General features: G+C 33.7%; 1 pseudogene; it reads right to left on the bottom strand.

Annotated features, from left to right (window-relative positions):
* Nucleotides 1-40,406: 40,406 nt before the first annotated feature.
* LOC107419437 (cysteine-rich receptor-like protein kinase 10) lies at nt 40,407-117,707 on the bottom strand (annotated as a pseudogene).
* Nucleotides 117,708-144,179: the final 26,472 nt, after the last annotated feature.

The following is a 144,179-nucleotide window of genomic DNA, read 5'->3' as shown; positions in this document are numbered from 1 at the left end:
TGAGAATCAATATTAATCCTATTTGGCATCCTACATGGCATATGGGAGCTGATTTGGAGTGTAAACAAGCTGGAGATTGGATAAAGACAGCTTAGTTGGAAAACTAGTCAACTAGTTTCCTAATCTGAGTTTGACTTTTTGTTTTAGGAAACTATTTTCTATTTTGGTTTTTATTTAATTACTTGCTGGACAAATCAATTTAGGAAAGTTGATATTTTATTATTTAAATTGTAAATTAATTAATTCCTATTTCAAAATTAAGGAATTAATTAACCAAAATAGAATTAGGAAATGTAAATTAATTAATTCCTATTTCAAGATTAAGGAATTAATTAACCAAAATAGGATTAGGAAACTAAGTGAAATTCAGCCACCATTGTTTTCCTTTGTCATTGGTCGAATTTTATCTTAATAATTTAGGGTTTTTGTTTTGAACACCTAAAACACTTAATAGAGATCAAGTGTTTTAGTTTGACTTATCAATAAGACAACCATCACCTATTATGGCGTCTTTATCATATACCAATGTTTCTAATCACAAGTTAATTAGAGGTTTAGGTTTCCATTAAAATTTGAACATAATTAAGATCCGGGCTAATATAATATGGGTTTGGAAGCAAGTTGACCCAGGTTCGTATCATTTAGTATCAGAGCCAAATTTTGTTTAGGTTTGAGCTATCTTATTTGCTTTATTTTGTTTTGTGTTAGTCTGCAATTTTAACATTAGATGAAGGTTGTTTCTTATCCATTCACGTTCTGCATTAAAAAAAAAAAAAAGATTTTTCTTCATAGCCGAATTTGTTTCCTTGTTAGCCAAGTTTTTGTTTTTTCTAGTTTGTTTGTTTGTTGGTTTGCATATTAGTTCTTCGTAATTTGGTTTATTGTTGATTTTTCTTTGCTGTTTTAATCTTATTAATTGCATTTATATATTCAAAAAAAAAAGAAAAAAGAAAAAAGGAGTTTGAGAACATATTGCATAAAACCGATAAATTTTTGCAATATTTTTTTTTTTTGGTTGAAAGTTGGTCTCAAGTTTGGTGGAATTTTTAGTGTTGAAATTGAAATTTTTGGTGTTGATTCTTGCTATTGGAGTTGTGTTTATATTTTCTGAGTAATTAAAAAAAAATCGAACAAAAAAAAAAAATACTGCACAAAAGGCTGGTTTTAAAGTTTGAAAGGCTTGAATATTGTTTGCTTGGAAATTGTTGGAGTTGCTACTGTTTCATTCAATATTGGCTACTGGAAATTTGAATTTTGAGTGCTAAAATTGTTTGGATTAAAATGGTTAAAGGATTTGATACAAGGACTTAAATTACAAGAACAACAACCAACAACTATTGTATTTTTGTTTGAATTGCTTCTTGTTTGTTTGAATCTCTTTTTCTAGATTTTATCCTTGAATTATTGGTCCTTAATATTATAATTCATTCCTTGTTAAAACTAAAAATTTGCTTTGATAATTTTACCTTTGTTTTGGTTAGTTAGGGTGAGACTAGGTTTTGTTAATTCACTCTGTATTTGTTTCTTTTAGTTGCTGTTTTGTTAATAAGTTTAACTAAGACATACTTGTGATCTAGTTTCTGTTTTGTGTGTGTTTTAATTAAAACTTTGAGATAATTCTTTAAGTGGAAAAAAGGCAAAAGAGTGTGAGCTTAAAAGAGGGTTAAAAGCCGAGACAAGTGTGCAAACACGAGTGTCGAGACCTTAATTGAATGAAACACGTGAGGGAGTGATTTTGGTGAGAATTTTTGTGTTATTTAACTAACATGGTAGATTCAAGAATGAGAAGAGGAGATGGCTCATTAAGAATTAATGAAGAGGAATCCATAGGGTTCAAAGGTGATTCTCGAGCTACGAGAAGTGGAGGTGAACCTATTGATATGATGGCGATCTTGGAACAAATCCAAAGGATTAATGCTCGCTTTGATCACCTAGATTAAAGAATGGACAAATTTGAGAACTCATAAGGTGGGCCAAATCCTAGGATGGAATTCAATGGAGGTAGAGGATGAGGTCGAGGAGGTTGTGGACGTCCTAAGGTAGGATTTGAGGAAGGTAATTTTGGAGACAATCTAGAGGAGGAGTTTGATGATATTTTTGCATTCCAAGGAAGGCAAAACCGTGGGAGGAAAATTAGAGATGAGGTTGATGACCTTGGGAATATTAAAGTGAATATCCCACCATTTTTGGGAAAACATGATCAGGAGGCTTACTGAGAGTGGGAGGAGCGTATGGAGATGATATTTGATTGCCATAATGCTCTAGAATTTGACCATTATGCACTCCATTGTTGGACAAATGAGCAAAGTACTCGAAGGCGAGTTGGTGATGAATTAATTACTACTTGGTGATAAACAAAGGGAGCCACGAGAAAGAGATTTGTACTGACTCATTATCATAGGTAGCTAGATCAAAAGCTTCAATAATTAACACAAGGAAGTAGGACCGTGGAGGACTACTACAAGGAGATGGAGATGCTTATGTTGAGATTGAGCATGAATGAGGATCATGAGGCCAATATGGCACGGTTTTTGGGTGGTTTGAATCGTGAGATATCGAACCAAGTGGAGTTACTACAATATGTAGAATTGGAGGAAATGTTTCATGTGGCTATCAAGATTGAAAACCAATTGAAGAGGAGTGGTACAAGCTAATGGTTTGAAGGAGTTTCCAATAGTGGGAGGCCTAATTTAAGTGTTTGGAGAAGGAATCCCATCTATGAAGTGAGGACAAAATTGAAGCAAGGAGAGGGAAGCACCAATTGACTAAGGAGAGATGTTAGGGCTGAACCTATTCAAGCACACAAATTTGAAGGTAAATCTTATCCTAAACCTTTAAGAACTAGAGATATTATTTGCTTTAAGTGCCAACGCTAAGGACATATTGCCAACCAATGTCCAAATGGAAGGATAATGGTGCTGAAAGGTAATGGGAGTTAGAATCCAAAAGTGAAGGGAGTGAAGAAGAAGTTGAACTTGATGAGGAAGAAATTGATGTTGAAGAACATGGAGAAGCCGAGGCTCTTAAAGCTTGAAAAGGAAAATTAAGCTTGGTAGGAAGGAGCGTTCTAACCATTTATAAAGATGAAGACCAAGTCCTAAGAGAGAATATCTTCTATACCCGATGTGAAATCCATTCTAAAATTTATTGTATGATAATTGATAGTGGAAATTGTGCTAATGTAATTAGTAATGTGGTAGTTGAGAAATTAGGGTTAACAACCATTAAACATCCCGAACCATATAGATTATAATGGCTTAATGATAGTGGTGAGATGAAAGTGAACAAACAAGCCAAGGTAAAATTTGGCATTGATAAATATGTGGATGTTGTTTTATGTGATGTTGTTCCCATGCATGTTGGCTATATTTTATTGTGGACCCATGGCAATTTGATAAAGACACAATACACTATGGAAGAGAGAATGCTATTGATTTTAAATTTAAGGGAAAGAAGATTAAGCTGGAGCCATTAACTTCAAAGGAGGTGTTTAGAGACAAACTTCAAATGCAACAAAAGATGGAGGTTGTGATACGAACCTAGGACGACCTGCTCCTAAACCTGTATTATATTAGCCCGGATCTTAATTAAGTTCAAGTTCTAATGGAATTGACCTCAACCCCTAACCAACCTGTGGTTAGAAACCTTGGTATAATGTAGATGCCACAATAGGGGATGGAAAACCTATTGATAAGTCAAGCTAAAACAACCAATTCTCTAATGGTGTTTTAGGTGTTCTCAAAGAACAAAGAGATAATTAATCTCATAAGTATTTTCTTAATCAAATCAAAGTTGTATTCTTATTGATAACTAAACCTTTAAATAGGCTACAAAGCCACAAAATAAAACCCTAGAACATAAAGAAAACTAGCCACCACACATAAAGAAACCTAGTTGGCCGAAACTATACTTCCTTTCCTAATCTAAGTTTGATTAATTAATTCCTTTATATTAAATTAGGAATTACTTAATTTACAATGGAAAGAATAAAATAAAAACCTTCCTACAGTTATTTTTCCAGAAAATAAATAAATAAAAGCCAAAAAGTAAAAACAAATTAGGAAACTAAAAATGCTAGCCTTTTGATCAAGTTGACTTTGATCAATCTTTGACCTCTTTGAGCTTCAAATCAGCTTCTAGATGCTTTTTAGGATGTCAAATAAGCTGAATATGAAGTCCCACACGTTGCCCATGCTTGGAAAAATAAGAAAAGGCTAATACAGTAAAATACAGTAAAGCCAACAAGCAATACAGCAAATTCGGCCAAATTGTTGATACTGTCCGTACAAGCCCTTTTTGATTGCATTTGAGGCTGATTTAACTTGATTCCATGACCTCTTAGGCATATGTATTGAACCCATAAAGCATTGGAACCATTTCATGCTTCCCGGACTCCAAAAATGTACCAAAACCGCCACCCGGGCCCGTTTTGGCTTCTATTACTTGCATGAGTAAAACAGGCCTTGGTTCTTTAGATATGGCCAACCCCTCTTGAATATGACTTATTCCTTGTATAAAGGCAGCAAGATTGTCCTTAAACTTCTTGGCTAGGGCTCTAGTGATCAGTCCCACCTTCATCCGTAACGGATCGGCACCCCAGCGGGTTATCGGTTGTACGGGTTCGGGCAGATTCACATCAGGTTGAAAAGCTTAAAAAAAGGGCTAGTGTAGTACCCACTACTTCGTCACCTATCTAAAAGGGTAAGACTGAACAATCCTATCCAAGTAAGTCTTCTAAACTCAATGGTGGGGGCAAAAAGAATGAAAAAGCTGAGAAGGAGGAAATTAAAGGAAAAGCCGAGAGTAGTAAGGGAAAGAAAGAGAACCCCATGAGTCACGAAGAAAAAGAGAGAAAAGAAAAGAAAAAGAAGAATTTTTATCTTATCTTGAGTGACATTGAAAAGGCATTTGTGAGTGATAAACCAATTCTGCTTATGATTTATAAAGACGCTTATTTAAATTATCAAGCTAGCCCCCAAGAGCTTGTATTGCCAAGTTCTATTTCTTCTCTTTTACAGGATTTTGAAGATGTATTTCTGCAGGAATTTTCTAATGGTTTACCACCTATATGAAGGATTGAACATCAAATTGATTTTGTGGCAAGAGCTGCAATTTTTAATAGGCCTGCATGTAGGAGTAATCCTGAGAAAACAAAGGAACTACAAAGACAACTTGACAAAAGTTATATTCATGAGAGTATGAGTCCATATGCTGTTCCTGTTTTATTACTACCTAAGAAAGATGGATCATGGTGCATGTGTGTTGATTGTAGAGCTATTAATAATATTACCATTAAGTATAGGCATCTAATTCCTAGATTAGATGATATGCTTGATGAATTGCATGGTGCTTGCATGTTTTCTAAAATTGATCTTAGAAGTGGTAATCATCAAATTAGGATGAAAGAGGATGATGAATGGAAAACCGCATTTAAGACTAAATATGGATTGTATGAATGGTTAGTAATGCCTTTTGGATTAACTAATGCACCTAGCACTTTTATGAGGTTAATGAATCATGTCATGCATCCATTCATTGGAAAATATGTGGTTGTATATTTTGATGATATTTTAGTATATAGCCAAAATCTTGATGAGCATGTAGGACATCTTAGGCAAGATTAAATATTCTTAGGAAGGAAAGGTTATTTACTTACATGAAAAAGTGTGATTTTTGGAAAGATGAACTTGTTTTCCTAGGATTTGTTGTAAGTGCTACCAGAATTAAAGTTGATCAATCTAAAGTCCAAGCAATTCAATAATGGTAGAAACCTACCTCTATTACCCAAGTGAGGAGCTTTCATGGTTTGGCTAGTTTCTACCAAAGATTTGTCAAGGATTTTAGCACCATCGCATCACCTTTGACCCAAGTTGTAAAGAAAAATGTAGGATTCAAATGGTGGGAAGCATAAGAAAAATCTTTTAATTTATTGAAAGAAAAATTAACAAATGCTCCTTTATTAGTTTTGCCTAATTTTTCCAAAACTTTTGAAATTGAATGTGATGCTTTGGGTGTAGGTATTGAATCCATTTTGATGTAAGAAGGAAGACCCATAGCATATTGTAGTGAGAAATTAAATGGAGCTGCATTGAAATACCCAACCTATAACAAAGAGATGTATGTGTTGGTAAGGGCTTTGGAGACATGGCAACATTACTTGATGTCGAAGGAATTTGAGATTCACATGGATCATGAATCATTGAAGCACATCAAAGGCCAAGAGAAGCTTAACCAACGTCATGCTAAGTGGATTGAGTTCATTGAAACTTTTCCTTATGTCATCCACTATAAGAAAGGTAAAAAAAAATGTGATTGCTGATGCATTATCCCAAAGGTATGTATTGTTTTTCACCTTAGATGCTAGATTGCTTGGATTTGAACAGTTAAAAGAACTTTATAAGCATGATAGTGACTTTGGTGAAATATTTAAGAACTATGCTAAACATGGTTTTAATAAATTTTACATTTTTGAGGGATATTTGTTTAGGAAAAATCAACTTTATGCATCTAATTGTAGCATGAGGGAGTTACTAGTTAGGGAAGGTCATGGTGGAGCTTTAATGGGTCATTTTGGTGTTTGAAAATTTTTATCTTGATTGAAAGAACATTTTTATTGGCCAAACATGAGGAGAGATATGGCGAGAATATGTGAAAGATGCTTCAAAAGCCGAAAATCCAAGTCAAAGTTGAAACCGCATGGTCTTTACATGCCTTTGGCGAACCCATCATTTCTTTGGGTGGACTTGTCTATGGATTTTTGTTCTTGGTTTACCTAGGTCTAGAATAGGTAAGGATTCAATTTTTGTTGTTGCAAATAGGTTTTCAAAGATGGCCCATTTTGTTACATGTAATAAAATTGATGATGCATCTATGATTAGATGGAATGCCTAGGACCATTGTTTCAGATAGAGATGCTAAGTCCTTAAGTTACTGCTAAGTTACGAACTAAACTTTTATTTTCAACCACTTGTTATCTACAAACTGATTGACAAACTGAAGTAGTAAATTGAACTTTGTCTACATTGTTAAGAGCATTAATTAGTAGAAATTTAAGAACATGGGAGGAATATTTGCCACATGTAGAATTTGCTTATAATAGATCTTTACATTCAGCTACTAAATATACTCTATTTGAGATTGTTTATGGTTTTAATCATTTGACTCCATTAGAGTTAATACCTTTGCCTTTAAGTGAACATGCTAATCTAGATGGACAACAAAAAGCTGATTTTGTAAAGCAAATTTATGAGAAGACAAAAGCAAACATTGAGAGGAGGACGGAACAATACGTAAAGAATGCTAATCAAGGCTGAATAAAGGTTGTATTTGAACCTAGAGATTGGGTTTGGTTATATTTAAGAAATGAGAGGTTTCCCAAACAAAGAAAGTCAAAGCTAACACCATGAGGGAATGGACTTTTTCAAGTTTTGGAAAGGATCAATGAAAACGCCTACAAGCTTGACCTACCGGGTGAGTATAATGTTAATGCTACCTTTAATGTTGTTGAATTATCTCCATTTGCTGTAGGTGATAACTTTGATTTGAGGATAAGTCCTTTTCAAGAGGAAGGGAATGATGAGAATTTGCTTGTGTCTGTACAACTGACTACTCACTAGGGTACTGATCCTTTACAAATGAAAACGGGACCAATCACTATGGAATAAGCTAGGTGCTAGGAGATTAAAGGATAATCTAGTTATCTTCATCAAATAAGTAATTCAATCTCAAGAGGGCATACAATATATGAAAAACCAAAGCCCATTTTATGCATCCAAGTGGTGAAGGCCGAGATGGATCCGGGTAACTGTTTTGGTGCATCTGTGGACTCAGGGCAGCAAGGAATGGATTAAACACTTTATGAACTTAATTGATATCACCAAGAGACCATAGAATCATGTCAAGGTAGAAGCAAAAGCATTTAAATTCCACTTGTGCACAGAACCCTTCATTTTGGTCGAAAATGTTAATTTTGGCACTGGGATGGATCTTTCTTGCAACCCAACCTAGTTTTACTTATTCCAATTCTATTGGCATCTTACATGGCATATGGGAGCTGATTTTCAACCTAAACAAGCTGGAGATTGGATAAAGACAGCTTAGTTGGAAAACTAGTCAACTAGTTTCCTAAGTTGAGTTTGACTTTTCGTTTTGAGAACCTATCTTTTATTTTTGTTTTTATTTAATTATTTGGTGGAAATCAATTTAAGAAGCTTGATATTTTATTATTTAAATTGTAAATTAATTAATTCCTATTTCAAAATTAAGGAATTAATTAACCAAAATAAGATTGGGAAACTAAGTGAAATTCGGCCATCATTGTTTTCCTTTGTCCTTGGCTTAATTTTACCCTAGTAATTTAAGGTTCTTGTTTTGTACTCTTAGCCTATTTAAAGGATTATTTTTTTCAATGAAAGCAGCTTAGATGTTATTCAGAACTTTATTTGTGAGAAAGAACTCTCTTTGTTCTCTTTGAACACCTAAAACACTTTATAGAAATCAAGTGTTTTAGTTTGACTTATCAATAAGACAACCATCGCCTATTGTAGCATCTTCATCATATACCAAGGTTTCTAATCACAAGTTGATAAGGGGTGAAGGTTTCCAATAAAATCTGAACATAATTAAGATTCGGACTAATATAATACTGGTTTAGAAGTAAGTCGATCTAGGTTCGTATCAAATGGTAATGGTAATAATATTAGTACGACTTGCCCGAGGGCTACTATAAGTGCCTGAAGGCTACCACACTTGCTCAACGACTATTATACTTACTCAAAGGCTATCATACTTTTCCAAAGGTTACCATACTAACCTGAAGGCAATTATACTTGTCCGATAGGATGTATACGATGAGTATGGAATTCATACAAATGATGATGATAATAATAATAATAAATTTATTATAATAAATAATGATAATAAACAATAATAATAATAATAATAATGATAATAACGACAGTAGTAATAACAATAATCATAATAATAATAATAATAAATAATAATAACAACTACAGTAATAATTAACAACGACAACAATGATATATAATAACAACAACAATAAAGATGATAAAAAATGATAATAATAATTAAAAAAGATAATACAAGTAGCAATAGTAGTAATAATAATAATAATAATAACAATAATTAATAATAATAGTAATAAAAGTACCAATAATAATTAATAATAATAATTATAATAATTACAATAACAAATAATGATAATAATAAAAAATCATAATCATAAATAGATAAAATAAAATAAAATAAAGCAAAATAAAATTTTAAAATCTATAAATATACTACAAAATGTGCACACTCATAGAGATATGTCCAATACCATATAACATGCTAAGATACGATTTTATGATATCAGCTGTTGTAAGTACATTGCTATCAATATGGTCCGGAGTGGTTGCATATAATGGCCGTCCGATCCACTAGTCTCGTAGGCAATAAAGTCACGAGACAAAGCTATTCATGGGCTGAATCGAGTAGTTGCCTTGTACGGTGTGATACATATGGGCATAACATAATATATATATGTATATATGTATGCATGAAAAATATACTTGAAGCACTATATGATATAACAGTGGTGTCTCGGCGTTTTAAGCACTACCTGACGGGGAGGTTAAAGAGAAAAACTTGCAATTGGTCACCTTAGAGTCCCGCGGTGCCGATTGCTTTTAATTTGCCATGGCTAAAACAGTTGCCCTTCGACCGAGGGGAGGTTGGCTGATGCTCACTGAACAAATATACTTGCCAATTCTCATGGCCATAGTTCCCACAAGATGGCCATACATACATGCACACTAATTCGTAATAACTAGCCATCCTGCAGCCAAAGGGGAGAGATAACTGATGCTTGCTATGCAAATATATTTGCCTACCCTCTCATACCATACCTCACAAAGGATAACCATATATATAATTTGTGCGCTAATCCATATAATAACAAGTCATTATACAGCCAGGGGGGGTGGCTGATGCATACTGTGTAAAATCCTTGCCAACCCTTGGGTCTGTGGCTCCCACACGATGAACATAATATAATAATTAGTCATCCTATAGCCAAGAAGGGGGGCGGCTAATGCTCGTTATGCAAATATAATTGTCAACCTTCAAGTCCATGGCTCCCATAGGGTAGCCATATATACTTGTGCTCTAAACAACAGATATAGTACAGAACAACAATATGGTACATTTAAAAACTATAAAATTTTGTAATATTATAAAGACCGAAATTTGATAAAATACAACTGGGTTTATATACTTTTACTAAATCCATACAATTCCATATTTCCTTTTAAACAACCCCATAAATCCAATGATTTTATAAAATTAATAACTTCTACAATAATTTTAATTTCATAATTATTCAAATGCATAAATATATTTTTATATTCTAAAAATTATCTTTCTTAAATCCTTAAAATTAATTCATGAAAAATCATATTAAATCACATGAAATTTCACACAAAAATAAACACAGATAATTATATTTTATTTTGCATAATAAATTTGAAAATAGGATATAACAATAAATCTCACCATAATTTAGCATAGTAATTTCTCCAAAATCATAAGTATAATTTTATGCAATAAATACATTTAAATCACATAAGTTCTATATAAGAAAATTAAATAATAACTTTCTTAAATTTTAAAACATATATAATAATTTGTCAAACTTTTCCAATAACACAAATATATATATATATAGACATCTATGTCTACACAAGAATATATATTCATCTACATACATTCATACATATTCACACATGTATATACGTATATATAATGATATACATATGTATATGTATATAAGTAATGCATATTCATATACACTCAAATATAGATATACATAATTACATATGTTCATACACATACATAGGTTTTCATATATATATATATATATAATTCTTTTAACAAGCATTATATATATATATGTATTCATATACTCAACTATATATATATATGCATCTACACACATGCCAAAAGAGTACCCACATATACTCATACATGTATATATATGCAAGAATATATACATTTGCAAACATACATATACATATCTATACATAAACATGTATATACATAATTTAACACAATCATCACATTAAATACAACATCTACCAAAAAATGGCAACTTTTCAAATGCACATCCATAATTTACAAAACAAAATATCAATAGAATGCTAAAGAGATGAAGAACACGGTATTAACCTCTACTGGGTTCAATACCATTGGTGTTGGCTGGAAAACGGCTGGATAGCTCCTCTCCAATGTATCTCACAAGCAATTTAGTATTTGGATGAATGGAGACCATTTTTAAGATCAGGTGATCAAAAATAAGGGGGAAAGGGTATGAAAATGGACAGAGTCCCCCGGAGAACGACGAAATCACCGAAAAAAAAAGTCACCACAGCTGATTTTGCCAGCTTGAATTGGCTAGCTCCAGCGATAGCTGAACAAGAAATTTTGATGCCGATGCCACCATGAGGTGGGCTTCCCTCACAGTTGGCACATGTGGCTAACGGTTACCAGAACGATAGTAAATCATTCGGAGACGAGAGAGAGGAGGGGGGAAGAAAGAGAGAGGGGGTTATTGCACATTAGAGAATAGGGAAAGTGAGGAAAAAGAAAAGAAGAAAATAATTTTTTATTCAACGATGACATATGGCCCTTTTCCATTGTAAAGTGGCATCTATTCAAATGTGACACATGGCACCTTTCAAGTGGTGACACATGGCACAAATAAGGACTCTCTTAAATATTCTACTACCATGTAAAATCAGTTCTGAAAAAGACTGGTATGATTTTACAAACATGTAACTTTTCGACTGTAGGTCCAAATTAAGCATGCCACTAGTTTACGAACTCGTATCGATGAGAACTATCACATAATATATGAGTCAACATCAAAATCCATGTAGATGAAGTCAATTTTGGGCTTGCTAATAAGCTCAAGTTGCATCTTTTTCAGACCATAACTTTCTAACTTTACCTTTGATTTTGGCCTACTACTAGTCTACAAACTCTTATTGATGAGAGTTTTGCCATGATACCTCAGTCAACACAAAATTCCTCTCATAATAAAAAGTCAACAGTGTGACCCACTTGGTTAATCTTGATCAACCTATGGTCAAACTTGATCAAAAATTTAAATTCAAGGCATTTTTTCGAGTTGGGATGTTACGTATTGCCTCTCTCTCTCTCTTTCTCTCTCTCTCTCTCTCTCTCTCTCTCTCTTTTTGAGTTGGTCGAGATTGATGAACCTCCTACCACCCATCAGTGAAACATGTTGATCATCGGCATAGCCCAGTTGCTGGGGAGATTGGTCATTAAATTTCATGACCCGTTGTCTGACGATGTACCCTAGTCCGGTGTTGGAAACCGATGATGGTTGTTTCTCTTTCTTTGGTGATTCCACCATGCTCTGACATGCCTAGGCTGCAACATCCCCACCTCTAAAAGCCCACCATGTCAGCTCCACCAAGGTGTCCTCTGATCTCCAAGGAAGCCCTTGACGCATCGAAAAATGGCCATGGAAGCCGGTAGCAGACACATCATCTGACCATTGGATTTTGGCCATCTCGGGCTGTGTTCTCGGTCTCTCCCCACTAATTCGAGGCTCCCAAAAAGATGATGGTGGCTTCGATAGCTCCAATTTGAGCTCATTTATGGCAAATGAAGGGGGTGGTTTGGCAACAGTTTTCAATGATAATTTCAATCACCACTAATGATGTCGAGCTCAACAGAGGTTATTATCGTGTTCCTCATACCTTTAGCTTTCCATCAATATCTTGTTTGTGAATTATGGTTATATATTTGAAAATTTGTTATTTTTTAGTAAATATTGAATTTAACATAGAAATGGTATTAAAGCATGTAATACATGTTGACGCATAGTTATTTGTATACATATTTGTAAACATGTATTTTTGTATATGTATATGTGCATATTCATAAATACATATACTTTGTATATACATATATGTGTAAATATGGATAGACATAAATGTGTATATATATATATATATACATATTTGTTGGAAGATTTTGTTTACATACATGAAAAATATATACATACATATGTGTGTGTGGGTTAATATATATGTACTTCTTAAAGGTTTGTATGTGTACATGTACTTGTTAAAGGTCCTTAAGGATGACAGTTTTTTAAGAAACCATCGTAAAAAATATACAGAAAGACGACAATTTTAAAAAATCATTGTCAATACTATACACAAAGACAGTGATTTTTTTAAAAATCGTTGTCTTTGTGGATGTTCGTACAATAAAAAGATATGGATGTCCACACCATAGGATTCCTACTTGTGTATATATATGAATGTGTGTATACTTGCTGGAAGGTTGTATATACATATATATTTGTAAATATTTTTGAATGCATATAGATGAGTATATATACATGTGTACACATAGATATGTATATATTGTGTTATTTAAAATTTCAAAAAAGTATTTTGTATCTCTTAAAATTTTTTGAAAAATTGTCATTAAATTTTATTGTGTAAACTTATGTGATTTAAATATATTTTGTTACATAAAAGTTCCATTTATGATTTTAAAGAAATTATTATGGTAAAAATTAATTTTGTAAAATCATTGAATTTATGTGGTTATTTAAAAGAATATATGGAATTTTATGAATTTAGCAAAAGTGTATCAAACTTAATGGTCTTTTATCAAACTTTAGTATTTATGATATTGTAAATTTTTTATAGCTTTTAGATGCACCATACAGTACTGGTGTTTTGTACTGTATTGTTGATTAACATGCCAGCAAGTATGGTCAACCTATGGGAGCCATGGACTTGAAGGTTGGCAAGTATTTTGCACAAGAGGATCAGTTGCCCCTCCTTGGTCACAGGATGGCTAGTTATTATATTATGGTCATCTTGTGGAAACCATGGATCTGAGGGTCGGTAAGTATTTTGCATAGAAAATATCAGCTGTCTCCCTCCTTGGCCCCAGGATGGTTGGTTACTATATATATTAGCGAACAAGTTATATACATGATTGCCATTTGTGAGCTGTGGTAAGAGCAGTTAGGTAAGTATTCTGTAGAGAGAGCATTAGTCACCCCCATTGACTATAGAATGGTTGGCTAGTGAGCATCAATCACCCTTCCCTCGATCGAAGGATGACTGATTTAACCATGACAAGTTATTAGCAATTGATGCTGGGGGATGCTAAGATGACCGATTGGAGGTTTCTCTATCTAACCTCCCTTTCAAAATAATGCTTGGGATGCCGAGTACTATCTTAAACTATTGGTATATCGTATGGTGCATTAAGTGTATTTTTCATGTATACACACACATATATATATTATTATGTTATGTCTATGTGTACCACACACCGTACGGGGACAACGACCCAATTCGGCCCATTAATAGCTTTGTTTAGTAACTCTGTTGCCTATGAGACCAATGGGTTAGATGATCACTATAGGCAAGTATCCCGGACCGTATTAGTAGCAGTGTACCTATGATGGTCGATATTATGGGACCGTGAATCAGTGTGCTATATGGTACATCAAGCTTACCTTCATTGCTAATGTGCATATTACATTGCATATTTATTATTTTTAATGTTATTTAATTGATTTATGATTATGATTTCTTATTATTATCACTATTATTATTACTATCTATCATTGTTACGATTGTTAATAATTATTGTAGTAGTTATTATTATTATTTAATATGATTATTATAACTGTTATTAATATTGTTGTTGTTGTTGTTATTATTATTATTATTATTGTTGTTGTTATTATTACTATTGTTACCATTGTTATTATTATTATTATTACTTGTGAATTTGTTACTTTTGTTATTATCGTCATTAGTATCAACCACATAATCATTGTATTTATCCCATCGGGCAAGTATAATAGCCTTCGGTAAGTGTGGTAGACTTCGGGGGAAGTATGGTAGCCGTTGGGCAAGTTGTACTATTATTAATATTACTATTATTATTGTTCTTTTATCACCCTTCTATCCACATTTATGCATTTGGTGTGTTTATAAAGCGGTATAAAAATGTAGGACTGTACTAAATGGATGGCGTGGGTAAACATGAGTCATAAAGGTATTTTTTTATTAAATTATTTTCCGCACTTATATTCTTATGCTTCTATTACTGAAGTGTTGCACTTTCTGAAAAACCTTGTAGTAAGGTAAGAGGAATAAGGTTGTATGATAATGGAGTGCATTTGCTGTGTAGAAAATTTTGAGGGCATGTTCAACCCTAAGAGGATATGCTACCGGTTTTTTCATAGGATGATCCAATAAGGTTTTCCTAGTCGAGGCTTATCTAGGATTCCGATAGGGAATCTTAGGTGGGTCTTGACATTCAAGTAGTTATTATAGCCTTTGGTTTGGAGTACTAGCCTTTGGACAAATACTTCAGCCTTCAAGTAGATATTACAACCTTCAGGCGGGTACTTCAGCCTTCCGGCAGATATCGTAGCCTTTAGATAGTTTTATTAACCTACGGGCAAGTTATCCAATACCTTCGAGAGGCTTTATGATACGAACATAGGTTGAATCGCGCCTAAACCCATATTATATTAGCACTTTAACCCTTAATCAACCTGGGACTAGAAACCATGGTATATCGAATACGCCACAATAGGCAATGAATGTCCTATTGATAAAATCAAACTAAAATACTCACTCTCTAATAGTGTTTTAGGTTTTCGAAGAGAAGAAATATAATTCTTTCTCACAAATAATTTTCTGAATAATATGCAGGCTGATTTCTTATTGAAAATATGCCTTTAAATAGTCTTTGAAAGAACAAAATAAAACCCTAAAAAGATTAGGAAATTTTGGCCAACATAGCATCAAATTAGGAAATTGCCTAATTTCACATGCTTTCCTAATCTAATTTGTATTAAAAAAAAGGAATGAATTAATTTACAATCAAAATAATAAAACTCTAACTTTCCTAAACTAATATGTCCAGCAAATAAATACATAAAACCAAAAATAAAAGATAGTTTCCTAAAACAAAAAGTCAAACTCAAATTAGAAAACTAGTTGACTAGTTTGACCACTAAGGTATCTTTGATCAATTTCCAGTTTGTAAAGGCTTCAAATCAGCTTCTATAGGCTACATAGGATTCCAAATAGGATTATTTATAATTCCCATACATTGCCCTTGATTGGAATAAATAGAAAATGCCAAATCAACAAAATACAGTAAAGCCAGCAGCAAAAACAGTATTTTTGGCCAACAATTCCTCCTATGTGTAAATGGGTGCTTTGATTGCTTTTTCTTATGCCTTGACTTGTTTCCATGAACTCTTAGGGATATTCATTGAATTCATGAAGTGTTGGATCCATTCCTTGCTTCCTGGAGTCCATATTTGCACTAAAATAGCTACCCAAGTCCATATTGGCCTTCACCACTTTGATACTTAAAATAGGCATTGAATATTTGGATATTAACAAGCCCTTTTGAGAATTGATAACTCCCTATATGAAGACAGCCAGGTTGTCCTTAAATCTCTTAGCTTGAGCCCTAGTGATTGGCCCAATTTTCATCTGTATTAGATCTACACCCCAGCGGGTTGTTGGTTGTGTGGGTACGGATGGATTCACATCATTTTATGCATATTTTTATCTAAGTAGAAAATATACACACACACACACACACATATATATATATATTGTATGTTCATTTTGGATAGTGGTGGTATTATTAGGGTTATCGTTAAGACCTCAACTGTTTATTTCAAAATATTGTTTCTTTATTTGCATTTCAAATGTAATTTATTTTATTAAAAGTTGTCTTACAATTTATTGATTATTAGCAATACAATTTATATTTGTATATTTTCTAGATGTTCAATGCTACGTTGAATGATTTAAGGTCTAAGACCCAGGTTGTATTATTATTATTATAATTATTTTTCTATCTGCATTTATGTATTTGGTATAGTCGTGAAGTACTGTAAAAATGTGAGATCATAATAAGTGGGAGGCATGGGCAGCTACAATTTGTAGAAGTACATATTTTCTATGCTGAGTAAAAATTTGGGAAGAGTCAAGGCCATCCCAGGGTTCATGTAGGAAACTCCGGGAAAGACCTCGACACATAAAAAGGTAATTATGATTTATCATTTATTATTTATATTTATATCCCTATGCTATTGCTATCGAAGTCCTACAAAATTATGGAAACTTATAATAATGTCAGTTAAGAATAAAGCGGATGTATGTTTTCAGAGTGAGTTTTTTGTATAGAGAATATTTGGGAGAGTCCAATTTATCGAGGGAGATATTACCAGATTTTTTATAGAATTTTCAGTGGGTTTCCCCTAGCAAGGGCCATCCTAGGGTTCCGATGGGTGATTTTGATAGGGTCTTCATAATTTGATATCAGAGCTCTAGGTTTCGTTACCCCTAGGAGGTTTTGGTGTATGGTGGCGTACCCTAAGTTATTACCCATTATCATATAGCCATTCTTGGAAAGGTGGTATGTATTCCCCATGATGTCAAGGGATGACATCACCAAGTAGTCCGAGTATTAGGTGCAAGTCTTTTACGGTTTTTCTCCTTGCTGGGTGTGCTAACTTTTAAGGACGTTATTTTATAAAAAGGGTAGATTATAACACCTTGACCCCATAAAACGCTTCGAATTCGAAATTTTGACCAAGTTTAACTAGGGTTGATCGGGGTTGACTAAATGGGCACCATGGTTGACTTTTGGTTATGAAAAGAATTTCGCTTTGATGGAGACACTTTGATGAAGTAACCATTGACCTAAGTTTATATACTAGTTGTACACCAAAATCAGAGCTGAGATTAGAATGTTATAGTCATTATAAGGTGTGGTCCAGACTAATTGAGTGAGCTTAAGGTCGACTTTTGATTTTATAGGTTTTGATTTTGACTTATATAGCATGTGATAGTGCTCCTTTGTACGAATTTGTAAACTAGCGGCACGCTTATTTCAACCTATAGTTAGAAAGTTTTGATCAAAATGGTTTAAGGACAGTTTCATCTTATACTAAATTGGGTTCCACTTATTTTGGAATTTGGTATATTTTTATTAATAAATATATTATTTTTCTTTTATTTATTTTGATAATTTTAAACCTTAATTATGTATGTATATATATATAATTAAAAAAAAATTGTTGCTGTTATTATATTATTTTATTTTTTTTATATTATTACAATGTATATTTATTCAAACTTTGGGGAGTGGGGAGACTTTTTTCTCCTCCTTTTTCAGTTTCTATGGGCACAATAGAAGACCCTCAATTTCTTTATCTTTGCTATTGGTAAGAGTGGGAGGGAGAGATGGAAAAAAATTGTTCCATTTCTTCTTACCCACATTTAGTTTTCCATATTTTCCAAAGGTTTTGGACCTTCTAACAATTGGAAACCTTAGTTTGAGCTTAAACCACCTCTAACCTCATCAAAATTCAGAATTTTAGTAGGGATCACTCACTGGAATATTTGAAGAATCTGGCCATCCTTTGGACGAAACTTTGAACAATTCTTCTCCGCTCAACTTGCTCAACTATTCTCTTAGATTACGCAATGATCTTACTAATTTTTTTTGCAAAGTGCTAGTCAAGAGCTTGAACCTTCAAGGTCTATCCTTATGATTGCAGGTTGAGCTTCTCTAAACTTGAGTTGGCAAAGGAGATGTTTAATATTTATAAAGCATATTTAATGGTGGAAGAGAGCTTTAGTGAAGCTATATAAGGTGTTGATATCTAATATACTTGCAATGCTCAACCTCTCATACTTATATGTAAGTATATATATGTGTGTACGAATCTATATGTGCATGTGTTTAAATATATATTTGTGCATACATATATATATGTTTGTTAAAGGATAATGCATACATATACATAATGAAAATGGTTTATAAATTGTGTCTGACTATAGGGTTGATTTTATATCAAGACTGGTATATTTTTTTAAGTTTTATTTTGGATTAAATGAATATTTGTGTGTGTATGTATATATATATATATATATGTACAGTTGATTGAACAGTGTATGAATAGTGATCTGCTTTCGGCTCCTTTTACTGTTCATGAATAGTGATTGAACAGTAAAGTCTCGTGATCTGCTTTTGTGGGTGGAATTTTGAAAGTAACTTTGTACTGTCAAAGATTCCTTCTGTTGAATGTGATTTAGTCAGATCCTAAATCATATGGATCTTGACTTTCTTGGTAATCGGCCCATTTTGTGCCAAAAGAATATGAGCTTGATTGATTTGATACTTTAAATCCATTTTACTACCATTGGCAGAATTTAGTTTTTCTCTGGTTTTGGTATAATATTTACTAGGTACAAGACCTTCTTGAACACAGTTTAAATCTGCACCAGAGTCTAAAAGTGCAATAGTTGATAATTGAAAGTTTTGAATGACTATGGTGATTTGAATGTGCCATTTTTTAAGTGTAGGTTGGGGATATAGAGTTTGATTAGAGGATGTAGGTTGAATTTTTAATTCTTTTATTTCTTTTTTGATTGATTTACATTCAGAGTGTAGATCATGAATGGTGATTGAAGTTTGTTTTCGTGTTTTATTAGGTTTTGAAGGAGGTGATCCTAGATTTTCTTGTGATGGTTTATCTAGAGTATTTAGACTAGGATTAAGGAGTGGTTTTATACGGGAGGAAGAAGACGTAAGTTTTTCAAAGGGGTGGCTTGACACAACTGGTGATTTATCTGGTGCTACTCCTGTTTCTTTTGGTAATATGTTTATGTTTAGTAAAGGATAATAATCTTCGAGAAAATTAAAAAACAATATATTAGTTTTAAGATCTATCATTGTTTCTTTCCAACTAGATAAAATATGGGTTTTTTGTTCTTTAGTGTATGAATGTTGGTAATTTAATAATTGATATTTATGTTTTTCGAATTTAAATTCTTGATTTAGATATTTGTAGTTTGGTCTCCATTGATTGGTATTGATTTGTTGGCAGATTTTATCTTGATGTTTGAATTTTGGTATAGATATGAATTTTTTATTACTAGATGAACCTGAAGATATATTAGAATTAGTATTAATAGATTTACTAAAGACAGACTTACTACAAGAGGGATGACAAGAAGGATAACTAGTAAGTTGTTCATTAACTATGTCTGGTATTTGATTTCCATTAAGCGATGACCTAGAGCTGGTACTTAATCTAGAACTAGTAGAAGAATTAGATCTAAATAATTTATCCATTTTCAAATTTTAATTTTTAAAACTCTATTAATTCAAATTTACTATTGACATATGATTGCTCTCTTCCCTTGACCTCTCAGACCGCTCCTCTCATGCCTCACCTGGGACTTATTGTTCAGACACGGACCATTTACTGTTCAGCTAGGGACGAACACGAATGACAACAATAAAGTTGGCTTAATAAACCTTTAGAAATTAAGACAAGGAAATGAATGAATTAAACAGATATAATACTCTACGGGTGCTAAAAGAAGTAGCAAGCATATAGATCGGAACACTTATATATATAATTGTTTAATTATCTATTATTATTAAAAATTGGATTTAAATAGTTTATGTAACAAATTACTATTAATTAAGTATTTTATAAAATTTAAAATGGGTTTAGATGCTTATGTTTAATTGAAAATAACTTCATTAGTTGATTTATTATTTTAATTCCCCTAATGGCCTTAAATTATTAGGTTAGTTTAAAATTAAATAGTTATGAGTTTATATGGTTTTCTTTTAAATGCTTTTGCACTTTAATTTTGGCTACCATCTATATGCGAATTGCGAAATGGGTTTTCATAAATTTTAGCTTTGATAAGGTGAATATGTAATTAAAATATGTTCCCATACCCTTATATATTTATATGTGTGTATATAAATAAATACGTCAATAAGATTTTTGTAAGGCAATTTGTTATTAATTGTTGATTTATATATTTATTTATTTATTTGTGCTGATATTAGAGAATTAAAAGTTGTAAAAAGTACTTAATATTAAAATGATGTTGCTGTAGCATATTTCCTTAGAATTATAGTTTGGGTTTCAAAGGAACTTATTTATTTATTTATTTGTTTTTTTGTTTAAAACGTTTGATTACAGTTTTAAAATAAAATTACGAAAGGTTGACAAGTTTGTAATTATATATTTTTATATGACTAGTTAGCCGATAAATGCGCCATACAATAATGATGATCAATACTGTTATGTTTATGGATTCGCGCAGAGGTTGTATTTAGTTGTCCTTTGTGAGTTGTGGTGAGCGAGAGTAGGTAGGTGTTTTATGGTGACAGAATTAGTCACCCTTCCCACAGCCGAAGGATGACAGGTTTAGCCATTCCTATAAGTGCTAAGGTGACCAAGGGTGGATAGGTATTTTTGATGTGAGGACATTATCCATCCCCTTAGCTGTAGGATGGCAGGTTATTTAGCACCAGCACCATTGGGACTCCAATGGGACCGCGTGCAGGTTCCTTCCATCCCCCAAAATCTATCTAGTGGTGTTTGGGATGCTAAGCATCACTTGGTAGCACCGATCTATTATATGGTTCATTAGGTATCCTTTTGTTGTATACATAAATATATATATATGAGTTAGGTATACCATACCACACTGGAATAGCAATCAGGTTAAACTCATGAATGGATTATTGCTGCCTACAAGATTAGCAAGTTAGATGGCCATCATTGGAAACCACGCTTGCTCGTACTATTAGTACTATATCTACAGTCGGCCAACATCATGGGATCGTACCTTGGTATGACATATGGTACATCAAGTGTATTAGCCTTTCGATTGGTATTGCAGCCTTTGGGTAGGTATTACCGCTTTAGGACAGTAATCCTAATCTTTAGGTAGGTACTTAAGCCTTCAAGCAGATGTCGTAGCCTTCAAACATGTATATTAGCCTAGGGGCATGTTATCCAATACTTTCGAGAGGCTATATGCATTGTTACATTTATGTAGAATATATATATATTTACGTTGGTTTTGGATAGTGGTGATGTTATTGGGGTTAACATTAAAACCTTAATTGTTTAATTTAAAATATTATTTCTTTACATGCATTACAAATGCAATTTATTTTATCAAAAGTTTTCTTAGAATTTATCGATTATTAGCAGTATAATTTTTATCTTTATATTTTCTAGATATTAAAGGGTAGGCTAATTGATTTAGGGACGGGGGCCTAGGTTGTATTATTATTATTATTATTATTATTATTATTATTATTATTATTATTCTGTTTGCATTTATGTGGTCGGTATATTCATGCAATGCTGTAAAAGGTAATTACAATTTATCATTTATTATTTATATTTATATCTATGTGCTATTGTTATTGAAGTCATGCAAAATTGCAGAAACTTGTACTAAGGTGGGTTAAAAATAAGGTGGATATATATTTTCGTAGTGATTTTTCTGTGTAAGAAATATTTGGGAGGGTCCAATTTACGGGGCAAATGCTGTCTAATTTTCTATTGAATTTTTGTTGGGGTTTCTTCTAGTCGAGGCCATCTTAGGATTTTGATAGGTAACTCTAGGATGGTCCTGATAGTCTGGGTACAGATCAAAGGATGGTTCAAATATAATGATAGTCATTTTCATAATGCTGAGGCTTTTTAAAGCAATTGGTTTTAGGCTTCGAAAGATATCAAAAGTTAAGCCTGCTCAGGCGAGAGTAGTCCAATGATGAGTGACCTGTTTGGAAGCTTTATGTAAAAAATATTATACTGAGTGCTGCAGCCAAATTTGGGACAATATCAACAAAGAGAAATAAGTATGCCAATGGAAGCAGGATATTAGAAATGGTATCAAAGCCAATGTGATGAGAATTTGCTTGTACCCGTACAACCAACTACCTGTTGGGATGCTGATCCTGTACAATTGAAGACGGTGCCAATCACAAGGACACAAGCTAAGAGATTTAAGAATAACATCGTTAACTTCATTCAAGGTTTTATCAAATCTCAAGAGGGCATGACAATACCTGAAGATCCAAAGCTTGTTTTTTGCATCCAAGTTATGAAGGCGACATAAATAGACCCGGTAAGTTGTTTTGATGCTTCTATGGACTCCGGGCAGCAAGGAATGAATTTTTTGGTTTATAAACATGATTGAACACTCCAATGGACCATGAAATCATGCCAAGATAGAAGCAAAAGCATTCAAATCCATCATTTGCACATGGAGTTCAATTTGATTGAAAATGCATGGTTTTGGTGCTGGCTTTGACCTTTCTTGTTGTTCAAGCAAGTTTTTTCTACTCCAATCAAGGACAACATATGGAACCATTATTAATCCTATTTGGCATCCTACATGGCATATTGGAGTTGATTTGGAGCCTAAACTAGCTGGTAATTGGACAAAAACAGCTTAGTTGTAAAACTAGTCAACTAGTTTCCTAATATGATATTTGACTTTTGTTTTAGAAAATTAACCTTTTATTTTGATTTTTATTTATTTATGTACACGAAAAATTACTTTAGTAAGGTTGATGCTTTATTATTTTGGTTGTAAATTAATTAATTCCTATTCCAAAATCAAAGAATTAATTAATCCCATTTAGATTAAGAAAGTAAAGGAAATTCGACAACATCATGTTTCCTAAACCTATGGCCAGTTTTCCTAATGTGATTTAGTTTTGTTTTTTTTTGGCGGTAAACCATAGCCTATTTAAAGGCTTATTTTCTCAATAATATTTAGTACAACAAAATTCAAAGCTTATGTCTTGAGAAGATGAACCTTTTCAAGTTTTGCAAAGGGTTAATGAAAATGCCTACAAGGATAAATCTTAGCCGATGAGTATAATGTGAGTGCTACCTTTAATGTTGCTGATTTATCTCCATTTTCTGTGGGTGATGATATTGATTTAAGGATAAATATTTTTCAAGAGGAGGGGAATGATAAGATTCCACTTGTACCCATGCAACTGATTGCCCGCAAGGGCGCTGATCCTGTACAATTGAAAACAAGGCCAATCACAAAGGCACAAGTTAAGAGATTTAAGGATAACCTGATTACCTTCATTCAAGGTGTTATCAAATCCTAAGAGAGCACGACAATACCCAAAGATCCAAAGCCTGTTTTATGCATCAAGTTATGAAGGCGGGCGAAAATGGAGCCAGTAAGTTGCTTTGGTGCTTCTATGGACTCCAAACGGCAAAGAATAAATTTGGTGGCTTATGAACGTGATTGAGAACTCAAAGGGACCATGAAATCATGCAAGATAGAATAAAAATCATTCAAATCCATCATTTTCACATGGAGTTCAATTTGGCCAAAAATGCATGGTTTTGGTGCTGGCTTTGACCTTTCTTGTTGTTCAAGCAAGTTTTTCCTGTTCCAATCAAAGGCAACGTATGGAAACCATTAGTAATCCCATGTGGCATCCTACATGGCATATTAGAGCTGATTTGGAGCCTAAACTAGTTGGTGATTGCACAAAGGCAACTTAGTTGTAAAACTAGTCAACTAGTTTCCTAATCCAAAATTTAACTTTTGTTTCAGGGAATTAGCCTTTTATTTTTATTTTTATTTATTTATTTTCTAGAAAAATTACTTTAGGAAAGTTGATACTGTGTTATTTTGGTTGTAAATTATTTAATTCCTATTCCAAAATTAAGGAATTAATTAATTCCATTAAGATTAGGAAAATAAAGGAAATTTGGCCACATCATGTTCCCCAAACCTATGGCCGGTTTTCCTAATATGATTTAGGATTTTTATTTTGTAAACCTTAGCCTATTTAAGGGCTTATTTTCTCAATAATATTCAGTACATCATTCATATAGAAAATTTATTTGTGAGAAAGAATTATCTTTGTTCTCTTTGAACACCTAAAACATCAAATAGAACTCGAGTGTTTTAGCTTGACTTATCAATAGGACATCCATCGCATATTGCAGTGTCTTCACAGGTTGATTAGGATTCAAGATGACCATTAGAATCTGAACTTAATTTCGATCATGACTAATATAAGACGGGTTTAGGAGTGAGTTGACCTAGGTTCGTATCACTATGCCTAGCCGAAAGTGTGCCAATGAGGATGCTAGGCTCTAAAGGGGGTGGATTGTGATGACTAGTGTGACCGAATACAAAACATTGGTAGGCTACTGGTGTCCAATCCCACATCACCAAGGTGTGGATTAGGGGATGGTTCAAAAGTAAGAATAGTCACTCTTTAAATGCCCAATCTTTATTAGAGCGATTGGCTTCAGGATTTGAACATAATCTTATATTTTTCGGGTGTGAATAAGAGGATGGATTAAATGTAATGATAGTTTCTTTCATAATGCCGAGGCCTTTTTAGAGTGGCAGGCTTTAGGATTCAAAAGAATTTTAAAGTTAAGCGTGCTCAGGTAAAGTAGTCCAAGGGTGGGTAACCTCTTAAAGAGCTCTAAACAAAAAATCCCATACCAAATGCAGTGGCTAAATTAAGGACAGTGTCTATAGAGAGTGATAGGTCTACCTTTTCAAAGCAATTGGCTTTAAGGTTCAATAGAACTTTAAAGTTAAGCATGCTTAGGTTAAAGTAGTCCAGAGATGGGTATCATCTATGGAAGCTCTTAATAAAAAACCACGTACCAAGTGCAGTGGCTAAATTGGAAACAATACCGCACAGAGTGATAGATCTGCCAATGGAGATGGGGTGTTACAGAAGCTCTGAACTAAAAGTCTCATACTGAGTGCAGTGGCTAAATTGGGATCAATATCAGCAGAGAGTGACAAGTCTGCATGTAAAACTTACTATAGCCGGTTGAAAGTGTTCCAATGAGGACATTAGAACCTGAAATAAATCTGAAGTTAAGTGTGCCCAAGCAAAAGTAGTTCAAGGATAGTTACCTCCTGGAAAGCTTTAATTAAAAAAAAAAAAATCTCATGCCGAGTATGATTGCAGTGGCTAAGTTATGGACAATATCAATAAAGAGTGATAGATTCGCCAATGGAGGCAAGATGTTATGGTATACCTAATTCTCATTATGATAAAGGGAGTTTGACATTTATTATTTTCCTCAATATTCTTAAAAAAAATGAAAGTCAGCCTAGAATAATTTGAAATGTTCCAAACAAATTAGTTAGGTTCAATGGGCATGCATCTATGATTGTATGAAGAATCTGCCTCTTAACAGAGTTCTTGGTAGTAGATACCTCTTTGTTGTATAGAAATGCAATACTAGATAGACTTTAGATCATACGATGAAGGTAATTCCATCGACTTTCCATCAAAAGTTTAAATTCATAAGTCATATCTCTAAACTCCCAAACTACAGTTCATAAATTCCAAGATATATAAGTTGTAATCAAGAACTCAATCTTCTCACAGTTGACATATAGTAACATTAAAAGTAACAATTGACATCTCAATCTTCCCACAAAGGATACACATATAAATAAATAAACATGGAATACAAAGTGCATAAAGTTAAAAATCTAGCATGCATATTTTTATGTCGAAACACTATATAGGAAAAACCATATATGAGAGCCAGCCCTCTAGTATAAAGAATCCACTAAGGAAAGACAATCATACAACACTCACAATCTAAGTGTGAGAGATAATACCCAACATCCCTAGCCATTGATATAGTGATGACTTGATATCCAATCCTTGCACCTACAGTTGTTCTCTTAGTTATCACAATGAACACTTCTTATAAGGAATCGACTCTATCATCGTCACTAGTGGTCTTTCTTGTAAGGGTACTGGTTCAATAGTGTCATAATGGTCTTTCTTGCAAAGGAACTCCTCCTAAAAGATCTTGTTGCAACAAATCTCAGGAAGTATGATACAAACCTAGAACGACCTGCTCCTAAACCCGTATTATATTAGCCCGGATCTCAATTAAGTTCAAGTTCTAATGGAATGGACTTCAATCCCTAACCAACCTGTGGTTAGAAACCTTGGTATAATGTGGACGCCACAATAGGGGATGGAAAACCTATTGATAAGTCAAGCTAAAACAATCTTCTCACAGTTGACATATAGTAACATTAAAAGTAACAATTGACATCTCAATCTTCCCACAAAGGATACACATATAAATAAATAAACATGGAATACAAAGTGCATAAAGTTAAAAATCTAACATGCATATTTTTATGTCGAAACACTATATAGGAAAAACCATATATGAGAGCCAGCCCTCTGGTCTAAAGAATCCACTAAGGAAAGACAATCATACAACGCTCACAATCTAAGTGTGAGAGATAATACCCAACATCCCTAGCCATTGATATAGTGATGACTTGATATCCAATCCTTGCACCTACAGTTGTTCTCTTAGTTATCGCAATGAACACTTCTTATAAGGAATCGACTCTATCATCGTCACTAGTGGTCTTTCTTGTAAGGGTACTGGTTCAATAGTGTCATAATGGTCTTTCTTGCAAAGGAACTCCTCCTAAAAGATCTTGTTGCAACAAATCTCAGGAAGTGTGATACAAACCTAGAACGACTTGCTCCTAAACCCTTATTATATTAGCCCGGATCTCAATTAAGTTCAAGTTCTAATGGAATGGACTTCAATCCATAACCAACCTATGGTTAGAAACCTTGGTATAATGTAGATGCCACAATAGGGGATGGAAAACCTATTGATAAGTCAAGCTAAAACAACCAATTCTCTAATGGTGTTTTAGGTGTTCTCAAAGAACAAAGAGATAATTAATCTCACAAGTAATTTCTCAATCAAATCAAAGTTAATTCTTATTGAAAAATAAGCCTTTAAATAGGCTTTGAAAGAAACAAAATAAACCCTAAAAACCCTAGGTAAAACTGGCCACACACATAAAGAAACCTAGTTGGCAGAAACTATACTTCCTTTCCTAATCTAAGTTTGATTAATTAATTCCTTTATATTAAATTAGGAATTAATTAATTTACAATGGAAAGAATAAAATAAAAACCTTCCTAAAGTTATTTGTCCAGAAAAATAAATAAATAAAAGCCCAAAAGTAATGGTAGTTTCCTAAAACAAAAAGTAAAAACAAATTAGGAAACTAAAAATGCTAGCCTTTTGATCAAGTTGACTTTGATCAATCTTTGACCTCTTTGAGCTTCAAATCAGCTTCTAGATTCTTTTTAGGATGCCAAATAAGCTGAATATGAAGTACCACACGTGGCCCATGCTTGGAAAAATAAGAAAAGGCTAATACAGTAAAATACAGTAAAGCTAGCAAGCAATACAGCAAATTCGGCCAAATTGTTGATGCTGTTCGTACAAGCCCTTTTTGATTGCATTTAAGGCTACTTTAAATTGATTCCATGACGTCTTAGGCATATTTATTGAACCCATAAATAATTGGAACCATTTCATGCTTCCCGGACTCCAAAAATTTACCAAAACCGTCAGCCGGGTCCGTATCGACTTCCACCACTTGGAGGCTTAGAATAGGCTTTGTATCTTCAATTCTGGACAAGCTCTGTTGAGATTGATTACCCCCTGTATAAATACTCCCAGGTTGTCCTTAAATCTCTTAATTTGAGCTCTTGTGATTGGCCTAGTCTTCATCCGTGTCGAGTCAGCACCCCAGCGGGTTATCGGTGGAGCGGGCTCGGGCGGAATCACATCAAAGTGACAAAAGGTATGCTAAGTGCCAAATGTGCATCAATTTTCAACACTCCTCCTTGATGCATAATTTTGAAACTCTGATCATTTTTTTGAAGCAGTTCAAATTGTGTCTTGCATAGTGCCTTGGTGAAGATTTGCTAACTGTTATTCAGTTTTGTAGTAAATCAACTCAATCTCTTTGTCCTCCACCATATCATGGAGGAAATGAAATTTGATTTTGATGTGTCTTGGTTTCTTGTAAAATACAAGATTCATCGCCAAGTAATTGCTGATTTGCTATCACAAAATAAGCTTGATTATGAGATTCTCCCATGTCTTCAAAAATTCTTTTTAGCCAAATTACTTGACTAGTTGTTATTGTAGCTGCAAGGTATTCGACTTCCATAGATCATTGTGCTACATTTTCTTGTTTTAACAATGCACATGAGAAAGTTTAAGAGCTTAATATAAATGCATACTTGGAAGTACTCTTTGAATAATCTACTAATCCAGCCTAGCCATTATCAGTGTAGACAAACAATTTAGAATTTTTGCATGATTTGTACCAAATTCCATAATTTTTGGTTTCTTGCAAACGTCTAAGTATATGCTTTGCTGCACTGAAATGTATTTGACTGAGACTCTATATGAACCTTGAAAGTAGACTTGTAGCATATATAATGTTTAGTCGAGTAGTAGTGAGACATAGCAAATTTCCAATTAGACTTCTGTAAAAGCCTGCCATCTACCTTTTTAGATCCATCTTATTTACTCAAGTTTACATTTGCTACAAGTGGTGTAGTTACTTACTTGAGATTGTTCATTCTGAACTTTTCTAATTTTGTTTTAGTGTACTTCTTTTGAGATATGGAAATCCCTTTCTTTTGTTAGTTTATTTCAATGTCAACAAAGTAATGCATCACCCATATTTGTCATTTCAAAACTCTTCATCATATCTTCTTTAAGCTCTCACATCATTTTTCATTCTTTCCTATGTGGGTCAGATCATCCACATATAGGGAAATAATGAGAGCATTTTTACCTTAGGTCTTGATGTAAAATATTGGTTCAGTTTTACTCCTCCTAAATCCTTGATTATGAATATCTATCGACTCTACTATACTAGGCTCTTAAAGCTTGTTTTAGTCCATATAAAGCTTTTTTCAATTTAAGAGCAGCTTTATTTATTCTCTAGAAATTTTGAACCCAAGTGATTGTTTAGCATAGATTTCTACTTCAAGTTATCCATTAAGAAATGTAGACTTCACATTAAGTTGAACAATATGTCATTTTTTCTTAGCAATGAATGTTGTGAGCACTTTAATTGTGTCTAATCAAGCTATCATAGCAAATGCTTCATTGTAATCCAAACCAAAATGTTGTACATAGCCTTTCAATAGAAGTCTTTGTTTATGCTTCTAAATTGAACCATCCAAGTTAGGTTTTGTTTTGAAAATGCACTTAACTCCAATGAATTCTTTGTCTATAGGCAGTTCCATTAACTCCCATTTTGATTTTTTTCAATCATTTATATTTCTTTTTGCATTTCTTTCACCTAAATATCTTGCTTTAATGCCACCTCAAAGCTTTCAGGCTCTATTGTGACAAAGTGACAAACTTCATATTTTGATACACACCGCACTTTTCTTAATGGCAAATCAAGAGTAAACTCATCATGTTGAAAGGTTTGCGTCTAATTGGGAGTCTTTGGCTCTTATTCTTCTTTTACATTTTCTTATCTTGAAGTTAAAGGTTGAGTTGATATACTAATTAGTACCAGTCGGGACGTGGAATTTGATGGAAATGCAACTTGAAATTGGGATGAAGGTAAACACAGCAAATATAACCAAACATTTTAAGATATTCTGTGAAAGGTTTCACCCACTCCATGCCTCAATTAGCATATGATTTTGAGCCATTTTTATTGGACACTTGTTTAAGTGATAGACTACTGTGTAAATAGCTTTAGCCCAAAACTTATTTGGAAGGCCTTTAGCTTTCAGCATAGTTCTTACCATCTCCATAATAATTCTATTTTTTCTTTCTGGTACACCATTTTGTTCAAAGCATTGCCAATTGTCATTTGATGTTCAATAGTTTCATATTCACAAAATTTAGTAAACTATCTAAAGTTATATTCTGTACCACGATTGTTCTTTAACACTTTTATTTTACAATGACTTTAACTTTCAATGTTATTTTTGAATTTTTTGAAAAACTCAGAAACTTATGATCATTCTCACATAAAGTATACCCAAGTCATTTGTGAGTAATCACTAATGAAAAGAGTAAAGTATCTAGTTTGGTTGTGTGTTGGAGTTCTCATTGGGCATACATACATTTCACCAAATCTGGAGAGCCTTTAGTTCTTCATGATTTGCTTGAGCTTAATGATTGATGGTGTTGCTCTCTAAAAAAACCACTTTCACAAACAACTTCATTTTCTTTGATTGATGACAAATCTTTCATCATATTTTTCTTATGCAAAAGACTCAATGCATGGATATTAAAGCCATACATCATCTTATTGTGCCATCATAGCTACATTATTGCTATATCTCTACTAAATAGGAAATTTTCTATTCCATCTTGACGTTGGCTATGTTCACATCGTTGTCACAAATTTTGCATGAGTCTCCTTCAAAATGTAGAGAATAGTCATTTTGTATCATTTGGCCTACACTTAGTAAAGTTTGCTTCAAGTTGGGAACTAAGAGAAGATTGTGCATAAGCTTTTCTCCTTTTTTTGTTTGGACAGCTATAGTACCTTTTCCAGTTGCTTCCAATAGTATTCCATTTACCAATCTGACTTGTGATTTACATGATGTATCAATAATGTAAAAAAAATATTTGTACCACTAGTCATGTGATTATGGCCACTATCGATATATCACTTGTCATTTTCTGCTTCCATTGCAACTTGATAAGCATAAAACATTATTCAAGCATCTTGTTTATCTACAGAGAACTTAGCTTTGTATTTTTTTTTTCTAAAGAGACAATCTTTTTCCATGTGGCCCATTTTTTTGCATTTCATGCATTGTGGTTTATGAAAAACCAACAATCTTTTTATAGTTTTGACCTTTTACAAATACCATAAGGAGAGTACTTTGGACTTTCTATGTACATCGTTTTTAGAGCTCTCTCCTCTAAATTTTTTCTTTAATTTTTTCCATCCATGTTTTGATTTTTTAGATGGTGCATTACATTTAGATTGAAATTCACTTTCAACAAACTTTTCACTTCGGGCACACAATCTTTTTTCAAAAGCTTGTAAAGAGGCCATTAACTGTGTTGCTGAAAGTTGAGAAATATCTTTTTACTATTCAATACTAATCACTATTGCATCATATTTTTAGTAACCATGATTAATATTTTCTCAACAAATTTTATATCAAAAATATCTTCCCTATGTGCTTTCATTTGATTTACCAACTCTTTAATTCTAAAAGTGGTAATCTTTAACATATTCAGATTCTTTCATCTTCAAATTTTCAAACTCTCTTCTATGAGTTAGTAATTTAGAGTGTGTACCTTTTGCATGGAACTCATCCTGTAAGATACCACATGCATCCTTGGCACTTGTTGCACTCATGATCATGGGAAAATTTTCATTTGCTATAGCTTGTTATAGAATATATAATACCTTCAAATCTCTATTTAAGTTCTACTTTACTTTTTTTTTTATCATTAAGTCCAGTAGAGGTTGAGCTATCGACTGAACCTTTAATTCTAGTTTTAACAATATGTAGCACCCTGACTAGAGAAAATGCATCAAGTTTGAAGTTTTGATGGGATTTGACCAAGGTTGATCGAGGTTGACCAAGTAGGTTCCAGGGTCAACTTTTTACTATGAGAAGAATTTTATGGTGACCGAGGTACCACAGTAAAGTACTTATCGACATAAACTTGTAGACTAGTAGTATGCCAAAATCGAAGCTAAGAATAGAAAGTTATGATAAAAATAAGATACGATCTAGATTGATTAGCGAGTCCGGAGTTGACTATTTATCTATATGGATTTGGATGCTGACTCAGGTACTATGTGATAGTCCGTAGACTAGTAACACGCTTAAACTGGACCTACGGTTGAAAAGTTATAGGTCTGTAAAGTCGTGCCTAATTTTCTAGAATTAACTTTACTACATAGTGAAATATGTAGAAGAGTCCTTGATGGTTGACACGTGTCACCAACTAGTAGTGCTGCGTATCATCAGCCAATGGTGCCACATGTCACCACATAAATAATAATAACAAAAATATATTTTTTTCTCTTTTCCTTTTTCTTTTTCTTTTCCATCTCCCCCTTTCTTTTTCTGTGTCTTTCCCCCAGGAGAACATTCCTCCCCCTACTTTTCTCTCTCTTCTTCCCAGCATGAAAAAAACCTCTCTCTTTTCCCTCTCCCACTTTTCGGTTGTCGGATAGCAACATGCACCGGATGGTGTGAGAGCCACGGTCGGGCATCACTGGTGGCCAAGTTTTTGGCCGTCTAGTCTACAGACGTGCCGAGATGGGCGGTTCAATATCGACAACTAGTAGCCTTTCATTCCCCATTTTTTCAGTGGTTTTCGCCCATGATCTCAGTCCCTTCCCCTAGTTTTCGATCCCCTGATCTCAAAAGTGACCTCCATTCATCCAAGTTCCAAAGCGTTCGTGAGATCCAAAACTTTTCGATCGTTTCTACCTAACTTCAATGGTGTTGAGCTCAATGGAGGTTAGTAGCGTGTTCCTCATCCCTTTAGCTTTCTATTGATACCTTGTTTGTGAATTATGGTGGTGTATTTGAAAAGTTGCCATTTTTTAGTAAATTACGTAATAATTATGTTAAATTTTATGTGTATGTACATAACTACGTATAAATATGTGCATGTATGTCTGTAATGCATATTCTTATGTATATATACATGCGTAAGTATATGAAGGTACTCTTTTGGCATGTGTGTAGATGCTTATATATATATATATATATGAGTATATGAATATATATATATACTTGTTAAAAGAATTGTATATATACATGAGTATCTATGTATGTAGATCTTAGTGTATATGAATGTGCATTATTTGTATATATATATACACATATATATATTTTTATAAATATGTATATGAGTTGGTATATGGTTGTTAAAAGGATTTTGTTATGTATATAGATGAATATATATATATATATATATTTTTTTTTTGTAAATAAAGATGTTTATAGATATATATTTTGTGTTATTTCGAATTTTGAAAAATATTATGTATGTTCTATAATAAAGAGAATTGTTGTTGATCTTACTGTGTTATTTTATATGATTCAAATATATTTTTTATCGAAAATTGATTATATGGTTTTGGAGAAATTATTTGTGATTATTTATTGTTAAAAGTATTGTTAAATTTTACTGTTATATTTATTTTGCATAATAAATGTATTTGTGTGAAATTAAGATATATGTAAATTTTATCTGATTTAATGTAATTTTGAATAAATAAATTTTAAGGATTTAAGAAGAATAATAATTTTTAGTGTATAAAATATATTTGTGTGTTTGGATAGATTGTGGAATTGAAATAATTTTGTTACTAATTAATTTTACAAAATTGTTAGACTTATATGGTTGTTTAAAAGAAAATATAAAATTTTATATGTTTAGTAAAAGTATATAAACACAATTGTATTTTATCAAAATTTTGGTGTTTATGATATTGTAAATTTTTATTCTTTTTAGATGTACCATACAGTATTGGTATTCTATACTGTATTGTTGATTAGAACGTAAGTACTATGGTCATCCTGTGGATGGTTGTTTATTATGGATATCCTATAAGTGTTATTGACCTGAGGGTTGGTAAGTATATTTGCCCAGTGAACCTCAGCCGCCCCTCTCCTTAGTCGCATAATGATTATTTATTATATTATAGCTATTCTGTGAGGGCCATGGACTTGAGAGTTAGCAAGTATATTTGCACATGAGCATAAGATGGTTGTTTATTATATTATGGATCAGCACTTAAGTTATATACACAGTCGTCCTGGCAAGCAAATATATTTGCGTGGTGAGCATCAGCCGTTCGTCATGTAGTGGTTGGGCTGCCGGGTACTATCTAGCACCACTGATATATCGTATGGTGTATCAAGTATCTTTTTCATACATATGTATATATATTATATTATATTTGTATGTACCACACCGTATGGGAGCAACGATCTGATTCGGTCTATGAATAGTTTAGTTTTATAACTCCTAGTAATTTTATTATTATTATTATATTAACAAAAGAAAAAAATATTATTATTATTAAAATTATTAATTGTTATGGAATTATTATTATTTTTTGTTAATGACATTATTATTACTATTTATCGTTGTTATTGTTATTAATATCGTAATTGTTATTATTATTATTATTATTATTATCATTATTTTTATTATTATAATCATTATTGTTACTATTTATATTATTTATCATGTGAGATCCCATATCGGTTGGAAAGAGGAACGCAACATGCCTTATAAGAGGCTGTAGATACATTTCCCTTAATATGCCTTCCTGTGAGGAAGCAAAACCGTGAGAGGTAGGATTGAGCTCACCACCTAGCTTCCAAAGCAGACAATATCTCGGCTGGGCTTGAGAGGCCTAGGCCAATGGGACTGGCAGGTGAAGGGGTGGGACCCCTAAACCACTGAGAGGCCTTTTAAAACCTTGCAGGTTGGGCCCAAAGAGGACAATATCTCATGAAGGTGGACTAGGCTGTTATAGTTGGCATCAGAGCCGAACTCGGATCGGTGTGCCAGCAACAAGGCTGGGCCCCAAGGGGGGTGGGTTGTGAGATCCCACATCGGTTGGAAAGGGAAACAAAGCATGTCTTATAAGAGGGTGTGGATACCTTTTCCTTAAGAGGCCTTCCTGTGAGGAAGCAAAACCATGAGGGGTAGTATTGGGCTCACCGCCTAGCTTCCAAAGCAGACAATATCTCGGTTGGGCCTGAGAGGTCCAGGTTAGTGGGACTGACAGATGAAGGGGTGGGACCCCTAAACCACTGAAAGGCCTTTTAAAACAGTGCGGATTGTGACCAAAGTGGACAATATGTCATGCGGATGGACTGGGCTGTTACATATCATTGATATTGTTGTCATTTATTACCATAGTTGTTATTATTCATTATTAGGGTTATTGTTTTTGTTATTAATATTGTTATTGTTGTTGTCCATATAAATATTAATATTGTTATCGTTATTATTTTTATATTATTATTATTGTTATCATTATTGCAAATTATTATTATTTATTATGATTATTTTTAATGTTATTATCATGTATTATTATTGTTATTATTATTTTAACATCCCAATCTGAGAAAATGCCCCGAATTTGAATTTATGACCAAGTTTGATTAAAGTTGATTGGGGTTTACCAATTGGGTTCCATGGTCGATGTTTTACTGCGAGAGGAATTTTGTAGAGCAAGTTACTATGGCGAAGTACTTGTCGATACGAGTCAGTGGACTGTTAGCACACTCAATTAGGACCGACGGTTGAAAATTTGTGGGTTTTTAGAGTTGTGGCTAATTATTCTAGGATTGACTTTACTGGGTAGAAGAGTCATTGATGGGTGCCAGATGGCACCAATTAGTGGATGTACCATGTGTCACCAACTGATAGTGCAATGTGTCACCATAAAAATAATAATAAAATATTTTTATTTCTTTCTTTTCTTTTCCTTTTTCCTTTTATTTTCCGGCTCCCCCTCTCATTTTCTCTCTCTTCCTCCCCGCATGAAAACCACCTTTCTCTCTCTCTTTCTCCATTGATCGGCCGTTTGGCCACATTTTGACCGGCCAATGACACGCATTGGCCGAAGTGAAAGCCCATAGTCGAGTGATGCCAACAACCAAGTTTTTGGCCGTCTGGCTGGTGGATGCACTGAGATCGTTAGTCCAATGTCGGCGGTCAGTAACCTTCCATTCACTGATATTTTGACGGTTTTCAGCCACTATTTTGGTCTATCCCCTAGTTTCCAACCACCTGATCTAAAAAATGACTTCCATTCATTGAAATTCCAAACTGTTTGTTAGATACATGAAGGGGAGTTTAGCCGAAACTTTTCAACCATTTTTCGACTGATGTTGGCTGCTTTGAGCCCAATGGAGGTTAGCATCATGTTCCTCATCCCTTTAGCTTTTCTATTGGCACGTTGTTTGTAAATTCTGGTGGTGTATTTGAGAATTTTCCATTTTTGAGTAAATTTTGTATTTAACATAATAATTGTGTTAAATTATACATAATAATGTATAAATATGTGCATGTATGTTTGTAATGCAAATTCTAGTATACATATACATGCTTAAGTATATGTGGGTACTCCTTTCGTATGTGTGTAGATGCTTGTATATATATATATATATATTTGAGCATATGAATGTACATATATATATGCCTGTTAAAAAAAATGTATATATACATGAATACCTATGTATGTATGTGAACATATGTGATTATGTATATGTATATTTGAGTGTATATGAACGTACATTATTTGTATATATATATACATATATATACTTTTATAAATATGTATATAAGCATGTATATACTTGTTAAAAGGATTTTGTTATGTATATAGAAGAATAAATATAATTGTGTGAATAAAGATGAGTATGCATATATATTTTATGTTATTTAGAATTTTGAAATATATTATTTATGTTCTAAAGTTAGGAGAATTGTAGTTGATTTTATTGTGCTATTTTATGTGATTTAAATATTTTTGTTATGTAAAAATTTATTATATGGTTTTGGAGAAATTATTTATGATTATTTATTGTTGAAACTATTCTTGAATTTTACTATTATATTTGTTTTGCATGATAAAATATATTGTCTGAAATTAAGTTGAATCTAAATTTTATATGATTTAATATAAATTTTGCATAAATAAATTTGAAGGATTTAAGAAGAATAATAATTTTTAATGTATAAAATATATTTGTGTATTGGAACTTGTGAAATTGAAATTATTTTGGTAATAATTAATTTTGTAAAATCGTTGGATTTATGCCATAGTTTAAAAGGAAATATAGAATTTTATGAATTTAATAAAAGTGTACACACTCGTTGTATTTTATCAAAATTTTGGTATTTAAAATATTGTAAAATTTTATAGTTTTTACATGCACCATACAGTACTAGTGTTTTGTACTATATTATTGATTAGTGCACGCGTATATATGGTTATCCTGTAGATGGTTGTTTATTATATTATAACTATCTTGTGGCAGCCATGGAAGTGAGGGTTGGTAAGTATTTTTACCCAGTGAGCATCAACCACCCCCCTTCCTTTGCCGCAGGGTGATTCTTAACTTTATAATGGTCATCCTATGGGAGCTATAGAGCTGAGGGTTGTCAAGTATGTTTACACAGTAAGCATTAGCCACCCTCCTTATTGGCCACAAGGTGATTGTTTATTTTATTATGGTCATCCTCTGGGAGCTATGAATCTGAGGGTTGGCAAGTATATTTATACAGTGAGCATCAACCGCCCCCGTTCTTGGCTGCAAGATCATCATTTGTGAGCTGGGGTGAGAGAGGGTAGGTAAGTATATTTACATAGCGAGCATCAGTCATCCTCCCCACTCGTCGTAGGATGGATGTCATGATGGACTAGTATGCATATACGTACGACCATTCTATGATAGCTTTGGGCCTGAGAATTCTCAAGTATATTTGCTCAGTGAGCATTAACCACCCTCTCCTAGGTCGAAGGATGATTATTTTAGCCATGGCTAGTTATTAGCAGTCAGTGCTGCGAGACGCTAAGGTGACCGATTGCAAGTTTCTCTCTTTAACCTCTCCGTCAGGTAGTGCTCGAGATGCCGGGTACTGTCTGGCACCATTGGTATATCGTATGGTGCATCAAGAATCTTTTTCATATATATGTATATATATATCTTATATATATTATGTGATGTTTGTAGGTATCACACCGTACGAGGGCAATGGTCCGATTCACGTCATGAGTAGCTTAGCCTTGTAATTCTGCTACCTACGAGTCCAGAGGGTTGAACGGCCATTATGAAGAACGATCCCAGACCGTATTGGCAGCAGTGTACCTGTGGTAACTGATATCATGGGATCTCATATTAGCATGTTATATGGTGTCATATGTACCTCTGTTACGAGTGTGCATATTTCGTAGTATATTTACAAATTTTAATATTTTATTTCATTTTATTATACTTTATTTTATTTTATTTTATGTATTCATGATTATGATTTTCTATTTGTATCATATTTGTTATTAATATTATTATTGTTGTTATTAAAATTATTAATCGTTATGGGATTATTATTATTATTTGTTGCTAATGACTTATTATTATTATGATTATTATTATTATAATTATTACTACTATTATTTATAATTGTTATTGTTATTATTATTATTATTATTTTTTATCATTGATATGGTTTTTAATTATTATCGTAGTTGATATTATTAATTATTGTGATTATTAATATTTTTATTATTTATTTATTTATTTTTATTTTTTATTATTATCATCACCATCATTATTGCTAATTATTACTGTATTTATTATTAGTTATTATTATATTTTTTTTATTATCATTATTATTATACGGCAGCCTTTGGACAAGTATTACACCCTTCGAACAAGAATAATAGCCTTCAAGCAACTGTGGCAGTGTTCAGGCAAGTATGACAGCCTTCAGGCAAATGTGGTAGCTCTCAAGCAAGTTATACTATTATTATTATTGTTGTTCTATCACTCTTTTATCTACATTTATGCACTTAGTGTGTTTGTAAAGCGGTATAGAAGTGTAGTACCGTACTAAGAGGGTGATATGCGCAGACATGAATGTTTAAAGGTATTTTTTATTTATTAAACTATTTCTAGTATTTATATTCTCATACTTTGTTATTGAACTGCTGTCTTTTGTGGAATCTCTTATAGTAAGGTGGAAGTGTCACAACCCATATAGGATCCCTTCCTAGAACTCTAGGTAAGCTCTGATCCTAGGAAAAACTCTATGAACTGTCATACGGATAATCCAACAGCATCTCCCCTAAGAATGGAAGAGAGGAAGCACCATTACACTTTTGGAGACAAATTTGAAAATTGGAAAGAAAAATTACTTAAAATATAAAAGGAAACAAAAAAAAATAAAAATAGAGGGTAGGTTGGGGGGGGGGGGGGGGGGGGGGGGCACACGGGTCCCCCTACGACTGCAGCTTTCACTTCTCTAGTTGTTCCTCTGACAGAATACCTTTGATTCAAGAGCACGAACCCTTTTAGCGAGAATTTTTGCAAAGCTCATCCAAACACTTAATAGCCAGTTTGACTTGTTTATTTTAGCTTGCGAGAAGATGACTAGTTATCACCAAATTTTACATGGGATATCCCAGGCTCATTTCTTATAACTTTTACTATATTCCATTTTTTCTTACATTACTAAACCTATTTTTGGTAAAGCGCTATTCATACTGAAAAGCACGTCAGCATATAAACCAATTTCATTTTACAGAAGCACTGACAAAAGCACTTTTAATATCTGAAATCTGTTTTTACACCTTATTGGTGAATTGATCACATATTTAGCAACAAAAAATAATTGGTCATGCTTCTATCAAATTTTACTAAAAAAAAAAAAAAAGGAAAATCCATCTTTGCAGATAATAGTACATATAGAGTTACTATTCCTTGACTCAACGGGGCACAATATCAGAATCTGCCATAGTATTGATAGAGTAAAAATCAATACCTATTTCAGGGAGCTCCGTAAATCTTCCCACAAAGAATGCAAGTCTCTTAGGTCGGAGAAGGGCTAAAGATTAACTTTTCAGCATCAATACAACTGTAGACATGGTAGGCCTTTTGTCTGCATCTTCTTGGACACATAATAACCCAATCTGGACAAACCGCAACAGTCTCACTCGGAGAACATGAATCTTTTATCAATGGATCCATTAACTCCATCCCTTTCCCTTCATTCCACAATTGCCAAGCCTACATCACCAATTGATAATATTCAAGAAGTCGCATATATAATTGGGTAGTAGTACTCTTTCATAGCAATATATGACAGTAATTTTTCTTAATAAAATATACAATAGTACTTTAAGTGAAATTATATTGTTTATGCTGCATGAAGCTTACATATGCTACAAGGCTAGGCACAAAATCGGTGATATGAAAGCCATTGTTTCTTTTCCCATTCAGGATCTCAAGCAAAGTTACTCCAAAACTGAAAACATCCGACTTAATAGAATATAATCCTTCCATTGCATATTCTGGAGCCATGTAACCATTTTTTGGGGATAATTGAAAGCCCAAATATTTTGCATCAGTACATCACAAATAAAAATTTAATTAGATTAATATGCAACACCTCAAATTAATCAACTATTTTTATGGATATCATATTTTCTAAGTGTTTTCTTATATATCTTTAGAGCCTGTAATTCATAAGTAGTAAATTGAGTTAATTAAACCGTATGCATATATACACTAGCAATCAAATACTGGTCAATATTACCAAAAAACAAAAAATAACTAAGAAAAAAGTCAGGACATGTATATGGAGAATGAATAAATAAAAAAGAGCATGAACTACTATAACATCAATTTCTCTCCTCTATGAACGAAATAATTTGCAAAAAGCAAAAAGAGTCGATGCGAAAATGATCCATTGGTAGAAATTATTATTTCTTCAGAACAACAACCTTAGTTCAATATGGTTTATACAATTTATATGCTTAAAAGAAATTCAAACTCTAATTATTATGTGAGGAAATAATGACTTTTTGCGCCGCTATTTCCACATAAACATATCTTTGTATCTTCAATGTCTACATGTACCATATAAGAAGTTGTTAGAGAACAGATACCGAAAGTAATGAGGAGACACAAGAATATACTGGAAGAAACTACTAGATGAGAAATATTGTTGATTAACAGAGGTAAGGGCAAATAGCACACCAAGTTTTCACCCTATTGTTTGTCGTTTAATTAATCTATATATTGCAACAGATAAATTCAACTATACGTGGCTTTGTTCAACAAATATATATATATATATATTAATTCCTTTTAACATAATGATTGATATAAATTAGTAAATGAAATTTTTATTCTGGAAAATTATATGTTTTATGAACTAGATAAACTTACTAAGTTCCAACAATTCTTTTGGTGTTTCCTTGAGTTTGATCAATGCCACACATCTTGGCCAAGCCAAAGTTGGATACTTTTGGATTCATATCTGTATCTAACAAGACATTGCTAGCTTTCGAATCACGATGTATAACTCTAAGTCGAGAATCTTCATGAAGATATAAAATTCCTCTAGTAATTCCATCTATAATCTTGTGTTGTGTTTACCAATCTAATTCTCTTCACTTTTCAGGGCCTATACATTGTTGATATAAACAAAAAATAAGTTTCCTTAGCTTTTGTAGAATTATTAATTAGTTTCAATAATTATATAAACAAATAAAGGTTTGAAATTAAATTTTAAAAAATATCAAATTCATTAGTTACATATGATCCCCATCATTCAATCTTTATCCTTCTTCACATTCCTGTATGGGTAAAACTAAAGAACATATAATACCAAAATTTATTTTTATAAAAAATGTCAAAATGAAAGGGCCTCGTTTTAGGATTTTATAATTTAGGTACTCGATTTTAAAACCCATGGCATCAAATCCTCTAATATTAATCTATTGCACATTGATCCAATTAAATTTTACCCTAACATTAACATTTCGTCCATGCTCCCTCAGTTTCCAATATTATTATGTTACTCATATCACAATAAAAACAAATGCTACCCCAATATCATTTTGTTCTTCTTGCTTAGGAAATAGCTTTTATCTTTATCTTTGACATTCCCATTTCCTCGTCACTCTTTTTTTCTATGAATCCTTGCCAAACCCCTTTTAAATCTTATGTTTTGTAGAGGAGAAACTCCTTGCTTATCGTGCATACAAACTAAAGACCTAATCCCAAATTTTAGTCACATTCGAAATAATATATAGGCCAACAACCTTGAGAGGTGCAATGGTGTTTTAGTTGTTGCAAATTTTTTAGGGTTCACAAGTTATAGATAGTTTGAGATTTTAAACTCTCCAAATTTTCATATCATTTAATCTCCCCATGGTTATTCACTTATGAGACAACCTTTAATCATAGTTTAATTTAGCTATTTTATCATAGAACCGATAACTCTGGTTGTTAGGGTGTCTATGAGTGGAAATTGAGGCCATTTGATGAGCACCTGGTCAAAATGTTACTTTAGGCTCAATTCAAATGGGTAAGTACCAAATAAAAAACAAAGAGCTCAATGTTGGATTTTAAACTGAGTGTCTAAATTAAAAAATTCTAAAATTAAAGGTACCAAAAGAAAACTATGAAACTTTTATGTTAATGGACATACAGACCGAACAAAAAGTAATCAAAGCTTTTGTTGGGTACAAATTCATAGATGAGCATCTTTTCTCCTCCCTTCAAGCAAAATCCCAAAAGTCTGACTAGATTTCTATGTTAAAGCTTGGCTACCAAAGAAACCACATTTTTAAATTCTTCTTCTCCTTGTCCGGAAGATTTTCATAGCAATTTCTTGTCCATTATGAAGTATTCCCTGAGAATTTTATAAAGTAATATTTAATTTTTTCATTATTCAATGCCATGACATATTACATATAGGGTAGGGTACCTTCAACAAAGCTGACAAAAAAGAAACAGGAAAAAAAAAAAAGAGAAATGATGCAAGAAAAGAAAGAATGTAGAGTTACATATGTGCATATATATATATAGGAAAATTTTCATATTCGGATATTCTAATTTCGTACATTCAAAATATCAACATCAAATAACATGTTGTTTGAAATTTTTGCCTAATACATATTTGACTTTATTAAAATTATGATATCTTAATGAAGAAATAACTATATATATAGATTTTTTTTTATATAGAGTTACAATAATCCTTATTCCAAAAGGAAGAGGACGTGTCTCTGATCTGTTGTGATCCTTTGATCAGTAAAAAACACCCAAAACTAATATAGAAAAATAAAAAGAGACAAGCATGAAAATTAACAAGAAAAAGATGTATTATAACTATAAAATTTATACACAAAAAAACTTCTCTCGCCTCTCTCAAAAAACATGTATTGTCTATATTGTGTGCTGTGTGATACAAGAACGACAAATTAAGCATCTCTTTATAATGCTCTCTCTAAGGTTTCTAGGGTTGAAACCTTAATAGGCTTGGGCTTTAGGAGATAATAGGCTGGACCCCACAATTCTCCCCCTCCAGCTGCACTTCAAAAACTTGATGGTCATCCACCATCTAAATTAGTTATGTCTCTATACAACTTCAAATTCTCTGGTGTGACAACCTTTGTAAACATATTTGCTGGATTTTCCTTTATGTGAATCTTCACCAATCTGAGCAATTTATGCTCTATCACATCGCGTATCCAATGATAGCGGATATCAATATGCTTTGTCGGGGAATGATACATTGAATTCTTGCTCAAATCCATAGCATTCTGACTGTCACAATGTATCTTGTAGTCCTTCTGCTTGATGTCCAGTTCATGGAATAAATGCTTTAACGACATCATCTCCTTACCAGCTTCCACTCCCGCAATTTACTCTGCTTCTGTCGTGGATAAAAAAGCTACACACTTTTGCAATCTTGATTGCCATGACACAGCTCCTCCAGCAAAAGTGTAAATATAACCTGAAGTAGATTTCCTACTATTAAGATCTTCAGCTATAACTGCATCTATATAGCCATGTAGAACTAGATCACCTCCCCTGTAACATAAGCATACTTTTGATGTACCCTTAAGATACATAAGAATCCGCTTGACTACTTCCCAGTGTTCCTTTCTAGGATTTGAAAGAAATCTTCTCATAGTACCAACTGCATGAGTAATGTCCGATCTAGTACACACCATTGCATACATTAGACTTCCCACCACTGAAGAATAAGGCTCTGAAGTCATCTCCTCTATCTCTACTTTGGATAAGGGGCACGATCTCTTGCTCAACTTGAAATGGTTTGCTAATGGAATGCTAATTGATTTAGCCTTCTCAATGCCAAATCTCTTTATAACTCTTTTGAGTACTTTTCCTGAAATAGCCATAACTTGTGATTATTCCTATCTTAAGCTATTTGCATTCCTCAAATCTGTTGAGCTGGTCCCAAGTCCTTCATATCAAATGAGGAAAGTTTATTCTTCAACTGACTAATTTCCATTGCATCTTGTCCAACGATCAACATGTCGTCGACATACAGCATAAGTGCAATGAAGTTTCCATCTGGAAATCTCTAAATATAAATACATTGGTCTGTATCAATCTTCTTGTATCCTTGACTCACCATAAAAGAGTCAAACTTGTTATACCACTGCCTAGGTGCTTGCTTTAGGCCATACAAGCTCTTATTTAGCTTGTAAATGAGGTTCTCCTTTCCTGAAACCTCAAAACCTTCTGGTTGCTCCATATAAATCTCTTCATGTAGATCATCATGAAGGAACACTGTTTTCACATCCATTTGTTCAAGCTCTAGGTCTAGACAGGCTACTAGACCAAGAATAACTCATATCAAAGTCATCTTCACTACTGATGAGAAAATCTCATCAAAGTCAATTCCTCTCTTCTGAAGGAAACCTTTTATGACCAATCGGGCTTTATGCGTCACCACCCATCCATTGCCATCTTTCTTGAGCATGAGTACCCATTTGTTCTTCAGTGCCTTCTTTCCTTTTAGAAGCTCAACCAACTCATAAGTATGATTCTTCTGCAAAGACTCCATGTCATCTTACATTGCATACAGCCATTTTGCTTTACCTTGATAGGAATCAACTTCTTGGAAACTCTCTGGCTCCCTCTTTTCAACAAGCATAATATATTGAGATTTTGTTGATCTCTTTGATGGAATATGGCCTCGTTCAGATCTTCGGAGAAGTGTACCATCATTTAACTATTGTGATGGTCCTGCAGTTTCTGATGTTTAAGTATCTCACTGCTCAATATCCTCTTCTCTCTTCTGTTCTGCTTCTGGTTATTTTCCATGCACCTCATCGTCATCTGTGGCAGGTTGTTCTAGTGCTAGATCAGGAATAAAATCATGGGCACTGGTATTAGAAGACTTCATTGTCTCCTCAATGTCTTCTATAGTCCAATTTTTCTTGGAATATTACATCCCTGCTTCTAATAACCTTCTTTGCTTTTGGATCCCATAATCTGTATCTGAATTCTTCATCTCCATATCCGATAAAGATACATGGAGTGGTTCTTATGTCAAGCTTCTATCTAAGCTCCTTGGATACATGTGCAAAGGCTAAACATCTAAATACCCTTAAATGAGAGTATGAGGGATTCTTAACAGACCACACTTTCTCCAAAATTTCAAAATTCAGTGGTACTGATGGTGATCTGTTAATTAGATAGCAGGTGGCTTTGTTAAGTTAGCCATACTGATCATGCTTCTAACCTTCTCCATAATTGTCCGATTCATTCTCTCGGCTACACCATTATATTGTGGGATGTGAGGGACCATCTTCTCATGCCCAATGCCATGTCCTCTATAGTAGGCATCAAACTCTGGGGAAGTATACTCACCTCAATTGCCTGAGCGAAGACAATTCAACTTCTTTCCTGTCTCATGCTCTACCATGTCATGGAACTCTTTAAAGTGATCTAAAACTTGATCCTTCATCTTGAGGAAATAATCCCACACCTTCCAAGAAGCATCATCTATAAAAGTCAAGAAATATTTGTTGCCACTTAAAGATTCCTCTTCCAAAGGTCCATAAACATTAGAATGCACCGGACTAAGCAATTCTGATCTTCTCATTAAAAATGTCTTAAATGAGACTCTATGTTGCTTACCATATAAACAATGATTACAAGGATCTAGCATGGCATCCTTGAAAATAGTGATAAGCTTCTTATTTGTCAAGGTAGACAACCCTTTCTCGCTTATGTGACCGAGTCTCTAGTGCCATAGATTTTAGATACCAGACTGTCTGCACAAATTTCCACATGAGTCTTGTAAAGTGTTCCACAGATATGTCCTCAAGTGACAACCATAGCACCTTTTGTCATTTTCCATGTGCCATTGTAAAAGTGGTTGCCGAAACCTTCCTTATCAAAGGCTATTCCTAAAAGCAGATTGAGCCCAAGGTCTAGAACATATCAGATATCCTTCAAAGTATTTATATGTCCAACATTGGTCTTTATATGAGCATCTCCAGTTCTAACAATCTTGCAAAAACTGTTATTTCCCATCTTCACTATGCCAAAGTCTCCTGCTTTATATGTCTTGAAAAAGTCTATATACGGAGTAACATGTTAGGATGCTACAGTATCAACTACCTACTCGACTTCTTGGCTTGAAGTATGAAGGCATAATTCTTCATGTGTGGAACAATATGCCACTTCTCCTCTGACAGTGACTACAGTTTCACCATCCTTCTTTGGTTGATTGTTTTTCTACCCCTGCTCTCGCAACATCTTCCTACAGTACTTCTTCAAGTGTCCTTCTCTGCCACAATAATGACACTTGTATGTTGGCCTCATTCCATCTGTGGATCTGCGTCTGCTCAGGCTCTTGCCTTTTCCGATGTCATGAGTACCTTCTTGCTATCTCCCCCATTTTTCTGTGACAAGGGCATATGTTTAATCATTGTCAATGTCCTTTCTCCTAGCCTCCTCATTAAATAAGGCATTTGTTAACATAGCCATGGTAAGTTTGCCATTCGGCGCTGATTTGCTGAGAGAAATGACTAGTCTCTCCCAGCTGTCTGAAAGAGAGCTAAGAAGTAAAAGTACCTGCTCCTCATCCTCTAGTTGTAACTTCATTGCAGACAATTAGTTTACCAAGTTCTGAAACAAACTGGTGTGCTTGGCTACAGAAGTTCCATTCTTCAACTTCAAATTCAACGAATGCCTCATCAATAAGGCTTTATTCCAATCCATTGTCAGAATAACATACTGGTCTTGGCTTGGTACATGTCCTCCAGCTTCCTTCCAGAGGGTGTATGCGTCTGTCTCCCGTGCAACATGATGAAAGACACTATGGTGGATCCATTGTCGAATTTGACCGATTATTTTCCTATTCATCTTCTTCCATTCTACTTATTTCGTGGGATTAGGATTCTTTCTTTTGGTATTCAAGGGGTCAAACAAGTCCTTACAATTTAGAAGATCTTCCATCCAAAGTCTCCAAAGTGCATAGTTGGTGGCAGTAAGCTTGATCATAGCTCCTGAACATGACTCGTCTATTAACATCTAGTCTTGCTAAAACTTGGAGCTGAATTTGGCAAAATAGAGTCCACCAATGCGTCCAGAATGGTCAAAAATGTTACTTTGACTCTTCTCGGGTCAAAATCTGAGTCTTCAAAATTTGGGTTCAAGTACAATTTTCAAAAGTTTTGGGTTAAACTGCAAATAACAAAACTTCTGGAAAAAACCTACAAATACCAAAAATATAGGGGTATTTATGCAATTTTAGAAAAAAATTTACCGTTACCGACGTGGCACCATGTGGTAGTGAGTTGATGGCTGATGTGGCAAGATGACGTGGCATGCTTGGCTCGGATTGGCTTAACGGCTTGTCCCTCGGCTCAGCACGGCTTGGCTAGAATCTACTCTGGGCTTGGCTCAACCTGTGGCTTGGCTTGGCTCAAGAACTTGGTTCACGGTGTGAATGGCTGCTTGGCTCGGCTCGGCTTGAGAGAGTGTGGATGGCACATGTGAGTTGATTGGCGCGTGAAAACCTGTACAAAAAATTTGACCAGCACATGGGGGTGCATGCGATAGCGGATGGAGGTCCTGTTTGGCTCACTCTCTTCGTCTTGGCGAGATCTACCTTCTGGTATTCTCAAATACTTTATTTGAGCTTTTTGATAGTGAACCTTATACCTAAACTTGTCTCTGATACCACTTGTTGTGATCTTTTGATCAGCAAAAAACACACAAAAATAATACGAAAAAATAAAGAGAGACAAAAGCACGAAAATTAAGGAGAAAAAAATTTATTATAACTATAAAATTTATACACAAAAAAACTTCTCTCGCATCTCTCAAAAAACTTGTATTGTCTATACTGTGTGTTGTGTGATACAAGAATGAGAAATTAAGCATCTATATATAATGCTCTCTCTAGGGTTTGTAAGGTTGAAACCCTAATGGGTTTGGGTTTTAGGAGATAATAGGCTGGACCCCACATGATCCACAACCTTATGATTTGGATGTAAAGGATTTGCCATTAAACTAATCTTGACATATATATATATATAAACCCAACTACAATATACTTTGTCCATGTAGGGGTAGTCTAATACTTTGTTCCATGTAGGGGTAGTTTAATAACACAATAACTATTTTCTTCTATATGATCCCAAGTTGAAAATGAAAAATTCTCATAACCCCAATTTGAAACAATTAGTAATAACAAAAATAAATAATTAAATAAAACTATAATATACCTTGTACACTTCACCAAATCCACCTTCACAAGCTTATAGCATCCTGAAAACTTTTCTGTGGCAGTCTCTATAGTTACGAAGTCAAATTGCAGAGACTCTATGGTTGTAATTTCATTCCCACCTTTCAGGTGTACAATGATTAGTTTACCACACACAATACACTACCACAATAAAAGCCTAAAATAAAAATTTCTTAAAAGAAACACAATAAACTCTAATGGCTATATGAATCTCAGGAAAGAAAATATCCAATCGCACAATTATGATGCAACTTGAGGAATAGTTAGTTTAACTTCATTTCTTTTTTTATTGTATGACTAGTTTGAAAAAAAAAAGTACCTTTTAACTTGCTTTTGAAAAATTAATTGAATTAATTCCTTTAAATATAGCACTTAATTATAGGATCTTCTTCTTAACATTATCGGCTAAACTTTAAGGAATAATAAATCTCCAGAAAGAAAAAATTAGATTCAATATGTGATTGATTCCCTGTCCTACATTAGATAAGTATTATATGGAGGATTATGAGATGTCATATAGATCCTTTGTAATCTTTGGAAATTCAGTTTCTCCATGGGTTGTCTTGTTTTTATTTCTTGCTCTCTTGTGACGTAGAAGAAAGTAGCCCGTGACTATAAGGGCCAGGAATACCGCAGATAGACCTATTACACTTGCAACAATTCTTAATGTGGACACACTTCCTTTCCTGCATGTAAAACGTGGATTACATTTTTTTTAGTTACTGGACTATTCTTATTTTAGATATGAATAAAAAAAATAGCTAATTTCATCTACCCTTTCCTTGAAGTTTGATTTAAACATAATTTGATTCATTTAGTTTCAAGAACATCATTGATCTCCCCTTAATTTAAAACAATATCGTTTTCTTCCACATTGTTTTATTCATATCTCTCATGTTAACATAATATACAATCATGCCGGGATACTAGTTCCAATCAGTGCCAATTTCAAGAATTCAATATGAAATATTCTAGAAAAGAAAAAAATCTAACATACATGATGTAACTTTCAAAAACAAAATTTAGGGACCAAAATGTAGTAAATGAGTTGTATTTTAGGGACAACTAATGAATATCCCTAATAATAATAAACTACGTTAGCAATAACCTATACAATTTCAAGAATTCAATATGAAATATTCCAAAAATGAAAAACATTCGACATACATGATGTAACTTTCCAACACAAATTTTAGAGACCAAAATGTAAATGAGTTGTACTTTAAGGACAACTATGAATATCCCTAATAATAATAAACTCCCTTAGCAATAACCTAAACAATCCAAAATTAATCGATTTGGTAATTTTCAATCCCATCTAAACTAATTTTAGTATTAAATTTAATCCGATAATGATTGGTTAATGATAAATTTATTTTTATTTTTTATATTAGACCAAAATAAAAATAAAAATAATATTTTTATTTTTATTTTTTGTCTAATTATATAATTTGTATTTTTTTAATGGTTTGGTCGAAAATTATGTTACTTAAATTTTGGTCTAACAAAATATTTTTATGAGAGCAAAAATTCCACTTCACCTTTGGGCCTTGTTACCGTATCTACAACTAGTAGACTAGTATTTATAGGCTTGGGTACTGGATCTAGAGAAGACGGTGATGGAAGTGAAGGCGGAGGAGATACCACTTTTGGAGTAATTTGATTTTGCCCTGTTACAGTTAGGTTGTAAAATGGGTACAATTCGTACCTAACATTACAACTAAGAAACAAAACTCTTGCACCTTGCTTTCCATCACAGCACAAGGGAAGATGTGCAATTGCATCCTGGAGGCATGTGATACAGTCTTGGACAAGTCCTCCGTACACTGCACTGAGCTATAAATACGCTGAATCCCGAAATATAGGCATCTTGTGTCAGAAACTTTTGAGCCCCCCCTTGGAGCCTCAGTAGCAAATCTATTCATTGTTTCTTGCATTATCTGTTTAAAATTTTCTGAGTCCGTTGTGTTTGCTTGGTTCAACAAGGCAACTTGGGGCTGCTCAACCATGGTTGATGCAAAAGATCTGTTTGAGTAGCATAACATGCATTCATCGTACTAAAACACAACCTCTTTCTCTTCAAGGCACTTTTCGAGCGCATTTTTGGTTGAAGTTGTTGGATGAAAACAAAAAACCAGAAGCAAAAACATAAACAGAGCAGCAAAAATAGAGAGCAAACAACTGAAGAAGGGAAAAAAAAAAAAACTACTGCTGGTTTATTCAATGGTTCTCAGCTTTTCTGGCTTGCAACACACACAAGAAAAAAAAAACATAACAATATTTATACTAATAATTAACCCTACCTACATAAAACATCATAAAATTACCATAAAAGAAGTTTCTAAAACTTAGACTCTATGAAAACTTAGACCCTAAGTAACCAAGACCCACAAAATAATAACCCAAAAAAGCAAGTTTATATTTCAACACCCCCCCCCCCTTTTAGACTTTATTTGTTATGCCAATTAGAATTCTCAATTTGACAAAAACTTCATGCTTGAGAGGCTTGGTAAATATCAGCTACTTGATCATGAGACTTCACATACTCCAGCTATACATCTCCTTTGACAATGCACTCTCTAATATAATGATAACGTGTATTAATATGTTTACTTCGATCATGAAAAATAGGATTCTTAGCCAAGGCAATTGCTGATTTATTATCCACATATATCTTGATTGGTTCTTCTTCTAGATAACCCAACTTCCTTAACAAGTTTCGAAGCCAAATTGCATGACAAACACATGAGGTGGCAGCTACATACTTTCCTTCACATGTTGAAAGAGTAACAATTTACTGCTTCTTTGACATCCATGTAAAAGTTGTATCTCCTAAATAAAACACCAAGCCACTTGTGCTTTTACGATCATCTATGTCTCCACCCCAATCACTGTCATTATACCCAACAAGCTTGTAATCATTGGAAGTTGAATAATACAAACTAAAACTTGTTGTACCTTTTAGATATCTAAGAATTCTTTCCGCAACCTTTAAATGAGTTGTTATTGCATTCTCCATGTAACGACTTCTAACTCCTACTACATAGAGAATGTTCGGCTTTCTACACGTCAAATATCTTAAGCTTCCAACCAAGCTCTTAAAAAATGTTGGGTCCATTGTTTCTCCTTCCTCATGCTTCGATTGACTCCACATTCCATTGTTGTGCCAACCAGATTTGCATCATCCATCTTAAACTTCTTAAGTACCTCCTTAGCATACCCTTCTTGATTAATTAGAATGCCTTCATCTCCTCGCTTTATTTCAATGCCGAGATAGTAAGACATGTTCCCAATATCAGTCATCTCAAACTCTCTTATCATCTCCTCTTTAAACTCGGCAAACATACTTGGATTGCTACTCATGAAAATTAAGTCATCTACATACAAGCAAACAATCAATATATCATATCTTTTAATTTTAATGTAAAGTGCATGCTCATATGGACACTTGATAAATTTCTTTTCTTAGAGATACTTGTTAATTCTAGCATTCCAAGCTTTTCGTGCTTGCTTTAACCCATAAAGTGCTTTTTTTAACCTTAAAACTTTGTCTTTTTGTGATTAGAATTCGTCCGAACCTGCACAACGATAACCCACTAGGGTGCCAACCCAATACGGATGAAGACTGGGCCTATCATTAGAACTCAAGCCAAGAGGTTTAAGGACAACCTGGGACCATTTATACAGGGAGTAGTTAATTCTCAAAAGAGCTTGTCCATACTCGAGATACAAAGGCTGTTCTAAGCATCCGAGTGGTGCAAGCCGATACGGACCCGGGCAGCTGTTTTCGTGCAAATTTGGACTCTGGGCAGCAAGGAATGGTTCCAACACTTCATGAACTCAATGAATATCGTTAAGAGGACATGTAATCCAGCCAAGGTGGAATCAAAAGCATCTAAAAAGGACTTATACAAACAGCATCTCAATTTGGCTTAAAATGTGCTGTGTAGCCGCTAACTTTGACTTTTCTTCTTGTTTGACTTAATCCAATCAAGAGGCAATGTGTGAAAATCATTATTAATCATATTTGGAATCCTACATAGCATATGGAAGCTGATTTGGAGCCCAAATGTAACATCCCGTCCCGAACCATGTCGGAATTTTTGCATGTTGACCGAGGTTGACCATTGACTTTGACTTTGACCAAGGGGTCAAAAGTTGACTTTTTAACCCGATTGGAATTCTAGGTTGACTGAGGTACCTTATGAAGTACACGTTGGCACGAGTTCGTAGACTAGTAGCACGTTGGAAACGGAGCTACGGTTTGGAAGTCATGAGCAAAACAAGTTGAGGTCCAAACTGTCCAAGGGGTGTCGGAGTTGACTTTTTATTCATGTAAAGTTGAGCGTTGACTCATGCATGGTTGTGAAGTGCTCGTTGATAGGAGTCCGTAGACTAGCGGCACGTCCGATTTGGACATGTGGTTTGGAAGTTATGGACCTGTAGAGTTTTTCAAACGTCGTATTATTTTAATATTATTTTTGAACGTGTAACGATGTGCCACGTGTGACTTAATGAAGGTGACCATGTGTCACCATGTTGAGAAGCCACATGTCAACCATGTGTAATATCATGTTATTTTATTATTATTTTATATAATATTGTTTTTATTATTATTTAATTATTTAATTATTTTTATTTTATTTTATTTTCCTTTTTCTTTTTCTTTTTCTTTTCTTTTTCCCCACGTGAGAAAACACCTTTCTCTTTTCTTTTCATTTCCTTCCCTTCTTCTTCCCCGAGCCCGACAGAGACAAAAAAAAAAAAAAAAAACACACACAGACTTCTCTCTCTCTCTCTCTCTCCTTTGACTCTCTCCCCCGCTCTCTTTGAGCGGCCTTTTGGCCGGATTTCAGTCGTCGGAAAGCCACACGTGCCAGCCACTAGTGAAGCCCAGCTCGCCGCGACCTCAACCTCCAATTTTCCCGGCCAGTCGCCGCCGGACGCGCCCAGATCGGGCCAGTGAAGTCGGCGGCGGCCGATTGCGTTTTTCCGACGATTCTCGCCGTTTCTGACCAACCCAGCCCGACCCATACCTCTATTCCACCATTTTTGACCCCTCTGAGTCCATTTCCGGGGTTGGATTGCCCAAAATCCCCACCATTTGAGAGATCCCTCAAGTTTAAATCAGGCCGAAGCTTTTCGGCCACCTCCGGTGGAATTGGGGTCGATGGAGATTGAATTTGTAATCCTCGTCGCTCAAGCTTCGATTCGGTATATTATTCGACTATTTTGGATAACGTTTGTGTTTGACCCCCCGGGTACCGGGTATTATTTACCCGAATAAAATATTAATTTATTTGACTATGTGTGAATTGTGTTCTAGGAGCACCGATGAGTCGTGGAATTGATCCCATGGTGGATCATGGTTTAATTGCGTGCTCCAGGTGAGTGATCCACTTTTAATAAATATTTTGGGATAATTAATTATATTTAATTGCTGTTAAATTGGTATCTGAAATTATGCTCATGTGATGGAATTTAAATATAGTCGGAAAAAAATATTATTTTTTATATATATTTTTTCCCATTGATACTAAACGGAATTTTGGGTTACTAAGAATTTCCCGAGTATTATTTTATTGTGGTTTAATTTATTTATTGTGCATGAGCAAAGTATATTTCAATAATAATCATACGTGGTTTTAAGTGTTATTTTTCGGGCATAATTGGGTTAAATATTTTATGAAAATATTTGTTTAAGTTAGTGGTTTAATTTTATAAATTATGCCCGTGGTATTTGAATTGTTGAACCTCGTGTTACGAAAAAATTATGGTTTATTTGTTATCGATATTTCCGTACCATCTGTTAAATAAAAATATGTGGGATGGTAATTGAGAAATTTTGGTATATTTCCCACGGTAATTTTGGAAAATGGTACGGTTGGTTTAATAATTATTTTAGACGCATTCACACAGTATTGGTGTTCTGGTATATGTATATGTGGTTCAGCGCGCAAGTATTATTATTTCACCCGTGAGTTGCCATTGGACCGTGGGCAGGCAAGTTTGTTATTGGCCACAGCCGCCCCCCTCCTTGGCCGGGATGATGGTTTCAGCAGCGGTATTGTCGGGACGCCGAAGTGCCGTTTGCAAGTTTCTCTCTTTAATCTCCCCGCCAGTCGGTGCTCAGGACGCTGGGTATCGGAGGGCATGACTGGTATATGGTGTGGTGCATCAAGTACGAATTTTTTTCGGATAGAAATTTCAAACCCCAAAGAGTACAAAATTATTTATTATAATTTATTGCCGTTTATTTATATTTGGGGTATTTATTTATTTATTTGTTGTTTATTAAATTAATTGGTCCCTTGGTTTTCGGGAAGTACGAATATCGGGTTTTGTGAAAATGTTTTAAAAGGGAAACATTTCCAACGGAGTGAATAGTGAGGGTTTTGAGAGAAATTGTTACCTCAATTGTTTATTTATTTATTTATTTAATTGTTCGGTATTGATTAATTAAATCCCTTTATTTGGTATATTATTAATATTAAAGGTGTTCAGTAGTCAGGGTCACTCACTGAGATGATTAGCATCTCACGCTCTTAAATTCCGTTCCCCTAGGTCCAGGTTGGAGACGTTGATTGTCCGGGGCGAGCCCGACGTTCGTTGCCGAAGTCCAAGAAGTATTTCTTCTATTTTTCCTCTCTGTCTTTTATTGCTTTTTATCTGTCATGGTATTAATTCCACATTTGTTGTATAATGCTTTGTATACTGTATTGGACATGTAGTTATCATTTATGCACTGGGTTGCTGCTGTTATTATTTGAAGTGCTGTAAATTTGTGGAAACAAATTGTAGTAATGTAGGAGGAATAAAGGGATGAATTTTTGAAGTGTGTTTTCAGTGCAGGTAATTTTTTTGTAAGTCCTACCCTTACGGGAGGTGCTACCGGATTTTCCGTTGGAATGTTCGGTGGTATTTCCCTGGGATCAGGACTTGTCCAGGGTTCCGGGGAAGGAATTCTGGACGGGTCCTGACACCAAACAAGCTGGAGATTGGTCAAATCAACTTATTTGGTTTAGAAAATTAATCTTTTATTTGGTTTCTATTTATTTATTTGCTGGACAAATCAACTTAGGAAAGTTATTATTTTATTATTTTCATTTTAAATTGATTAATTCCTAATTCAAAGTAAGGAAATTAATTAATCCAAATTAGATTAGTAAAGGAGGTGAATTTCGGCCAAGCTAGGTTTCCTATTCTTTCGTGGCCGATTTTACCTAGCTAAATAGGGTTTTATTTTTGTGATTTTTTAGCCTATTTAAGGGATTTTTTTTATTAGTAATATTCAGTAAATTATTCATACAGAAAACTATTTATGAGATTAAATTCTCTTTGTTCCCTTTGAACACCTTAAACACCATTAGTGAATGAGTGTTTTAGTTTGACTTATCAATAGGATATCGATCACCTATTATGGCGTCTTCATTATACCAAGGTTTCTAATCACAGGTTAGTTAGGTGTTAAGGTGACCATTAGAACTTGAACATAATTAGATCTGGACTAATATAATACGAGTTTAGGTACAGGTCGTCCTAGGTTTGTATCATTTAGTATCAGAGCCGAATTTTATTCAGGTTTGATCTATCTTATTTTCTTTATTTTATTTTGTGTTAATCTACAATTTTAGCATTAGGTTAAGGTTTCTTCTATCATCATACACATTCTGCATATAAAAAAAAAAAAAAAGTCACTCCTAGTTAAATTAGGTTTTCCTTATTTTACCGTATTTTTGTTTCCTAGTTTGTCGGTTGCTTTCATTATTGTTCTTATAACCTAGTTTATTGTGGATTTTTATTTTTTGTTTTGATCTTAAATATTTGCATTCATATAGTCAAAAAAAAAAAAAGAAGAGTGTTTTTGGCAATATATATAAATTTATAGAAAAAATTACAAATTTGTATTCTGTTGTTGGTGGTCATGGGTTTGGTGGTTATTCAATATTGCTACTATTTTATTGATAAGATTAATTAAAACATACTTGTGATCTAATTGATTTTTTGTGGGTGTTTTAATTAGAACCTTGAGATAATTCTTTGAGTGGAAAAAGGCAAGAATGTGTGAGCTTAAAAGAGGGTAAGAGCCAAAATCAGTGTGAAAACACAAGTGTCGAGACCATGATTGAGTGAAACACATAAGGGAGTGATTTTCGTGAGGTTCTATTCTATTTTTATACTATTCATACTAAAATGGAAGATTTAAGGTTAAGAAAAGGAGATCCACCACTAAGAATTAATGAAGAAGAATCCGTAGGATTCCATGGTGGTTCCCAAACTACAAGGAGTGGTGAGCAAACAAACATGAGGGCTGTTTTAGAACAACTACAGCGGATGAATGCTCAATTTGACCATATAAATCAAAGGATGGATAGATTAGAAACATCTCAAGGTGAAGTAAATTTGAGGCAAAAATTTCATGGAGGCCACGGTCGAGGTCAAGGAGGCCGTGGATGACCTAGAGAGGAGTTCGAAGAGGGAAATTTTGAAGATGATTTCGAGGAAGGAATGGATGAAACGTATGCTGTCCAAGAAAGGCTAGGCCATGGGAGGCATAGGAGAGAGGAGGCAGATGATGATCTTGCAAATATCAAGGTAAACATTCCACCTTTTATGGGAAAAAGCAACCCGGAAGCTTACTTGGAATGGGAGGAAACAAATGGAGATGATCTTTGATTGTCACAACTATTCGGAGGCTAAGAAAGTGAAATTGGCAGCAATGGAGTTTGGAAATTATGTACTCCAATGGTGGGCTAATGAGTAAAACACCCGAAGGAGAGTAGGTGATGAATTGATCACTACATGGCGACAAATCAAAGTAGCCATGAGGAAGCGATTTGTACTATCACACTATCATAGGCTACTGCATCAAAGGCTTCAATCTTTATCTTAAGAAAATAGGTCTGTAGAAGATTACTACAAGGAGATGGAGATGCTCATGATGAGGTTGAGCATGAATGAAGATAGAGAAGCAACCATGGAAAGGTTCCTTTGTGGTTTGAATCGTAAGATAGCCAATCAACTAGAATTGCAAAAATATGTGGAATTTGAGGAGATGTTGCATGTGACTATTAAATTAGAGCATCACTTCAAGAGGAGGGGTGTAAGCTTAAGGTTTGGGGGAGTTTTAAATAGTGGGAGGTCAAATCCATGTGCTTGGAGAAGCAATCCCACCTTTGAAGCAAGAAAAAAATCAAAGCTAGGTGAAGAGAGCTCCAATCGTCCAAGGAAGGATGTAAAAGCCAAATCTGTCCAAGCATCAAAGAATGAGGTAAAATCTGATCCTAAACCTTCAAGATCTAGAGAAATTATTTGTTTTAAGTGCAGGGACAAGGACACATCACTAGTTAATGCTCGAATAAAAGAATCATAGTGTTAAAGGGTAATGGAGAGCTAGAATCAGAAAGTGGAGATGAAGCTGAGCAAGAAGAGGAAGACTTTGAGGATGAAGCCGAGACCCTACATGCACCTAATACTGAATTAAATTTGGTTTATAGGAGAGTGCTGGCTGTATACAAGGATGAGAGTCAAGTTCAAAGGGAAAACATCTTCCACACCCACTGTGAAATCCAAGGTAAGATTTGTAGCATGATAATTGATAGTGGAAGTTGTACAAATGTAATTAGTAATATTGTGGTTGATAAATTGGGCTTAACAACTATTAAACATCTAGAACCATATAAATTACAATGGCTTAATGATAGTGGTAAGATGAAAGTAAATAAACAAGCCAAAGTAAAATTCAGCATTGATAAGTATATGGATGTTGTATTATGTGATGTTGTTCCTATGCATGCAGGTCATATCTTGTTGGGTAGACCATGGCAATTTGATAAGGATGCCATACATTATGGGAGAGAGAATTCCATTATTTTTAAGTTTAAGGGCAAGAAGGTTAAGCTGGAACCATTGACCCCAAATGAAGTTTTTAGGGACCAATTACAAATGCAACAAAGGAGGGAAGTCGAGAGGCTCAAAGAAGGTTAGAATGGCACCAACGGTTTCATCATCCATTCACGAAGGAAAAGGTGAGCTTGCTATTCAAGGTAAGTCCTCTAACACTCAGGTTGAGAGGAAAAATTCTAATAAACCCGAGAGTGAGGACTTTGGTGCAAAAGCTAAGAGTGATATAAAACCCATTGAACCCGTGAGTGAGAAAGGAAAAGAAAGAAAAGAGAGGAAAAATGAAAAAAATTTATCTTAGTTTTGGGGGATGTTAATAAAGCCATCTTGAGTAAGAAACCATTGCTGGTCATGAATTATAAAGATGCTTGTTTAAAAATGCTTCTGGTGTATAGAACTTTATTTGCCTTCTTGAGAGCTTTACTTTGTGGAAATTTGAAAATTAGGAAGAGATTAGTTGCTAACTTTAAAAAGTGTAATTTTTTCCATAATGAGTATGTATTTCTAGATTTTGTTGTGATAGTGTTTGAGTCAGGAGATTTGGTTTGGTTGCACTTAGGAAAGGAGAGGTTTCCAAAACAAAGAAAGTCAAAGCTCATGCTTTGTGTGGATGGACATTTTCAAGTTTTGGAGCGGATCAACGAGAATGCCTATTAATTTGATTGAACAGGTGAATACAATGTTAGTGTCACATTTCATATTGCTGATTTATCTCCTTTTGCTGCAGGTGATGATCTTGATTTGAGGACAAATCCTTTTCAAGATGAGGGGAATGATGAGAATCAGTCTAAACCCGCACAACCGATAACCTGCTGGGGTGCCAACCCAATAGGGATGAAGACTGGGTCGATCACTAGAGCTCAAGCCAAGAGGTTTAAGGACAACGTAGGAGCATATATATAGAGAGTAGTTAATTCTCAAAAGAGCTTGTCAATACCTGAAGATACAAAGCCTATTCTAAGCATTCAAGTGGTGGAAGCCGATACAAACCCGGATAGCTGCTTTCGTGCAAATTTGGACTCGGAGCAGCAAGGAATGGTTCCAACACTTCACTAAATCAATGAATATAATTAAGTGAACATGGAATCCAACCAAGGTAGAATTAAAAACATCTAAAAAGGACTTGTACAGACAGCATCTCAATTTGGCCGAAAATGTGTTGTTTAGCCGCTGACTTTAACTTTTCTTCTTGTTTAACTTAATCCAATCAAGGGGCAACGTGTGAGAATCATTATTAATCATATTTGATATCCTAAGTGGCATATGAAAGCTGATTTGGAGCTCAAATAAGCTGGAAATTGGTCAAAGATACCTTAGTAGTCAAACTAGTCAACTAGTTTTGTAATTTGATTTTGATTTTTTGTTTTAGGAAATTAGTCTTTTATTTGGTTTCTATTTATTTTTTTGCTGGAAAAATCAACTTAGGAAAGTTATTGTTTTATTATTTTCATTGTATATTGATTAATTCCTAATTCAAAATAAAAAAAATTAATTAATCCAAATTAGATTAGGAAAGAAGGTGAATTTCGGCCAAGCTAGGTTTCCTATTCTTTGGTGGTCGATTTTACCTAGATAATTAGGGTTTTATTTTGTAAATTTTTTTAGCCTATTTAAGGGCTTATTTTATTAATAATATTCAGTACATTATTCACATAGAAAATTATTTGTGAGATTGAATTCTCTTTGTTCTTTTTGAACACCTAAAACATCGTTAGTAAATGAGTGTTTTAGTTTTGACTTATCAATAGGATATCCATCACCTATTGTGGGGTCTTCATTATACTAAGGTTTCTAATCAAATGTTGGTTAAGGTTAAGCTGACCATTAAAACTTGAACATAATTAGATCTGGGCTAATATAATACGGGTTTAGGCATAGGTCATCCTATGTTCGTATCATTTTGTCCCTTGATTTCATCTCCCTGTGGTTGTTCAATGTAAACTTCTTCTTCAAGAACTCCATTTAAGAATGTAGACTTCACATCCATCTGATGTATTTTCTAGTTGTGTTGAGCCGCCAATGAGATGATTAACCTTATTGTTTCTAGCATCTTTCCCCTTTACTAATCTGGACTTCAAACGATTTAGCTTTAACCCTGTTAATGGTCCCACATTATTGGTTGATAGAGAATCAAAGTAGATTTACCAATGAATCATGAAATGCTATGGTTCTTAAATATGGTTTCTTAATGTATTCAGAAGTAATTCGCGGAATCGTGCACCTTTTCGAGTTATAACGAAAAAAAGTGCAGTTGGTTGGATCCAGCCTATTTTCTCCCTTGAGCGAAGGCCCTTCCACTCGGCACCGTCGAACCACTTTCGTCCCTGCTCGACGGGTGGGTCTTGCGCCTAACGATCGGCTTAAGGGAGCTGAAATGCCCTTTTTTTTTTCCTTATTTATATTGCCTCCTCTTTAAATGTGTATGCAGGGGTTGATCCTTAAGTTAAGTACCCGCTTGAGTCGGCAAAAATCCTTGAATCTCAGTTTCAGTTCCGTAAAAGGGTAAATACCTTAAATACTTCTTGAGGTGAGAAAGACGTACCGATTGAAGAGTTAAAGTACCCCATAAAGTTTTTCAGACATGTAACAGGTGCAAAAACTTCATTATAGTCTATACTAGCCCTTTGACTGTAGTCTTTTGCTACCAACCTTGCCTTGTACCTTTCAGCCTCACCTTTAGCATTCTTCTTGGCTTTTTACACCCACTTCTTGCCAATAGCCTTGGATCCTTGTGGAAGTAAAGCTGGTTCCCATGTTTCTTTCTTTTTAATTGCTTTTGTCTCCTCCTCCATGGCGTTCTTCCAATTCTTGTCTTCCATTGCCTCTTGGAAGTGCATGGGTTCATAATCAGCAAATAAACAAAACAAAGTGAGATCATCTTGGTTTTTGGTTACCTCATATACCTCTTGTAAACTCCTAAACTGTGGGGCCATTTCACTTGAACTTTTGCCTTCTTGAAGGCCTACGGTTGGTGAAGCTGAGAGGCGACTGGTTCCTCTCTCATTTGCTTCATTCCTGGCTGTTCCACTTTTTCCTCTTCAAGATATGGGAAAAAACTGTAGCTTTCACAATGTGATTCCCAATTCCTCTCTTCTTCTTCATTAAATATAACATCTCGACTAATTTTTGTTTTCCCACTCTTAAGATTGTAGAGCTTGTACCCTTTGGAGTTTATGTCATAGCCAATGAATACATACTTCTCACTTTTATCATCCAATTTGCTTTTTTTCTCATTAATTACATGCACATGATCTATGCTTCCAAACACTCTTAGGTGTGAAATTCTAGACTTCCTTCCACTCCAAGCTTCTTGAGGTGTTTCTGTCTACACACTTCTTGTTGAAGATCGGTTAGATAGGTAGACAGCATATGCAACTGCCTTTGCCCAAAACTCCTTCGACAATCTCTGGCTTTTAAGCATGCTTCTCGCCATTTCCGGGATTGTTCTATTCTTCCTTTCTACCACACTGTTCTATTTAAGGGGATCTTGGCACCATTAGAAACCTTAAAATTCCATGATCTTCACAATATTTTTGGAATTCATTTGATGTAAACTCTCCTCCACGGTCAGATCTCATGGATTTGATCAACAAGCCACTTTCTTTCTCATCAAGAGCTTTAAACTTTTTAAAGTTTTCAAACACCTCTGATTTTTCCTTCAAAAAATACACCCATGTCTTTCTTGAAAAATCATCAATAAAAAGAAGATAATAGTTACTCTTACCAAGTAAGTTTCGCTTCAAATGACCACACACATCCATGTGAATGAGCTTCAATGGCCTTCAGGCTCTTGAATTTGTCTCCTTTGGAAAAATTTTCTTGAATTGTTTTCCAAGTACGCACCCTTCACATACTTGATCCGGATTGTGAATACTAGGCAGTCCTTTCACCATCTCCCTTTTGGACAACAACTCTAAACCTCCAAAATTGAAATGCCCGAATCTAAGATGCCAAAGGCAAGACCCATCTTTGTAGCACACCTGGAGACATTTAGCAGCATCATTTTGAATGTTGAACATGAACATCCTATTTTCTAACATCGGTACCTTGGCTATAAAGTTGCTTGCATTGTCCTTTATACAAAAATGGTTGTCTCTTAGATGAATATCATAATGTTTCTCCAAAAGCAGTCCAAGACTCAAGATGTTGCTCTTCATACTTGGCACATAATATACATTTGATATGAACTAGTGTTTTCCACTCCTTAACTGAATGAGGATGCTACCTTTTCCTTTTACTGTTACCTTGGACTCATCCCTAAAAGACACATTGCCTCTCACGGATTCATCCAGCTTCATAAACATGCCTTTTCTTCCACACATGCGATTGCTTGCACCGGTGTCCAAATACCATGTATTGTCTTCACTTCTTTCATTATCTTTGCAAGCCAACAGCAAGGTACCATCTTCTTAACTTCTTTCTTTGACATAGTTCACCTTCTCTTCAATCTTATTGTAGCCAAAGGTTCTACATCCGGAAGCATAATGACCGAATTTTCCACATTTGTAACACTTTACGTGGGACTTATTATCATACCTTGGTGCTGAAACTCCTCTCCCACGGCCTCTTGTTGATCCTCTTTCTCTTTGAAAGTTGCTACTGTGATCATCACCAAACTTCTAGCCCCATCTAGGTCCTTGCCCATGGCCATGTCCTCGCGCACAGCCTCATCCTTGTTGGCTTCGATCATTGTGACCGCTGCTGGTTTCCTCTTTAGTTGCATCAATTCGGGTCTTGAACAATTATTCCCTTATTCCTTCTTTCTTCTTTTTCTTTTCTTAATAAGCTTACAACAAGCCCCAAGAGCTGCTCCAATGACATAGCTTCCAAGTCTTTTGTTTCTTCAATAATGGCAATAGCATGATCAAACTTTGAATCTAATGATCTAAGAATTTTCTCCATGATCTTAACATCTTCCAATTTTTCACCATTCCTTTTTAATTGATTGGTCACCATCAAAACTCTAGAAAAATAATTAGATATGACTTCTCCTTCCTTCATATGCAGCATTTCAAACTCGGTTCTCAAGGTTTGAAGCCGTACCTTCTTGACTGGATCGGCTCCCTTGTAGGAAATTTGAAGCTTCTCCGATGCTTCTTTAGCCGACTTGGCTTTTGAGATCTTATCAAACACATCATCATCTAATCCTTGATAGATTAGATAGAGAGCTTTCTTGTCTCTCTTTCTTAGTCTCTCAAATTGTCTCTTTAGTTTTCAGTAAGACCACCTTCATTCTCTGATTCGATGTAGCCTTTCTCCACTATCTCCCACATGTCTTAGGCGCCAAGCAAAGCCTTGATCTTGATACTCCAATTATCATAGTTGTTCTTGTTGAGTGTTGGAACTTGGAAGGGAACCATACCGTTATTGGCCATCTTTTGGCTATATAAACAATTTGATCATCGGGTAGTGTTCATGTAGATTGTTCACGCAATATTCATGTAGTTACTGTTCATGTTAATGTTTACACATGACTGTTTAGGCTACTGTTCACGTACGCACTGTTCACACACTCTACTGTTCATGCAGATTCCAAGCTCTAATACCACTTTGTTGGATGAAAACAAAAAACAAAAGCAAAAACATAAACAGAGCAGTAAAAATAGATAGCAAACAACCGAAGAAGGGAAAAAAACTAATGTTGGTTTATTCAATGGTTCTCAGCTTTTGTGGCTTGTAGCACCCACAAGAAAAAAAAAAACATAACAATATTTATACTAATAATTAACCCTACCTACATAAAACATCATAAAATTACCATAAAAGAAGTTTCTACAACTTAAACTCTAAGAAAACTTGGACTCTAAGTAACCGAGGCCGACAAAATAACAACCCAAAAAATCAAGTTTATATTCCAACAAAAGTTGCCACACAATCGTGGCAAATGGCAGAGCCATGATCATCACGGCAAAGGTAGATGTCATATACAAAGTTACCAATGTCGTTGTCACTGACGCTGCAGCTGGAGAAGTGGAAATCCGTTTCTCCAGTGGCGTCTGAGGAGAGTGATGAGAAAATTGATTCGAGATTGAACTGGTAGGTGTTGTTAGGGACTAAATTGAAAATGGGTTGCCTTTGGCAGTGAGGCTAAGGTAGCTGAACATTGAGAGGATTATAACACTGATAAAAATGTTGACCAAAAACATTTTGACAATCCTTAACTTCCTCTCTGTCCGATCAATCATTTTTCCAAAGATTGAATTCTTACCCACATGAGCTACAAGCATTACTCTAAAGGCCATGGGGGAGAGAGAGAGTTCAATTTTGGAAGGTAAGGGGCTCTGGTTATCTCTTCTAAGTGAATTCATAGGCAAGAAGCCGTATCTCTTTAGTACAGTAAATAGGTGAGGTATTGACTAAAACATAATAATAATAATAATAATATAGGTCAGATATTTTATCTGATGAAAAGACAACTCAATTGGTTCACCTTCTCATGGTCCTTCGCTTGTCTGTACTCTTGACTTGTCCTGGATACGTGGTGATTTTCCTTGCTATTCCAAACTAAAATCGAAACCTTATATTTTTATTCCCATATCAACCTCGTTTGAAATTTCAAAGACTAACAGGGTTTTTGAACTAAAAACACAACCAATCTTGAAAAGTGAAGACCCTTTAAATCAGGTAATTAATGCACACGTATTTGAAATTCTGACTCATCATCGGGGCTAGGCAACAGTTAGTTTCAAGTACTATTGTTGGGCATCCATTCAAATTAATCCAGGCTTGAAAACTTTACAATATATTTATAAAACGATTTCCTCTTATGGAAAACTCTGAACATATAGTAGAAAAGAATGATTCAACAAGACATATCAGCTTTAGATTTTTTTTTTAATTTTTCAATCTTTTATTTTTTGGCCTTTCTTTCTTAGAAATTGAAGGACTAAATGGGTCAGTACCGCGTTGATTGTGGAAAAATTTGTCACTGCAAAGCACCTTTGGCAGAGCTAAAAGTTGGGTTATGAAGGCTTGAACAACTCTAACGAGGATCTTTGGGTTTTGACGATGTGCAATGAGAAAGGGTAATCGGGAAGAAGAAGAAACATGGATGAGCAAAAACAGCCAATGGCAATAATGCTACCCCGATACGGACAAGGAAACCTTGTTTAGGTAACATTTTCTTTTTATATGGATAAAGAGGTGATATAAACCATATATTAATGTTTATATATGATCCACATATTTTAATTTGACAAAGTTTATACTGAATTGTTCAAAAAAAGGGGGAAACAAAAAAAGTTGTATGCTGAATTTACTTTGCATTTATAATGTACCCTTTCCATAGCTAGGTAAGGGAAATAAAAATTCTTCATTGAATTCCCATCTTGCACTCCATTGCATTATAGTCAACATTGTGTATTAGCATATTATAAGTTATATGTTACAAGTTGTTCAAACTGAGTGGTTAACATATGCCTCGGACATACGTCTCGGTCATTCCATGGCACTCTCAGGCACTTCCCATTATTACAACCTTAACATGATACTCCGAGTAATAGGCTTAACAAGTTCAAGGAAGAGGCTAGTCCATAGAAATTTACATTTGTCATATATGTCAAGACCCATATAGGATCCCATTGGAACCTTAGATATTTTGATTCCAAGGAAACCTTACTGGATCTGCCTATGGAAAATCCGACAGAAAACATGCCACAAAATTTTCTACACAAAAAACACATTTCTAAGAGGCACCACCTTATTCTTTCCACCTTCCTACAAAAGATTACACAAATTGCAGCACTTCACAACAAAAAACATAAGATTACAGACACTATAAATATTTTAATAAATAGAAAAATACCTTTACACTTCATGTCCGCCCAAACCACCCACTTATTATAATTATACATTATTAAAATGTCTCATGAATGTTTCAAATCCATAAATACAAATAGAAGATAATAAAAACAACAGTAATAATAGTGATAATAACAACAACAATAATAATACAACCTCCTAAGAAATTGGGCAACTCAATACTTGCTTAAAGGCTATCTTACCTGCCCCGAAGACTACGATACTTGCCCGATTGGACGAATATGATGAGTACATAGTTGACACTAATAATAATAATAACACTGACAAATTTGCAAGTAATAATAGTAATAATAATAATAATAAGTCATTAACAACAAACAAGAATAATAGCAAATAATGGAAATAATAGAACATCATAGTTATAAATAGATAAGATAAAATAAAATAAAGTGAAATAAAATTCTAAAATTCATAAATATATTATGAAATGTATACAATCGTAGCGGAGGTACATCATATATCATATAACATATCAATACATAATCTCATAATATCAGCTGTCGCAAGTACTCATAATATTAGCTGTCGCAAGTACACTGCTACCAATACGATCTGGAATGGTTGCCTATATTAGTCGTCTAGCCCACTAGTCTCGTACGCAGTAAAATTACAAGGTTAAGCTATTCATAGGTCAAATCAGATCATTGCTCATGTACGATGTGGTGCATATAAACATAACATAATATATATATATATACATATACATGGAAAAGATACTTGATGCACCATACGATATATCAATAGTGTCAAACAGTACTCGGCATCCCAAACACTACCTGATGGGGAGATTAAAGAGAGAAACAGGTAATTGGCTACCTTGACGTCTCACGATACCGATTGCTAATAAGTTGCCATGGCTAAAACAATCATTCTTTGACTAAGGGGAGGATGGCTGATGTTCACTAAGCAAATATACTTGTCAATCCTCAGGTCCATAGCTTCTACAGGATAGCCATACATATATGTACACTAATCTATAATAATCAACCATCTTGCGGCAAAAGGTTGGGGATAGTTGATGCTCACTATGCAAATATACTTGCCTACCCTCTTTCACCATGGCTTAGAAAGGATGACCATGAACATAACTTGCACACTAATCCATATAATAACCAATCATCCTGCGGTAAAGGAGGAGGTGTGGTTGATACTTATTGTGTGAAATACTTGTCAGCCTTTAGATCCATGGCTCTCATAGGATGACTATAATATAGTAACCAGTCATCTTGAGGCCAAGGAGGGGGGTTATTGATGCTAGTTGTGCAAATATACTTGTTAACTCATAAGTCCATGGATCCCACAAGGCAATCATACATACTTGTGTGCTAAATAACAAATACAGTACAGAATACCCGTACTGTATGGTTCATCTAAGAACTTAAAATATTACAATATAATAAATATTAAAATTTGATAAAATATAACTGGATTCACACACTTGTACTAAATCCATAAAATCCCATATTTCTTTTTCAATAACCATATAAATTCAATAGTTTTATAAAATTAATTATTACCAAAATAATTTCAATTTTATAAATATTTAAATATACAAATATATTTTATACACTAAAAATTATTATTTTTCCTAAATCTATAAAATTAATCTATGCAAAACTATATTAAATCACATAAAACTCACATAAATATATTTTATTTTGCATAATAAACTCAGTAGTAAAATATAACAATAAGTTTAACACAATAATTTATTTAAAACCATAGATATAAATTTCATGCACCAAATATATTTAAATCATATAAAATTTATACCATAAAATTAAATAAAATTTCCTTAGATTTTTAAAACATACATATTATTTTTCGAAATTTTAAATAACACAAAATGTATACATATAAACATCTTTATTTGGAATAATGTAAAATATTAGTTGAAATCAAATACAATAATTTAAACACATTGGCATAATCTAACAATATAAATGTAGATAACATACACCACAAAAATCCATTGATAGGAGATGTAATTAATGCGTCGTGCAAAATAAAAACTAACGATTCATAAAGTGTTACCTAATATCGTGTTGCTAAAATCACCGCATAGAATCTGACACTTCAAAAGTGTCACCTAATATTCAAGAGAAGCTGACGCTTTTTAATAGGAAAAGCGTCGTTAAATATGTACAAAAAATCAATGCTTTTTTAAATAAAGCATCCCTAAATGTTGAAGAATATATCTGATGCTTCTGCAAAAAAAGTATCGTTAAAAGTCAAAAAAATGCTGGGAGAAAAGTCGACGCTTTTCTTAAAAGCGTCAGCTATTGATTAAGTTTTTAGTGATGCTTTGTTAAAAGTGTCAGCTTTTTGGTTAGACTATCAGTGCTAAATGTTTATATAATAGCCGATGCTTTTTGAAAAATATCGTTAAAAGTGTATATAATAGCTGATGCTTTAGCAAAAGTGTCGACTTTTTGTTTAGACTTTTAGCGACGCTTTCTAAAAAGCATCTCTAAATATTTATATAATAGCATACCCTTTTTGAAAAGCATCGCTAAAAGTTTAAATAATAATTGACGCTTTTAGCAAAAGCATCGCTAAAAGTGTAACCAAAAGCCAATATTTTTAACAAAGCCGATGCTTTTGCTTAAAAACATCGGGTTTTGTTACCTTTGGCAACGTTTTTACATAAAAGCATCGCCTTTTATGTTTTTCCTTTTTTTTTTTTTTTTGGGTTTGATTGGTGTTTTAATTTTGTCAAAATTGGATTAAAAGCTAGCTTCGTCCAAAATAATTAAAATACAACAAAATTAAAATAAATATTTGCATAATAAAATAACATTTCAAATAAATTAAATAATAACTCATGTAATATTTTTACAATTTGATCAACTATTTTATGTGTACAAACAAAAGCAATTAAACTACCATGGATACATACTCATTGAGATGAAAGGTTTGAGATCATAATTGATGCCCATTCAGCTCTAAATTGGTTGATATCTTCTTATTGACCAAGTTACACCCTCATATTGCATATGGAAAAATTATGTTAAAAAAATATTAACACATATGGAAAATAAATAAATATTAATTATTATAGAGTAATTTAGTAAATGAAAATATTAAAATCACCATTGTTCTTAAGTTTTGACAAGGTACATTTCTTCTAAGAATGGAAAATACATAATAAAAAAAATAAAAAATTAGTTAAAAGAATAATAATAAATGTAACAAATTAATAAATTAAATAAGCACGTCTTAATTTAACATAAACTAATTGACAACAGTAACAAAAAAATTAATTAAACATTTGTGAATATACACAAAATTAACAAAAATATATACTAAGAATGGAAAACACAAGAAAGGAACAAAAAATTAATTAAAAGAATAATAACAAATATAATTATTTAAACATAAGTTAATGAATTTACTTACCAATTTATTTAGTAGATGGTATTTCTTTTATCCATATTCCCTCGGAGTCATTACAAATATAACAATTCTCACATTCATCCTCATTACCATTTCCAACCACATTTGGCAACTGTATCACAAATGATTGTGAGCCATCGTAGTATCACCAAGAACATCTTCTTCAGCAAATTCTTCTTCAACAAAAGTACCATGTTGTAGTGGAGTTAAAACTACAGATCCTCTCTTATCAAGTTGATCCTTAACATAAAGTACTTGTTGAACTTGTGAAGCCATAATAAGTGAGTCAGATTTATATCTAATTTTATTTAAGTTACATGTAAACCACATATCATTAACTTCCACACTATTACTGTCAACCCAATCACACTTGAAAATGAGAATTTGAAAAACAGTGTCCCTATAGTATGCCATCTCAGCTAAAATTGGATCATTGTCCTCAGGTTAGCAAAATGCTCACTTTTGGCAATTACTCACACCATTATTCTAGGTGACCCACTTATTATCTCTCTCTAAAGTGTTGAATCAAGCCCCTCTAATCTCATATCCTTCATGCTTCGTTACCACTCATTGCAGACCATGTGCTATCCATCTTAACACTTTAAACACTATGTGAAGCAAAAAAATCGAGGAAAAAAAGCGAAGTGGGTTCAAGATGAACACAAACATACATTTATGTACTGGTGATGTGATAAGGTATGGAAAAAATAAACATTCAATATCATAGTTTTAGCTTCAGGTTTAGCAAATAAATATTTATTATATTTTTTTTCCATTGACTAGATTGAATGGGAGTGAAGTCAACCAAATCACATAGTTTTTAAAGAATGAATCCTGAAAAAAAGAAAAGTTTTCCTATTTAGTAAATACATTCAAAATATCAATCAATCTATACTTTAATATGTATATACGTACTTAATGTACAGTTCCACTTCCGATACATTTGAAAGTATGCATCAATGGATTTGCTCCCAAAGTCATTGATCAATTGATTGACTTTTTCTACCTTTAATGTGGTCACCAACATCATCCTCATCATTTAACTTTTGGTACTACCAATGGGGTTTCCAATTTCATCTAGCCTTCTTTGAAATTCACTACAAAACTCAATCACTTCTTTATAAATATAGCTCTTGGCCATACAACTTTTTGGGCAATTTTTATTTTGAACATAACCTTTCAACACTTTCATATATCACTCGAATGAGTATATCCTTTTGAAATGTATTGGTCCACACAATCTAACATTGCATACCAAATGCATAGTTCGGTGAACCATTACATCGAAATATGATGGTGGGAAGAATTTCTCTAGAAGGTACAAAGTTGTAACAAGATCATTTTGAATTGTGTCCAATTCAGCAAGAATGATAAAATTCTTGCAAATTGCATTGAAGAAAAAACAAAGTTTTGCAATTGCACATCTCACATTTTTAGGAAGGATTGCATGAATTGCAAGAGGCAAGAGTTGTTGCATCAATGTACGACAATCATGAGATTTCAATCCTACCAATTTTAAGTCCTCCATTGAAATTAGATTTTTAAAGTTTGAAGAATAATCATCTGAAACCTTTAAGTCTACTAAACACTTACAAAACAATTTCTTCTTTTGCTTTGATAATGTATAGCAAGTAGGTGGTAGGAAATTTCGATTTCCTTACGGTTTAGAGGCTAAATCTTTTCTCAAACCCATTTCTTCTAAATCTAACCAAGATCAACTCCATCCTTCGTCTTACCAAGAGTATTGAGCAATGTACGATATATGCTTTCATAAACATTTTTTCTCAATATGTATGACATCTAAATGATGTCGCACAAGGAGAAGTTTCCAATACTCCAATTAAAAAAAAAAAAAAGACTTCTTCTTTCAATATTCTTTATAATCAACAATCTTTTTTCATTTGTTTGAGTTATCAAAACTCATTGCATTAAGCTTAGTTAAGATTTCTTCTCTGGTCAATGGTATTAGAGGCACTCCAAACTCTTGAAATCCATTGAAAGCCTTCTTTTGCCTTCTATATGGATGAGTTGGAGGAAAAATCTCCTATGCCCAGCAAAAATCATTTTGTTCCAATGCTTTAGCCTTCTAGAAAAGGTGTTTTTACTAAAAATTGAAAAAACATAATATCCCTTCACTGCATGACTGGACAAGTTACCATAAGCTAAAAAATCATTTATTGTCCATTGCAACACTGCCTTAAAGTTGAATTTCTCTTGATGGTAAGCATCCAATATTGTAACACCCTCATTCTACAACTTGTGCATGTCTTCAATGTAGACATACTACTAGTAGTGGTACAGTCAAGGGTGGTTACCTATGATGGCCATCAAATCTGCTGATCTCGTAGGCAGTAAAAATATAATAATCCATATCCAATCATTTGTTGATACAACGGGGTCATTACCACGATACTGTATAGTGTAGTTAATTACAAAATATATTGAAAAGACATCTAGTGCACCATACAATATACCAGTATTGTTAAGTAATGTTTAGCATTCCAAACACCACTTGATAGAAAGGGGAAGGACAAGAGAAAAATGAATGCAACCCCTTTAGCATTCCAAAGGCATCGTTGCTAGATAACCTCTCATTCTACAACTAAAAGGAGAGTAGCTAATGTCGTCACTACAAAACATCTGCCTACACTCGCTCACCTTAGCTGCATATGATGGCCAAATATAACTTGTCGTCCTTTGGTTATGAGAAGGGTAGTTATTACCATTACTGCAAAATATTTATCTATCCTCACTCGCCACAGTGCACAAAGGATAACTATATATACATATATATATATTACCTGAGCGCTGAAATTAATCACATTTATATTGAGAACACTAGTACTATATGGTACATCTATAAACCATATAATCACATATAAATATACAAATATGACAGCATCAACTTTCATAGTTACATTTTAAGACCGTAAATATATGTTTTAAATAAATAATTAAATAAATAAAAATACATATATAAACATATATGCAAATAATAAACAAATAAAAATAATAAGAATTAAACATAATGAATAATTTTACATATTTCATAAAATCAAACGTGACTCTATCCGTGTAAGTATTATCCAAAAATCAATAACCAATAATAAAAATTTTCGAAACCAAAATATAATTTTAAGGAAATACACCACATTAAAATCATCTTAATATTAAATATTTTTATAACTCTCAATTCTTTTAAGTCAACATAAATAAATAAATAAATCAATAATAAAAAAATAATCGTACAAAATCATATGCATATATTTATTTATATACATATATGTATATGTTTATATATATATAAAGGAACATGTTCTAGGAATATAATTTCTTTACCAAATCTAAAATTTATGGTAAACATTTTCACAACTTAAACATAATTTAGAAAATGGCATACCACTCATATTTATATGACTTATGTATATACACACAGATACATAATTTAGCATTTAATTGTGCCCGATTTACCTTAGGAAGAACATGAAATCACTTTCAATCAAAACTCATAAAATAATCACTATCATACATGCTAAATATACTTATAAAAATAGATTTACACATTATTTTAATACGAACCCAAATTTCCATCATTGCACTTTAATAAACTAGGCATAAAAAACCATAACATATTAAAATGCTCCCCTGACAGTATAAATCTCTCAAGTCTATAAATACATATATAGGTAAATAATAGAATAATTTAATTAAGCAAAAACCAATAATTTAAATTGCATAAAACTATGGATCAGCATTTAAAACAAATCTATCAATGAATGAAATTATTTTAATTAAACATAAGCATCTAAATCTTTTAAAAATTTATAAAATACCACTCACAATAATGATGTTTCCTCATCCTTGCTCTACTGCAAGGTCAGCAGCAAGTTCTGTTCGGGTGCTTAATATACATCATGAATATTATCTAGATAACAATTACGTTACTCCAAAATATTGTAATGCCCTAAGTATTATAAAATTACTTTTACTACTTCAGATTTCATAAATTAGACTCCAGGAGTAGTCCAACTATGCAATGACCCCAAATGACCTATTGCCCAAAAATGGTACAAAAGTCATATTGGACTAGCAGCGTTAGGCTGATGATCATATTTTGTAATATCTTTATGGCAATTTGTAACATCCTACCTTCACTAGCAAATTTTTCATTCTCTAGCGATATTTTCCACAATTTAGTCACCACATTTGGTAGTTATCCACCACACTTGGTATGAAATTTTTATTCAAAGCTTCCTTGGAGATTATCCATCCTTATACTACTCTTGCCTGACACACTTAATTTTAGAGTTCTTTCAAACTTTGAAGCTAACCACTCTGAAAATGCCTCAAAATTATGAGAGTGACTATCGTTATATTTGAAACATTCTTTGATCCACACTCGGACGATGTGGCATTGGACACTAGGCAATCTACTAGTACCTCTTGCCCACACTAGTTGTCATAATCCACCGTCGTTTGAGGTTCATCATCCTCCTGACACACTTTTGGTTCTAATACTCTTTGTAACACCCTACCTCCATTGGTGGACATGTCACGCTCTATCAATATTGTCCCCGGCTTAACCATTACACTTGGTATAGGGTTTTCTGTTCAGGACTTCCTAAGAGATCACCCATCCTTAAATTACTCCTCCTTAAGTATGCATAACTTTGCAGTTCTTTAGAACCTTGAAGCTAACTACTCTGAAAAGACCTCGACATGATAAGAGTGACTACGATTAGATTTAAACCATCTCCTTATCCACACTTGTGTAACAACCCGTACACAAAATATCCCTACTATACAAGTTTGACAAGGATTGACCAAGTTTGACCAAGTGAAGAGTATGCAGGTCCTAAGTTGACTTTTTCTATGGTTAAGATTTTGAGTTTCACTAATTATCATTGTGTAGAGCTCGTCGATACGAGTTCATAGACTGGCAACATACCAAATTCTGAGTTACGGATAAAAAGTTATGGTTTTGTAAAGTTTCAAATATCAATTTTATATCAGTATCCAAACAAGTCCTAAATTTTCGTCTGTTAGTGACCCAAGGCTCTATACAAATGTTGGAAAGAGTGCCCAGTGGAAACAAATTTCAAAATACCCATTTTTTTCCTCTAAACCTAAGAAATTTCTCTTCAGACCCACGGATCCAAACTGAGTCATTTTTTGAACCCATTTTACACCTAATTGGGTCATCACTATTTTACTAGTTTCGGCCACCTTCCTTATGCACACGCTAAAAACCCTTCTTACCCACCCTTGGGTGACCTCAATGGTGAGATTTCAAGCCAAACTGCTGGCAGACACGCTGGGATCAATCGTTTGAAGCTGGCGGCAATCGTTTGACATTTTCCTGATGTTTGCCTATTTTTTGACCGTTTCAAGCCAACCCATACACCTATCCCACTATTTTTGGACCCTATAAACTCATTTCCATGGTCACTTTGCCATGATTCCTCGCTATTTGAAAGATACATCAATGTGGAGTTTGACCGAGTATTGCGATGAGTTTTTCGGCCACCGGTTACATGTTTGGACCGAGGTAGTACTCCATTGCATTCCTTATCTCTTGGGCCTCCATTGACATAAAGTCTGTGAATTTTTGACATTGTTTGATAATTTTTTTTCATTTTTGGATCAATTAGTTAAATATCATATAAATTCGGACTGCGTTTGGACAAAATTGGTTAAACTGGACAAAATTGAAGTTATACTAGTGAAATTAGATATTATTAGGACCCATTAGAAGGCTAAATTTTGAAATATTAGCCTTTGGGTGAAAAACCCCAATTTTGGATACCGGGTCCTAAGGATATGCAATATAATTAAATGGTCAGTATTTAGTTTGCTTAATTTTATAGTTGTACAAATTAATTTAAGACATTTGGTGTTCAAAAATGTCTTTCATTTAATTATTGGAGCCTAAGAAATATTCTTATTGTATTACAGACGCTCGTGTTGAGTTTGGAGGCTGTTTTGTAGGGAAACAGGAGTGAGCATCTGCAGTACTATGAGTGATTATATCATTTTAAAATGTTTTGGGTATATAGTATAATATATATGTGCTTTGAATATTTTACCTACATACCATTGATTGAAATGTTTGGTTTATGTATATGGATATATCTGCATTTACATATATATGTTATCATTTTATGTGACGTTTGACAATATTTTAAATGGTTTCCAATTCTAATGAGCTCATAAATGGGCTTGTGGTATTTAAATAGCTTGGCATTCGAATTGAGGTTTTAAATCATTTTGGAAATGAATTGATTTGAGAAAGCAGATTGAAATTTATATGATTTTAAGCATGTTCAAATATTTTAAAGTTTACATGCTTAAAATTGGTTTGTGGTGAATATATTTTACCATGGTATTTCTGGTTTTAACATGAAATGATAATTTGAAAATTTTAAAATATATAAATAAGCGGTTGAATCTAATTATTAAATTATAATTTATGATACAGTATTGTTGTGAAAGTATATATGATCTTACAAGATTGTTTTAAGGATACTGTATTGGTTATTTTTAATTGATGTACCATATAACACCAGAGTTTCGGCTTAGCATTATATTATATCGCGCTGGGTTTGTCGCGGTACAGTGAGGTTAGGTTTATCCCGATGGTTTATTATTGCCATGGGCCGTGAGGTTGGGTTTATTATTGTCACGGTGCTGTGAGGTTGGGTATATCCCGATGGTTTATTATTTTCCACGATGCCTTTCGTATATTAAGGATCAAAAGGTGGGTATCTCCCACGGTTTGCAGTTTCGTACATCGAGTGGTACATTGTATATGTTTTGAGTACATTGATGGTTTTCAAATATTGTGGTTATTATTGCACTTTCATAATTATTTTATGGAACTGCATTTGTAATATTTACCCTCAATTTTTAAATTTTATTAAGGTATTTTATAATATGATGTTGATTACTCACTTTATACCTTTTGAGCATCTATCTCATGATATTGAATTGGGGTATAAGTTTGGATCTTGTGAAATGATTTTTAAACGGGAAACTTTTCAAACAAGTGGTATGAGAGGTCTCGAGAGAAAGAATTTACGAAAATAAATTATTATTTTTCTATTATACTATGCCACTCACTGATATTTCTTTATCTCACATTTTATTTGTTTTAAATTTGTTCCCCTAGGCCTAGGCAGTTCGATGTTATTCTACCTTGCGCATCACTTGTTATTGTGTATTCTCCACCATAGCAGCAGTACTTGTCTTTCTCTATTTATCTTTATCCTTTGAAACTTATTTGTATAAGTTATTCTTCTAAATACTTTTAGTATGCTCTGATCTAAATATTGGATACAGTACAATCTATATTATATATATATATACATATATGTGTAGTTATGGCCTGTAGTACGATAGGCTCGTTATGGACCATAGTTGTGGACTTTTATGTTGTTGAGGTTTATTATTTATATATTAAGGTATTATTGATAATGCATGTGTTTGGTTGTCCACGTTTTAAGTGAGGTTCCATTGAATGTCCCCTAAAGATTGTCCAGTGAGACTTCACTAAGCGGGACCACGTGGGAGATCCTAGGAGGGTTCCCGGGATGGGTCCTATCAGCTTGGTATTAGAGCCTTAGGTTCTAAATTCCTCGAGGTTGTGCATTATTGTACAACTCATCCTATGTTTTGCCTTCCATACCTACCATTTTGTTGGGTGTTAATTATATTTTGCCTGGTTTTTTTGTATATAATTTTTTCCAATGTTGTGAGGAGCTAGACATAGTTTCCAGCAATCTTAGCTGAAAATATAGACGTGTCCATTTATAGGGAGCATTTTGTCGAGCGCCTGGCACGATCACTCAAAAAGAGTGGGTTTACTAGGTATTCTATTAATTAGACTCGTAGACTTAGAGCAGTAGGTTATGATGGCTCCATGAATCCTATGCAATGTTGGGACGAGGATAAGATCACATTAGCTAGCTTTATATTAGAGGGAAACGTAAGGAAGTGGTGGATGTATGAAAGAACTCAGACATAGTTCAAGACTGCATTTCACACTGAGTTTAGTCTTCCAAACTTTGTTACGACTAAGAGACTAGAGTTTGAGACGCTCACTTAGGGTAGCATGACAATTTCTAAGTACAAGCGGAGAATCAGGAAGCTATCAGAGTTCTGCCCCAATTTGGTTACCAAAGAGGTTAATAAGAAAAATAAGAATCTTAATGAATTAACCAAGCCTAAAATGCTGAGTATCTTAGGTGTTGTTCACCCTAAGTATCAATCTATAAAAGATACTATCGTGGAAGTAGATAGGCGGACCACGATGCGCAAGTCTAAGCACTGATCAGATAATGGCATGTTTTTGGAGACCCATAGCTAGTGATTATCTAAAATGAGCAGTTTTAGCTCAAGGATCATACACTCTTTTGGCTTACAGCAATCTTTATATTGAAGGCTTGGAGGCACTACTTGTATGGAGTTGCTTGTCGGGCCTTTACCGATCATAAGAGCTTTAAGTATTTGTTCACTTAGAAAGAGTTGAACTTAAAGCCAAGGAGATCAATGGAGTAGCTCAAGGATTACAATTGCATTATTAACTACCATCTAAGCAAGAAAAATATGGTGGCACATGCATTAAATAGGAAGTTTATAGGCTCATTAGCTTATGTATAGACAATACAACCTCATTTGAGGGTTGAGTTATGAGAGTAGGATGTTAATTTGTGGATACATACTTCAAGATCACTTTTTACTAGCTTTTGACTATGACCAATACTTATGGATTATGTTCTTAAAGTTCAATTTCAAGACACTTACTGGATAAGCATGAGAAGAAAAGTTAAATAAGGGAGAAAGTTAGATTTTGCTATGAGAGGCAATGAAGCCTTGGTAACTGGTTCTAGGCATTGTTTTCCAACTAATGAAGAGCTAAAAAAGGGATAAAAAAGGAAGAAGTCGAATATGTATCCCAGTGTTTCATTTGCCAACGAATGAAGGTAGAAAGATAAGAGCCTTCTGGACTTCTACAGCCTTTATCCATCCTAGAATGGAAATGGGAGTGCGTTACAATGGATTTTTATATTCAAGCTTCCTCCCACAATTCAGAGATAGGATGGTATTGAGTGATAGTGAATTGACTCACCAAGTTCGCATATTTCCTATCCATTCATAGAGGTTTTCTCCTCAGAAGTAAGCGGAACTCTTTATAGATCATATATTGAGTTTGCATGGGGTGCCAGTATTGGTTATATCTGACAGAAACCCATGGTTCACTTCAAGGATTTGAATGAACTAGGTGTCAAGCTAAATTTGAGTACCACTTTTCACCCTCAGACAGATGGACAATTTGGGAAGACTATTTAGACTTTGGAGGACATGTTGAGGTTATGTGTACTACAATTCAAGGAAAATTGGAATGAGTATCTACCTTTGGCAGAACTTACCTACAACAATAGTTATCACTTGATCATTCAGATATCACTGTATAAGACATTGTATGGGAAACAATGTCGAACACCATTATGTTGAAATGAGACAGGTGAAAGAAAACTTCTAGGTCCCAAGATTATACAAGCAATAGTGGACAAGGTCAATATTATACGTGCTAGTTTGAAAGCAACACAAGATAAGCAAAAGAGCTACGCAAATGTTCATAGGAAGGATCTAGAGTTTGAGATTGGTGATCGGGTGTTCCTGAAACTCTCTTCTTAGAAGAGCATAGTATGCTTTAAAAAGCAAGGGAAGCTAATTCCTCACTACATTGGACCGTATGATATGGTTAAGAGGATAGGTCCAACAGCTTACAAGTTAGACTTGCTGGAGGAGCTTTCTCGAGTCCACAATGTGTTCCACATTTCCATGCTCTGCAAGTATATCTTAGACCCATCGCATGTGTTGGAGACACCAGAGATTGAGTTGAGGGATGACTTATCCTATGAGGAGCGGTCAGTGCAGATTCTATGTAGAAAAGAGAAAAAGCTTCGCATCAAGACCATACCATTAGTGAATATTCTTTGGAGAAATCACTTAGTCAAAGAGGTAACTTGGGAGCAAGGAGACCAATTGCAAAGTTAGTAACCTCACGTCTTCCAAAACTAAGGTACGAATTTTGTGGATGAAATTTCTTTAAGAAGGGTAGGTTGTAACAACCCGTACCCAAAATATCCCTATTGTAAAAGTTTGACCAAGTTTGACAAAGTGAATAGTATGTGGGTTCAAAGTTGACTTTTTCTGTGGTTAAGATTTTTGGTCTGACTAATGTATCATTGTGTAGAGCTCGTTAATACGAGTTCATAGACTGATGGCACACCAAATTCTGAGTTATGGATAAAAACTTATCATTCTGTAAAATTTCAAATATCAGTTTTATATCAGTGTTCAAACCAGTCCCAGATATTCGTTTATTAGTGATTCAAGGCTCTATATAAATGTTGGAAAGCATGCCTAGCAAGAAAAAAGTTTCAACATATCCATTTTGTCTCCCAAACACAAGAAATTTCTCTCCAGACCCATAGATCTGAACTTAGTCGTTTCTAACCCATTTTACACATAACCTGGTCATTGCTGTTTTGCCCAATTCAGGCCACCCTCCTTATGTACACACTGGGAACCCTTCTTAGCCACCCCCGGGTGACCTCACGGGCCAAATTTCAAGCCAAACCACCTCCAGACACGCCAGGATCGGCCGTTTGAAACCAACTGCGATCGTTTGATGTTTTCTGACCAATTAGCCATTTTTCAACCATTTCAGGCCAACCCATACACCTATCCCACCATTTTTTGACCCTATGAACTCATTTCCGTGGTTTTTTTGCCAAGATTCCTCACGTTTAAGAGATACATCTATGTGGAGTTTCGGCCACCAGTGACACTTTTGGACCGAGGTGAGTACAACATTGCATTCCTTATCTCTTGGGCTTTTTATTGGTATAAAGTTTGTGAATTTTAGACGTTGTTTGATAATTTTTTCATTTTTGAGTCAATTAGTTAAATATCGGATAAATTAGGACTGTGTTTGGACAAAATTGGTCAAAGTTCACAAAACTAAAGTTAGATTAGTGAAGTTATATATTATTACGACCCATTAGAAGGTTCAATTTATAAGGATTAGCCTTTGAGTGAAAAGCCTTAATTTTGGATACTGGGTCCTAAGGGTAAGCAGTATACTTGGATGGTCGGTGTTCAATTTGCTTAATTTTATAGCTGAACAAATTAATTTAAGACATCTGGTGTTCAAAAATGTCTTTGGTTTAGTTATTGGAGTCTGAGAAATATTTTTATTATATTACAAACACTCTTGTCGAGTGTGGAGGTGGTCCTACAGGGAAGCAGGAGTGAGCATCTGCAGTATTGTGAGTGGTTATATCGTTTTAAAATGTTTTAGGTATGTAGTATAATATATATGTGCTTCTAATATTTTATGTACATACCATTGATTGAAATGTTTGGTTTTGTTATATATAAATATCTGTTTTTATATATATTGGTTATCATTTTATGTGATATTTGACAATATTTTAAATGGTTTCCATTTCTAATGAGTTCATAAATGAGCTTGTGGTATTTAAATAGCTTGGCATTTGAATTGAGGTTTTAGAGGTTTTAAATCATTTTGGAAATTAATTGATTTGAGAAAGCAAATTGAAAATTAGATGATTTTAAGCATGTTCAAATATTTTAAATTTTACGTGCTTAAAATTGGTTTATGGTGAATATATTTCATTGTGGTATTTCTGGTTTTAGCATGAAATGATGATTTGAAAATTTTGAAATATTTAAATAAGCGGTTGAATTTAAATATTAAATTATAATTTATGATATAGTATTGTTGGGAAAATATATATAATCTAACAAGATTGTTTTAAGGATACTGTATTGGTTATTTTTAATTGATTATCATATAGTACCAGAGTTTTAGTTCAGTGTTATATTACAGCATGATGGGTTTGCCACAGTGCTGCGAGGTTAGGTATATCCCGATAGTTTATTTTTACCACAGGCCATGAGGTTGGGTTTATTTAGACAGTTTATTATTGCCACGGTGCCGTGAGGTTGGGTACATCCCGATGGTTTATTATTTTCCACGATGTCTTTCGTATATTAAGGATCATGAGGTGGGTATATTTCATGGTTTACAGTTTGGTACATCGAAAGTACATTGTATATGTTTTTAGTACATTAATGGTTTTCAAATATTGTGGTTATTATTGCATTTTCATAATTATTTTGTGGAACTACGTTTATAATATTTATGCTAAATTTTTACATCTTGATTAAGGTATTTTATAATATTATATTGATTGTTCACTTTATACCTTTTGAGTATCTATTTCATGATATTGAATTGGGGTACAAGTTTGAGTTTTGTGAAATGATTTTTAAACGAAGAACTTTTCAAATGAGTGGTACGAGAGGCCTTAAGAGAAAGATTTTATGGAAATAAATTATTATATTTCTATTATACTATGCCACTCACTGAGATTTCTTTATCTCACGTTTTATTTGTTTTAAATTCTTTCCCTTAAGCCCAAACGGTTCGCTGTTAGTCTACCTCGCGCATCGCTTGTTATTGTGTATTCTCCACTGTAGCAGCAGTACTTGTCTTTCTCTATTTATCTTTATCCTATGAGACTTATTTGTATAAGCTTTTCTTCTACATTTTACAAATACTTTTAGTATGCTCTAATCTAAATATTGAACATCATACAGTCCATATTATATATATGTGTAGTTATGGTCTGTAATACAATAGGCTGGTTATGGATTATAGTTGTGGACTCTTATGCTGTTGAGGTTCATTATTTATATATTGAGGTATTATTGATAATGCATGTAGTTGGTTGTCCACGTTTTAAGTAAGGTTCCATTGAATATCCCCTAGAGATTGTCTAGTGGGATTTCACAAGGTGGGACCACTTAAGAGATCTTGGAAAGGTTTTCGGGGCTGGTCCTATCACTTGGATGATATGGGATTGGATACCAGGTAGCCTGTTAAGATTTTTTACACTCATCCTTAGTGGTTGTCACACACTCTCTTTCAAAGTCTATTACTTTCATCAACTTCATCTTTAAAAATGCATGCAAACTTTGATGTTGATTAGGTTAGTGATCTTGTTGATCAATAGTCTATTGCTGGCTTTTGTATTTTTTTGGATTACTCTCTAATTTCTGGAAAAAGTAAGAAAAGAAAACAATTATTTCTAGAACTTTTGTAGAAGCTAAATATCGTGTTATAGCATCTATTACCATTGAGATTGTTTAGTTATGATTGTTACTTGCTAATATGGGTTTTTTCCTTTTTATCCCACTCCTATGTTTGTGACAACACAATTGCTATTTATATTGCTTATAATTCAATCTTTCATGAACAAACAAAGCACATCGAAATTGATTGTCATTCAACTCATTATCACTTTTAGAATGACACTATTTCTTTGCCTTTTGTTTCTCATCCTTACAAACTATAGGCTTGTTTGCGAAGTTGCCCACCATTCTACATTTTCTTTTTTTTTTTTTTTTTTGTTGGAAGAGTCTCGATACTTCTTGCTATCTAATCGTGAGTTTGAAGGGGGCATTAAAGTTTACAATATTTAGTATTCTTATTATTTTAGCAAGAGTAGTTTAGTGTTTTACTTTACTTATTGGCCTATATGAACTCGTTTTATATTGTTATTTATATTACAATTTTGCAATAAAGAAAAAAACCTAGCATTCTTTTCTCTTTTCATCTTCTTTTGTTTTTTGTTCTAATTTGAATATTTTTACACAAGGAACATGTACTTAAGATTTGTTTGGGATTGATTTTGGAGTTCTAAATTGATTATCAAAGGATCTAAAACTACTCTAAGTGTTTATAAAATTTAAGAATTATGATTTTATAGGAATTTATATTCTTTCAAAACTGTTTTTAAAAAGCAGCAAAAGACTAGCTTTTGAGATTTTGATTTTAACTTCTCTAATTATCCATAATTAAAATACCTATTTTAACCCTTATTAAAAAGTTAATATTATATTTATCTAGATCTATTCGTATTCTACTAAACAACCATATGATCAACATTCTTTTTTTTTTTTTAATTTGTCAACATTTACTATGCCTGTGATTAAAAAAATGTGTTAATATTTGGTAATATATGTTATAATAAGAAAAATATAATACTATAAGTAAAGAAATAATGTACTTTTTAGTTGTTATATATACCCTAATATTAATTAAACACTATTATTTATCAAACACTTGATTTTGAATCATGCATAATTATGAAATAGTGGTTTACTAAAGTTTATTATTTCTCTAGCATAGGTACAATTGATTTTCTTAGAAGCTACAGCAATACGAAATTAAGCCTTAAGTACTTAAAAATGGTATACTGTTCGACTGAATACATGCTACACCAAAATGCCTTTTTGGCTTTATCCCCAAAGAGTAAGAAACTAGAAACACCTTCTTAGGGTAAGGGAAAGAGAACAGGACATTGATCATGTCAATTGTTAAGCTATATGAATTGATTCTAGAGTTCAAAGACATTTTCATAATTTTGTTAATAGATGCTCTTGGTAAAGAATACCTTTCAAAATTCAAATTGGATTCTATTTGCTATCCTGCTTATCAGTGATTTTTTTTTCTTTTTTTTGTTTTTCGTTTCATTTTATTTTATTTTTTTGGTTTACTTTTTTTTTAATTATTTTATTTTATTTGGGTGGTGGGGTGGTTAAAGGTAAAAGCTGTCTTCTTATATTTATCAATTTTGTTGTTGATGTTTTTTATTAAATGAATGGGTGCTTCCTTATAATAATCAATTTTGCTGGAAAGCTGAACTGCGGAGTATGAATATTCAATGCGTTTCATTAAATTTGTTTTGTTTAAATAATCAAAGTTGGAGATGGTGGTCGGTTAGGATACAGAAATAATTTATGCAGCTTCACATATCATCAAGGAGGAGAAAGACAATGGTTAGTTAAAATATCACTCCTCTAGTTTATAAATGGTACACAAAAAGGTTGAGATAACTTTTTGCTTCTGTTTCTTCATATTAGATTCCTAAAAAGAAACACTTTACCGGTTTTAACAATCCTAGAAGGTGCTTTTGAGCCTTAAAAACTAGAAACAATATTTTGAAAAGCCATGCCAAATAAGACCTAAATATGTTTAACTTGTTCCATATTTGGTGCTTCTACTTCATAATTCAAATACAAAACTTTGGTTCAGAACATATGAAACAAACTTAGCATAATAAATTCCTCTCTCTCCTTTTCCTTCCAGGTCCAAGTAATTGATTTTTGCGCCTTTAGACCAATACACTTCTTACATAAAACAAGAAAGTTGAAAAATATTTTTGATAATAAAGCACAATTCAAAGCTAAATGCATGAACACGTCAAAAGGTGCCTTTAAATTTTCTTTTATTACGATTTGCCATCTTCTTCCACTTGTTTTTTATGGTGGGCAACCCAAAAAAGATAAAATTGTTGGTTAGAAATTAGTTTTATGGTCAATGAAACTAAAATATAATCGGTAAAGAAAGTGGGATATGATTCTAAGAAGTTTCATTGGTTTGGATAAATGGATTTATCATCTTACTTTGTTTAATGGTGGTTGCTTTAGTATTGCTTTAGTCATTATATTTCTTTCTGGTCATTGACAAACATGAAAGATTCGGCATTATTGAAAGGCCATGTTAGTCCACACTGTTTTGTGTTTCACGGGGGAAATATAAAAGGGAAGAAAGTGAAAAGTATATGTGAGAAGACTTTCTTTTTAATTATTTGTTCCTTTAAGACAGTTCAATTGTAAATAGGGTCAATATATTTAAGAAGACTTTCTTTTTAATTATTTTTTCCTCTAAGACAGTTCAATTGTAAATAAGGTCAAGTCATAGAGTAGCCATAATCAGTACCTTTAAAGAAAGAAAATGAAATATATAATCTAACAAAGAAAAAAAAAATTATATTCTCTTCTTATTATAACATCCTCAACAAAATGTTGCTTAGCATTCTTTATCTGAAGGACCCAATGTTGCAACTTGCGAGCTCATGTTAGGCCAACTTCGCTCGACTACTGGGCCGTTTCTCCGATCCTAGCACATGTCCATGTAGGGTGTGTTTGGTTGATGGGATCGGCCAGGACTGGATGGGATGGTGTCCCAAGTGTGGTGTTTGGTTTGCAATTTTGAGTTTGGGACAAATTAACCCAAACAGTGATTTAATACCAAATGACTGGGACTCAATTGACCCATCCTCCCCCCCCCCCCCCCGGTCATATTTTCCCAAGCTCATCGAAGGTTATGGTCTCTCTCGCTGGTGTCTCCCGCTGGTGTCTCTGGCTAGATCATTTTTGCCAAACTGTTCACGTCTCTCGTAGGAGTGGAAACTCTCGGTGAGTATAGTTCTTCTGCAATCCATTCATTTTACTTCTTCTTCTTCTTCTTCTTCTCAGTCTTCAATCTAATAGTCTTCGATCTTCCATCCCCTTCTTCTGCGTTTTTCTTTGATCTTCCATCTCCTGCTTTCTTCTTCTTCTTCTTCTTCTTCTTCTTCTTCTGCATTTTTCTTCTTCTTCTTCTTCTTCTTCTGCTTCTTCAATCTTCCATCATCATCTTCTTCTTCGTTTTTCCAAGTCATTTTTTTACCCGCAAAATTAGAGCTTATATTTTGTTTTCATATCATTTGTTAATCTGCAAAATTAGGGCTTGATATTCACGAGGAAGAAGGCTTAATTTTTGAGGCGTAAACTAGAGCTAAAGCATCAGATTTGGAAGGTAAGTGTTCTGTTTTTGCCTATTGTTGATGTGTTGCTTATTATGTGTTGGCTAGATTAATATAAACCATTTTTTACTTGCTTGTGTCGGTTTCAGATGATACTTTAAGAAGTAGCATATCTAATTCTGTTTGTGATGTTGGTTTGAGAATTATATCTAATTTGGTTAATGTCTTTGTGCAAAGAATTAGATCTTCAATCTGTTTGTGATGATACTTTGAAAATATGTATTGCTAGTAGCAGTGGTAACATATCTATATGAAAATATGCATAAATTGGTGTTGGTGTTCTAGTTACTAAGTATATGGCTATTTGGAGGCAACCAAATTTTGGATTTCAAGGCCAGCAGTGCTAACATATCTGTTTTGTTCTTCGGTTTAGAGAAAGAGTAAGAAAATGATGAACCAATTGATGCACATGATTGGAATATGAAAATATGTTTTGTTAGTAGCAGTTTAATAACAACACAGATTTCCATTCTTCGTTGTGTCTATGTTTTAGGCTTCTAATAGATAGATCAGTATATCGTGTTGAAGACACTGGTACTAAGCTTTCACAAATTTATATCCAGTATCATGGAATAGTCATTGGTGTTATTATTATTAAATGTAAACGTACCCCAACAATGTCTAACATGTCAAAAAGCCGTGTGGAAAACAATTTTGTGCCATTAGATATATATATATATATATAGTTGCGGATTGAGGAAATTTTTGTAGGGGCACCATCATGTAGTATCACTTGGAGTGTAAAAATGATTCCATTTGTTGTATATTTGGGCCACTTGAGGTTGAGTATGTGAATTTTGAAAAAGCATAATTGCAATATCTGTCTGTCGTAGCTATTCAGAACTCAATTACATTTTTTGTGAATTTTCGTTCGTTTGCGTTGCAGTTTCATTTATAGATAATAAAATAATGTATCTAATACCGAATTTTTTTTTTATTTTTTTTTTGTTTGTTGTATGTGTTGTATACTTTCGGGTTGTACTCAATAGATTTCACACATATACTATATCAATATCTATTCATATAAATTACCGTATTCATGACACATTGTAGCACAATATCATATCTTTCATTTATACGCCTTCAAATCATATTAATATTATAGTGTTAACATTTAAAATCTATTCCAAAAAAAAAAAAAAAGCAGTGATAACGCTTGCCCAAAAAAAAGGGAAGAAAGAAACATTTTTATTAATCATGGCCCCCAGAAATATAATTATTAGCTAATGATAAAATTATTTAAAACAAAAAACCAAAAAAGGAAACAAAAGAAAACTAATTTTAATGAGTAAATGTAAGAATTTCAAAGGCAACACAATCTAATTCCATGGGTTCCACATTCTATTTGGGACAAATTTCTAGTGTTGCATAGGACCTTTTTCTTTTGTGTACTTTAGACCTTATCAGTTGTTAATAATGCCTTTCTTTTTCTGTAGTTTAGACTTATCTTATGATTTGGATCGGTTGGACAACGAGGCAGTGCAGCTTACGAGTGGTTGAGAAACTTCGATCCCTGACAGCCAAAAAAGCTTGGTTAGCCGAAAAGTGCATATTTAAAGTGGTGTTGATCAAATGTTTTAATTTTCTCTTTGTTGGTTTTCTGCTAAGTCTTTTTTCTTTGTATTTGGTTGAAGAAAATCTATCTCATGTTCTTAAATGTGGAAAATAATTCCGTTTATACGTTTTATTGAGATAATGTTTGACTACAGTTTATGTTAGGAAAATCTCTGATGTTTGCTCATTTGGTATTTTCCATTGGATTGCTATTAATGATGTTTGGCTACAGTTGAAGTTTTCCATTGGCATGCTACCCGAGCCATTAATTTGAAATTGGATTTAGTTGTTTGTACCTTGTACAACACTCTTATTAAATTCCTTATATAATAATATACTATCTATATATATTGCCATAATAAAACTAATTCCATGTCACCTAAAAATATATCTCTGGCACAATCAAACACACCCTATTGAGCCGATCCATTTTATTGAAATGAGGTTATGAAATTGATGCCTTATTTATTTAAAACATGTTATAAACAAATAAAATATATAAAATATGTATTAAATATAACAATTATGAAGTATATTATTTGATTACAAATTAGCAAATGTTAAAAAAAAAAATTAGTAGAACATAAATGTAAATAAATATTAAATATACAGTTCATATATATATATTTTTTTAATCTTTAATCCTACCTCATTGCTATAATCAATTAAACAAAAAAGTTTGGGAATGATTATGTTTCTTTTATCTTTTCTTAGTTCCATAAATAGTTGTTTCTAATTCATCCAAAATAAATTATGTGTCTTAAATATAATGTGCTTTTGATATATTTGTTTTTTGTTTTTTTTTTTTGTAGTACATATGGATCGAAGAAAAGTCGCTGCATTCTTTTTGCTTCCAAATGATTCACAATTAGAGTCTTTTTGTACGGCATTTACATTGCTTTTGTTTATGTATATGTACTGGGCATATTTAAGGTGACATGCTAGAGGTTATAGGAATCAACTACCTAGAAATGCAGAATTGCATATGTCATTTCTAAATAGTCTATTAGACAATGATGTTAATTGTATTAGTCAGCTTAGGATGGATAGGAGAACATTTGATACTTTGTGTCAGTTATTACTCGAGGATGGATATGTTAAAAGTGATGGCATTGTTACATTGGAAGAGCAAGTGTGTATGTCAGGACCCGTCCAGAATTCCTTCCCCGGAACCCTAGACAGCCCTGATCCCAGGGAAACCCTACCGGACCCTCCAACGGAAAATCCGACAGAGCCTCCCCTAAGGGATTTACTTACCACAAATCACCTGCACTGAAAACACACTTAAAAAAATTCATCCCCTTATTCCTCCCGCAAACTACAAGTTGTTCCACAAATTGCAGCACTTCAAATAAAAACAGCAGCAACCCAGTGCATAAAAGAACGACACGTCCAATACAGTATACAGAGCATTATACAACAAATGTGGAATTTATAAAATGACAGATAAAGAAACAATACAAGATGGAGAGGAAAAAGGGAAGAAAACTTCTTGAACCTTCGGCAACGAACTGAGACGTTGGGCTCGCCCCGGACAATCAACGTCTCCAACCTGGACCTAGGGGAATGGAATTTAAGAGTGTGAGATGCTAATCATCTCCGTGAGTAACCCAAACTACTGAACACCTTTTGATAATAATAATAAAATAATAACAATTTAGGAGTGGAACAAATACCAACAATTAATAAATAAATAATAATAATAACGGTTGGAAAATAATAATTTCTCTCAAAACTCTCACCAATCGCTCCGTTTGAAATGTTCCCTTTTTAAAACCTTTTCGCAAAACCCAATGTACATACCTCCCAAAAATCAAGGGATTAAACCATTTGATAAACAACAATTAATTAAATAAATACCCCAAATATAAATAACTGCAATAAATTATAATAAATAATTTTAGAACACCTTTGGGGTTTAAAAAATTATTTGCAATTTACACCGACAATTACACCTGACGCACCACACCATATACCGGTGATGCCCTTCGATACCCAGCGTCCTGAGCACCGACTGGCAGGAGTGTTAAAGAGAGAAACCTGCAACTGTCACTTCGGCGTCCCGACAGTACCGACTGCTAAAACCATCAACCCGGCCAAGGAGGGGGGCGGCTGTGCACAACAATAACCTTGCCTGCCCACGGTCCAATGGCAACTCACGGGTGAAGTAATAACCGCATGCTAAACCACATAATAACCGCGTGCTACCACGTGTCCATACACCATACACCAGAACACCAATACTGTATGAGTGCGTCTAAAAATAAACATTATTAACCAACCATACCGTTTTCCAAAATTACCGTGGGAAGTATACCAAATTTTCACAAAACACCATCCCACATATTTTTATTTAATAACTCGGTACGAAACAGCGATAACAACAAACCACAATTTTCTCGAAGTGCGAGATGCAACCACAAAAATACTACGGGCATAATTTATAAAATTTAACCAAATATTTTCGTAAAATATTAACCCAATTATGCCCGAAAAATCATATTTGAAACCACGTACAAATACTATCGAAATACACTTTGCTCATGCACAATAAATTAAACCACAATAAAATAATAAATCGGGAATTTCTTAATGACTCCAAAATTTCATTTAACACCAATGGGTAAATATATATATAAAATAATATTTTTCCCGGTTATATTTAAAATACGCCACATGAGCACAATTTACAGATATCAAATTAACACCACATAAATACAATTAATTACCCCAAAAATATTTTTAAAGGTGGGTCACTCACCTGGAGCACGCAATTAACCCATGATCCACCACGGGATCAATTCTACGACTCACCGGTGCTCCTAGAACAAAATTCACAGACAGTCAAATAAATTAATATTTTATTCGGATAAATAATACCCGGTACCCGGGGGGTCAAACACAAACGTTAACCAAAATAGGTGAATAATATACCGAATCGAAGCTCGTGGGACGAGGATCACCAATCCGGTCTCCATCGACCCCAATTCCGCCGGAGGTGGCCTGAATTTGGTCGGGAAGCCTCGGCCGGTTTTGATTTTGAGGGATCTTTCAAACGGTGGGGATTTTGGGCAATCTAACCCCGGAAATGGACTCAGAGGGGTCGAAAATAGTGGGATAGAGGTATGGGACGGACGGTCGAAAATACCGGAAAAATTCCACCTCGCCGCCGCGACTTTGCCGGCCCGATCTGGGCGCGTCCGGCGGCGGCTGGCCGGGAAATTTGGTGGCCGAGGTCGCGAGGTGGCGGGCAACACCGGTGGCCGGCGCGTGTAGCATTCTGGGGATTGAAATCCGGCGAAACACCGGTCAAACAGGGAGTGGCAGAGAATCAAAGGAGAGAGAAAGGGAGAAAAAGCTTGCTGCGTGTTTTTGGTCTCTCGGGCTCGGGGAAGAAGAAAGGAAAGGGAAAGGAAAAAAAAGAAAAGAGAAAGAAAAAAGAAAGAAATGGTGTTTTCCCACGTGGGGAAAAAGAAAAGAAAAAGAAAAAGAAAAAGAAAAGAAAAAGGAAAAGAAAAAGAAAAAGGAAAAGGAAAAAATAAAAATAATTAAATAAAAAATATTATTATTTAAAATAATAATAAAAATAATTTGATTTTACACATGGTTGACATGTGGCATTTCACCATGCTGACACATGGTCACCTTCAGTAAGTCACACGTGGCACATCGTTACGCGTTTAAAAAATAATATTAAAATAATACAGTGTTTGAAAAACTTTACAGGTCCATAACTTTCAAACCACATGTCCAAATCGGACGTGCCGCTAGTCTACGGACTCGTATCGACGAGCACTTCACAACCATGCATGAGTCAAAGCTCAACCTTGCATGAATAAAAAGTCAACTCCGACACCCCTTGGACAGTTTGGACCTCAACTTGTTTTGCTCAAAACTTTCAAACCGTAGCTCCGTTTTCAACGTGCTACCAGTCTACAAACTCGTGCCAACGTGTACTTCGTAACGGTACCTCAGTCAACCTAGAATTCCAACTGGATCAAAAAGTCAACTTTTGACCCCCTTCGGTCAACGGTCAACAGTCAACCTTGGTCAACGTGCAAAAATTTCCAACATGGTTCGGGACGGGGTGTTACAGTGTATATTTCTACACATAATTGCTCATCATACAAAGAATTATACAATTATCACTAGATTTTTTTAGATCGGGAGAGACGATTAGTAGATATTTCAATTCTGTGTTGCATGGAGTACTGCGCTTACATAAGACTTTATTGAGACAACCAGAACCTGTATCAGATAATTTTTTGGATGATAGATGGAAAGTATTTACAGTTCGTTTGTGGAATTGTTTGGTTATTTATATTATAGTTTAATTATCTGTAACATTATCTGATGTTAGTAACTTTGTTAATGGTGTAGAATTGTTTAGGAGCTTTAGATGGAACATATATTAAGGTGAATGTCCCAGAAAACGATAAACCAAGATATCGAACAAGAAAGGGTGAGATAGCCACAAATGTTTTAGGTGTATGTAATCCAAATATGGAATTTATATTTGTATTACCTGGTTGGGAAGGTTCTGCTTCGGATTCAAGAGTACTCCGAGATGCATTAAGTAGGCCAAATGGGTTAAGGGTACAAACCGGTAAGACTAATTCTCAAGTTTTACATTGTAGTAGTCAACATTGCATACACTAATAGGAGATATGTTTTTTCTTTTTTTGGGTTGTTATTACTTAATGGATGCTGGTTACACTAATGGTGAAAGGTTTCTTGCATCATATAGAGGAACAAGATATCACCTTTCTGAGTGGAGAGATGGTTGTGCACCCATAAATCATAAAGAGTATTTCAACATGAAGCATGCATCTGCTAGGAATGTCATTGAAAGATGTTTTGGGGTTCTTAAAAAGCGATGGGCAATTTTAAGAAGTTCATCTTTCTATCCTATTGCAACAAAAATCAAGATAATTAGCGCATGTTGCTTTATACATAATCTTATTAGAAGAGAAATGATAATTGATCCTAGGGAAGTCGAGTTTGATAGGAGTGATGATGTTGACGTTAGTATCAAGGATGACTTTATAGGATAATTGAAGTATGTTTTTCTATTGTTTACAATTAAAAGTTTGTTTTTTTTTATTTTAGAGTAATCCAAGTGCAAAAGCATGGAGAGCTAAATCGTTTTCGATGTATGAGAGGCTTGCTACAATTTTTGGAAAGGATCAGGCAATAGGACATGGAGCACAAACTCCGATTGATATGGTCATTGATTTGAATTTGGATAGTGGGAATGAACAATTTAATGATGTGTGTTCTCCTATGTCTATGAATGAAATACATAGTGAACCGTCCACCCGACCTAAATCAAGAGGTAAGAGAAAATTTGGATTGAAGGATGATGATATTGTGAGCGGGTTTGGCAATGTAACAGAGAAATTGTTTGATAAATTGGCTGCAAAGTTAGATAAATCTGAAGCCAATTATCCACAATACTTAGCTATGGAGCTTGACAGGTTAGGCTTCTCTGCTGGTGACAATCTCGATATCTCTAAGGCAATGAGATTGGGTCTATCAAATGTTGAGGTGTTTAAGATTATTAGGACGGATGTGGGCAAGATTGAATTTGCTAGGAAATTTTTAAATTACTAAGTATCGTTGTGGATCATATATTTAAGTCTATGTATGAGGGGATGATAATTAGGAACACTTATATTTGAACTTTATGGACATATGTTGTATGGTTGTTTATGGACATATATGGTATGGTAATGGATGTTGGTATCTAATTATGCATGTAAAGACACTTTTATGAAGCATGTGTTATGTTTTAGTGTATTAATATGCACTTGATTGATTTAATGCATTGTCATTTTGTTTAATTATATTATTATATTATGTTATAATTTAAGATAATATGCAGGAATATTTAATGGCAAGGAGAAGAATTTATGTTGTATTTAAAGGTAGACAACCAGGGATATATAATTCTTGGCCTGAATGTCATCAACAAGTCCAAGGATTTAAGGATAATTTATATCAAGCCTATAATACAACCGAAGAAACTGAAATAGCATATGCTGAGTATGTAGAACAGATGATGAGGAATCTAAATGAGGCAAATCCAATACAACATATCACCGCACATACACGTGCCAACTTGAACAATGAATGGCATAATGGTTGTATAATCGGCTATTTGTTTGGATTATTATCAATGGGTGTTTTTATTTATTTTGCATAAAACTAGTTATCGGTGTAAACTCAAATATATACATTTGTATGCAGACAAGTATGTGAAATCGTAGTTATTAACAAGTTCTTAATTAGATATGATGTTATGTTTTTTTATTTGTACATATGATTTAATATATTATAATATCAATTTAATTGGTTTTTAAAACCATATATTAAAAGTAATTTGTGGATTAAAAAAAATTACAATTTATTTCCAATGTAAATAAAAAATTACAATTACAAAATTTCATTAATTATCTTTATTTTTTATTAATTATTATTTATAAAATATTATGTCATAATTTAATTATAAATTTATTTTTAAAATTATAAATTAATATAGTTTGTGGATGTAATAAAAATTGAAATTTTATATGTAAATACAAATATATCAATTTACAATATTAATTAAATATATTATTTATTATTATTATTATAAATCGAATTTTATAAATTTTCATTAAAAAAAAATTATAAAATAGTACAATCCAGTCTAATCCTGTACCAAACATGGAACAACCAGTCCACCATTTAGTCCGGAACTATACCAAACATAGGACTGCATTATTCAATATTGTCCGATCCGGACCTGTCCTTCGTACCAAACGCAGCCGTAGAGTAATAAGGCTCGTAATCATTAAACCAAAAAATATTGTATAATGAGCCAAAAAGTTATGAACTTCTATATAATCAAAATCTTCTATCCTTTTCCTTTTTCTTTTCTTTTTTTTTTTCTCATCCCTATCCACCAATAATATCAAGCCGTTTTATTTACAAACATTAACAAATAATAATAATAATAGCAGGTTAATAATGGAGACAAAAAACCCAATCCAAGATATTTAACTATGCTACATAATAACCTTAGCTAGTGAAGCATCATCTTTGTAATTTTGGTAATACTGAGAGTTTACCAATGCTACTTGCATTGCTACATAGCAAAAGATTACACATCAATAAGCAAAATTTATAATATATATATATTTTATGAGGAACAATATGCATATTGAATTGACTTTCTTACTGACGAATTCGTAATGTTGTACCCCAAATCAAATTACCCCTTTCTATGTTGATATGTATCACATGTTGCATTCTCGTCTCATGTTATGCTACAGTTTTCATTTTATAATCTCATTACATGAGAAAGCAGAGTATAGACATTGTCAGCGTGATAACATTTTAGAAACAGTGAGTCCATTCATAGAAGGGTTTGTAGCAGCAAACTGATGAATTGGAACAACAACTCTAGCAACGGCACTCGCCTGTTGTCATGGTTGGGGAAGAGATAAGGATTCATCTCCAAGCAACACAACCACATTTTGACATGGTAAGTCTCTCTGCTGGATCTTCCTAGACACATAAAAGTCCACTATGTATGCATCTCACTGACAAAAATAATAGAAAAAAATAAAATAATAATTTTGCTTCAAAAAAGTTGCCGTGCCATTCGCTTTAAGATGGCTCTTTATATATTTTTTGAATATGCTGTACAAGGTAAGTATATATGCTGTACAAGGTAAGTATATCTCCCTCAATAATAACGTCAACTATACAATTAAATATATACAGAAATAAAGGCTGAGAATATGGGATGTGATGAAATTCCCAATTCAATAAAAAATGCTATTTAATGAGTCATGATATGCTTTAACACCCTCCCTCAAATTGATGCAGGTGAATCAAGAAGCATCAATTTGCCAACTAAGAACTGATGTCGTATCTTTGTCAAAGCCTTGGTTAGAATATCTGCTGTCTGAAATTCAGTAGAAACATAAGGCACAGTGATGATGTTATCAACATATGCATCGTGAATGTAGTGACAATCTACTTCAATATGCTTAGTTCTTTCATGAAGTATAGGATTGACAGTGATTCGAATGGCACTCATATTATCAGCATAAAGAGGAGTAGGATCGGCTTGAGGAAAACCTAATTCTGATAAAAGAAGACGAAGCCAAACAATTTCAGAACAAGCAGAAGCCATAGCATGATATTCTGACTCAGTTGAAGATTTGGATAGTTTCCTTTGCTTTTAACACTTCCAAGAAATAAGTGCATCACTAAGATACATACACCATCTAGTGGTCGATCGACGGGTATCAGGACATCCAGCCCAATCTGCATCACTATATACTTGAAGAATAAGAGATGAATGTGCTTTATAAAAGAGATGAATGTGCTTTATAAAATATTCCACGACTAGGAGTCCCAATCAAATAACGAATTATCCGTTTAACTGCTGCAAGATGGAGATGCCGAGGTTGGTGCATAAACTGACTCATCAAATTAATAGTATAAGAAATATCTGGTCTAGTAATGGTTAAATAAATCAAACTCCCAACTAGCCGACGATATATTGTGGGATCAGGAAGCAAATCACCATCCGTTTGAGAATATTTCACATTAACTTCGAGTGGGGTATCCACAGGAGTAGAATTCTCAAGTCCGGCCAAAGCAATTAAGTCATGAGTATACTTGTGTTGGTTGACAAAAATACCTTGATCAGAATGATGTTCTTCAAGTCCAAGGAAATAAGTAAGAATTCCAAGATCTTTCATGTGAAATGAAGAATGTAAAGAAGCTTGTAATTCCTTAATTCCACCAGGATCAGTACCTGTAATAATAATATCATCGACATAAACAAGAAGAATGGTGATACCAACGGCAGAATGACGAAGAAACATTGAAGGATCATTATAACTCTGCTTAAAATCCAATGTGCGAAGAAAATTGCTGAATTTTTGGAACCATGCACGTGGAGCTTGTTTAAGTCCATACAAGGAATGACGAAGACGACAGACATGATTTTGAGAATCAGATTGTACCCCAGGCGGAAGTCGCATATAAACCTCTTCTTGAAGATCTCCATGTAAAAATGCATTTTTGACATCCATCTGAAAAAGTGGCCATGATTACGAAACTGCAATAGCTAATAAAGTGTGAACAGTCGTCATTTTGGCGACAGGTGCAAATGTCTCATGATAATTAATTCCAAATTCTTGCCAATTTCCAAAAGCAACTAGACGTCTTTATAGCGATCTAAAGATCCATCAGATTTTTGTTTAATAGAGTACACCCATTGACATCCTATACGCTTACACCCTTTTAGACAAGGAACAACATCCCAAGTATGATTTTTTACCAGTGCATCTAATTCTTCATTCATAGCATCCCTCCAATGCTCATAATTCTTAGCTTGTGAATAATACTTGGGAACATTGGTAACAGATAAAGCAGCCATGAGAGACAAGCGATTAGGAGGTTTAATATGTCTAGCAGACCTTTGAAGAGGAGGTGCATCAGGCATATTAGAAACGTCACATTGTCCTATAGATATGTCAGGACCAAGATTAAGAAATTCACCTTATTCAATAGGAGGATCAGAAGCAGGAATAGGATTGCGAGAAGAACCTTCCGTTTCTTGACTATTTTCTCGGTGCTGATCATCTATCCCAGTATTAAACCTTACATTCTCAATTGATCAAAATTAGGAAGATAAGAAGATGAAGAAGTAGAAGAATCAGACACATGTTGAAAAAAAATAGATATTTTCAACAAATACTACATTCCGAGATATACGAATACAACGAGCAAGAGGATCATAACAAAGATAACCTTTTCGATCAGATGCATACCCAAGAAATGCACATCTTACAGATTGAGCAGTCAATTTATTTCTATCAGATGAAGGAAGATGAGCATAACAAAGACATCCAAACACACGCAAGTGATTGTAATCAGGATTGTGGCCATATAAACGAAAATATGGGGTTTCATTATCAAGAACAGGAGATGGCAAACGATTAATCAAATGAATAGATGTAGACAAAGCTTCGACCTAAAAATGCGATGGAACTGATGCATCAAAAAGTAAAGTTCTAGTAACATCCAAAAGATGACGATTTTTCCGCTCAGCTACTCCATTTTGTTGAGGAGTATCGGGGCAAGATTTTTGAAAAAGAATACCCTCACTTTGAAGAAAAACTTTAAAAGCATCAGACATATATTCACCACCAGAATCAGAACGCAAGATTTTGATAGAAGTGGAAAATTGATTTTTAACATATGCCAAAAAACTCTTAAAGACTTCAAACACCTCTGATTTAGAATGCAAAAAATAAAGCCATGTATGACGACTATAGTCATCAATAAATGATACAAAATATTTGTGATGAGAATGAGAAGGAAATGGGGATTTACCCCAAACATCAGTATGAATTAAATCAAAGCATTTTGTGCCATTTTTTTTATGAACAGGAAAAGGAAGAGTCTTACTTTTGCCAAGTTTACAACCATCACAAGCAAATGATAAATCCAAAGAAGTAATCGAACTCTTATTCAAAAATAAACCACTCTTTAACAAGGTTAATAAGGTTCTAGAATTAGGATGGCCCAAACGTTTATGCCATACCTGACTTAAAGAAACAGGACTAAACAAAGAAAATAAAGATTTATTATTAGGATAGACAGATAAGCATAGAGGAAATAGTCTTCCACATTTAGGTCCCATCCCAATCACCTTCCCTGTTGTCTGATCCTGCACAATACAACCAGATGGTGAAAAAGAAACCTTGCAATTCTCATCAACTAATTGTCCCACAGATAAAAGGTTGGAAGTCAAATGAGGCACAAGAAACACATTATTTAATGGCAGAGAATGTGGAATATCACCAATTGCTTTAACTGGAAGTTTGTCTCCATTTGCTGTTTGGATTTCCAAATTACCAAGAGATGGTTTCACATTAACAAGAGATTTTGGAGAAGAAACCATATGATTAGAGGCACCAGAGTCAATGTAGCAAACATGAGAATGAGTAGAAGTACCTGAAATGCCAAGAGTTGAGAGAGCTGAATAAATAAGTTGTTGCATAACTTCCGGAGTTAAATTGGTCATTCCTGAGCTAGAATCAGGTCTAGATATAGATCCAGAATCGAATCCAGGTGCAGAAGAGCTGTGAGACACATGCAAAGCTTGGGAGGTTCGATTTTGAGGTCTACGACGACATTCAGCAATCAAGTGACCAGACTTTTTACAATAGTTGCAAAATTTTTTCTTACAATGATTAGCTATATGCCCATACTCTTTGCAGCTATAACATTGCACTTTGCTCATATCTTGTACCTTGGCTTGAGTTGCATAAGCAATCTCCATTGGATTAGCTCTCTGATGATTCTTATTTTCAAGCACACTTTAAGTGACACACCGTTGCTCTTCACGAAAAAGTTCAGCAAAACATGTTTCAAGTGATGGAGAAGGAATTTGAGACATCAAATTGACATGAATTGGTTCATATTCACGTCGCAGCTTCATAAGAAATTGATCCCGTTAAGACACTTCATGAACTTGTTGCAAAATTGGTAAGCCCTCAGGAGGGACAGACGCATAAACTAGTTCTTTATATTCAGCCCACAAATTTAGAAAGCCATAATAATAGTCTTGTATGGACAAATTACATTGACAGTACTCAGACAATTCTAATTCAAGCTGAAAACGTCTAGCCGAATTCTCCTGATGATAAATTTTCTTCAAAAAATCCCACATATCTTTAGCAAAATAAAAAGATCTTAAGCTAAGGACAATCTGAGATTCTACAGATCCCAAAATCCAACTGATTACTTGAGCATCATTAGAATTCCATTGAGTGATTTTACCAATATCAGATTCATCTTTAGGCTTAGAAACAGATCCATCTAAATCTCCCCACAAATTCTTTCCTTTCGCAAACATTCGAAATTGAATTCCCAAGAAAAATAATTTTTCCCATTTAATTTAACAGGCAAAATATCATATTTTTCTGCCATTATCAAAACAAATAATGAATCAAGAAAAGAAAACACCACGTACCCAAGAAGGAGAACACAACAAGGTAGCTTAAATATTTGATCCCAAAGATGCGATGCTCACCAGCAGAAAAATTGAAAAGCCCAACCAACAACACTTAGATCAACAGAACCAAAAACTAGATCGAAATACTCTGTTTTGATATCCAAGAAATAGAACTCAATTTTGCCTCAAAAATTACAAAAGGATGGCTCTGATACCATGACAAAAATAATAGAAAAAAATAAAATAATAATTTTGCTTCAAAAAAGTTGCCGTGCCATTCTCTTTAAGATGGCTCTTTATATATTTTTTGAATATGCTGTACAAGGTAAGTATATCTCCCTCAATAATAAGGTCAACTATACAATTAAATAGAGCACCTATCACAAAAGGGTCCACAATCCCAGTTCCTTTCCATCCTTCCATAATCTCCATACCTGATATGAATTGAATGAATTGTTTAATCATCAAAACAGGATTATTTTTCAAGGTGACTCTGTTTTTCTATGAGAGGCAAAGTGAATAAACCCTACGTATGCGTGCAGTGTCTGGGCATGTTTTGTAAGGCAGAATCCACTGTTCTTTTTACTACTAATTATCAAAATCAAGATTACTCCAAAGGTAAAAGCATCAAATTTTATGGAGAATAAGCCATCCATTGCATACTCCGGTGAGTTGGTGACGTCTACTCAATGTTTGAAGAATTATCATTGGTATGTCTGTTTTGCATTTTCATTAGTATATCTATTTTGCATTTTCATTAGCAGCAAAGCTTAGCAATCAAAAAATTAAAGCAAAGCAGCTTTGTTGGAATAATTGTGTGAATCAGACATAATCAGCTTAACTTGCCATTGGCCTTTGATGTTCCATATAGATTTTTTTTTAATTTTTTTTTATTTTTGTGACAACATGTGTGTATAGATAGTTTGTTTAGCTTTAGCCTAATATGTAGAACCAAACATTAAAATTAAGAAAAGTCTGGCCCATCGTATTTACGGTCCAGCTTCTTTTTCAAATTCAAAATTTCAGAGAGATCACTAGGCACTTTCGCTCTAAATTTCTCTATAATGGTACCGAGTTCCGGTCAAGGTTAAGGTTGATGAATTTGGCTTGGCCATAGAATCTGTAATCCCATTTTCAGCAAGGCAAATGGCTCCTTTCGTTTCTGGTAATTCCGTGCAAATTTCCTTACTTCACTCCATTATTGTCGACAAATTTTGCAGTATGCAAAATGTTTGTGAAAATATATCTCTTTGAAAACTTATACACATGCATTGATATGCCATCTGTGCTATGTGTTCTTTGGTTTACTAATATTGAGAATCAGATGTAATGATCTCCTTTGCATCATAACTTTAATTTTCTTTATGAAATTCATTTTCTTTTCAAAACATTCAAAAATTTTCATTATTAACACGAAGGACGATGCAAAATTGTCTGTTTATGATCCTAGTTTGCGTCACCACAATTTTTTTCTCTTTTTCCTTTTTTGCTGGATCGGGTCAACCCTTTTTATATGCCTATATTAGTCAGTTATCACATGTTTATGTATTATATGTTGAATGAACTGTAGATTTCTTCAAACTAAAGCCAGAATCAAATTTCCTAGTTATTTTTTAAGCGAAAAAAATGTATATCTTGAATATTTTTGCCCTGGGACTGATCTGTAACTTAATATTACACTCTGTAGCATGTATCTTGAAATTTTATTAGCAAGTTTCACCCTTATTATGCCCATTCTTTTCTATGGTTTTTCATGTTCTTACGTGCATAAACGCTTGGATTCCCACTAGAAATATGCAAACATACATACGGCTTAGCTTATGCTTGAAATTTTGATTTTACATTATACTCATCAGTTTATGACTGAATCACTGTATTTTTCCCAATTACAATGTTACACTATGTAACTGCACGATATGTGATTTGTGTTCGCGTTATACACATTGGAGTCTATCAAGATTAAATTTAATTACAAGCTTCCGTCATTTTCATGCACTTAATGAAAGTTAAGGAATTCAAACAAAATCATACAGATTAATAAGTCACAATATAGCACTATATATCCTAAATCTACCACAATCATAGAATTGTATTTAATCATATAAGAATTTAGATTTACTAACCTTTAAAACTCAATCATTCTGCAAACAAAAATATAAAGAAACATAGGAGTAATGCTTAATGAACATACTTCTCTCTAGCTCCTCTGCATCAAGGTTTTATGAAGTAAACATGGTAAATGTCTCAAGCCCTAATCAATCAAAATCAAATATATTGTGTATCTATTGTTGATGTCTTATTCCCTAATTAGATAAATATATATATATATATATAAGAATAATTAATAAAAGAATAATAGTAATAATAATAATATAGTAAAAAAATAATAATAAAATAAGAAATAAACCATTTGGGCTTTTAGAGAAAATAAATCTTTCAATCCAATGAGTCAATTGAAATAGTATAGAAAATGTGTGCCTAAGACCCTATTTTAAAAGTCAGTAAACAAGTCAATCTCATTATTGAACCAACGAAGTACCTTTAATTGAGTTGTATGATTATAGCTAGTTCACATAAAAATATTTAACAATAGTAACTAGTAAGTATATGATGTTTGTTGGAATATTGAGATTTGAGATAGTTAGGCTAATTGTAAATTTTGATCTCATTCACTTAGAACATACACATATATTACATAAAATAATTAATTTTTTCCCCAACTCGGTACCATTTTATAATGAAATTAAGGCAATTATGTTTGCTTCATAATGAGATTGGCAAGAAAAGATAGGAAACCATCCAAACCCATTGGAAAGATTTCCTCTCCCATATATCTTTCCTTTTCAGGACAAAGGAAGAACTTAAAAATGTGGAAGCCATATAAAGGAAAGCGTTATAAGTTCATAAAAAAGAGAAAAGCCCTTAAGCTAACTGATAAATGCTGCCTTCGAGGAAAAAATGGTTACTGGTAAAAGCAGCGTGCAAACAAGAGAAAAGGTCCTCAACATTTGATCCGGCTAATTACTATGCCAGATTTTAAGAATGAAGAATATTGATGGACTACATTCTAAGTTAATGTAGTATGGGTGTATGAAACTGATTACTCAACTGAAGATCTGAATCATCATCGTAGAATCTACCAGAGGAAGAAAACAAGGTATCTATGCTTTCTGAAAAAGTTGATCTATCTTATATACCTGAAGAATATTTTCGCCTATATATCAAAATTATGTTAAATCATCTGGATAAATCAATAGCCTTGATTGCTTTGGTAGATACAAGAGCAACTGTATCAATGATTCATAGCAACTATATGCCTAACACTTATTGGATCCCTACAAATATAACCTTTGCCTAAACTTTTGGAAAACAATTTTCCAATTCTTTTTATACAAAACCTATTAATGTCCAACTTTCTCTCACATTGCAACAAGGACATTCCTTTTACATCTTTAACCATTCAAGTGAAGATGCAATTCTTGGAATTGATTTTCTCACCTTTTTCATTTCATCCTTATGGCCTCCAAGTTCTTGCTCAACAAAAAATTTCTTGGATAACCAAACACCAACTCTTTGGGGTGGGTGAAATGCAAGAAAAAAGAATTTGAAGTATTTTGTCATTGAAGCTTTTTCTCCCTGCTTAACCATTCTTGTGAGATCATTACGCGAAAATAGCAATTTAGCGACATTAAATTAGTGACACTACAAAAAAAAAAAAAAAAAACCATTAGCAAAAAGAAATCTGCGAGGTTGAGGCTAAAGCATCGGATAAAATGCTATAAATTTATTACGCTTTCAAAAATTGCCAAAGTTAAAGCGTCACTTAATACAAAAATAAGTGACCCTTTTTTTCGATATTGCTAGATAAATGTTTAAAAAGCATCAACTTTGATCTTGTGCTTATGTTTTGTCTAAATTGGAACCATATGTGCGCTAGGCTCATGCAAAATGATTCACCAACCACTTATCTATATTTGTATAATCACGTAACTATATGCATAATAAAAATGTGAAAAAATTAATCAAGTTTTACAAGAAAATAGGCAACACTTTTAATAGCAAAAATGTCGCCTAATATTTGATATGATAAAGAAAAAAATTGAACTCCTTGATTTAACAAGCAAATTAGTTAATATTGCGAAAATTAATTAAGTGAAAATTGCAAAAAAAATCATGGTAAACATTGCCCCAAAAAAAAATTAAATAAATGAAGCTAATTAGGCGATGCTTTTTTATTAAAAATGTCAGCTATAATTCTTGAAATAATTAAAAGAAATTTGTCAATTTTTACATCATATTGCTAAATAGTATGTTAAAGAAAAAAAAATTAAAATAGGGAATAGGCAACGCTTTTTACTGTAAAAGCATCGCCTGTTTTTTGAAAGTTAAAGAGAAAAACAATTTTGCATGATTTGCAAGTTTCAAAAGCAATTATATAGTCCCTAAAAACAAACAAAATTAAAGAAACAGCTTAGTAATTTTGCTTCACATTTTTAACTAATATATTTAGAGTTTAATTATAGATGAACAATGATAAAATTAATTAAAAATAAAAAATAAAAACAGGAAATAGGTTATGTATTTTGCTAAAAAAGCATTGCCTATTCTTTCAAAATTTAAAAAAAAAAAAAAAACAAATTTAGGTCATTTGTAAATTTTCAAAACAATAATGTGATACTTGAAAAACAAAAAAAATAAAAAAATAAAAAAATTAAAGAAACAGCTTAGTAATTTTGCTTCACAATTTTAATTAATATATTTATTGTTTATTTGTAGATGAACAATGATAAAATTGATTAAAGATAAAAAAGTAAATTAGGGAATAGGTGATACTTTTTGCTATAAAAGCGCTACCTATTGCTTCAAAATTTAGGAATACAAACAATTTTAGGTTATTTGCAAATTTTAAAAACAATTATATGGTACTTGAAAAACAAAAAAAATAAAAATAAAAATAAAAAACAGTTTAGTAATTTTGCTTCACATTTTTAATTAATATATTCAGTACTTATTTGTAAATGAACAATGAAAAAATTAATGAAAGATCAAAAAAATTGAATCAAGGAATAGGAAGCGTCTGTGAAAGCATTGCTTATATCTTCAAATTTAAAAAAGAAAAAATTGCTGCCTTACAAATTTCAAAAGCAAATTTACAGGTATTAAGAAATGCTTTTATCATCAAAAGAGTTACCTATCTATTTTATTTTTAAAAACTTTACCTAATGTTATGCTATTTATATGTATATATATATATATATATATATAAATATAGATAAATTAATAAATAAGCTGTTAATGAATTAGCATGGTACATACAATTTAAAAATTAGGATATGAGATATCTGTGGATACTTAGCTTATGATAACTAAGTTAAGAATTACTCTTCAATGACATATTCTATAAATTAATGATATATCAAGTATTTATCATTTTAAAAATAATTTTTAAATAAAAATTACTTTTAAGATATTTCATCTTAATGATTGTATCATTAAAAACATTAAAAAAAATTTAAAATAACTTTTTAATAGAAAAGAAAGTGTTAGTTGATGCTTTTTAGAAAAAGCATTGCCTTTTATCCCACTTTTAGTGACGCTTTGTTAAAAAAGCGTCACTTTTACTAACTTTTAGCAACGCTTTTAAATATTAAGATTGAATAGCTTAATTATTTTGCTTCATATTACTAATCAATATATTTAATATTTATATACATGTGAATAAAACATAAGATTAATTAAAATTCTAAAATTAAGACAATAGGCAACACTTTGGAAATTAAAAGTGTCGGCTAAAGCTTTTGAATTCTAAAATAATTAATTTGGCAAATTTATATTAATTTAAAAAATAATTTATTTAAAATTGAAATATACAAATAAATTAAATGAATAGATTAATTATTTTATTTTATATTACTAATTAATATATTTAATTAATATTGCAAGATATTTGATTCATGTTTTTATTAACGTTTTTTTAAAAAAGTGCCGCCAAATATAGGAATAGGCGACACTCTAAATATGGACAAAAGGCGACATTTTTTTTGAAAAAGATCGCCCAAAACTTTTTAATTTTATTTTATTCAATTGGAAACTAATCATGCATTTGGTCTGATGGTGTGATGAATCTTTTAAGGGCAAGATGTCTTGGGTTTAATTCTTGGAATTATTGAAATATTTTCACCTTATTTCTTTTTTTCTTATTTTTTTTATTTACACGTATGCAAACCCGTCCTGTTCTTTTTTATATTTTAAAATCTTTTCAACTTTTTTTTTTCATTTTTTATAATTTTTCAATTTTTTTTATTTACATCGATTTTCACCTTTTTTTATTTTTTTATTATTTTTTATTTTTTTTAATTTTACACATGTGCAAACCCATCAATACCCAACCAATTTTTACATTTTTTTTCAATTTTTTATTATTTATATATTTTTGAAAAATAAAATAAAATCGAACAAGGCCATGGCAAGAATTGAATATAGAGCCTTTTACACTCTAAAAGAATCACCATATCACCAGATCAAATGCCTTGGTTATCTTCAATTCAACAACAAATAAGTAATACATTTTTAGGCAACGCTTTTTCAACAAAGCGTCGCCTTTTATCCTACATTTAGTTAAAAAAGAAAAAAAGAATGGGTGATGCTTTTTGACGGTATTACATCGCCTATTCTTTTTTTTTTTTAAAATACAAAAATACAATTTTAGAAACTTGTAAATTTTAGTCGATTTTTAAGCTGTATTTGAAAAAAAAAATTAAACAACCATGTCAATAATTTTGCCTTACATATTTAAGAAATATTTTCAATGTTTATTTGTAGATGAATAAAAAAAAACTAATTAAAAAAAAGGAATAGATGACGCTTTTAGAATAAATTGCATCACCTATTACTTTTTTTTTTAAAATACAAAAATACAATTTAAGAGACTTGCAAATTTTAGTAGATGCTTAAACTGTACTTGAAAAACAAAAAAAATTAAACAACCACCCCAATAATTTTACTTCACATATTTAAAAAATATTTTCAGTACTTATTTGTAAATGAACAAAAAAAAAATTAAAACATGGAACAGGCGACACTTTTAGAAGGAATTGCATCGCCTATTTCCTTCTTTTTTTTTATATACAAAAATACAATTTTATAGACTTGCAAATTTTAATGGATGCTGAAACTGTATTTGAAAAACAAAAAAATTAAACAACCACCTCAGTAACTTTGCTTCATATATTTAAGCAATACTTTCAGTGCTTATTTTGTAGATGAACGAAAAACATAGTTAAAGAAAAAAATAAAAATACATGGAACAAGCGACACTTTTGGAAGGATTTGCGTCGCCTGTTCACTTTTTTTTAAATACAAAAATACAATTTAAGAGACTCACAAATTTTAGTAGATGCTTGAACTGTAGTTGAAAAACAAAAAAAATTAAACAATCACCTCAATAATTTTGCTTTACATATTTAAGAAATATTTTTAGTGCTTATTTGTAGATGAACCAAAAAATAAAAATAAAAAACATGGAAATGCGATGCTTTTAGAAGGAACTGCATCGCCTATTCCCCTTTTTTTTAAATACAAAAATAAAATTTTAGAGACTTACAAATTTTAGTGGATGTTTAAACCGCACTCGGAAAAAAAAAAATTAAACAACCACCTCACTAATTTTGCTTTACATATTTAAGCAATATTTTCAGTGCTTATTTGTAAATGAACAAAAAAAACTAATTAAAGAAAAAATAAAAAACAAGGAACAGGCGACTCTTTTGGAAAGAATTGCATCACCTATTTCCTTTTTGTAAAATACAAAAATACAATTTTAGAGACTTCCAAATTTTAGTGGATACTTAAATTGTACTTGAAAAACAAAATTAATTAAACAACCACCTCAGTAATTTTGCTTTACATGTTTAAGAAATATTTTCAGTGTTTATTTATAGATAAACAAAAAATAATAAATATAAAACATGGAACAGGGAATGCTTTTAGAGGGAATTGCATCACCTATTTCCTCCTTTTTTTTTAATACAAAAATACAATTTTAGAGACTTGCAAATTTTAGTGGATGCTTAAACTGTAGTTGAAAAACAAAACAAAAAAATTAATAAAAAAACTAAACAACGTTCTCAGTAATTTTGTTTCACGTATTAAAAAATATTTTCAGCACTTATTTGTAGATGAATAAAAAAAAACTAATTAAAGAAAAAAAAAATAGACGACGCTTTTGAAAGGAATTGTGTTGCCTATATTGTTTCTTATAATACAAAAATATAATTTAAGAGACTTGCAAATTCTAGTGGATGCTTAAACTGTACTTTAAAAAAAAAAATTATAGAACCACCTCAGTAATTTTTCTTCATATATTTAAGAAATATTTTCAATGCTTATTTAGCGATACTCTTTCTAAGAAAGTTGCCTATTCTAACATTTAGCAACATTATTTCTAAAATTATCGCCTATTCTAACATTTAACGACCTTTTTATTAAAAAAGTATCACCTTTAGTTTTTTTTTTTTCACCATTTTCAAAGTTGCTTTTAGTTTTATCAAATTAGGATTGTTTAATAGATAAATTCCTGCAAAAAAATTAATAGACAATAAAATTCAAATAAATATTTGGATAACAAACTAATATTTCAAAGAAATGAAATATTAACTCATATAATAATTTTATTATTTTAAAATTAACAATTTAATAGATAGTTAATAAATAATTAATAGATAGGAAATAAAAATGTACTAAATTTAATTATTTTGAGAATTTTAATAGATAGTTAATAAAAATATGAATCAAATATACCAAAACATTAATTAAATATATTAATTAGTAATATAAAGTAAAATAATTTAATTATTTATTTGATTTATTATTATTTTAATTTTAAATTAATAAAAATTTGACAAGATTAATTATTTTATCATGTAGAAGCATTAGGCAATAATTTTAACATCCAAAGCTTCGACCATTGTCTTAATTTTTAAAATTTGAATTAATTTTTTTTTTATATTATTGGTTGTATATATGTGCAAAAAATATTAAAACTGACTAAGAATGGAATTAAACCCAAGCTCTTTAAGAGCTTAAGCAAGTGTCACACCACCAGACCAAAGGCGTTGGTTGTGTTGGATTAAATAGACAGCACTTAATATTATCGTTTTTCAGCAACCTACTATTAGGCAACACTTTTTTAAGTTTCACATATTCCTGTATTTAGCGACGATTTTTCATTTGTCTTGTTTTAGATTTTTCTTTTCTTTTTTTTAAATTTGAATGTTTTTTGAATTTTTGTCAAATTAGGATTGTTTAATAGCTAGATTCATACAAAATAATTATATATACAATAAAATTCAAATAAATATTTGCATAACAAACTAATATTTCAAATAAATTAAATATTAACAGATATAATAATTTTATTATTTTAAAATTAATAAGTTAATAGATATTTAATACACTATTTCTAAAAAGAATCGCCCATTCTAACATTTAATGACCATTTTGAAAAATGTGCTCCTAACATTTAGCAATGCTTTGGAAAAAAATGCGTCGCCTATTCCTTTTTTTAAAAAAAAAAGAAATTAGATATGCAAATTTTGAATGCAAATAAACTGTACTTGGAAATACAAACAAAAAAAAAATGATCTGGTGACTTTTTTTGCTGCAAATACATCGCCTGTTCCCTCGAATTAAAAAAATATTTAATTTAATAGGCTTGAAAATTTTAAAAGCAAATAAACTATCATTGAAACACAAACACCTGAAAGTTTAGCTCGTTCACCATACTTATTGAGAGAAATTAGTCAATAAGTCCTTGTTGAATTAGAATTCTACATTCGTTACCCTATCTCAAATTAGATTTTGAGATATTTTGTGTCTCATCTACACACATATATGTGAATAATTGAGAAGAGCATTGACAAAACTGTTTTCTGTTTTTAGATCAATGGAATTTATGTTCATTGGATTGTTACATGAATATATTTGTAGATGAACAATCAAAAAACTAATTAAAGAAGAAAAATGAAAAATATAAAACATGGAACAGATAACGCTTTCCATCAAAATGAGTCACTTGTTGCCAAAAATTTAAGAATAGGCAATCCCTTTCGCTAGAAATATGTTGTCTGTACCCTCAATTAAAAAGAAAACAATTTAGAAGAGTTGCAAATTTTAAAAACATTTAAGCTGTACTTGTAAAAGAAAAAAAAAATAAACAACTAGCTTAGTAATTTTATTTCACATTTTTAAGAAATATTTTCAGTATTTATTTGTAGATGAAAAATAAAAAACTAATTAAAGAACAAAAAACAAAATTGACATTGCAGGAACCGGCGATGCTTTATGCTCTAAATGCATCGTCTGTTCCCTTAATTTTTTTTAAAAAATATTTATTAGACTTGCAAATTTTGAAGCAAATAAACTGTACTTTAAAACACACACAAAAAAATAATAATAATAATAACTAACCAAAGAAAAAAAAAATGATCTGGCAACTCTTTTTGCTGTAAATGCTTCACCTGTTCCTTTAAATTAAATTATAAAAAAAACAAATTCATTTAATGGGCTTGCAAATTTTAAAAAAGCAAACAACACATAAAATAGGACCAGTTACACGAACTATGCATGCACATACATGTCCGATCTTTGACCCCCCGGGCGGGCAGGCAATAATAGAAAAATAATGGAACTACCATGTAAAGAAATTGGTCAATAAATCCTTATTGAATTACAATTCTACATTCGGTACCGTATCTCAAATTAGGTCTTGAGATATTTGTATTTTGTATATACACCTGTATGTGAATAATTGAGAAGATCTGCATTGCCAAAATTATTTTTTGTTTTTAGATCAATGGAATTTATGTTCATTGGATTTCTACATGATATATCTGTAGATGAACAATAAAAAAACTAATTAAAGAAGAAAAGAAAATAATAAAACCTGGAACAGTCGATGCTTTTTAATCAAGATGCGTCGCTTGTTCCCACAATTTATGAACAGGTGATACTTTTTGATGAAACTGCATCGCCTATTCCCTCAATTTAAAAAAAAAAAAAATTTAAAAGACTTGCAAATTTTAAAAACAATTAAGGTGTACTTGGAAAACAGAAAAATAAACATCCATCTTCGATATTTTGCTTCACACTCTTAAGAAATATTTTCAGGCATTATTTGTAGATATGAAAAATAAAAAACTAATTAAAAAAAAAATACTAAATAATGAACAGAAAATAAAAAGAAATTGAAGGAACATGCAATGCTTTAAGCTATAAATGCGTCATCTTATCTCTCAATTAACAAAAAAAAAAAAAAAACATTTTAAGGACTTGTCAATTTTAAAAGCAAATAAACTGTACTTGAAAAAAATAATAACTAATAAAAAAGAAAAAATTAAAAAGTATCTGGCGACGCTTTTTCCTTTTGATGCGTTGCTTTTTCCTCAAATTAAAGAACAAAAACATAAAACATGGAACAAGCGATGCTTTTTGGTGTAAATGCGGCACCGGCTTCCTTCCTTAAAAAAAAACTTTAAGAAATTTAAAGTGTACTTGGAAACAAAAAAATTAAACAACCACTTTGATAATTTTGTTTCACAATTTTAAGAAATATTTTAAGTGTTTATTTTTAGATGAATAATAAAAAACTAATTAAAGAACAACAAATAATGAAATTGAAGGAATAGGCGACGATCTTAGCTATAAATGCATCACCTATTCTCTGAATTTTTTAAAAAAGAATATATATGAGATTTGCAAATTTTAAAAGCAATTGAAAATTTTAAAATCAAATCAACTGTATTTGGAAAAACAAAAAAAAACAAAAAAAGAGAAAAAAAAGGATCTGGCAATGCTTTTTCCCAACACATTTTATCGCTAAATGTCTAATTAAGTAGGACTATTAGCGACGCTTTTTCTTCAAAAGCATCGCCTTTTTTTTCCATTTTTTCAAAATTTTTGGTGTGTTTTCAAATTATTTGAAATTAATCTAAGAGAGACTTAAAAAGTGCGATATTTCGGCTTTCACCTTTCATTTGCCTACAGTGCTGTTGGGAAGCTGAATTTCTCTATGTCGCCCTCGTGGTTAGCTGGGTTTCTTCTTTCTTCATCTCCATCATTTAGGTGAGTCTCTGTTTTCTTTGTGGTTGGCGGTAGCATGTGGTGGGTTGGGGTTTTTCTTTTTTCATTTTAACCGCAGGTTAGGTTCGCTGGTTTTCTTCTTCCCTTTCTTGCTGCAGGTTTGGTGGGTTTGGCTTGCTATTTGTTGTATTGTATAAGAAAGTGGAAAAAGCTTGGGTCGTGGGTTGTTCTTCAACTTTAACCAGTGGGTTTTCTTAATCTTGCTTTTATAGATATTTTGTTTGTGATATTGCTTGACATTGTTTGGTTCTTCAACTTTAGATTGATCGATTCAAAGTAATTGCCAAAAGTGAGCATTTTGCTAGTGCTAAGAATAATAACCTAACTTTGGTTGAGATGGCAAACTATGAGGTTATAAGAGAAATTTAGGATGTCAATTACACTGTGTTTCGAATTCCTATGTTCAAGTGTGATTGGATTGACAGTAGTGGTGTGAAAGTTGATGAGGTGGGTTTACATGTGTTAACTTAAATAAAATTGGATATAAATATGAGATGGCATTCATTATGGCTTCACAAGTTCAACAAGTATTTTATGTTGAAGATCAACTTGATTCAAGATGGTCTGTTGTTTTAACTCCATCACAACATTGTACTTTTGTTGAAGAAGAATTGGTTGAAGAAGATGTTCTGGGTGATACTATGATAGCTCACAATCCATTTGTCATAAAATTGCCAAGTGTCGATGAAAATGATAATGAGGATGAATGTGAGAGTGGCTATATTCGTAATAATTGTGAAATTGATATGGATAAAAAATATCTTCTAAATAAATTAGTATGTAGATTTATTAACTTATGTTTAAGTAATTTATTACACTTATTATTATTCATTTAATTAATTTTTTACTCTGCTTCATTATCAGTTTTCCATTTTTAAGAGAAATGTACCTCGCCAAATCTTAAGAACAATGGTAATTTTTAAATTTTCATTTACTAAATTATTTTTTAATAATTAATATTTATTTATTTTGCTTATAAGTGTTAATAAATTTATAACATAATTTTTTCTTATGCAGTATGAGGGTGTAATATCGTTAATAAGAGGATGTCAACTTACATCTCCATGAGTATGCATTCATAGAAGGTTAATTAATATTGCTTTTGCATATACAATAGTTTGCCAAATTGTAAAAAATTTTGTGAGATAATATTTAATTTATTTGATAATTATTTTGTTATGAAAATGTTTATTTTAAATTTTTGTATGTTAATTATTTTGGATGAAGCTAGTTTTAATTTTTTCTTATATTTTAATTATTTTAATTTTTTTGTATTTTAACTATTTTAATCAATTTCACAAAATTAAAATAAGCAAATTTAAAAAAACGAAGAAATAGTGATGCATTAGCAAATTTAAAAAGAAAAGCATCGCTAAAAGTTAAAATATAAAAGCTGACACTTTTTTAAAAGCATCTCGCTAAAAGTTGAAAATAAAAGATGACGCTTATTGTAAAAGCATCACTAAAAATTGAATATAAAAGCTGATGCTATTCAAAATGCGTCGCTACAAATTAATATAAAAGTTGACACTTTTAACAAAAGCGTCACTAAAAACTCAAAAAATAGGCAATGCATTTTTACTCCGTCGATTTTTCTTTAAACTTTTAGCAACATGTTTTTTAAAAGCATCAGTTAATTATTCAATATTTAGCGACACTTTATTTTATGAAAGAGTCGGGTGTTTCTTGATAATTAGCGACATTTTTTTTTTTTTACAATGTCGGCTTTTCTTTAAGATTAGGTGACACTATTAATGTGTTGCCTTTTGTCTTATGGTTTTAGCGACAAGATGTTAGATAACGCTTTATAAAATATCGGTCTTTATTTTGTGTAATGCATTAATTGCATTGTCTATCATTGCAATTCTTGTAGTGGATTCTGGTTGTAGCAATATTTTTGAAGAATTTCTTCAACCATTCCATAGATCTTGGCAAGACTTGCATTGGACCTTTTCTGCTTTTAATTTTGCTTCAATGAATTCTGTTATTGACGAAGGCATGTTTAAGAGAAAGGTTCTCTTCAACAAATCATTATTCTTTCCTATGTTGAAAAAGAGCTGTTCTTGCTTCATGTAATATTCTTTTAATTGTCTGACATCATAGCACATGTTCTACATAAACTTTTTTTCTGCCTTCTTACCATCTTTTGCTTTGTTTGGCATAAATTTAATAACCATTTGACCCAGCTTAATTCCATATTCTTATTGTTTCACCAATCTAGATTCTTTTCAACAATTTAGTTAAAAGTTTTCTCTACTATCAAAAAGTGGCATGTATATTAAAAATTTGAAATTGTAATTTGGTTTGTAAAGAAATAAAATTATATGTTAAATTTTATATATATATATATATATATCATATGTTTGTGTGTTTGCATGAGCATCAACTAAACTGATCTTTCAATCTTTTGCGATTTTTCCCAATTTTAATGTCGAATATGAATATGCATATTATTGACTTTCTCAGTAATGCATTGTTAAAATTGTACCCTATATCCATATGCAACATTTTTATATTGATATGTGTCACATTGTGCATGGACATCTGATCCTATGCTACAATGTTCATTGTAGGATCTAACAACATGAGAAAGTAGAGTATAAAGATAGTCAATGTGGTATAACGGCAGAAACAGTGAGCCCATTCGCAGAAGGGTTTGTAGTCGATCGATCAACTGGGACAAGTCTACCCACAGCAATTGCTGGCTGTCTTGGTTGAGGAAGAGATAAAGATTCATTTCCAAGTAACATAACCACATCTGCCATGGTAGGTCTCTCAGCTGGATTTTCCTAGACACCCAAAAGCCCAATATGTATGCATCTCACAACCTCTTCTATATGGCATGATCCTATCAGCAGAGCGTCCACACATTCCAATGCTTTTCCATTTGTCCATAATCTCCATATCTGACATGAAGTGTTTGATTATTAGGATTATAGTTCATGGTGATTCTATTCTTCTATTGAACATCAGAGAGAGAGATGGAGAGAAGGAGGGTAAACATACATATGCAAGGAGTGTATGGACATGCTCTGTAAGAAAAAATCCACTATTTTTTTTTTCTCATTAATGATCTCAAGTAACATTACATAGATTTTATAGAGAATTGGCCCACCATTGCATACTCTGGAGCCATGTATCCGTTGTTTCAAAAATTAGCTATTACAACATATGTTTTACAATTATTTGAATAACAAAATTGGCAACAAGCCATGAAAATCTATAAATCAATAAAGCAGAAGTTTGGAAAAGAAAACTTACTATGTTCCTACTACTCTTTTAGTGTTAGCTATATTTTGGTTTTCACAAAATATTCTTGCCATCCCAAAATCTGATATTTTGGCTATCATTTCATGATCTGATAACACATTATTGGGCTTAAGATCCCTATGAATTATTTTATGCCAAGAGTCCTCATGAAGATAAAGAAGTCCTCTGGAAATTCCACAAATAGTGCTGTAGTAAGTCATCCAATCTAGCTGAGACCGCATTTTTGAGTCTGAAATTCAATATCAAGGAAGTGCATTTTCTTCATCTTATTTTTGTTATAATTCTTTATATGAATCTTAGAACTAGTAATTTTGCAATAGATTAGTGGATAGAAACAAACCGAAGATGAAAAAATCATGGCTTCTATTTGGCATGAACTCGTATAACAGCAGTTTTTCATCTCCTTATATGCAACATCCCAAGGCCTTACTAGCTTTCGGTGTTGAAGTTTTGCTATTAGTATGACCTCATTTTTAAGTTCCTCTAATCCTTGCCATGACTTTCTCTATAGTCTTTTCACAACTACTTCTTCTCCATCAGGCAACACACCTTAAGAATTTCAAAAATCAGATGTGCGAATGCCCAAGAAGCAATGACAAGTTAAGCTCAAAACAATTAGAAAAAGATGGCATTACCTTGTAAACAGTACCAAAACCACCTTGTACGAGCTTGTTTGAATCTGCAAAGTCATCAATAGCTGCTCTTACAATATTTAGATCCATGAATTGCAGTTCCTCAAAACTTACTAATTTGCCTTCTTGTGTAACTATGACCACCCTGGAGCTTGCCAAATCATGTAACAAAGCATGCTGGCTTTGGTCATCTAAAGAAAGAAAGAAAATTAATTGGTAATCTTGACTTAAGTTTAGAATGCTAACCAATAAAGATCTACTAACCTCTTTGTAATTCTTTTCTCCTCTAGAGATATGCAGCACAACCCTCAATTATAATGGCTACCAGTAAAATTGATGTGCGTACAGCTACCGAAACCTCCTAAGTCTTCCATTTATCCCCTGCTTTTTAGTAGAAAGAAACTTTGTTGAATTCCAAGATTGAACTCTAGAATTTACATCCTGGATAACACTGGGCTTCCATTTATGAATTAACATTAAGCTCATATTGCCATCCAATAAGTGAAGAAAGATAGCAAGTTACAATTATATTTTTTTCGTGGTTTACGTCTAATTTAAAACCTTTTAATGCACAAAGCAATAAACAATTGAAATCCTACCTCTAGAAGTTGAGTTGTAAAATTTATAAACGTCAAACCTCATGTTATAGTTCCTGCTAACAACAATCCCAGCTTCCTAAGAAGAGCAGCATGTCCAAAGATCTCCCACGGTAGACTGCAAACAGTTATAGCAAAGATATTGAAGGATGTCCTTAGTGCACTGTGACAGACCATATATTGTTTCATTTTTTGTAAACTTGTTTTCCCCAATGGCAAACATCCGGTTAGAAGTATCAAAGGCAGTCTCATTTGACACTCTTCCCATTAATTCCTTCAAAACCCTGTTAAACTGATTCAGGTTAGATACATTCTTCTTCTGATCATTGTCCTTTGGAAACTTTCCAGCATAAACAATGGTAGAAGAGGAAATCTGGAATGAGTAGCGGACCTAACAATGTTTGTACCATATGATTACATCTTTCGCATTGCAAGCGGTTAGTATTTTATGACTCGCATTCCGAATGCAATCCTAACAAGCCAGGTAGCTGATATCTCCTCTACGAAGTGCTTGTGCATAAACAGAATCAGGGCTATTCGGCTTCAGCTTGCTTTCATAGGTGGAATTGTTTTTCCAGCCACTTGAACTTGTCCTTCCACTATTAGAAACTCCTCCAAACCGTGTACTAACACCCCTCCTCTTGAATTGGTTCTCAAGCTTAATTGCTACATGCAACATCTCCTCCAATTCCAAGTATTGTTGTAATTCAAGTTGGTTGGCAATGTCACGGCTTAACCCTCCAAGAAATCTTGCCATTGTTGCCTCCTTATCCTCCCTCATGTTTAACCTCATCATGAGTATCTCCATCTCTTTGTAATAATCCTCCACGGACCTAGTTCCTTGAGATAAAGATTGAAGCCTTTGATGCAGCAACCTATGGTAATGGGATGGCACAAACCATTTCCTCATGGCTCCTTTCATTTGACGCTATGTCGAGATTAAATCATCACCAACTCTCCTTCTGCTATTTTGCTCATTGGTCCACCATTGGAGTGCATAATGTCCAAACTCCATTGCTGCCAACTTCACCTTCTTACCTTCCAAATAGCTGTGGCAGTAAAAAATCATCTCCATTTTTTCTTCCCACTCCAAATAAGCTTCGGGATCACTTTTACCCATATCTTCTCTCCTATATCTTCTCTCCTATATCTTCCACGGCCAGCTCTATCTTGGACAGCAAAAGTTTCATCCATACCTTCCTCAAAGTCTCCACCGAATGGCTCCTCATCAAATTCCTCTCTCGGTCTCTCGCGATCTCCTCGTCTTTGGCCTTGTCCTCCATGGAATTATTGCCTATTTCTTGTGTTTGGCATTCCTTGTGAGGCTTCTAGCCTTCCCATTATTTGATTCACATGCTCAACTTGAGCACTAACCCTCTGTATTGACTCCAAAATAGCTCTCATGTCCACTTGGTCTCCACTCCCAGTAGCTCGGGCATCGCCATGGAATGCTACGGACTCTTCCTCATTGATCCTCAAGGGTGGATCTTCTTTTCTTATTCTATAATCTACCATGTTAGTAAAATACTGCAAAAATAAAATAAATCCTCACAATATTCACTCCCTTACGTGTTTCACTCAAAAATAGTCTCGACACTTGTGTTTGCACACTAGTTTCGGCTTCTACCCTCTTTTAAGCTACACACTCTTGCCTTTTTCCACTTAATGAATTATCTCAAAGTTCTAATTAAAACACCCACAAAACAAAAATTAGATCACTAGTATGTTTTAATTAAACTTATCAACAAAACAGTAAGCAAAAACAAACAAATACCGAACGGAATGAAAATACCTATTTTCGGTTTTTCTAGACAAAATAAAGCAAATTAATGAGAAAACTTTGGAATTTTGAAGAACTGGACCAGATGGCAATAGATTATGAGTTCAAGAATAAAATTCTAGAAAAATAAATTCAAATACGAGCAAGAATCAAAGAGAACAAAAATATAGAAAAGTTATTGGTTGTTGTTCTTTGTAAATCAAGTTTTGTATCAATTCCTTTAACTAATTTTAATCCAACAATTTAAGCACCCAAAATCCAAATATCCAGCAGCAAAAATAATTTCCCAGCTACTCAAATATTGAATAAATAATCAAAAAACCAGCAGCTCCAAGTCCAACAAATTTCTAGCAAACAAATCAAACTCCAACAAACCGAAATATTTTTCTTTTTATTTTTATTTTTTTTTATTCGGCTTTACCTCTTCTTTTTTTTTTTTTTCACTCACAGAACATAAACAACTGCAGTAGCAAGAATAATTACTAAAATTGCAATTCCATCTCCAAAACAAACACCAAACCCGTGACCTCCAAATAAACACAAATGTGCAGTTTTTTTTTTTTTTTTAAATGTTGCCGCAAACTCTTTTTTTTTTTTTAATATATGAAATGCAAATATCTAAGACTAAAACAGCAAAGAAAAATCAACAAAAACCAAATTAACAAGAACAATAATGAAAAACAACCAACAAACTAGGAAACAAAAATATGATAAAACTAGGAAATCCTAATTCAACTAGGAATGAATTTTTTTTATTTTTTTTATTTTTAAGATGCAGAATGTGTATGGAATGGATGCAACCTTAACCTAATCCTAAAATTGCAGAATAAAATAAAAAAAATAAAGCAAATAAAGATAGATCAAACATGAACAAAATTTAGCTCTGATACCAAATGATACGAACCTAGGACGACCTGCTCCTAAACCCGTATTATATTAGCCCGGATCTCAATTAAGTTCAAGTTCTAATGGAATGAACCTCAACCCCTAACCAACCTATGGTTAGAAATCTTGGTATAATGTAGATGCCACAATAGGGGATGGAAAACCTATTGATAAGTTAAGCTAAAACAACCAATTCTCTAATGGTGTTTTAGGTGTTCTCAAAGAACAAAGAGATAATTAATCTCACAAGTATTTTCTTAATCAAATCAAAGTTGTATTCTTATTAAAAAATAAGCCTTTAAATAGGATATGAAAAGACAACTTAAAAACCCTAGAACATAAAGAAAACCGGCCACCACACATAAAGAAACCTAGTTGGCCGAAACTATACTTCCTTTCCTAATCTAAGTTTGATTAATTAATTCCTTTATATTAAATTAGAAATTAATTAATTTACAATGGAAAGAATAAAATAAAAACCTTCCTAAAGTTATTTGTCCATAAAATAAATAAATAAAAGCCAAAAAGTAATGGTAGTTTCCTAAAACAAAAAGTAAAAACAAATTAGGAAACTAAAAATGCTAGCCTTTTTTATCAAGTTGACTTTGATCAATCTTTGACCTCTTTGAGCTCCAAATCAGCTTCTAGATGCTTTTTAGGATGCCAAATAAGCTGAATATGAAGGCCCACACGTTTCCCATGCTTGGAAAAAAAAAAAAGGCTAATATAGTAAAATACAGTAAAGCCAGCAAGCAATACAGTAAATTCGGCCAAATTGTTGAAGCTGTCCGTACAAGCCCTTTTTGATTGCATTTGAGGCTACTTTAACTTGATTCCATGACCTCTTAGTCATATGTATTGAACCCATAAAGCATTGGAACCATTTCATACTTCTCGGACTCCAAAAATGTACCAAAACCGTCACCCAGGTCCGTACCAGTCTCCAGCGCTTGTATCAGCAAAACAGGTCTTGGTTCTTTGGTCATGATCATTCCTTCTTGAGTATGATTTATCCTTTGAATAAGCACAGCAAGGTTATCCTTGAACTTCTTGGCTTGTGCTCTAGTGATTGGTCCCACCTTCATTCGTAACGAATCGACACCCCAACGAGTTGTCGGTTGTACGGGTTCGGGCAGATTCGCATCAGAGAATGACACTAGAAGAAGTACTGCAAGAAGATGTTGCGAGAGCAAGGGCAGAAAAGCAATCAGCCGAAGAAGGATGGTGAAACTTTGGTCAATGTTAGAGGAGAAGTGGCATATTGTTCCACACATGAAGAATCATGCCTTCACACTTCAAGCTAAGAAGTCAAGTGGGTAGTTGATACTGCAGCATCCTACCATCTTAGTCCACACATAGAATTTTTCAAGACATATAAAGCGGGAGACTTTGGCACAATGAAGATGAGAAACAACAGTTTTACCAAGATTGTTGGAATTGGAGATGTTTAGATAAAGACTAATGTTGGACATATAATTACTTTCAAGGATGTCCAACATGTTCCAGACCTTCGGCTCAATTTGCTTTTAGGAATAACCTTTGACAAGGAAGGCTTCGGCAACCACTTTTACAATGACACATGGAAAATGATAAAAGGTGTTATGTTGTCATTCGAGGACATATTTGTGGAACACTTTACAAGACTTGTGTGAAGATTTGTGCAAATAGCCTCAACATTACGGAAGGAGAGGTATCTTAAAATCTGTGACACCAAAGACTCGATCACATGAGTGAGAAAGGACTGTCTACCTTGATGAATAAGAAGCTTATCACTATTTCCAAGGATGTTGTGTTAGATCCTTGCAATCATTGTTTGTATTTTAAGCAACACAGAGTCTCATTTAAGTCCTCTTTAATGAGAAGATTAGAATTGCTTAGTCTGGTGCATTTTGATGTTTGTGGACCTTTGGAAGAGGAATCTCTAAGTGGCAACAGATATTTTCTGACCTTTATAGATGATGCTTCTAGGAAGGTGTGGATTTATTTTATGAAGATGAAGGATCAAGTTTTAGATCACTTCAAAGAGTTCCATGCCATGGTAGAGCGTGAGACAGGAAAAAAGCTAAAATGTCTTCACTCAGACAATGGAGGTGAGTATACCTCCCGAAAGTTTGATGCCTACTGCAGAGGACATGGCATTCGGCATAAGAAGATGGTCTCTTGAACCCCACAACATAATGGTATAGCTAAGAGAATGAATCGGATGATTATGGAGAATATTATAAGTATGATCAGTATAGCTAAGCTGACAAAGTCATTATGGGGACAAGCTGTTCGTGCTACCTGCTATTTGATTAACAGATTGCCATCAATACCACTGAATTTTAAAATTCCGGAGAAAGTGTGGTCTAGTAAGAATCCCTCATACTCTCATTTAAGAGTATTTGGATGTTTAGCCTTTGTACACGTATCCAAGGAGCTTAGACAGAAGCTTGATGCAAGAACTACTCCATGCTTCTTTATCGGATATGGAGATGAAGAATTCGAATACAGAATATGGGATCCAAAAGCAAAGAAGGTTATTAGATACAAAGATGTAGAATTCCATGAAAACCAGACTATAGAAGACATTGAGAAGCCAATGAAGTCTTCTAGTACCAGTGCCCATAATTTTGTTCCTGATCCAACACCTGCACAATCCGCCACAGATGACGACAAGGTGCATAGAGAATTACTAGAAGCAGAACAGGAAAGAGAAGAGGATATTAAGCAAGGAGATGCTCAAACACTAGAAGCTGTAGGACCATCACAACAGTCAAATGATGGTACACCTCTCCGAAGATCTGAACGAGGTCGTGTTCCATCAAAGAGATATCCAAAATCTCAATATATTCTGCTTACTGAAGAGGGGGAGCGACAGAATTTTTAGGAAGCTAATTCTCATAAGAACAGAGTAAAATGGCTACATGCAATGCAAGATGAGATGGAATCTTTGTAGAAGAATCATACCTATGAATTGGTTAAGCTTCCAAAAGGAAAGAAGGCACTGAAGAACAAATGGGTATTCAAGCTCAAGAAAGATGGCAACAGACAGATGGTGAAGTATAAAGCCCGATTGGTCGTCAAAGGTTTCCTTCAGAAGAAAGGAATTGACTTTGATGAGATTTTCTCACTAGTGGTGAAGATGACTTCGATACGAGTTATTCTTGGTTTAATAGTCTGTCTAGACCTAGAGCTTGAACAAATGGATGTGAAAATAGCATTCCTTCATGGTGATCTAAATGAAGAGATTTATATGGAGTAGCCAGAAGGTTTTGACGTTTCAGGAAAAGAGAACCTCATTTGTAAGCTAACGAAGAGATTGTATGACCTCAAGCAAGCACCAAGATAATGGTACAAGAAGTTTGACTCTTTTATTGTGAGTCAAGGATACAAGAAAACTGATGCAGGCCATTGTTTTTATATTTAGAGATTTCCATATGGAAACTTCATAGCACTTTTGCTGTATGTCGACAACATGTTGATCGTCGAACAAGATACAATGAAAATTAGTCAGCTAAAGAAGGAACTTTCCAAGTCATTTGATATGAAGGACTTGGGACCAACTCAACAGATTTTAGGAATGCAAATAGCCCGAGATAGAAAGAATCACAAGTTATGGCTATTTCAAGAGGAGTATGTCGAAAGAGTGATAAAGAGATTTGGCATGGAGAAGGCCAAATCAGTCAGCATTCCATTGGCAAACCATTTCAAGTTGAACAAGAAATGGTGCCCCTTATCCAAAGTAGAGATAGAGGAGATGGCTTCAGAGCCTTATTCTTCAGTGGTGGAAAGTCTAATGTATGCAATGGTGTGTACTAGACCGAACATAGCTCATGCAGTTGGTACTGTGAGCAGATTTCTTTCAAATCCTGAAAAAGAACACTGGGAAGCTGTCAAGTGGATTCTCAGGTATATTAAAGATACAAAAAAAAAAATATGCTTGTGTTACGGGGCAGGTTATCCAGTTCTACATGGCTATACATATGCAGATATGATCGGAGATCTTGATAGTAGAAAATCTACTTCAAGTTATATTTACACTTTTGCTGGAGAAGCTGTATCATGGCAGTCAAGATTACAAAAGTGTATAGCTTTATCCACGATAGAAGCAGAGTACATTGCTGCAGCAAAAGCCGATAAGGAGATGATGTGGTTAAAGCATTTACTCCATGAATTGGGCATCAACCAGAATGATTACAAGATACATTGTGACAGCCAGAGTGCTATGGATTTAGCAAGAACTCAACGTATCAGTCTTGGACAAAACATATTAATATCCACTATCACTGGATACGCGATGTGACTGAGCATAAATTATTTAGGTTGGTGAAGATTCACACAAAGGAGAATCCAACAGATATGTTTACAAAGGTTGTCACACCAGAGAAGTTGAAGCTGTGTAGAGACATAGCTGGTTTGGATGGTGGGTGATCATCAAGTTTTTGAAATGCGGTTGGAAGGGGAGAATTATGGGGTCCAGCATATTATCTCCTAAAGCCCAAGCCTATTAGAGTTTCAACCCTAGAAACCCTAGAGAGAGCATTATAAATAGATGCTTAATTTCTCATTCTTGTATCACACAACACATAGTATAAATAGTATAGGTTTTGAGAGAGGCTAAGAGAAGTTTTTTTTTTAATATAAATTTCATAGTAAATAATACATATTTTTCTTCTCAATTTTCGTGCTTTTGTCTTTCTTTATTTTTCTGTATTAGTTTTGTGTGTTTTTTTGTGATCAAAGGATCACAATACTATCTCCAATGGAGGTGTCAAGGAAACTAGAAAGAGAAGTGGTTAGATTGGTAGCCAATGAATTAGGGAGGTAGTTGCGATTATTTTCAAATGGGCTGTTAGAACTGTAAGTTTTATAATCATGTGAACAAATGTTGAATAGATGGTGTGCACCAGAAAGGGCAGAGAGCATTGAAAGAGCCAAGATTATGAAAATCATTGCTTGTGTTTGTAAATGAACCGGTTGAGACAACCAAACAATGAAAATATGGAATATATTGAAATTATTAGCTCTCAAAATTCTGCCAGAATTTCAACAATAGCAGTGAAATATCCACGAGTTCCTACATGTTTAAGAAACCAGAGACTTCGTATGCTGCTAAAGCTACTTAAAGAATAATTGGAAAATGCAAGGAAACTGCGAACCTGTACGCTGATAGTGACCACTGACCATATATAGTCTACATTGACTTGTTTTTTGGTAGTAATATAGTCTACATTGACTGTGCAACTTGTACAATAACCAAATCTCTATTGGCGTATCTCATCTAAAAAAAATCTCTATTGGCATATATTTAACAAAAGAATAAAATAAATAAATAAATAAATAAGATAAAAATATCGATTGACATATAGTTCCTGCGGCAAAAAATAAAAATAAAAATAAAAATCTATATTGTCATATATATACTTTTTTTTAATGTACAATTTGAATTTTCATACACGACTATAATATTCAATATTCAAAATTCTATTAATGTGGTCCATTAACTGACAACATATCCCATAAACTACACGTCCATATTATTATTATTATTTAACCTTTATCCCTCTTTGTAATACAAAATTGAACAGACTATTTTTTCTCTTTTAAGTTTAAAGCTAAATTTACCTGCATTTCAAAGGATAGCATCTAAGAGACATACATGCTGATTGCAATTTGATAACTATGTGGAATTTGAATACTTATTATAGCAAAATTTACATTAACACAAATTAATTTGCGTACATATATTTTTAAATTTTAAGAAATTACAGTAACATTTTAATATTATTCTTTAAATCTTTTGCAAAAGAAAAAGGAATTGGCCGGCTTGACAATTTAATTATTAGGGGAAAAAAAAAAGTTATGGATTCACTCTTTTCATACGAATTTTTAATTTTAGATAACGGTTTATCCCACAAAGAGCAAGTCTATGCAAAAAAATCTTTGTTGGTTAGACAAACAATTGGTCAAGACTTAATTATTTCAAACCAAAATTGTTATTCGTATAGTATGGTTGTTAGATGTCTATAGTGGAATATTTTATTACTTTCATAAAGCTAGGGTGCCTTTTGGGAAGGAGGGAGGGGCAGGGGCCAAAATTTTTCAAAATCGTTTTTTATATACATGTTAAGTTAGTTTTGTTCAAATAACATCATTAATATAATGGTTAATATGAGATTTTTATTTTTGAGTTGATAAATTACATCAAATGTTATTAAAATTTAAAATTATATTTATTAACTATCGGATGGTTTTACTATATTATTTAACTCATATTTAATAACTTTTTAAATTTTGAATCTCAACCTTTATTGTAATCCAATAATCATCAATGTTAGATTTTAATTTAATAAAATAAAATGGACTTTATTTGAGGCTACTTGATCTTTAACGACTTTGCCAAAAAAAAAATAAATAAAAAGATTATATTTGGTCCCCCAACAAAAAAAAATTATATTCATATTTTTACCTCTAAATTTAATGTTTATCCTTTTAAATCACTTATTTATCATAAAAATAAAATATTTGATATTTTATAGCGTAACAGATGATAAATATTGTAGCTTTATATTGTATATTTAATTTTAATTTTAATATACATATATATATATATATATATATATTTATATATTGAACTTTTTTTTTGGGGGGACAAATTATATATCAAACTTTTGATGATCCATTCATATACATACATATATATATATATATATATTCATTTATATATATATATATATATATATATTATTTGAAACTAACTGATCTTTAATGACTTTGCAAAAAATTTAAAAAAAAAAAAAGATTATATTTGGTCCCCCCACCAAAAAAATTATATGTTCATATATTGACCTCTAAATTTAATATTTATCCTATTAAATCATGTATTTATCATGAAAATAAAATATTTGATATTTTATAATGTAATAGGTGATAAATATTATAGTTTTGTATTGTATATTTAATTTTACTTTATATATATGCATATATTTATACATTGAACTTTTTTTTTTTTTGACAAATTATATATCCAATTTTTGATAATCCATTCATATACATATATGTATATATATTTGTTTGACTTTTAAGTTTTCAATGAACATACTTAGCCACAACGCTAGTTTACATAATATTACAATTATAGCAGCTTGCTTTAGTTTTATTTTAAATCTTTGCACTATTGGAGTTAATTTAAATATGCGGATCGAAAACATACATAATAAAATTCCATTAAATCATCAAATACTAACCTTCAAATGCAGTCATTGATAAATTAAACATGTAATCTTGTAAAATAGAATACAACGTAATAGTAGTGTCTATGGACACACTACTCTCAAATCACTCTTAAAATAATCTCTGAAAACTCTAATCACGAATATGGCATGTATCTACTCACTTGCCCTAGCCTTTTATATAAACTGCTGCAAGTCAGAATTACTCATTAATTTTAACGCACACCAAAATAATAATTTAATTATAAGTATAATAATAATAAAAATATGGATAAGTCAAAATGGGTCTTTAAAAAGAGTTGGTCCTATAGTCTAATGGGCCAACTAGAGTATTACAAAGAGTGTGTGACCAAGAGCCCTACTACATGAATTAATAAACAAGCCAATCCCAATAATGACATAAATTGGGCCCTGTAAATGAGTAATTGATTATGCTAAGGCCACAATATATTTATATATCTAACATTCTCCCACTTAAACTGCATAATCATCATCACATATACATCATCCAAAACTCACTTACAACAAAATCTCCCAAAATAAAATGCCATTTCATCTAAATATATAGCATGTAGACAAGGCACAAAAATATACTAGATTAGGTAGTAGAGATTCTCCCAAAACATGATACTATTTCAACTTAGTACTTTGCATGCCATAAACTCAGTTTAGGTAGTAAAGATTTACCTTACCACGTGCAATCTTCCAACACACAATACCATTTCATTCGAGCAAACTGTGTATCAATAGGATACAATAATATATCCAAACTAGGTAATAGGGACTCACCATGATACCTGTGGATTTACATACACAGATACATAGACTAAAAGTCTCAAACAAGCCTATAAATATATAAGGAGCAATAATATGTGTAATAAATTACTCATAAATAAATAATGATATACATACATCAATGTATCAATATATTCAAAAAAATAAATAATACTCAACATGGATATTACTGTAGAATACATAATAAACTCTCACTAACCCATAGCAGTCTCAACTACCTACCAGTCCCATGCAGGATACAAGCTCCTCAAATATGCCTACCGATAAGGCCTTAGTCAATGGATCTGCAATCATGCTATAAGTCAGCATGTGAACAGCAATAATGAGGCTCTCTTCAATACATCTTAATAGGCCTTTTAATGGAGTCAACTACTCCCAAGTCACAAATAAAATTTTGAAGCCAACTGTATGACGGGTTGCCTCATAACAGGCTACATACTCTACCTCCATGATTGAGAATGCTATCACAGATTGCTTAGCACTCTGCTAAGACACAGTATCTCATACCATGATAAATATATATCCAGTGGTAGATGTCTTATCATCCATACAACGTTTATAATCACTATAACCAACCACATCAAAAGAGTTGATGTGTTGATATGGCAACATATGATCTTTGGTACCCTGGAGATACCTAAAAAACTTCTTAATTAATTGGTTATGAATAGAACAAGGATTGCTCATAAATCTACCAAGCGTACCCACAGCAAAAGCTACGACAGGCCGTTTATAAACTTAAGCATACATCAAACTATCCACTGCTAAAAAATAGAGAATATTTTTCATCACCATCCTTTCTCTATCTTTATTGGGACACTAATTCTTAGAAAGTCTTTCACCCTTTGTAACCGGTACACTTCTAAGAGAACAATTGTGCATATCAAATCTTTTAAAGATCCTATCAATGTAGGCTTTCTGAGACAACTGCAATAGAAAATTAGTCCTATCTTAAACAATCTTGATGCCCAAAACAAAAGAAGCCTCACCAAAATCTTTCATGTCAAAATGGTTGCATAGCATCTACTTTGTTTCAGCCAATAGGGTAGTGCCATTGGTAGCCAAGAGTATGTCATCAACATACAACACCAAAAACATAAAACTACTCGTACTGACCTTCATATATATGTACCTATCAACAACATTTTCCTTAAAGCCATTTTTTGTGACAACCTCGTTAAACTTGAGATACCATTGCCTTGAATCCTACTTAAGACCATAAATGGATTTCTTAAGCTAGCACACTAAGTCACTATTCCTGTTTGTTAAAAGCCAACTAGTTGAACCATATACACATCTACATACAAATCACTATTCATAAAAGCAGTTCTAATATCTATCTGGTGCAACTCCAAGTCATAATGTGCCACTATTGCCATAATGATTCTAAAAGAATCCTTTCTGGATACAGGAGAGAATGTCTCTGTGTAATCAATTCCTTCTTACTAGCTAAACTTTTTAGCAACAATTTTAGCCTTATACCCCTCCACTTGACCATTAGAATCTCTTTGAATCTTAAAGACCCATTTGCATCCAATAAACTTGTTACCCTCTAGTAACTCAACCAAATCCCAAACAGCATTCGATGCATGGATTTTATTTCATCTTCCATTGCATCTAACCAACAATTTAAGCACGAACTGCCTATGGCTTCCTCATAAGTGATTGAATCTGAATCATCACTTATGTCAAACTCATATTCCTATAGGTAAACCACATAGTTATTAGGAATACCTGATCTCCTAGTCCTCTGTGACCTTCGCAAAGGCACATCAGCATCTACAATAACTGGAACATCATGCTTTTCAACAATAAGTTCATCCTGATAAACTATTGGTTCATCAACAACTAGATAAACAACATCTCTATCAGGAACAACAACACTAGAAATAAATACACTTTCTTCTCTAAATTGAGGCTTCCTTGGACTATTACTATCATCAAATCCAAAATCATCTTCAAAATAAACAGCCCTGTCTGACTCCACGATCTTAGTGGTATGAAATGGACAAAAGAATCTTGAACCCCTAGATCCCATATAATAGCCAACAAAATAACCACTGATAGTTCTAGAATCCAACTTCCTAATTTGGGGATTATAAGATCGTAATTTATCTTTGCAACCCTATACATGATAATGGTACAGATTAGGCTTTCTTCCTGAATACAACTTCAAAAGGGTCTTAGGAATAGATTTACTTAGCATTTGGTTCAAAATATAAGATGTTGTCCTCAAAGCCTCTCCCCACAAGTAATCTGGCAAATTAGAATTTGCCAATATACATTGCACCATATCCAACAAAATGTGATTTATCCTCTCAGCTATACCATTCTGCTGGGGAGTATCGGGCATTTTATATTGGGCATCAATGCCACACTAATGTAAATAAATTGTGAATGGCCCTGGGTTCTGTTTAGTCTCATCATATCTGCCATAAAATTCACCACTTTTGTCAGAGTTCATAGCCTTTGGCTTTTTATTCTTTTATAGTTCCATCTTTACCTTAAACTCATTAAAGGCAACCAAAGAATCTGACTTCTCATGGATAAGCTCAACGTGTCCATAACGAGAGAAGTCATCAATGAAGGTAATAAAGTACCTATAACCACCTGAAGTAGTTGGTGTGAAAGGTCCACATATATCAGTGCGAATTAACTCCAAAACATCTCTGCACCTAGCTATCTCATCCTTTCTAACTTTGGAAGTTAGTTTCCCTTTCACACATTCTACATAAGTTGATAGGTCGGAGAAGTTAAGATTAGAAAGTATTCCATCCTTCATTAACATTTCCATTCTGTACCTAGAAACATGTCTGAAAAGCTTATACCATAACATTGAGGAATTATCATTAATTCTAAAACATGTAGAAGCAATAATAGAGGTAACAACAAAATTAACAAAAGAATTAAGACCATTACTAAATAAATCAAGTATATATAAAGTTCCAAAACAACAACTTTACTATCTTTATATAATTCAACTTTGTTATTACTAAACAAAAAACTATAACCTTAACTATCCAAAAGAGAAATATATAACAAGTTCCTTCTTATTGAAAGTACATATGAAACTTCTTGTAACTCTAAAACTTATCCAGTGGCAAGCTTCAACTTGATTTCTCCCATAATATCCACCTTCACTATTGAGCTATCTCCCATATAAACACGTTACTCAAAATTGGTCGGCCCCCTTAACTTGAGCTATCCCTTTTCTTCTCTTGCTTTCCCTTCAACTTCCAACAGTTTACCTTCTAGTATTCAACCTTATTGCAGTAGCACCATTTTTCATTATAGTATTCTTTCTTCTTTCCTGTGTGATAAGCTTCATCCCTAGGCTTTTTAGGCTTTATACAAGAAAATTTCTTCTTATTGGGCTTAAACTCTTGTCCCTTCTTCTAGAAAAAAACTTCTTGAACTTATCTTTCTGATGTAATTCCACAACAACGGACCTCAACCTACTTAACTTAATATCATCTTCCTCCTTAACAAAAATAACAGTCAACTCCTCCAAGTTACAACCTTCCTTCTTGGCATTCAAACTATACCTTATTTATCAAATTAAGATGGAAGACTCCTCATTATAGAATAGGTTAAGCACTCCTCTCCAATGTCCCTTTTAAGGTCCTTCAGCTTATTATAATAAGAAAAAAGCAACATGATATGATTCCTTACTCCTTTAACTCCATCATACTTAGTATTATTTAAAAGGTCCAAATAATGATACTTCTCATTCATATCAAACTTGATAAACTTCATTCCTATCTCCTCAAGAAGTTCCTTTGTAGTATTCATCTTTAGAATACTTGCATATATTGGTTCATCCATATAGTTCTCCATCATCATTATACAGCACTTGTTGAAGTGCTTTTCCAATCCTCATATAATTTCTTAATTGTTGCACTATTCTCATCAGTTGGGATCTCTGGTGTATCTATCTCCAAAGCCAAATCTAATTTCATAAAGGTCAGATTCATAACTAAAGTCTTTTTCCACTTCTGATAATTTGTCCCATCCAATTTCATTATGGCATTCATTGGCAGAACATTCATGGTGCTACTAGCTATGAAAATAGCAAAGATAATAAGACATTCAAAATATAAAACAATTCCATAACTATTTTCCAGCCTCTCAACACAAAACATAAAATATCAATATTGCTAAGGTTTTTGTAGCATTAAAGATAGCCTTTCACAGGCTAAGGATAGTCAACCAATTAAACACAATCAAATGCATTGAACTGAATCACCGACAGAGTACCTCAGATTTCGCAATTCACGGCATTCAATCTACTTCCACTGTCATATCAACTGTTATACAACGCAACTAAAGCCACCAATAGGGTAGCCTAGTTACCCATATAGACTTTGTTTAATAAGTAGGAGAAAATCAATATATTGGCAATTTCATGAAATAGGTAAATATAAAACATCCTATCTACTATGCCAACACACATTACGTTAATACACATAATACAGGCAAAATAAGTCTTACGATAGGTGAGTACCTAAAATCCCACACTACTATACTAAGTAGGCATAAAGCCTTTTTAGGGAAAGCTAATAAAGTCCATTTCTGACCATAGGTATTTAATTTAATTCAAGAATTTTTTTTTCTTTTTTCTTTTTAATATATTATTAAAGAATAAATAAATAACCAAACAATAAATAAATAACACTTTTTTTAAAAAATATTTCCTCAGGTTGCTGATATCAACATAATGACATCATCATGCTAACATCATCACAGTGGCCCGTGCTATGCTGATATCATCATGCTGACATTAGCACTCACGCCATGCTGATATCATCATCTGACATTAGCAGGACATGTCACACTGACGTCAGGGTGCTAACATCAGCACCACCTCGCCACATCATGCTGATGTCAGTAAACCAGGTGACAGGTCATTTACCTCTTCTTCTAAACCCAGTTGGGTCAACCAGGTTGACCCGGTTGCAAGAAAATGGGTCATGCGACCCAATTTTGACCAGATCAAAAATAACCTTTTCGACTGCCATTTCAATGGCGATCCAACTGTCTAGTGATGGGAAAGTGTAATCGAGCCTCAATTTAAATCAATTTCATCCAAAAACAAAGATTTATCAATTTGAATGTACACGGGTTCAAAAGGGTGTCTAATGGATTTTGACAAAATTATATGTTTCAGATCAAAATCAAGGCTTAGAAAATATTCCATTCACATAAAAAACAAATCCCATAATGCCCAGGTCAAAATTTGTCAGAAAGAATAATTTTTGTTTTTTTAATATGCAAATAACAATCGGGTCACACACACACACACACACACACACACACATATATATATATATATATATATATATGTTTCACAGACCTCACAAAACATAACATGTAATCTCAAAATCTCACATATCCATATGGGAAGAAAAAATAAAATAGAGAAACATATATTTGGATCATAGAAAAATCAATGGCCAATGTGTACATATATCGATTATATTTGCATGCAGTAGCAATCCAATGCTTATACTCAGTCAATATAATAACAAGATAGATCGAAATTTTATTATGCAATAGGATCTGATACCACTTGTTGGAGTTATTTTAAATATGCAGATCAAAAAAATATATATATACATATATAATAAAATTTCATTAAAACATAAAATAGTAACCTCCAAATGCAGCCATTGATAAATTAAATCTGTAATCCTGCAATATAGAATACAATGTAATAGTAGTTCATATGGACACACTACTCTCAAACCACTCTCAAAATAATTTCTGAAAACCCTAATCATAAATACAGCATATATCTGCTCACTTGCCCTAGCTTTTTATATAGAATGCTGCAAGTAAGATTCACCTATTAATTTTAACGCATACTGAAATAATACTTTAATAATAAATATAATAATAACAAAAATATTGATAAGTCAAAATAGGCCTCTAAAGAGAATTAATCCTATTACATGAATTAATAAATAAGTCGGTCTCATTAATAGCATAAATTGGGCTCCGTAAGTGAGTAATTGATTATGCTAAGTCTACAGTATATTTATATATCTAACATGCACTTCTCAATGGGATATATAAGTAGCCATTTTTGGTTTTGGCAGATACAGATCGTTTGACGAGCTTGGAGGTGAGAATTAGAAAAATTTATTGGCATGACATGTTCACATTGGTCCGTCAGTTCAGTGTATGGCTAATTAATTAGCATTGTTAATTCAGGTTTTTATTACACCTTGGACTCTAGAAGGAGTGTGGGAGTATCTGAAACAAGTCTGTGGAATCCACATATTTATTTATAAGAATGGTCCTTCTCACGCTCTCTTCTATATTCTGTGTTTGAATTCATTAATGTTCTTTAATCTCCTCTGAAAGGAACAAATACATAGAGATGGCAGGACCTTTTTCAGGTCAACGAATGCTATACAATTCATCGATAGAGAACACACCAAGGGCGAAATACATGGAAGCTTATATCAAGGTCGTGTTGAATGCATTGAAGTATGCACTCTATGTCTTTGATTTGTCAACTAATTTAGACACCCACTTATGACATTACAAAACGGTTAATTAGTTCTCAATTTTCAATTTAGGTATTCTTAATGTTTTGAAAGGAGTGGATCAAACACGAGAGGGTATTTCATACGGCCATTTTTAGAGGCGTTCGAGTTATGTCATGGCTTTGAGTCCAGCTTTGGTTTATACTACGTTGACATAGAGGATCCAGACTTGAAAATATACCCCAAACTCTCTGCTCATTGGTATTCTGACTTCGTAAAGGGTAAAACTGTTGGTCCAGATCCAGAAGGACTCGTTGAATTTGATAGAAATGTATTGTTTACTTCCAAGTGAATTTCTTTTCAATAAGTTGGTGTATACTGCATGGTATTGTAAAAGTAATAAGCTGGTACTTTTGTGATATATACGGTTTGGTTGCATACTAAAATAACAGAGTAGTTCAGAATTAGTTTCATCTTTATTGATTAAAAATTAGAAAATAAGGATGAATAACAAGTTGAAAAATTCATATTGCCAAGAAATTTGATTGGTACAGGAATTTCTGCGAAACGGACAGAGAAAAAAAGAGCATCGTGTTCATTGTTGACAGTTCATAATACTTCAGCTTTTCTTATTTTTTTTCTTTTACAAGTTTTCTTTTGGGATAACGTAAAGAAGAAAAAAATTCCATATTCGTTGTCGTAACACACTCTAGCTGCAGAAAAAAAAAAACTGTATGATAAGGATTTGAAAAGTCAATAACATTACCAACCAAAATGAAAATAACGTTGAAAAAAAAAAAAGATTGAAGATTTTGATATTATTGTCTTCTTCAATGGAGATTATGCAAAGGAGTGCAACCATTTTTTTATTCATGTGACATGATCGAGAAATTGAGCCATCCAACAATCAGCCGAAGAGAGGAGAGAAATCAAACCAAACTAAACTTGATTTGATTTGTTGTCTTCTAGCTATTTAAAATACATTCATCTCAACTATTATTTATTTATTTATTTTTTGAAAAGTATCGTTTGATCATTCAAAAGTGTAATTCGACACCACTAGGAATCAAACCCAGAATCCATGGCTCCAGAAACCAGCGCCTTACGGCCATTAAGTTATGAAGTCTCTTTAAATTATAGGTGTCAGGACCCGCCCAGAATTCCTTCCCTAGAATCCTAGACAAGCCTTGATCCCAGGGAAATACCACCGAACCTTCCAACGGAAAATTTGGCAGCACCTCCCCTAACGGTAGGACTTACCAAAAATTACCTGTACTGAGAACACACTTCTATTTTCACCCCCTTATTCCTCCCGCAAAACTACAAATTGTTTCCACAAATTTACAGCACTTCACAAAAACAACAGCCATCCAGTGCATAAATAAATATAAGTGTCCAAATAGTATATAAAGCTTCATGAAGTGCTAATCAACAGAAAATACAACAAAGATGGTAGAAATAATACAACTGAAATGAATGAGTACAAAAGTACTTATCGAAACACGATAGCGACGGAGAATTGGTTAGCCCCGGAAGAACGTCTACCACCCCTTGCACCTAAGAGAACGGAACTTAAAAACGTGAGATGCTAATCATCTCAATGAGTGACCCTAGCTACTGAACACTTTTAATAATAATAATAATATAACAAATAAGGGAATTGAATTAATACCAACAATTAATAAATAAATGGTAATAACAGTTGGAAATAATAATTTTCCCTTAAAACTCTCACTAATCACTCCGTTGGAAATGTTCCCCGTTTAAAACAATTTCACAAAACCCGATATTCGTACTTCCCGAAAACCAAGCGATCAAACCATTTGATAACAATAAATAAATAAATACCCCAATATATAATTAAAATGTAATAAATCATAATAAATAACTTTGAACACTTTTGGGGTTTGGAACTTTATCTGAAAATTTACACTTGACGCACCACACCATATACCGATGATGTCCTCCGATACCCAGCATCCTGAGCATCGACTGGCGGGGAGATTAAAGAGAGAAACTTGCAAACGACACTTCGGCGTCCCGACAGTACCATTACTGAAACCGTCATCCCGGCCAAGGAGGGGGGCGGCTGTGGCCAATATCAAACTTGCCTGCCCACAGTCCAAATGGCAACTCACGGGAGATATAATACTTGCGCGCTAAACCACATATACATATACCAGAACACCAATACTGTATGAATACGTCTAAAATAATTATTAATCCAACCGTACCGTTTTCCAAAATTATCGTGGGAAATATACCAAAATTTCACACTCACCATCCCACATATTTTTATTTAACAAACCCGTACGAAAACATCGATAACAAATAAAATCATAATTTTATCGTAATACGAAGTTCAACAAATAAAATACCGTGGGCATAATTATAAAATTAAACCACCAATTTAATAAATAATTTCATAAAATATTTAAACCAATTATGCCCAAAAATAATACTTAAAACCACGTACAATTATTACCGAAATATACTTTCCTCATGCATAATAAATAAATTAAATCAAAATAAAACCATAATTAAATTGTACCACATGAGCATAATTTAAATACCAATTAAACACCAATTAAACATAATTAATTGCCCAAAATATTTTTAAAGGTGGGTCACTCACCTTAAGCGTGTAAATCAGCTAAGATCCTCTGCAGGATCAACTCCACTACTCGTACGCGCACCTAAAACATCCACAGTACACCAACCAAGTATATTAATATTTTAATCGGATAATTACCAAATGGGTACCCGGGGAGGGAACATAACAACAACTAAAAGTTACGAGTTATATACCGAATCGAAGCTTGAGTGATGAGGATCACGGATTCGGTTTTACTTTCCGGAGATCGGACCCGAGGTGGTCGGAATCTCACCTGAAAGCTTTTGGGATTCAACTCCTCAATTCTCCCAAACGGTCGCGAATTGGTGGAAAAGGATGCCGGATTTGGATTCAGGAGGTCGGAATCAGTGGGCAGGGACCGGCGGTGCAACTGGGTACTCACCGGAACAGTAACTTCCGGCGAGCCGCCACGGTCACCGGCAACCGTGGCCGGCGGCGGCGCGTGCGGTGGCCGTTGGCTGAGATTTTTGGCGGTTTTGTGGATCGAGGGGAGAGGATTCCAACGGGACCGGCGGTGAGGCAAACGGCGGTGGAGGGAAAAATCGCATCCGAGCTTCGCCGCCTCGATCTGGGCGGGTCCGGTGACCAACGGCTGTGAGATTTTGGGGTTTGGCTGGAAATGGGAAGCCGCTCCCATCTGGCCGGTGCGTGTAGCAAAAATTGGTCGGAAAATTGGACGATTCCGGCGGTCGGTCGGTTTCTCTCTCTCTCTCTCTCTCTCCTCTCTCTCTTTCTCTCTCTTCCCCGGCGTTTTTGCCAAATAAAAGCCACCATAGTGACACTGTTCATCCACGTGGACCAATCAGGTGATGACAGTTGGCGTTACTGTGCACTTAAGCCAGATATAATAAAATATTACGGTATCCGGCGAATTTCAAACGTCCATAAGTTTTTAACCAAATGTCCGATTTAAGCGTGCCGCTAGTCTATGAACTCGTATCGACGAGTACTTTACAACCATACAAGAGTCAAAACAAAATTACACAACAAGAAAAAGTCAACTCCCGGCACCTTTTGGACTGTTTGCACCTCGACTTGTTTTGCCCACAACTTTCAAACCGTAGCTCCATTTTCGACGTGCTACTAGTCGACGGTACCCTGGTCAACTAGAAATTTCAACTGGAATAAAAAGTCAACTTTTGACCCCCTAATCAATGGTCAACCTCGATCAACGTGCACGGATTCTAGTGTGATTTGGGACGGGGTGTTACAACCTCCCCCCCTTATAAAAATTTCGTCCTCAAAATTTCGCACGTTACTGGAACAGATAAGGGTACTGATCACGCATCTGCGCTTCGGGCTCCCACGTCGCTTCCTCGACTAAATGGTTCCGTCATAAAACTTTAACTAGAGGAATAGTCTTGTTACGTAGCACCCGCTCCTCGCGATCCAAAATCTGCACTGGCTGCTCCACATACGAAAGATCTTCCCTTAATTCTATGTCAGGAGTCTCGAGTACGTGTGAGGGGTCTGCAATATACTTCTGTAGCATCGAAACATGAAACACGTTGTGCACTCGGGCTAACTCTTCCGGTAATGCCAACCTATAAGCCACAAGGCCAATCCTCTCCGTAATCTCGTAAGGCCCAATATAACGAGGACCCAACTTACCCCATCGTCCAAAATGTACGACTCCTTTCCATGGAGATAGCTTTAGGAATACCTAATCTCCTACTTCAAATTCCAAATCCTTCCTACGCACATCGGCGTAACTCTTCTATCGATCTTGGGCAACCTTCAACCGATCCTTAATGATCTTCCTCTTGTCCAAGGTCATCTTAAATACTCAAATCCATCCGCATTATTCATTGCAAGGAGTCTCTCTTCTCCTACCTCACTCCAACACAAAGGTATCCGACACTGCCTCCCATATAAAGCTTCATACGGGGACATCCCAATACTCGCCTGATAACTGTTGCTGTAGACAAATTCTATCAATGGCAATTATTCATCCTAGCTACCGCGAAATTGCATAACACAAGACCTTAGCATGTCTTCTAATGTCTGAATTGTGCGCTCAGCATGTCCATCAGATTGCGGGTGAAAAGCGGTGCTGTAGTTAAGTCTTGCTCCTAGTGCATCAGCCAACTTCCGCCATAGTCGTGAAGTAAATCGCGGGTCTCGATCAGATACGATGGCTAATGGTACTCCATGAAGACTTACAATACGTTGCACGAACAACTGGGCTAACTTCTTGGGTGAAAAACGTTCTCTTACCGGTAAGAAGTGTGCCGACTTGTTAAGACGATCGATGATTACCCAAATATCGTCGTACCTTCTAGGTGTGGGAGGAAGCTTGAATACGAAGTCCATGTTGAGTTCTTCCCACTTCCACACGGGAATAGGTAAGGATTGGAGTAGTCCCGAAGGCTTCTGTCTTTCTGCCTTTACTTTTGACAGATCAAACACTTTGATACAAAATCCGCCACTTCTCTCTTCATGCCAATCCACTAATAATACTTAACAAGTGTTCAGTACATTTTGGTACTTCCAGGATGCATCGCATACATCGAGCTATGCGCCTCTTCTAAAATCTCCTTCTTGAGTTCTGGGATATCAAGAACGCAAAGTCGTCCTTTATACACGAGGGCTCCATCCCTCCTTATGGAAAACTCCAGATCAAGACCTTCTTGTACCTTGCCCTTAATCGTTCTCAATTTAGGATCTTCCATTTGAGTCTCCAATACACGATCCACCAACACCGGTCGCACCTGAAAACTAGCCATAAGAACTCCTGAAGGATGCATATGCATTAACACCCCCATCTTCTTCAACTCCACCATGAGAGGTAGTTGGATGGCTTGGATGTGAGCAAGAGATCCGATAGCCTTCCTACTCAAAGCATTTGCCACTACATTCGCCTTGCCTGGGTGATAATCAATCACACAGTCATAATCCTTCAACAACTCCATCCATCTCCTTTGCCTCATATTTAACTCCTTCTGAGTGAAAATGTACTTGAGGCTTTTGTGGTCGGTATAAATTTGGCATGTGGCCCCATACAAGTAGTGTCTCCACTTCTTTAAAGCAAAAACTACCGCCGCCAATTCTAAGTCATGCATAGGGTAATTCTGTTCGTGCTGCTTTAATTGCCGTGATGCGTACGCTACCACCCTTTGATTCTGCATTAGCACGCAACCCAACCCTTGATGGGATGCATCACAATAGACTTCAAAACCTTCATTCCCATTAGGTAAAGTTAAGACAGGCGCGGATGTTAACCTTTGCTTCAACTCCTGAAAACTCTGTTCACACCTGTCCGTCCAACTAAATTCAACCTTCTTTCGGGTTAAATTATGAAGCGGTCCAGCAATTTTCGAAAACCCTTCTATAAAACGACGGTAGTATCCCGCTAATCCAAGAAAACTTCGTACTTCCCTCACAGTGGTAGGGTGCTCCCAACTCAACACTGCCTTCACCTTATCAGGGTCCACATATATGCCTTCGGCTGACACGATATGCTTGAGAAAACCCACTTGATTCAACCAGAATTCACACTTGTCGAATTTAGCATATAGCTGATGCTGCCTTAGAGTTTGGAGCACTCTCTTCAAATGTCTCACATGCTCTTCTTGGCTCCTTGAATAGATCAGGATGTCATCTATAAAGACAATGACAAAACGATCCATGTACGGACAAAACACCCTATTCATCAAATCCATAAAAGCTGCTGGGGCATTGGTGAGTCCGAACGACATCACTAGGAATTCATAATGTCTGTACCTCGTCCTAAAGGTAGTCTTAGGAATGTCCGACTCTCGGATCCTTAACTGATGGTATCCAGACCTCAAGTCGAACTTGGAGAACACTTTGGCACCCTGGAGTTGTTCAAAGAGATCATCTATCCTTGGCAACGGATAGCGATTAGGGATGGTAACTTTATTAATTTGTCGGTAGTCGATGCACAGTCTTAGACTACCATCTTTTTTCTTCACAAACAAAACTGGAGCTCCCCACGGCGATATGCTTGGTCTAATAAACCCCTTATCTACCAAATCTTGCAATTGGACCTTTAGCTCCCTTAGCTCCGCTGGAGCCATCCGATACGGCGGTAGAGAAATAGACACAGTACCCTGAATTAATTCAATGGGAAAGTCAACTTCCTTTTCCGGAGGCAATCCCGGTAACTCCTCAGGAAACACATCTGGAAAATCCCGCACAACGGGCATGTCTTCTAACCTGACCCCACTTACTCGGGTATCTATCACATGAGCCAAATACCCTTGACAACCTTTATTCAGTAGCTCCTTGGCGGTAAGGGTAAATATCAACCTCGGCAAGGGCCTTCCAACTTCCCCATGGAATACCACTTCTGGCAACCCTGGCCTCCTGAATGTAACTTCTTTGCTAAAACAATCTACAGATGCACGGTTCCTTGCCAACCAATCCATGCCCAAGATTACATCAAGTCCGGATAGATCCAACTGGATCAAGTCCACTTCCATCACTTGATCTTCGATGTAGAAGAAACATTCCTTGATTAACTGGCTAGGCCACGAGGATTCTCCTGCAGGAGTGGCTATTTCTAGTAGACATTCTAAAGAAGTAGGGGTCATACCGACCCGAACGACAAATTCTCTTGAGATAAACGAATGTGTTGCTCCCGGCTCTATAAGCACACGTGTGTCATTACCAAAAATAGTCAAAGTACCTGTAACAACGTGAGGCGTAATCTTGGCTTCCTGCTGCGTCATAGCAAACACCCAACCTTGACCTGTCTGCTGGGGTTTCCTTCCTCTACCTCGACTCGATCCTGCAGATGGTTGGGCTGATCCCGAAGAAGCTTCTACTGCCTGACTCCCCTGGGAACTCTGACCTGGAAATACACCAGTATGCTGTGCTCGTCGACCTGCTCCTAGCACACTGCCACTACCATAAGGGCACTCCCTCCTTATGTGGCCTGGCTGCCCACACTGAAAGCATAAACCATCCATCTAACACGACCCAGAATGCTTCCTCCTACAAATTAGGCAAATCCGTGGAGAACCAAAGTGTGACCGCTGATACGAGCTTGTATCCCCACTGATCGAATGGCGAGCTGACTGGGGCATACGATAACTGCCTCTCCTCTGAAATCTGCCTCGTGGGCTTAACCCATCACTATCTAAGGAGCCTGAACTATGGCTTTTCTTAGCTGCTCCCTGTCGAGGTACCTCACTATATGAACCTTCGAATGATCTGCGCCTCGAGGGTCTGCGCATCTCCGCCTGTCTCTCTAACTCGAGCGCTGCATCCCTGGCGGACTGATAAGTGGGATGTACTGATCCAGAAAGGGTGAAGGCTATGTTCTCGTTCAAGCCGTCTATGAACCTCACCTTCTTTGCATGATCGTCGGGAATCATGTGCATGCAGAATTCTGATGGTTCCTGAAATCTTCTCTCGTACTCGGACACTGTCATGTTCCCCTGTTGCAATTCCTCGAACTCTCTCCTTCTTGCCTCACGGTAAGCAGGAGGACAATACTCAGTAGAGAAGGCAACCTTAAACTGATCCCACGTATGCCTTCTGTGAGTCTTTTCTATTTGCCACCATTTCCGGGCGTCTCCTTCTAACATGAAACCAGAAATCCTCACCATATCCTCGTCGGGGCACTGCAGCCCCTCTTCCAAAATTTTCTCCATGTTGGATAGCCAATTCATGGCTGCAGCTGGGCCTTGGCTTCCATCGAAATTCACGGCTCCTAAACGTCAAGCCTGATCCACGGATCGATTACTAGAGCTTGAACCTCCTAAGGCTCGAGTTAGTTGAGAAACCAGATTTCTAAGGCTCGATCGACTCCCAGAACTCTCAGCTGAGCGTTCCCAAGTTCTACGTGTGTCCCGCCTACTCATCATAGCAAATTCTGAGGAAACCAACAAGAGTTTAGAAACAGGGACACTTAAGCACGATTACAAAAGGAAGAAGTTTACGGATGGGCTGTACAGCAATGCACAGTCCCTTAGGATTACAAGAACCTATGCTCTGATACCAACTGTCAGGACCCACCCAGAATTCCTTCCCCGGAACCCTAGACAAGCCCTGATCCCAGGGAAATACCACCGAACCTTCCAACGGAAAATTCGGCAGCACCTCCCCTAAGGGTAGGACTTACCAAAAATTACCTGCACTGAGAACACACTTCTATTTTCACCCCCTTATTCCTCCCGCAAAACTACAAATTGTTTCCACAAATTTACGGCACTTCACAACAACAACAACCATCCAGTGCATAAATAAACATAAGTGTCCAAATAGTATACAGAGCTTCATGAAGTGCTAATCAATAGAAAATACAACAAAGATGGCAGAAATAATACAACTAAAATGAATGAGTACAAAAGTACTTCTCGAAACACGATAGCGGCGGAGAATTGGTTCGCCCCGGAAGAACGTCTACCACCCCTTGCACCTAAAGGAACGGAACTTAAAAATGTGAGATGCTAATCATCTCAATGAGTGACCCTAGCTACTGAACACTTTTAATAATAATAATAATAATATAACAAATAAGGGAATTGAATTAATACCAACAATTAATAAATAAATGGTAATAACAGTTGGAAATAATAATTTTCCCTCAAAACTCTCACTAATCACTCCATTGGAAATGTTCCCTGTTTAAAACAATTTCACAAAACCCGATATTCGTACTTCCCGAAAACCAAGGGATCAAACCATTTGATAACAATAAACAAATAAATGCCCCAATATATAATTAAAATGTAATAAATCATAATAAATAACTTTGAACACTTTTGGGGTTTGGAACTTTATCTGAAAATTTACACTTGACGCACCACACCATATACCGGTGATGCCCTCCGATACCTAGCATCCTGAGCACCGACTGGCGGGGAGATTAAAGAGAGAAACTTGCAAACGACACTTCGACGTCCCGACAGTACCACTGCTGAAACCGTCATCCCGGCCAAGAAGGGGGGCCGTGGCCAATATCAAACTTGCCTGCCCACAATCCAAATGGCAACTCACGGGAGACATAATACTTGCGCGCTAAACCACATATACATATACCAGAACACCAATACTGTATGAATGCTTCTAAAATAATTATTAAACCAACCGTACCGTTTTCCAAAATTACCGTGGGAAATATACCAAAATTTCACACTCACCATCCCACATATTTTTATTTAACAAACCAGTACGAAAACATCGATAACAGATAAAACCATAATTTTATCGTAATACGAG

The sequence above is a fragment of the Ziziphus jujuba genome, chromosome 1 (assembly GCF_031755915.1).
Source record: "Ziziphus jujuba cultivar Dongzao chromosome 1, ASM3175591v1".
Classification (NCBI taxonomy): Eukaryota; Viridiplantae; Streptophyta; class Magnoliopsida; order Rosales; family Rhamnaceae; genus Ziziphus; species Ziziphus jujuba.
Note: the sequence above shows the minus strand (reverse complement) of the source record. Positions and strands in the feature narration are given on the sequence as shown.